We start from the raw sequence: 144,179 nt of genomic DNA on the forward strand, positions 1-144,179 counted from the left end.
GATTCTCTCTCTCTCTCTCTCTTGTCAAAATAAAGCTTCATGTAATATAGCTGCAGCATGACATACTGTGGTTTGTAAAATAATGCCTGGCGAAACACTGAGGGATGACATAGTGCAACTGTGAATTGCGTCTGCAACTTTGAATACATTCAGCAAAGAGAGCAAAGGCTCTGGTTCATTTTATACAGAACATCACAGAGGGTAGTTCTGTTGCAGTAACTGTTAAACTGACGAAGTGGCTGAAGATTAATTTGACTATCCTTTCAACGTTTTGATAAGCCTTACATGATCAGAACAAAGGTTTGTGTAAATGAAGCAGGTAGTTGAGTGAACACAATCTGTGAGTTGGTGTGACGCTAGCCTCCAGTTCCTGGTGTCAGTCTACTCTGAACAGAGTACAGCTTTTGTTTCTCTGCTCTGTGATGCACTGAATTGTGAAACCTTTGACTGGCCTGAAGCTCACTCTGTAGACCAGGCTGGCCTCTAACTCCTCCACCTGCCTCTGCCTCCTGATTGCTGGGATTAAAGGCATTTACACCATGCCCAACTAATATCCCGGTTTTTGAAGTTAGTTTTTTACTTATTTTTACTGAGATTTCTTGTTCACACAATACTTTTTAAGCATATATTTTCCCAGCTATTCACAACATTGTAGAGACAGTAAGCACCCAGGGATTTATAATGTCAGCATTTGAATTGCACTGGGCATGAGGCTAATGCATTCTCTAGGATAACTCCACATGGTAAGAAATGTATTAACTTTTTATTTTATGTCCTTAAAATATCAACTTTTATTTTCTCCTGGTTGATAATAAACTCTCAATCCTCAGGAACGTCTTAATGTCTTGAGCACTTTTTCAGGATCTGGACTTTGAACTGGCTTTGTCATTTTACAATTTTAGAACTCCAGTGGTTTTCTGTTCCAGCTACTAACCTAAATTGATTGCCACTGGCTAGGCTTTAAATTCAATGTGGGTTATGATAGAGGTGTTTATGTGTGTGATCTGTAGGTTGCCCTTTGGCTGGATTTTGTCCTTCTGCCCGTGTCAGACACTCACCTGTCATCCCGAGGCCTCAATGACACAGTTCACCTCTCTGTGTCTTCGTTTCCAGGTGAGGAAAATCGCAGCTGAGTACTACGACAAGCTCCCACATCACACCTCCTGGGTGACAGTGCTCTGTGACTTCCTGATGGAGGACACAATGAGCCCCGACTCGAGGATAAAGAGACCTCTGAAAGGGAACAAGGTTCTAAATAAATAACCATCACCAGGGCCGAAGAAACCCCTCCCCAGAGCTTTATAACAGCTGACAATGTGGAAATGTTTCTCTCTCTGGTAATTTAACTTAGAGCACCATACGTGCTCATCAAGACCTCTGCCAATGAGCTATCTTCCCAGCCTGAATTTTTGTCTGGTTAAACTTGGGATCAGTGATGGTTAGCAGCTGTCTTGCTACAATTTAAACTCAGATCTCCATGATATCAAGAACTCACTCTGGTTTTCAGTCAACCTGACTGTTACAGTGCTCGGCTCTGCCAACAGGGCACTTGCTTATTGATAGTGAACTATCACTTCTTCTGGTGTCTTCATCTATAACTCTGTAAGCAAATCATGAAATGGCTACTTTACTATGTGATTTATAACAGGAATTTTTATTTTAATAAAAATGCTAACAAACTGTGCTGTCAATCAAAATGCACTTACTGGTTTGTTCTTTGGTGTTTGTTTGGTATTCAGCTGTCTTTTCTCCGTGTTATATTGTTACATTAGTTCTTGGGGAAATGTAACTTTACATTTTTCTTCTTACAAAAAGGACTAGAAAGACTCAGAGGCTGTGGTGGCACACACCTATATTCTTAAGTATGGCTGGGAAGGAGAATCACTTGGTGCCCTCTACTGCCCTCAGCTTTATGTAGTTTCTGGGGCTTTGAACATGGATCTACACTCAAGCTTTTCACCCTCGGAACCATCTCCCCAGTCTGTCATCATCTCTGTTTCCAGAAGCTCAGTGAGCACTGTCTGCACACCTCAGGAAAATGAGCATCCTGCTTTGATTTGACCTCATCTCTTTCTGGTGCGCACATTGGAAAGTGCATTGTCTGGTCCTCATTAAAAGGAAAAGGAAAAAAAAATGAGGATCTAAAAGTGTGAAGTAACTTCTTTCAAGGTGGCCAGCTTCCTCTTAACGTGGTGGGGGAACTGGAAGCCATTCTGAGCCACCCTGATTTTAAGCTTAAGGACTGTCCACTGTCTATGCTGATAACTCTCCAGTTATATATCCACAAAGCCTCTCCTTGCCCACAAATGAAAGAAGGGGTTGGGAACTGATTTCTTTATTTGGAAACGAGTGTCTAGAGGCTGAGACAGAATGCCAGTAATTGGGAAGATAGCTGTCCACGGGGACGGATGCATCTGTCACTCCCCTGTCATCTTCTCACATTCCAGGGGATGCAGGAAGCCATTTCTGCCTCCAGATTGGGTTTGTAGAAGTAAAGAAAGCTGAGAAGGAAAGAGAGGTCAGGTGTGCCACATATGCACACATCACACATATTTGCAATGGGCAGTTTTATCATATCTGGCTCGTGCCTGCCTATTACATATTGTGTCTGTCCTTGGCTCACTGGTCATTGTTCTGTGCCAGCCCAGCACACTCCTTTCTCCCATGCTCAAGACTGCCACAGTCAGAACCTCCCCCACTCCCTGCACTGGCTCCTATACAGCCAACCCCTTCCCTCCAGTCAACTCTCAGCTCAGAGACCTTCCCTTTAAAAGCCTTTTCTATGCATGGCTCCTAAGCAGTAGGTACCGTGGAGCAACCAGGCATGAAGAAGCAACTCAGTGGGCAAGGGGAGTTCGTCCCCACCCTCACTCCTGGGACAATTCAAGGACGGTCTCACCAGTGGTAGTCTTTCATCTCTTCGTGGAGTTGTACATCCACTGGGTCTTCTGATCTCACTTCACATTACATACATTTTTAAAGTCTCTCTGAGCTGCGAGGAAACAGAGTTGCACGTTGGTCAGCTTCAGCCCCTCTTCTCTAAAGGTTGATCTTGGGCACTTGAATCCCTGTGATGTGGAAGGGACAGAGAAAGCTAGTAGGATCCATGCCAAAGGGCTTCACACTAAGGATCACTGTCCTGAGTGGACAGACAGGAGAGGAGGGACCTGACCAGAAACTGTGCTGCCTCACTGATGTCACACCACCTCTTCTGCATCATTCTCTATCCCAAGTCTTTGGGGACTAATTAGGGTTTCACTGGTTCAGTGCGAAAGGGGACCAAGGGACCTAATATGCTGGAAAAGAGATCTAGAAGTTGCCCATAACTACAGAGTAGGCTAAGAAGTGCCCCCCTCCCCCACAAAAAAACCTTTAAGGAAGCACCATCATAAACAATTTCAAGGCACATGAGCATGGTGGTGTATGCCTTTAATCCCAACACTTGTGTGGCAGAGGCAGGTAGAGCTGAGTTCACGGCCACCTTGGTGTACAGATCCAGTTCTAGAACAGCCAAGGACGACACAGTGAATCCCTGTCTCAACAAACAAAAATTAAAGAGCATAAAATTTGGGGCTAAAGAGATGACTAAGAGGTTAAGACTTCTGACTGCTCTTCCAGAGGATCCAGTTTTAATTCCAGTGATTCAATGACCTCTTCTGGCCTCTGCAGGCGCTTATAATCAAGTCTTATGGTCATCATTTTTCTTGTTTCTCTGCCCCCACTCTCCTCTATGGCAGGTGACTCCAGTAGAACGAGCACTGTGTTCTTAGCTCCCGAGGTCTCAGTAGTAGTGAAGAATGTTAATTACCCTGTTGGGACGTTGTCAGACTGGGAAAGCATGGACTATGCCTCTGGCTTCACTGGGTTTAGTTACTTGTTAGGATGCCACCAATTCCAGCAGTCACTAGCAGGACACCCCTGGTACCTCTGCCTGTAGCTGGTGACCCTCTAGCTGTGGGTCAGCAGATAACAGCAGCCAACATTGTTTCCAGGGAACGCCAGGTAGCTCAGGCTGTTTGAAACCACCCATTCCTCAAGTAGGTGCCTTAAAGAATGAGTTCTGAGTCACGGGAGGAATCACCTCAGAAAAGTCACCAGCTCTTATCTAGGAAAGCTCCTTAGAGATGCTTCTCTTCTCTGCTTTTGTCTCCCTTCCATTCATTTCCCCAACCCAACTATCTGCTCTGGTTTTGTGGGTTTTTAAAATTTGTTTATTCATTTTTTTCTATATCTATTTTTCTTGACAGGGTCTTACTACCTAGCCTAGGCAGTCATGGAATTGGTGTCCCTCCAGCCTCAGACTCACCAAAAAAAAAAGGATATCATTAACTTGCAAAGAGGACATGCTAGGTCTGGGTCAGAGGTTCTCAGCAAGAGTGGTTTGCTCTGTTGCTTCTGCTGCCAACAGCTCAGTGGCCTTGGTACCACGGCAGACACCTTTTCACTTAGTAGGTACACAGGAGGACGAGGAAATCCACTGTCCCTTTCAAGGCAGTCTCCAATGACCTAGCTATAGACCTCACTTCAATAAATATGTGTAAGCTGGTCTTCATGGGTCAAGTCTGTTATCCAAATGGTTCAGAGTCTGAGACAGGATGCTCTCATATTTAAGATTTCCTGTGCTGCAGAGGGAACTCAAGGGTATTCTGGACAAAAAAAAAAAAACAAAAACAAAAACAAAAAAAAAACAAACAAAAAAAAAAAAACAAAAAAAACAAAAACAAACAAAAAAAAACAAAAAAAAAAACAAAACAAAAAAAAAACAAAACAAAAACAAAAAACCAAACCAAACCAAACCAAACTAAAACAAAAACCAAGTTTCCTGAGGCTGGGAATGTTGTTCAATGGTAGAGTTGTTGCAAACATTCTCAAGACCCTAGTATTGATACCAGTACCTTAAATAAATAAACAAACAAGTGCCTGTGGTACATTGACTTAGAGTCTTTTGGGTATATTCCCAGGAGTGGTATTTGCTCTAGATTTAGACATTAATGTACTGTATAATTTTAGATTGTTAAACGTATAGGTGGAACTGTGAGAGTTCTATATTTAGGTTTAGGGTTTTTTTTTTTCAAAGCCACACTAATTTTTATAGTTGCTAAACTAATTTTCATTACATACATACATACATGTATGTGGGTACCCATGGGTGCCAGAAAAGTGGGTCAGATTCCCTGGAGCTGGAGTTACAGAGGATTGCGACCCACTTAACATGGGTGATGGGAACTGAACTACTATCCTCTGCAAGAGCAGCAAGTGCTCTTAACCATAGAGCCATCTCTCCAGCCTTTGTTATTGTCTTAAAGATAGTTATTCTATGGGGGGGGGGAGGGGTAGGGAGTGTGAGATGGGACATCAGTGTAGCCTTGATTTACAATTTCCTCATATCTAAGCATGCTATTCTTTATGCATATGATTTTCAGCCATTTGTACTTCATCTTTTGAGAACTTTCTATTCATTTCATTAGTCCGTGAATCAACTGGATTCCTTGTGGAAATATCTGTATTTAAAACTTTAAGTTAAGTACTCTAGCTATTGGTCCCCTATCAGAGACACAGTTGGTAATTTCCCTCCCATTCTTGAGGCTGTCTCTTTACTCAGTTGTTTCCTATGCTGTGCAGAAGCTTTTAAAGTTTATCTAATCTCATTTGTCAATGAATGCTTATTATTTTCTGAATTACTAATATCCATTCACTATGCCTATATCTTGAGGTGTATTGCCAATGTTTTCCTCTATTATTTTAAATTTATTTTTAGTTTTTGCTTTAGCTAAGAGTTATAACACTACGTTAAATAGGAGTGGAGTGGAAAGACCAGGAATGTCTTATTCCTGATTTCAGAGAAAAATATCTATTTTGGTGTTTTCCCCCCCATTTACTGTAGTTTTGATGATAGATTTGATGTGTTGAGGCACATTCCTTCTATTCCAAGTTCGGGGTTGGAAATCATGAAGGGGATGTTCAACTTTGATAAAGGTCTTCTCTGCATCTATTTAGATGACCATATGACTTTTCTCCAATTTTTATGTTGAATATTTCATTTTTAATTTGCATATGTTGAACTACCCTTGCATTCCTGTAATGAAGCCAACTTGATCATGGTGGATAGTTCTTTTTAATGTATTGTTGGCTTTAGATTGCAAGCATTTTATTGAGATGTTTTGTTATTTTGTTTTATTTCTGGTTTGTGTTTTTTTGCCCAAGGTTTCACTCTGAGCTCTGGGTGGCCTGGAACTAACACTGTGAACCAGGCTGGTCTCGAACACACAGTCCTCTTCCTCTGCCTGCCAAAAGCTAGATTTAAAGGCACATGCTACATGCCTGACTTATTGATGTTTTACATCCATATTTGTGGTGGTTTCTACAGGTATGGCCCCCACAGACTCATGTATTTGAATGTTTGGCTCATAGGAGTAGCACTACTAGGAGGTGTTGCATTGGTGGAATAGGTGTGGACTTGTTGGGGGAAGTGTGTTACTGTGTGAGTAGACTTTGAGGTCTCCTATGCTCAAGCTTCACCCAATGTGGCAGAGTCTCCTGCTGCCTGTAGATCAATATGTAGAACTCCTTCTCCAGCACCATGTCAGCCTGAATACTGCCATGTTTCTTGCCATGGACTCAATCTCTGAGGCTGTAAGCCAGCCCCAAGCAAATGTTTTCCATTTATAAGAGTTGTCTTGGTCACAGTGTCTCTTCACAGCAACAAAAATGACAATATTCATCAGGATCACTGGTTTACAATCTTTTTGCCTGTACTTACCAGCTTTGGTGTCAGAGTGATACTAGCTTCATAAAGTGAGTTTGATGATATATCTTTCCTCTGTGTAGTATGGAATAATTTGAAGATTAATATTATTTCTTCTCAAAATGTCTAATAGATTTTAGCAGTGACTCCAATCAGGCCTGGTGTGAAGTGCGGGAGTGGTGTTATTTTGGGAGTCTTTTTATTAAAGTTTCAAGTTTATTGCTCATTATAATTTGCTTCCGTTGTTTATACACCTGTGACTTATTTTTGGTAGGTCATTTCTACACATTTATCTACTTCCTCTAGATTTTTCCATGTATTGGAATATACATTTTCAAGCTACTCCTTATTGGTCCTCTGAGTTTCCTAGGTTATCAGGTGTAAAGTAATGTCTTCCTTTCCATTTCTAATCTTCTTCATTTGGTTCTCTGTCTTTTGTTTGGTTAAGGGTGGGCCAGTCTTATTTATCTTTGCAATAAATCAACTGTTTCACTGATTACCTTATTCTTTTCATTTCCATTTCATTAATTCCTGATCTTTATATTCATTTCTACATCATTGAACTTCTGTCCTCAATCCATGTCCTCTGCTAACAATTGAGAAGAAAGAGGTGAAGAATGTGAGAAAGGACAAAAATGGTCTACAGAATTAGATATCAAGAGAAGTTGAAAGGGGGAGGAGAGGGAATGGAGACAACATAATAAAATACTGTATGTATACATTTTAATTGCTTCGTCTTGATTAGGGTTTCTATTGTTTCAATGGAAGTCCGTGACCAAAAGCAAGTTGGGAAGGACAGGGTTTATTTTATACTTCACAGCACTATTCACCACCAAAGGAAATTAGGACAGGAACTCAAACAAGGCTGGAACCTAGAGGAGGGAGCTGATGAAGAGGCCATGGATGTGGTTTACTGGCTCGTTCCTCATGGCTTGCTCAGTCTGCTTTCTTATAGAACTCGAGACCACCGCAAAGGGATGGTAGCATCTGCAACAGGCTGAGTCCTTCCCCATTAATCACTAGTTAAGAAAATGCCTTACAGACAGATCTTATGGAGACAGTTTCTTAGTTGAGGTTCCCTCCTTTCAGATAACTTGTTTGTGTGTCAAGCTGACATAAGACGAGCCAGCACAGTATACAGGTCCTATATTCAGGGCTGCGGATGTGATTCAGATGGTAGGGTGGGTGGACGGAATCCCTGTATCCAGTCCACAGTACCACCTAAAAAAAAGCATGGTGGTATATGCCTGCAACTCGGGAGGAAGCTCAGGAATTGCAAAGTCGTCCTCTACTACACAGAAAGTTAGAGGCCAGCGTGAACAACATGAGACCTTTCTCTCAAGAAAATGTCCTAGTCACAGAAGAGAATGCTGAGACAAAAAAATAGGGAAGAGTTTGTAGTAAAAATAAAAACAAATGTATTAGTTAAAAAAGTAAGAGGGGCATAGTGGCCCACATCTTTAATTCCAGTACTTGGGAGGCAGAGGTAGACAGATCTCTTGGAGATTGAAGCCAGTCTAGTCTATGTAAAGTCAGGACAACCAGACTTAAAGAAAGCCTGTCTAAAAAAAACAAAACAAAACCAAAAACAGACTAAAAACAAACGAACAAAACAAAACCCCACAACAACAGAAGTAAAAACAAATTTAAAAATATGTGGTTCTCCATCACCTAGAGATGTTGCTTGCCTAGGGTAGCACAGTCTCTATTTTGTGTTTTCTTTCTCTATTTTGAGTTGGTGTCTTCTCATGAGAATGGATCCTTACAGCATTTGACTATGTCAATATCTTCATTTGTCTCCTAAGACTATAGGGTGTAGTAGTTCATGTCCTAGGCATTGTGCCATTCCCAGCTCTGGGGACCTTAAAGGAATATGGTCAAGCTTCTGTGGTTGTATGGCAGGACACAGACGCTCTGACATTTCACTCCTTGGCTTCTATTGTTGCTGTTTCTCCTTCCTCCACAGGAGCTCTGGTAGCTAGCTTCTCTGTTTGCAGTCAAGATAGGTACAAGAACTCCACTCAAGCCTATAGTACAGACAGGGTCAAGGTGTGGAGCTCTCCATGGTGCTAACTCACATCTTTTCTCCAGGCCGACTTTCAGAGCTTAATCACCTGACATTTGCTCTGGGTTTCCAAAGTGGGCACTGCAAGGAAGGAATCTTTCTCAATCTGTAGAACTGCAAGCTGCAGACTCAACAAGGAGTTTTCAAATGGCTTCCTGCAGCTCACTGATCCAATGCAGAGATGATTTTCCAAACACAAATATATTTGGTTTGTAGATTTGTTCAGTTTTTTAAGACATGGACCCATTCTACATCTGAGACTTAATCAATGTACCAGGCTAACCTTAAACACAAGTGTGGGGATTACAAGCATGAATCACTATGCCCAGTCAGCACCTATGTTATATAAACCCCAGGAACTCAGTTCAGTTAGACAGCAAATCTGCTCAGTGAGAAGACCTGTTATGTCTTCTGAGTCTGTTATGAAATTTGGGGGAGTGTGTAGGCTTCAAAACCTACTTTAATAAGGGTTCTCAAATGCTTTGACCCCCTCCCCCCTTCTAGCTCACTGTCCAAAGGTAGGGGAGAAAAGATGATAAATAGGGCAAAGGAACCTGTTTAGAAGTAGTTCTTTGGGGGCTATTCCAATCTCTGTTGTCAGGATTTCAGCAGTCCAGTTCAGTAGTATCAGAATACCAAAAGTACAGTTCAAAAGTGTCACCACACCGGGTAGTGGTGTTGCACACCTTTAATCTCAGCGCTTGGGAAGTAGAGGCAGGCAGATTTCTGAGTTTGAGGCCAGCCTGGTCTACAGAGTAAGCTCTAGGACAGCAAGGGTTATACAGAGAAACTGTCTCAAAAACCAAAACCAAACCAAACCCAAAAAAGCACAAAAGTATCACCAAACACCAATCAGCAATGGTGACATAATCCAGCAGAAACTACCAGGCCTCTCCCGAATCAGCATGATTCAGTGAGTCAGTGGAGTGACCATGACCAGCTGGGATGCCAGTCTCTGCTGTGCTTCTGTCGGGAAGTGATTAGCTAAGTCATGAGACCAGTGAAGAGCTGCACAGATAACTTTTGCGAAAGCCCCATCATCCTGAGTCCTTATACTCTCTCAATATCACGTGTCCTCTCATGGATCTTGCCTCAATGAAACATGTGAGTCTGCATCACATGATACAAACAGAAAATTTCACTCCAGGAGTCGTTTGCTCCCCAACCCTCTCTGTGTCATGTAGCTTTTGTCCTTTGTACCACCTCTCTCTCCAATGCCCCTATTCTCTTAATTTCTGATACTGAAGTACTCATATTATCTGAGGCAAGAAGCAAGTTGGGGAGGAAAGGGTTTATTCAGCTTACACTTCCACATTGCTGCTCATCACCAAAGTAAGTCAGGACAGAACTTCACACAGGGTAGGAACCTGGAGGCAGGAGCTGACGCAGAAGCCAGGGAGGTATGCTTACTGGCTTGCTTCCCTCAGGACTACCAGTCCAGGGATGGCACCACCCACAACAGGCTGGGCCCTCCCCCTTGATCACTAAATGAGAAAATGACTTACAGCTGAATCTCATAGAGGCATTTCAAGGGAAATTCTTTTCTCTGTGATAACTCCAGCTGTGTCAAGTTGACACACAAAACCAGCCAGTACAGGAGCTGAGCTTGCCACACTTGGGGCCGAGACTTCAAGAATGAATATCCTAGCAGGGCAATGCTTAGTCCCAACTAGTAATGCTGTCTGTGATGGCTAATCCTGGTTGTCAACTTGACTACATCTGGAATTAACTACAACCCAGAAATGGAGGGTACACCTGTGATCCAGATCTTGAGGCTGAAAGACACAGGCTTCCAACTGGGATCTTGACATGGGATGACACATGCTTTTGATCCAGATCTTGGGGCAGTGTGGCCGAGAAAAGTTTAGGCCTAGGCAAAGTGGTACATGCCTTCAATCTCAGGAAATCGAGGCAAGCAGATTTCTAAATTCAAGGCCAGCCTGGGACAGAGCAAGTTCTAAATCCAGGCATGGTGGTACACACCTTTAATCTTGGTCATACCTTCTGCTGGAGGCCTACTAGATTCTTAGACTTCCCATTCACAGTTGCCCATTGTTGGGTTAGTTGGACTGTAGACTGTAAGTCATTATAACAAACCCCTTTAATATATAGAGACATTCCATAAGTTCTGTGACTCTACAGAGCCCTAATACACTGTCTAAACCATGTTAGGCTTGGCACACAGTAAGTATAAAATTTATCTGCTTAGCCTATGTGGACAGTCTTCGTATAAGAGAGAGGGTCCTTAACTACAAGGTGTGCCTGAGTGGGCAAATCATCAAAACGGCAGTTTCTTGGTTTGGAGGTTAGGAACTCACAACTCGGGATCACATCACTCAAGACCAAGTTGCGTTTATTCAAATGGAATCCAGGGCCTCTTTAGCTCCCTTTGTGTATACAGTGGATCAGGTTCTGTGCAGTTAAGACCTTTGTTATGCTAGGTTCTTTCAGCTCAAAGGTCATTTCTTTGGGAAAAATTACAACCCTCTATCTTTTCATTTTACTTTATATTATTTGGGTTTTATTTTTCCTTGTTTTGAGGCAGTCTCACTATGTAGCCCAGGAAGTGCTGGAACTCCCTATGTAATTCAAGCTAACATTGGACAAGTAGATCCACCAGCCCTAGCTTCACAAGGGCTGGGGATACAGGCCCAGGTACCACTCTAGACTACCACATGCTCCCTTACCTCATAATTTATAGCCCAAACCCTAGGGAGGTTAAGATTTGCTACTTGGGACTCCAATGACCTCACAATCCCTACATGGTTAAACTCTTTAAAAATTTTCTAATTAAATGTGTGACATTCTGCAGTGGTGAGGATTCTGAGATGAATAACCTGAAATAGTAAAAACTAGCTCTGAATGCTTTTATCCCAACTTGTATGTTTTGGTGCTACAGTATATGTTATAGTCCAAGCAAGAAAGTTCCAGATCACTAGTATATAAGGCCAAATAAGAATTCTTTATTTAAGATAGAGAGAAGGCTCTTGTCACAAAGAACTCTTGTCCCAAAATTCATGGATTCAGCATTTATAAAGGCAAAAGCCATAAGGACATTAGTCACAGAAAATCCTGAATGTGCCGCCACTCAGTGGTAAGGGGTTGGGGCTGGCTGAAAGAGCACCCTGACAAAATAGAGTAAGATCATTGGCAGGACAGCAAAGCAAACTGAAATTGAGTCCAACGTGCCACTTTCCCACATCTGGGTACTACTTCTGGGCACTCCCACATAGGTACATTTCTTTCTTTTAAAGATTTCATTGATGTATATGAGTAGAGTGTTGCTGTCTTCAGACACACCAGAAGAGGGCAACAGATCCCATTGCAGAAGGTTGGGAGCCACCATGTGGTTGCTGGGAACTGAACTCAACCCTTGAGTCATCCCTCCAAACCTTAGGTAAATTTCTCATCCTTAAATTGGAAGAGTAAGATCTCAAGGGTTCTTGTGAAGGGCACAGGTGAGCCAGTCATGAAAACCTTGGTTAAGAAACATTCCCAACCAAGATGCCAACAGCACTTCCAAGTGCTAATCTAGGAGCTTCCCAGCCTCTGCTCCTCTTGTTAGTATTAGCAAACTCGCAATCTATATTTCTATAAAATGTGAATGTCTAAAGATTCTACTGAGTTGAGAACACCACATAAGAACAGAGTGTCAAGCAGTCTACAGAGTATTGAATATACAAATGGAATTGATAATAGGCTGGTGAGATGATTGAGCAGGTAAAGGCACTTGCTAACTAAGCCTCACAACCTGATCTTGATCCTGGGGATCATGTGGTAGAAAAAAGGAACTACCTCCTAAAAGTTGTACTCTGACCCAGCGTGTCTCTCTCTCTCTCTCTCTCTCTCTCTCTCTCTCTCTCTCTCTCTCTCTCTCACACACACACACACACACACACACACACACCACACAGAGTTGGAAGAATACAACTGAATAAAATCGGGATTACAGTTACAAAGTCAGCATGACTCCCTTTTTTGGGAGGGCTTGGCAGAGGTTTGTAGGTACTAAGCAGAATGATAATTCTGTTCAATGGAGGACATAAAGGAGAACATACTGGTTCCCAGAAAGAGACCAACAGAGGAGAGAAAAACCAAACCGGATCAGTAGAGGTAGATGATGAGCGTGACTGGAGAATTAGAAGTAAATGTCAGAAAGTCTTAAATAGTGAATCTGAGCAGTTGAGCCTGCTGCTGCTGTACTTGTAATATGCCAAATGAAAACACTATCTGCCATATCAGCTCTTCTTGACAACTGAATGCTGGGTCTAAGTGCGTTTATTTCTGGTGGCCTGGACATAAAATACAAGCTGTGTCTGCTGTGGTACAAGTTGAACAGAAGACAGTTACTGGGTGGAAAATAGATTACAACATTTCTTCTAAAAATACCTTTTGAATATATTCCATTTGTTTTATAAAAATATGTTTAATTTTTAAAAAAAGTGTGTGGGGGTGGGAGGGGCTACATGCATATGAGCACAGGTGCCTATAGAAGCCAGAAGTGCAGGATCCCCTGTAGCTAGGAGCATCGGCAGTTTTGAGCTACCTATGTGGGTGCTGGGAATCAAACGTGGTCCTCTGAAAGAGCAGTGTGTACTCTTAATTACTAAGCCATTTATTTCTCCAGCTCCTTCGTTCTTAAATTCTTTATTTTTTAAAAGATTATACACACACACACACACACACACACACACACACACAGTAGCCATCTTCGGACACACCAGAAGAGGGTATCGGATCCCATTACAGATGGTTGTGAGCCACCATGTAGTTGCTGGGAATTGAACTCAGGACCTCAAGAAGAGTCTCCAACCCCATTCTCAAATTCATAATAGGAACCTCAAAGACTTTGCAGAAGGAGATAGAATAAAAACTTAGGAAGAAAAGGAAATAACCAGACCTGTTTATACAATAACAGTATTGCTGTTATTGTATAAACAAAATCAGATGAAATAATTCTGACACAACATAAACTCTCATAAAACATCAGTTTAGAAATTTACCAAAGACACATCTGAACATACAACCATGATAATGAAAACTATCCTGAATCTGGTGAGGGCGCAACACGTGTACGAGAGGTGAGATTATCTTCCCCCACACAGGTGTGAGTTAAAAAGGAAAAGGAGTAACTCTGTAGTGTAAGAAGTCACTTGAATTAAGTGTCTGCAGTGAGTCTTAAGTAACAAGGCATTACCACCTGAGAGGATGCAGAGAACAGCTTTACGACTATATCTTTAAAGAGATAAAACTAAGGCAATCCAATCATTGACCCAAGAAGTTAAAAAATGCTGGCTATGGGGGCATACACCTTTAATCTCAGCACCCAGGAAGCAGAGGCACACAGAACACTGGGAGTCTGAGGCCAGCCTACTCTATACAGTAGGTTGCAGGCCAGTCAGGGGTACTTACTATCCCCAAACAAAACCCAAAACCCAACAACAAAAACTTGTGGAAACTCTTAAGAAGAGTTAACAACTGGAATAGCTAACTTAGACCAGAGTCCTTTACCATAAATGACAAGAGAAAAACCGAGAAAGACTGACTAGAGCTAGAGAGTTAAATAGTAGCAATGTGTCAGTGTTTTTGATGGTTGGTTATGTAGAAAAATATCCTGGTTTACAGAAAACTGATATGAATATGTATCTGAGGTGACAGGATGTAGGGTGATCAATTCTCAAGGAAAGTTTTTTTTATAACTTTTATGCATGATCAAGATAGTTCGAAATAAAATTTTATTTAAATAAGGCTTTATCAGGTTTCTCTCTCTCTCTTAAAAAGTAGGTAGGGAGTTTTTCCACAAAGCTGGTCAGATGGGAAACACCATTTCCTTCAGTTGGGCCTCATTAATTTGAAAAATAAAATGCTTACAATAAGATCATCTGTGTCGCGGTTCACTCTAGTGGGCGGTGGGGGTGGGGGACAGACAGACTCACTGGTGGGCAGCCGGCCACTGGGACAGAGGAGACCCTGGAAGGGCTGGCCAGAGCTGGAGCTGCAAGTGAGGCATCCTCCCACCGCCTCAGGCTCCAGGTGTGGATTGCAGCATGCCCGTGCGCACCCACTTGAGGATGCTGCATCCCCCCCACCCTCACTCTGGAGCCATGGTAGTACCGGACGGCGTGATAAAAGTATTCTGAGACTGCCATACCCGGGGATCCATCCCATAATCAGCCTCCAAACGATGACACCATTGCATACACTAGCAAGATTTTGCTGAAAGGACCCAGATATAGCTGTCTCTTGTGAGGCTATGCCGGGGCCTAGCAAACACAGAAGTGGATGCTCACAGTCAGCTATTGGATGGATCACAGGGCCCCCAATGGAGGAGCCAGAGAAAGTACCCAAGGAGCTAAAGGGGTCTGCAACCCTATAGGTGGAACAATATGAACTAACCAGTACCCCCCCCCCCCCAGAGCTTGTGTCTCTAGCTGCATATGTATCAGAAGATGGCCTAGTTGGCCATTATTGGAAAGAGAGGCCCATTGGTCTTGCAAACTTTTTATGCCTCAGTACAGGGGAATGCCAGGGCCAAGAAGTGGGAGTGGGTGGGTAGGGGAGTGGGGGGAAGATATGGGGGACTTATGGGATAGCATTTGAAATGTAAATGAAGAAAATACCTAATTTTAAAAAAAGTATTCTGCATGGCAGTGATGGCTGGACCTACTTCAGAGCCTTCTGGTCCAGAGCTGTAAAGAGAGCGGCAGAGGTTCCAGGGCCTGAACCTAGCCAGTAGGAGCAGGTGGCCTTTGGCAGTGAGGACACCGTGGAGCTGACATGTAGAGGTGCCCCCACAAGTCCCACAGTCTGGGCTAAGAATGGTACAGAACTGGTGGTTTCCCACTGCATCCTGGTGGGCTCTCAGAGGCTTCAGTATGCATGTGACAGATGCTCCATCCTCAGGAGATAATGAAGATGGGAAGGACCTAACTGAAGACACAGCTGAGGAGCATGTGTGCGGGTGTCCTCAGCGACTACGGGGTGGGCTTCTTCCTCTTCATCCTAGTGGTGGCAGCTGTGGTGACGGTCTGCCCAGTCCCCCAAGGCACTTCCCCGCTTAACTGACAGGTGTCCTTGGAATCTAATTCCTCTATGAACTTCAAATGTAGCCCTTATCCGGATTGCTTGGTGTCTTCAGGAGAAGGTCCTATTATGGCCAATGTTTCTGAACTTGAGCTGCCTGCTGACCCCAAGTAGGAACTATCCAGGACCCAACTGACACTTGGTAAGACTGGGAGAAGGCTGCTTTGGACAGACTGTCATGGCAGAAGATACTGTGAAGATGCTGTTGGACCTGGTATCTGAGATGGAGATGATGATCTGCTGGGCCTGCACTGGGTGGGCTCTGTATGTGCTGGTGGAGTATGCAGACAAGGCAATTTTCAAGAGTTCCTTCTGGCATAATGGCCTCCAGGCATGGACTGCAGGCTGCCAGGAGAACAGCTTACCTGCAAGGATCTAGTGTTCTGTGCCTACCAGGTAACATGGAGCACAGAATACTTGGCTTCCCAGAAGTGTATTCAGAGACTTGGCTGCCAGAAATGTCCTGGTTACCTCGGACAATGTGATGAAGATTACAGACTTTGGCCTGGCCCAAGACGTGCACAACCTGGATTACTACAAGAAGACCACAAGTGGCCTGCTACCTGTGAAGTGGATGGAATCAGAGGCCCTTTTTTACAGAGTCTTCACCCACCAGAGTGATGTCTGGTTCTTTGGTGTCCTCCGCTAGGACATCTCACCGTATCCTGGCATCCCAGTGGAAGAGCTTTTCAAGCTACTTACAGAGGGCCACTGCATGGACAAGCCCCACAACTGCACACGTGGCCTGTACATGGTCACGTGGGGATATTGGCATGCAGTGTCTTCAGAGGCCCACCTTCAAGCAGTAGGTAGAGGATTTAGACCGCATCCTCACTGTGACATCAACTGACAAGTACTTGGACCTCTCCGTGCCATTTGAGCAGTCCTCTCCAGGTGGTTGGGACACTCCTAGCTCCAGCCTGTCCAGGGATGACAGGGTGTTCACCCATGAGTTGCTACCCCCACCCAATAATGGGGGACCTCGGATGTGAAAGGCCTGCAGTCCCACAGACCAAGCCCCAGCCAATGTTTCTGTGGACCCTAACCCGCCCTGCTACTGCTGGTGTGCAGTGGACCCTAGCCAGCCCAGTGCAATGGGTCAACAATAGACAAGACTTCCTGCATGTTTATCCTTAGCTCCTGGGTGCAGAGGCCCCTGCCCCTTGGGAACATGCACTGCTGTATAGTGATCTCCTGAGTGGCCAGGGCCAGGAAGACCAAATGAGAACGTTAAGAGGCCCACCCTGTGCAACCCTGGGGTTCTGGCCCTCTCATTTCTCACTGCTACCTTACAGGGACCATTGTAGAGAGTGGGCCTTGGCCTCTTTGGTGCCCCAAGCTGAGCTTGCAGGGAGGCTCTGCTCTGTGTGGCAAGCCTCTCTCCTACATGGCACCTTATATCTAGGGGGTGTCATAGCTCGACATCTCCAGGCTGCCTGCTTCCCACCCTGCCTCTCAGACACAAATTACAGGTACCTGAAAAAGGGGGGGGGGAGATAATGTCTATCAGAAAGGTGTATTCCAGAGGAAAATGTATATTTATATAAATAGATGTTGTGTAACACACACACACACACATCTATATGAAAAAAGGCAAAGCTGAAGCCCAAGGGAGCAAGATACTCCATGGGGCTCACTAGTAAACTGGCAAGAACAGGCTGAGAAGCAAGGGACTTTTCTGGCATGGCAGTTTTGTTTGTACTGGACCTGTATATTTGTAAAGCTATATTTATCAACTCCCAGAGCTCCAGTCCCCAACCTCAGGGTACAGCATTTAGTCCCAGGGTATTTCAGACATTTTAAGTTGTAACTTATTAACAGTGAAAGAGGTTCATGCTGGATTTAGGGAGTTGCTGAGACCGTGAGTCTGGCCTCTGCCAGGCTGGACATAGCCCCTTGGCGCATGAGCAGCTAGCTCTCCTAGTTAGTAATGGCGCCAGAGAGCGTTTCCTGTTGCCTTCGGCCCTCTTTTGTGAGGGATTAGATTTATATAGGAACTTTCTTTAGGAGATGTTTAAAAATTTCAAGGTGAACTGGTATTTTTCATACAGATTATTCTAATTGCTATGTATTCCAGGCAGGAGCCTGTGCCCAGGGAGGGACTGATCCTGTAAGAAGGTTCAGATGTTAATAGATATCTGTTACAAGTCTATCTATAATTTATTGAGTTTTTACAAGTTGTTTTGCTGCAGGCTTAACACTCCCTATGCAGAGCTTCTAGACTTTTATAGCCTAGACTGCTACCTTTCAAAGCCTGGGAGACAGTGGTGAATGCAATTTTGCTACTTTTTTTACTCCTCTTATTGGGCTTGGGTGGCTGTCCCTTGCCTGTCAGTCAGCAGGGTCAGGACAGTGGCTCAGGGTTCTTGGGGCCTAGCACATGGTTTATCAGCCCACACTAGCAGATGTGGTTTTACTAACACAGCCAACTTACTTTCCAAAAAATAAAGAGATAACTGGTTCTGATTTAAAAAAAAAAAAAAAGGATCATTGGTGTCAAGCTGAAAGTAGACCCTCCAGAGTAACTGTGATTCGTGGTGAGTTCCACACACTAGACACCTCCTCCATGCCAGGTAGCGCAAACATCACTGACTGAGGGACCTCTGCAGAGCTTCATACATCACTTGATCCTGTGAGGATAAAAAATACCACATTGTGCTAATCAATCAGTTATGGGATGGAAGGCATAACCCGCAAATTCCTACATTGAGGCTCAACCCCTAGGACCTCAGAGGGTGGTAGCTTTGGAGACAGGGCTTCTGCAGAGGTGACTGGGGTTGCCGTACAAGAGGAAGTCTGGACACAGAGTGCAAAACTAGATGGACATGTGGAGATGGGACAGAAACCATAGAACTCTGACAAGACAACATCTTGATCTCAGACGGTTGTCTCTGTTGTTTAAGGTGCCTGTTTATGGTCTTTGCTATAGCAGTCCTAACTGCTAGACCCAGAGATTCTGCCTTGCTCCTGCATCTAGAGTCTACATTCTCCTTTCTAGGATACGCCATGATTTCCATTATTGTCCAGGGGAGTTTGCACACAGGTCAAGAGGTATGCGCACATGTAAGCTACCCGAGTCCTGATGGAAACAAAAGGCCTCTAAAATGTCGTAACATCCCAAGAAACTGCCGAGACGGCTCCCTCGAGACTGCTCCACCCTGTACAGCACAATGTATAAGACTTCGAGCATCTCACATCCTCTCCTCCCTTGCTGTGGTCAGTCTTTCAAAGTTTTGTCAATGTAGCTCACTGACACGTCATGAACCTTTTCAGTGTCACATGGCAATTCCACTCTTACCTATTTATCTCAAAGAAAAATACAATGTGTTCTGCTTTATTTCCACTATTTAGAAACTATCTTAGAGTCAGCAGTTCAATCCTTACCCTCTACATAATGGAGAGAACCTTCAAGTAGCTCTACCATTTTGTTATATGAACATTTAAAGTTTTGGCCCTACTATACATGTCAGCGAATTGGAGTATTGTAGCATACAGCTGTAATCCTGAAACTTAGAAGGCAGAAGCAGGAGTCTCATCAGTTTGAGGCTAGCTTAGGCTATACACAGAGACTATCCTTCAATAAAAATGTAAAATAAACAAATCTTAAAATAAACAAATAGAAAATAAATGATAAAATTCCTGAGTTTTTATGAACTGATGTCATTTCCCACCTCTTTTTCTAGACATGGAGGAAAGTTTCTCACCTTTATTGATATGGATGGTTTTACTTTCTTGAAAGCGTCTTCAAAGTGCTTATGACTGACCTTAAGCTCACCTGTGGAGAAGATGTAAAAACATACATCTCAGTACAATAACACAAGAAAGCTGTGAGGGGCGATCAGATGGAACTATTCAAGCACATGTACACATGCCCCTCTCCAGGTCTGCCTCACTGAGACTCTCTCCATCTCACTTGAGGAAACAGGACTGCTGTAGGTGGTCTGTCTCTCAGGAATGTTGGGATGGTACTGTGCATGTCACACTGTCAAAAATGGCCAGTGTGGTCTCCTGTAGAAAGAACTTAAGAGATGGTCAACAGAACCACAAGTAACTGAGAACCAGTATTCCCACCCAAGGGCATGTTCTTGAATACAAGTTTATACTACTGAGTCACAGAGGCTAGATGTCCTTAAAGACAAAAGCATTAAGGTACATATGCATGTCACAAAACTGGATTAGATGGGGTTGTAATCTTTATAAGGCTAGTTGGTAAAATATAACTTGGTTTACAATGTTAACATGATAAACTTAAGTGAGGACAATTTATACTCAAAATAGTAAACAGATATTAGGATAATATATTTACCTAAAATAAAATAATACATGTTGCTGAACATGTCACTGAGAAATGACAGCAGAATTGCGTTTGATTTGGATAAGGTATTAGCGCAGTCTCCAAAGGCCAGAGAGCTAAAAACAAAAGCCACAGCAAAGCTGAGATGGCAGCATTTGTTATGTGTGTATATATAAAAAAAAAATAGGCAAATAATAGCAACTCCAGTATATGGGAAAGACCTGTTACTTTTTAGTCACCAAGAACACCAAAAATACTCTAAGATGGTGGTCAGATTCAGCTCACAGAGTGGAATACATGACTTTGGATTTGATTGTCCTGGAGGTGGGGGCAAGAAGGATATGACAATCATTATGTGACTCAACAATTAAAGACCATTTTACTTTGGTTTCTTTCTTTTTTTTTTTTAAGATTTATTTTTTATTATTATACATAAGTACATTGTAGCTGTCTTCAGACACAGCAAAAGAGGGCAGCAAATCTCATTACAGATGGTTGTGAGCCACCATGTGGTTGCTGGGATTTGAACTCGGGACCTTCTCTCCAGTCCCTTTAAGCATGGGATTAAAGGTACACAACCAAATGTGGCTCTCATTTTTGTTAATAAAATGTTCTAAGCTTGCTTATTATCATTAATGTCCAAAAGGAAGAGAATACAGTTTATTAAAAAAAAGAAGTTTTGACAACTGAATCTTAATATTATTCAGGAAAAGAAAAAAAAACTTTCTAATAAATGTATGTATGTGTGCCAGTAAATCTATGCTAATCAAATGTTGTTGTCACAATATTTAGCTTTGAGATTCACAGAAGTGGAGCTGTAGAGATGGGTTGGTGTTAAGAGAGCATCCTGCTCTTGTAGAGGATCTGAGTTCAGTTCCCAGTAGCCATGTCAGGTGGTTCACAGCCACTGTTAACTCCAGCCCTCGAGGATCTTAATGCCTCTGTGGTCTCTGAAGGCACCTGTATCATGTGCACACATTTCTCTCCACCCAACCCACCACAAACACAGCCACACACATCATTGAAAGGAGACCAGTGCACACCTGAAGTTCGAACAAGAGTACACTTGTACAGCACACAGCACCTCAGAGACACTTAGGCAAAGTAAGCAAAGTAAAGCTAAAAAGTACTTGGCATGGCTGGAGTACAGGTCATAATTTAATCTTTTCTGGCCACACAATACCCAAATAGTAGTATAAAAAATACTGTCAAAATGTGAGGTAAATAGGAAGCACATCCATCTATGAAGGTAATACACAGATTTCTGTCTTTGGCTTTCTGGCTTTGTGGTGCTGGGGAAAGAATCCTGAGCCTTGCACATGCTAAGAAAATGCTCCACCAGTGACCAACACATAATGCCATTTGATTTTATATTTCAAAGGAAAAAAATCTTGATATGTAGAAAACTGTATATTTCTTAAATCTTCTAGAGGTTCCATCAAAACAAAGTCATCCTCATCACACAATGTTCTAAGAAAGGCTAGAGAAACACTATTTAAAGCAGTGTTTTACAATATCCAGAATGACAAAGTAGAATGGAGACATCCTGGAGAAGGTCATACCTGCTCCAACACCATTCTTCTGAGCTGTTATTTCTTGTCTCAGGGCACAGAGAGAAGCTTCCCGTACCAGAGCAGTGAGGTCCGCACCCCTATAATCAAAGAAATGTTCTTATGTGTTCTTAGGTATTCTAAAAGCTAAGAAAGATGTTTAATTATAATATACTTAACAATGAAGAAAAAGAGCAATGAATGGAGGTGGAACTAGGAGCAGTAAGGAACAGCTTTTAGCTTTCACTTAAAGAATTATCAACCTTTAGAAGAAAGGGACTTGAGGAAGGTGTGACATAAAGAAAGATAAAATGTCCTTCCTCTTAGCCAAAATACTGATGTTGATATAAAACATCTAGTTAAGAAGCTAGGGTATGATGCCCTAGTTGGCCATCACTGTGAAGAGAGGCCCCTTGGTATTGCAAACTTTATATGCTCCAGTACAGGGGAACACCAGGGCCAAGAAGTGGGAGTGGGTGGGTAGGAGAGTGAGGGGGAGGGAGGGAGGGTATAGGGAACTTTCAGGATAGCATTTGTAATGTATATAAAGAAAATATCTAATTAAAAAAAATAAAATAAACAGAAAGAAGCTAGGGTATAATGACTCGAATTCAAGTCCTAGACACCACATTAAAAGAGAAAGAGGTGGGTAGAGGAGAGGAGGAGGAAGAGGAGGAAAGAGGGGGGAATAACCCAGTCTAAGTTATAAGCAGGCAAATCCCCAGAGCTCACTGATGGATGAGCCAGCCTAATCTAATAGACATGAGCTTCAGGATTTAAAACAACAAAACAAAAAATGCAAAACCATTGTCTTAAAACACAAGGAGCTTCTGAGGAACAACGCCTAAGCCCCTACGGTAGTCAGTCAGTCTATCCTGACCTCCTCAGGCACCTGCACACACCTGCAGGAATGTCTCTCTCTCTCTCTCTCTCTCTCTCTCTCTCTCTCTCTCTCTCTCTCTCTCTCTCACAAACACACACACACACACATCCAGTTAGTAGAAACTTTACACATACAAAGCTGAGTGAACAGACACAAATACACACCTAAGCTTAGTCTGTGTAATTATTCTAAGTAACAACAGCAGGCTGGGTTATCACAGTCCTAAGAGGTTAATGAAACATCTGTGTTGAGTGGGCTTTCTTTCCTATACTGCAGCTTTAACATGATCCACAAAGATTCTCTAAGAAAGAGCTTGAACTATAGAACTAAAGCCTCATTTTCAGATGTCGAATAATTAAAAGTTGCTCTCAGAGCAAGCTTGCAGCGCTGAATCCCTTAATGATGTAATTCTCACTCACTTATCTTATTTTCTAGTGGAATGACCCATATTTTCTGGCCTCGGACTACACACATATACCAAGCACCCGAGGTATTAGGGATGCACAACAGGGCTTTTAAATTACAGAGTGGCTGGGGCATCTCAACTAAACTACAACAAGAATAAACATTAAAACTCAAGGCAGAAATATCAGGTGTCCTGCTGCGGTCGCAGGCTGTCAATGGCACATGAACACAGGGAGCACACAGTCTTGCAGATGTAACTAAGGAATCTGATATCCTGGTGAGATGGCTCAGCAGGTAGGAACACTGTTCTACCAAAGGTCCTGAGTTCAAATCCCAGCAACCACATGGTGGCTCACAGCCACCTGTAATGAAAGCTGATGCCCTCTTCTGGTGATCTGAAGTCAGAAATCTGATATCCAGTGAGAAACACACGTACACTTTACGTATTCTGAAAGTAGAACTTATGAAGTGTAACAACCTGGTTAGGGAAGCCTGAGTGAAAAAGGGACAATCTATGGCAGGAACTCAGCCTCCAAATGGGCAGGCAAGCTGTCTGAGAACAAAGCAGCAAGAACCAGCCAGACGCTGGGTAAGGTGCCACACAGGAAACATCATTAGCTTTTCCAACAATCTGAGAAATGGGCTTCTTTTCCTTCCCTGCTGATGAAGAAACTATACCCCAGAGGCTTCAGACAGTAGAGATTTAAATACTCACGTATAGCAATTACAACGAAGGTCATTAGCAATTGTTTCCAAATTTACATCTTCATCCAGTGGAGGTTTGGTGCCATTCTGAACAAGAGAGAAATATGTCATTGGTTCTTAATGAAAAAGAATGGTTGATGACTACGGTATTAGAACCATGGGTTTCAAGCTGGAGAATCAGGGTAAGGTGCAGATTTAGGTGTGAGAAGCTGTAAAGGCAAACCACAGACACTCAGGAAGTTGGAGGAATTTGTGTCATGAAACTGACTGAAGGAGAATAGCACTGAACCCAGCTTGTTGAACGTGAAAGGATGCTGCTCTGCACAGGACCCAAGATGTTTTTAATCTCTCATCTAAAACCCAGCATTGACATTGGAACCAATTCCTCCCAGCTCATAATTACAGATGCTAAAAACGACAAGGCTCAAAAAAGCTTCAGAATTTCAACACTGAACATAAGCACTACATACAGGAACCATGTTTAGTAATATTCTAAGCAGACTACATAACAGAAGCAAACACCACACAGTTTAAAAAATATATTTTTACACAGGCTGGTTAGTGGTTAAGAGCCCTGGCTGCTTTTCTAAGAGAACTAGGGTCAGACTTCTAGTACCCACATGGTAGTACCCACAACCATCAATAATTCTGGGAGATCTGATACTTTCTTCTGGTCTCCATAGGTACAGCATATGTAGTTAGTTCATACACATGAATCTTTAAAATCCAAACAATAAAATTTTACAATTAAAAACCACTTATGTGCACAGCACGCAAGAGGAGGCTGGAGAAAATTTCCAGTTGATTCTTTCCCTCCATCATGTAGGTTCTGAGGACTGAACTCAAGGTGTTCAGGCTAAAGGCAGGTGCCTTTAATCCTCTGAGCCATCTTAGCAGTCTCCACTATAGCTCTTAATGACTTAAATGTCAGTTAGATGGTAGGTTAAAAAATAGTACTGTCCTGATGCAGTACGTACATATGTACTTTATCTTCTTTCCTTTGAGGCATATACTACATTTTGAAATAACTATTTTAAGAAATGCACACAAGAATAAACATGCCAATGAGTTAATCTTAATATCAAATAGTGACACTGCAGGGTACTGTCACTATGGGATTCAGCAGGCAGCCATCTTGTGCAATTATCTATCACTCTACCCAGATCCATAAAGAAACTTTGCATGTGTCCTAGCAGGGCCTATTCAAAACCTGAAGAAACTGTGGGCTCTAAGAGCCATTGTCACGATAAATATCAAACCCATCTAAGACAGGGCCAAGAAATCAGTTCCTGTGCCTATTTAACACACCTTTATCCAGTGACTACGTTCTGCATATAGCAAAAACAATTGTAAAGCCAGACTGCACAATCATTAAATATCTCTCAGTGCAGCTTGGACGGGCACAGTGGTGACAAGTGGCTGGAAGGGAGCAGAAAGGCAACAACTACAGACATGTTATATATATATTTGTGCACAGGAGCTGCCAGGAGGGACTTTCAACCTTGATGTCACATAGCACAAAGAACTTCCCACATATATTCTATATGCTATTAGACTTTTACCTTAAACCTTCTAGTTTCTAAACCAAAAAAAGCTCAATCATAAGTAGCAAACTCACCCGGTATTACATGTGTATATACCAGGTATGTATACCAGGGATTCCTGTATAGCTCTCAATACCTAAATCCTATTCTTGTCAAGCTGGTGGTTACAAGCCCAGGATCTGCACAGAATGCGCTTCTCTGACCTTTCCTAACACTGGGTGTTAAGAGCTGAGCTGAGTTCTGTCCTGCAGCTGGCATGAAACATCAGACCTCATGTGTTTCTGAACCTTCCTGATGGATCTGTACTTTCTTTACAATCTAAAGCTTTGTCCTCTGTTTCAGACAGGATGATCTGATGGCCAAATATTTAAAGACAGAGGGAACATGATTACAAGGACATCTGATAACACTTGTTGAACACTAACTCCAATCCTTCACTTAGTTTATCTTCATTGTGAGTAAGAAAAAAGGAGACTGGACCATGTGGTTAGTGCCCATTTTGGGAGACGGAGGCATGGTAAACACTTAAGCTCTAGAAGAAGAAGAATCAGCTAGCCTGATTTACTACCTGGATAACTTTAAAAGTGGAGTGAGCAGGGCTCGAGCGGTGGCTGGGGGTTAAGTGCACTTCTCTCTTGCGGAAGACCTGGGTTCAGTTCCAGGCACCCACGTGAGGAGGCTCACATCTGAGTCATTCCAGTCTGGGGGATCTGATTCCTTCTTACCTTACTGGGCAGCTACATACATGCAGTACACATAATTCATACAGGCGCATGCGCGCGCACGCACGCACACACATACATAAAACAAAATAACAACATTATTAAACAATATAAACATATACAAAAAAGCCATTTCTTTTGCTCACTTTTGTAATAGTCTTTAATATGGCAACACGGTCTGCTGGGGGAGGCAAACCCACAAAGAGCGTTTTGTCCAGGCGGCCTGGGCGCAGAATGGCAGGGTCAATGATATCTAGACAAGAGAGAAAAACAGATATAAGTGAAATAGATTTTTTTTAATGTAATTAGTAAAAGATAGGAAAAATTCTTTTTGAAAACAAAAAAACCAACAAAATCCAAACTAAAAACCGTGGTGAACTGGGTGTTACTGAAGCTGGTAAAGTGCTTACAATGCAGGCATTAGGACAAAGTTTAAATCCCCAGAAGTTACATAAAAAGCAAAGTGCTGCAGCACTGGGAAGGCGGAGATAAGACCCCTAGGGCTTGCTGGTCAGCCAGTCTAGCCACAGTGGGTTCCTGGTTCAATGAGGAATCCTGTGTCAGAAAACAAGGTAAAGACTGAGGAAGATGCCTGCTGACCGCCACTTACAAACACACACATGCAGGTTTCATGCACACACCCTCTTACACAAACCAGAAGCTATTTATCAAAATGCATCCACATGCCAACGAAACTCTAACCCTACCTGAGCCCCACAGCTGCTCTTCTTCCAGGACTCTCAATCTGAGGGAATCTGTCCTGCCCCAACTACGTTTGTCTCAGCGGGGCTTTCCCTGTCCTTTATCCATGTGTCTGCTGGAATTTCCCAAGAGCACCTAAGCCTCCCATAAATCTTCTCAAGAAAACTGCCTTACGCCCTTCTGTGTCCCTGGCGCTTCGTACCCAGGGCACAGTGCTGCCATAACAGCGAGGCTCACTACAAAACGTTCTGACTTCTCCACTAAGACCCCGGTGGAAAGCCACATCTTTTTCAACAGTCTTTATACCAAGACAACAGATGTGACAAGTCCCAATGGCTATAACTGGCATTTAGACAGGCAAATGGAGAAACACACACATGCATGCACTCATGCATGTGCACATAAACACGCACGGGAACGTTATTGTATCCACTTACATTTAAGTCTTTCTACTTCTCTGTTACAGGTCCCTCATGCGTATGCGCTACTAATAAGTAATATCCCTAGCCTTCCTTGAGCTTCCATAGCTTGGCACATGGCAGATTCTTAGTTCTTCCCTGAGAATATTCTGAAATACATGTCTGATGGACACAGTTCTGAGCTGACAGTCTTTTCAGCTTCTGAGAACTATTACACCGATTCTCTCTAGCCTTATCTTTTGATATAAATCTGCTATCATTTTATTTTCACAGTGCAGACACATGCATATAGGCAAGAACTAACACAATAAAACCACACAAATGTGTGTGTTGGGGGTTGGAGCTCAGGTGTTGATAGAGTATTTATTTAATATGTTTGAGACCCTAGGTTCAACTCCCAGCACTGCAAAAAAGATTTTTTGGTTAAAAAAAAAAAAAAAAAAAAACTATGCAGAAAATTATTACAGACATCAAAACAAGTCATATGATATAATAAAACAGAACAGGCAAATAGTGATGAGTACAACTGAAAAAGATCCAGACAACCTATCTGTAAATACATGCAGTAAACTGACACAGCAGTCTAAGTTATAAGGGAAAAAGGAATGGGTGAGATTCAATAGAGCAGAAGATGAAACACAAATGCACAAGAGGGCAAACACAGGTAAGCTAAGGTTCATCACTCAGCATAGGCCAAACTCAGTGCAGAATGCTAAACAGAATCCTATGTTTTACACCTAAGAACAATAAACTGGAGAACAAAGAACTTTAAGATGACTGACACACAAGGATAAAAAGCCTCTCGGGAAGGATAAATGGGTATAAATGAAATGGTGGGTATCATGAGTGGGCAGATTCTATTGTAACTTCCTTCAAATGAAGATGTATACCAGCTAGACGACTGAGAAATCCACTCGAGGAGCCAAGTGAGGACTCCATCTCTGTAATCACTGTACTTAAAGAGGCTGAGGCATGAATATGTACATACCAGGCCTTCCAGGGCTTCTGTGTGAGATCCAATCTCAAAAAAGAACACAAACCAAACCCAAAACATGCTAACGTACCATAGCGAGAGGGCTGGGGGGATGACTCAATGGTTATTTCTTCTAAAGTACTTGAGTTTGTATCCCAAAATCCGTGTTAGGGGGCTCACAAGTGCCTATTCCTCTGGCTCCTGAGAATTTGACAACATTTCTTGGCTAGCAGACAGTTATCAAACATCACGATAGACTATCTAAGAAAGCCTGGGCTGCAGGGAGGGCAAAGGATTAAAAATATAAAGAAAAACTAGAGTAGAATAGAAAACCTAACTTGAACACTTCTGAAGTCTGTAGCCTTTTATCCAAATCCATCATAGTATGCTTAAGCTTGAAAACAACTTTAAATCATTGTTATAGGCCAATAATAGAGCATGGCATCAGCATGGATCTTTTAAAATTTTATCTTAAAATTCAGGGAAAATGAAGAGCATTTCTTGTTTCCTATGAACTTGAGAGAAACCATACTATATAATTTCTGAGAATACTTTTAGGGTCAAGTGTGTATTATATAAACCAGGCATGGTAGCCCATTGCTATAATACCAGCACTCAGGAAGCTGAGTAGAAAAACAGATAGCTCAAGGCCAATGTACATCGCAATATCTTATCTATTAAATCGATAAAACCAGAAACAAAAATGAGTATGGTACAAGTATTCTCTGACAAGAAGACAATTTTATTATAGTTGTTCTAGTTTGCTCTCTATTGCCATGATAAACTTCAAGACTTACAAAACAAAACAAAACAAAAAAACCAAATACACCGTAGGGGAGAAAAGTATTTATTTGGCTTACATTTTGACTCATCATCTCTCCAGCCCACAGCTAGCTTTTTTATGCAGCCTTTAGTAGGTTAGGCCCTCTCATGTTGATTAACACTCAGGATAATCTCTTAGAAACTTGGCCAAAGGCTAGTTTTATCTGTGCAACTAATTATTCAAATGAAGATCCATCTTCCTAGGTGTCTATAGGTTGAGTCAAATTGACAACAAAAACAAGCAGCAGAAAAGTCAATAGAGAGAAACAATTTCATGAGAATCGAAAGATAGTGCTTTTTAAATTTTTAAAAAAGTTTTATTACGGGGCTGGTGAGATGGCTCAGTGGGTAAGAGCACCCGACTGCTCTTCCGAAGGTCCGAAGTTCAAATCCCAGCAACCATATGGTGGCTCACAACCATCTGCAACGAGATCTGACTCCCTCTTCTGGAGTGTCTGAAGACAGCTACAGTGTACTTACATATAATAAATAAATAAATAAATAAATCTTAAAAAAAAAAGTTTTATTACTTTCTGTGTAGTGTTTTGCCTACCAGTCTATCTGTGCATGACACACTTGCAGTGGATTCCCTGGAACAAACAGTTGTGTGCTGCTGCCGTGTGGGGACTGTGAACTGAACACAGGCCCTTTTGGAGAGCAGCAACTGCTGAGCCATCTCTCGAGCCCCAATGTTTTTAATGCAGCATAAATCTGACCTGTGTAAGGTTTGATTCACTTTATAAATGCATTTGTGTGATGTTCTTCTTTCTTACCTGGTCTATTGGTGGCAGCCAAAATAAAAACTTGCTGGCGTGTTTCTAAGCCATCCATCTCTGTAAGCAGCTGATTCACCACACGAACACTAGCACCTGTCTTTAAAAAAAAAAACCAAAAACCAACCTAGTTCCTTCACCTTAAACGTAAGGAAAGCGGTCCTTTTTCCCTCTATACAACTGAGCACATTCGCTCTTGATGAGGTTCTGTGGAAGAAGGGCTGCAGTGACTGAGCAGCAGCATGGATCCAGACGTCTCAGGTACCCAGAGGCAGAGGCAAGAATATGTATTCCTAAGTCTGAGAGTACAGGGTCAATTTGAGCAACAGAAGAGAGAGTGAAAGAGGGACAAAAAAGTATGGACGAGAGGAGGGAGAGGGGAAAGCAGGGCGGACGGGCAGGCAGCAATGACTACTTCTTAAGAGTCATTGTCACTATAGATACTATGCAAAATAAAACTGTCAGTGCATTTCCTCAGCTAAGCTGTGATTACTGCCCATAAGCATGAGAAAAAAAGAGCCTTAGAAGAGGTTCTCTGTCTAATCACAAGCTTCTGAATTATTTGACAGCTGCCATGAACATCATTTGGTCAACTCCAGACTCAGCTTCAAAGCTCTAGATTTCTGCCTATGTTGAGTATCCCACATCTTTCAATGCAATACATAAGGGACATTGAGTACATTATTTATCTTTTTCTTGGAGTAAATGGTACAAGTATGGCTATTCAGGACTATACCCAAGCGAATGGTTTAGGAAGTAAGTACAGGGATACAGAGATATAAAATACATAGACAGTGAAGATAAAGAGAAAGTGCTGCTAGGGATTTTACTATTAACTGACTTTCTTCATTCACTATAAATTGATGTATAGAGGCAGCAGTGTGCTTTAATCCGCTGATCCTTTTAGAGGGATGCATCTGCAGAGCCTTACTTTCACTCTCTGGTGGCACAGCACTAATAACTAAGACATTAGCAAACTCATAATCCAGACTCGGTAGCATTCAGAGTCATGGGTTAGCCAGGCAGTGATGGTCCACACCTTTACTCCCAGCACTCGGGAGGCAGAGGCAGGTGGATCTCTGTGAGTTCAAGACCGGTCTGGTCTACACAGAAAGTTCCAGGACATGTGGGGCTACACAAAGAAACCCTGACTTGAAAAGAAAAAGAAAAGGAGATGGCTCACTTGCTGCATAAGATCTATTTTGTTAGTAAAATTGACAAAAAAAATAAAGATGGGCATCAGTTGCAAAGGCGTGGGAAATGGTTAATTTAACAAATCATTCTTGGGTTATTATGTAACCAACATGTTATCTGAAATATGACATAGAGTATTGATTACATCTCAATATCATGTATGTACACCTTTAGACATGATTCATACTTCCCAAATTCTATTCCATATTATTTGTATATTGCACAAGTATCAGATACAAATGTCTCAGAAAGTTCTATTTGTAAAAGAAACACCTAGAAGAAATATGATTGTCTAAAACAAGGCATTATCAAGTAAATTCTACTTTTGCTAGACTTGTATACACAGGTAAAAATAAAATCAAGATAACATATCCATCCTTATATGTACAGCAGAGGTCTAAGCTATCCAAGTACTTATAAGAGATCTCTAGAATGATTGAAATGATAACATGATGGAGCATGCAGTGGTGTTAGTGTCAGCAACTTGCAAGCAGTGTAATCAGGAGAAAGGGATTTTAGCTTCCATAAGTGTGACTTGTATGAACTTTCATAAGCGAGCATTCACATGTACCTAGAGAAGGCTTCGTTACTTACTTCTCGGTCTGATCTCCGAGGACATAAAGCATCCACTTCATCAAAAAATATCACGCAGGGGGCTGAGTTCTTGGCTCGCTGAAAAACTTGTCGAACAGCACGTTCACTCTCACCAACATACTAAACATGTACAGAAAGCAGATAAAATGGAGAGAAAGTTCAATCTTGGGGCTGAGAACCAAATGACAATAAGAGCAGTTTTACATAATGTAGCTCCTAGGTATTTATATATTCAGGAATGTTAAACAATAATTTTTAGAGCCCATGAATTTGAGAGAACACAAGCATGGAATGGCTAGATAGAGAAAAGGGAAGGGAAAAATGTTGTAATTATATTTTAATCTAAAAAATAATTTAAAAATTGAAGTCATATAGATGTCAAGAATTCTGAAGGTATTGAACCATATGCAATTGCTAATAGTAAATCATTTTGACTTATAAAAGGCAATTGTACCAGACATGGTGGTACACTCCTCTATCTCAGTACTTGAGAGGTTGAGACAGGATAATCACCAGTTTCAAAACAGCCTTGAATACACATTAAAGCCCAGTCTTAAAAACACAGACAGCCAATTACATATTTAATCAAATCAGCTGATTTTGTTTTTCACAGAAAATGAAGACTATGTAGAATATAAAATCTCTAGTTAAAAAAGAATTCCCATAATTCTATTGTCTAAAACCAATTTCCTATTTCTTATGTAATAAAAATACCCAGGAGTTAATTGTTACACATCCAATAATATCACTAAAATACACAAATCAAATTGATATCCACTCCCATATATAAACAAACTTGCTAAAATAGAAAAAAACTTTTTTACACAGCAACAGTGGAGTCTGAGTGAATGTGTAAGGCATCCCATAGATTCATAATGGCTTACTCCATGTTAAAAATCTAAATTTAAATATAAACATTAAGTACAGCCAAGGAAACATAGCTATCCATAAGTAGCAATATTATCAGGACAGAGTAATTAGACAATTTATATGTAAGGACAAGGTTTTCCTCTATGGCTACACATTAAAAAAAAATTCTGTTAGGGCTGAGAGTATAGCTTAAGTAGTACAATGATGCTCAGCATACACAAAGCCCAAGAACTATAAAAAAAGAAAAAGTTTTCACAGCTAACACTAAGTAAGAGCAAGGTTTGGGATGGGGAGATGAACTGCTTGCTATTCAGGATCTGAGTTCAATTCCCACGACCCACATGAAAAAAACCCAAAACAAAAACCCAACAGGGAGGCTAGAATTTATGATCCCAATCCTTGGAGCTCATCAGCCAGTCTACACCAGTCAGCAAGCTCCAGTCTGCTTACTCTGAGGTCCTGTTTCAATGAAACAAGGTAGAAGAACCTGAGGCACATCCCAAGGTATACCTCTAGTCTCCCCAACACCCGAGAACCCTCCAGTACATACAAAACAAGCACACTATTACTTTGAGATATCTAATTTTCTCATTTATTTATTTTCTGTATGGCAAAGGAGGCATGCCAGAGCTGAGATAGCTCAGATGATAAGTGCTTCCATGCATGCATGAGAACTCAAGTTTAATTCCTGGGACCTATTGACAAAGCTGGGCACTAGGGAGTCAGAGAAGGCAGTTCCTGGGGTCCATTGTCCAGCAGTATAGTCTCAAAAGACCAAGGTCCCAGTAAGTGACCCTGGCTCAAAACACAAGGTGGACAGGTTCTGAAGACCAACACTCAAGGTAGACCCCTAACTTCCATACACATGTACATCTATACACATGCATTAGTGTACACACACACACACACACACACACACACACACACACGAACAATTCATACTTCACAAGCTGTTCAAGAATAAATACATTTGCTGGGCAGTGGTGGCACACTTGGGAGGCAGAGGCAGGCAGATTTCTGAGTTCGAGGCCAGCCTGGTCTACAGACTGAGTTCCAGGACAGCCAGGGCTATACAGAGCAACCCTGCCTCGTAAAACCAAAAGAAAAAAACAAAAACAAAAAAACAAACAAAAAAAGAATAAATACATTTGAAGTGTCTGACAAATAGCAGAGAACAAACACATTTCAATGTTAATAACTGTAATAAATCATTTCTATTTTAAAGCAGAAACTCAAGTTCATAGTTTAATAGATTTACTCAAGAACTATTTACAAACCCTGTATGTTATAGCAAGCTCAATCCTCCAACTCTGTAACAGAGTTTTGTCAAAATGTCACAACTGTCCAAAGACCTGAGAGCTCAGAGTCCTATAATTAGAATTGACACATTTTATCTTAATTAAAATAATGGCTGATGCCACATGACTTACCATATTCAATAATTCAGGGCCTTTGACAGATATAAAATTTAGTCCAGACTCATTTGCCACAGCCTAACCAGAAGAAATAGAAAGATATAAAATAAATAGAAAAAAAAATCTTTGTAATACATATATACATTTATACATATATACGGTGGTCAAATATTAAAAGAAATTTTAAGACGAATGTTGTGGCATGTATACACCTTCAATCACAGCAATCAGGAGGCAGAAGCAGGCACACCTGAGTTTATCAATGAGCTCTATTCAACTGAAGAGAGGCCTCAGCTAAATAAAGAAAAGCAATTTTAAGTGGTAATTACAAGTTTAAGTTGTGAGATGAATACTCACACTCTACTAATGCCACAAACCACCTTGGTATATTTTAAAAACATGCATTCTATTCACAGAAAAATGATTTAGGACTATTCTAATATAATTACTAGTGAATATAAGATTATAATGTAATGGGATTTTGTTTGTTTCCTTAGTTGGTTTTTTTTTTGAAACAAAGGTTTCTTGTGGGCTAGGCTAGCCTCAAACTCTGTGTAGCAGAGGATAACCTTAAAACTCTTGATTCTCCTGCCTCTAGCTCCCAAAGTACTGGGACTACAGGCATGTGCAACCATATCTATATTACCATAAGCTACAAAACATCCCTGTGGCAAACTATAATACAGGCATTAAAAACCTTAAAGCATTTTTATTACATTTACGTATGTGTGCATGTGTATATGTGTAGGTGTGCGTGGGCTTTCCATCACTCTTCTGAGGAGTCAGTTCTTTCCTTCCACACTGTGGGCTCTGGGATTGAATTCAGGCCATCAGGTTTGATGCTCGCTGGCCATCTCTTTAGCCCACGGTATTAACAATGCTGTATTCAGGGCTGGAGAGAGGCTCAGTGATAAAAGCACTGGCTGCTTTTCCAGAGGACCTGGGTGTGATTCCGGCACCCAAATTGCAGTTGGTATAACCCTTTGTAAGACTCCCGTTCCAGGGTTTCTGTTGTTGCCTTTTGATCTCTCACAGCCACAGGCACACATGGTACAATCAATTATTGAAAATCAAAATAGCTGTGATTGAAGAAAAAATTCAGGAAATTATGCTAAGCAAGAAAAGTGTGCTTAAAAACCTTTTATTTGAAGCCAGGTATAATAATTCACTTTTTAAAAAAAAAATTCGTTTTTTCTTCTTAAGGTTTGTTTGTTTGTTTGTTTATTTATTTATTTATATGTATGTGAATACACTGTAGCTGTACAGATGGTTGTGAGCCTTCATGTGGTTGTTGGGGATTGAATTTTTAGGATCTCTGCTCCCTCCAGCCCAAAGACTTATTTATTATTATATATAGGTACACTGTAGCTGACTTCAGACGCACCAGAAGAGGGCGTCAGATCTCATTATGGGTGGTATGGGCCACCACGTGGTTGCTGGGATTTGAACTCAGGACCTTTGGAAGAGCAGTCAGTGCTCTTACCCGCTGAGCCATCTCGCCAGTCCATAATTCACATTTATAATCCCAGCACTCAGGAGGCTAAAATAGAAGGATCTGTAAGAGTCTGAGGTCAGCCTGCACTACCTGAGTCCCAGACCAACCCAGGATACAGAGAAAGACACTATTCCCTGTAATTAAAATAAAAAGTTTTTAAAATAAAAATTTACATTTTTGGAATACATACTTACATACATACATTGCTATGGTTTAGATTATGAAATATTTCTCAAAGGTTTATATGGTTAAAGGCTTGAGTTTCTGCTGACAGGAGTTTTGAGAAGTAATTGGATCCTAAGAGATTTGACCTAACAGATTGATACATTATCCATGGAAGGCCTTCCCTTTTCTCAGGAAAAAGGGAAGACAGGATGGTGTGGGGGACAGGAAAGGAGAAGGAAGGACTGTGAGGAGAGAAGGGAGGGGAAGCTATGACTGGAATATAAAGTAAATAAATTAATAAATAAAAATAATAATTCAGTCTCCTGGAGTGGTGGTAGTGCATGCCTTGAATCTGGGAGGCAGAGGCAGGCAGATCTCTTTATGAGAACAGCTTGTTTCCAGGAGGATTCCAGGACAGCCAAAGCTACACAGAGAAACCTTGCCTGGGGGGTAGGTGATGGGGGTGGGATTCGATCTCATTCCTGAGAGGCAGTGAAATGCTTGAGAATGGAGGTCATCGGGGCACATTCTGGAAAGACGTATCTTGTGCCCACTCTCTCCCTAGCTTTTCCTCTGTCTGCTTCCTAGCTGCCATGAGGTGAGCTACTTTTCTGTCACCTTTCTGACATGATGTTCTCCCCCCCCTCACCCCCCATAGGCATGGAAACAAGGAACTATCAGTTACTGAAGCCTCAGAAATCGTGAGCCAAAACATGTCTGCATTTGATCACACCAATCAAAGCTCATTAACAAATTATCTTGTCTATATTATGTCTTGATATGCATAAAAGAAAAGATACCTGGGACTGACTACCAAATAAAACAGTGGTAGCAGAAAGCAATGGTAGGATTATAAACATTTTTGCCTTTTACTAATTTACATTTTCTACTGCAGAAAGGCTTTTTAAAATATCATAAAGAACATAGTAGAAAATACTCATTATAATAATTAAGCAAAAGCAAGAATCAAGAACAGGGGCTGGCGAGATGGCTCAGTGGTTAAGAGCGCCGAAGATCCCGTGTTCAAATCCCAGCAACCACATGGTGGCTCACAACCATCCGTAACGAGACCTGATGCCCGCTTCTGGAGTATCTGAGGGCAGCTACAGTGTACTTACATATAATAAATAAATAAATCTTAAAAAAAAAAAAAAAAGAATCAAGAACAATGCAAAGGTCAGAATGACCCTGAGCAAGCTCATGAATGGTGCACAGTTTTGAGAAACACAAGAGCCTTTTTTGTCTTTAGGGGACAGGACCCTTTTCTTGCTTCTTTCCCAGGAATGAGGGTGACACAACCAATTAAAACCATTTTGTTCTAAAGGACACAATGTAGAAAATTCTATTGAAAAAGAAAATCAGTTAGCTAAAATGGACTTCTAACAGAGTGTATACAAAAGATCTACTTCAGGATGTTATTCAAACCTTCATTATCCGACTGAAGGCAAGAAATACAACACACACAGTAGAACTTGTGCCATACCTTTGCTAGCAGAGTTTTTCCACACCCAGGAGGACCAGCTAGGAGGATGCCAGCTGGAGTCCCCAAACCAAGAGTTCTGAACTGGTCTGGGTTGCGAACAGGTGCCTGGAAGAAACAATGCCAACTGTGATCCATTATACATGCTCACTTTACACTGAGTGTTCAAATGTATGTCATCACTTATATTTAACCCTGACCACAAAGCCTAAAAATGATGGTGACTGGTCAATTTTTTAGACATCACGTACATGGTACATGGTGATAAACAGGAAAGGCTCTCTCTTTTCTTTCATTTTTCTTTTTTTGGTGACAAGGTCACACTATATATTCTAGTTAGCCTCCATCTCAGTATGTAGACCAGGCTGGCCTCAGGTTCAAAGATCTGTCTCTGTCTCCTAAGAACAAAGATTAAAGGTATGTACTACCACATCAAGCCAGACACTATTCTTAAGGAATTTATATATACATGTAAATTATAAGACCACTTTAGACAAAACAATACAGTATTTCATTATAAAAAGTGCCAGTCTATGCACAGATCCAGGACTGTCTCTAGCCCTTGCCGTCCATCTTCTTTGAGGCAGAGTCTCTTGTTCTTTCTGTTGCATCTACCAAGCAGGCTGGCCCACATGTCTCCAGGGAGTCTTGCTGTCTCTGCCTTGTCTCCTTCCTGGGAATGCTGTAGTTATAGACATTAACTACTGCACCTGATCTAACATGGCTTCTGAAGACACAAACTCAGACCCTTACCCTTGCATGGCAAATGGTTTACCCCCTGAACTATTCCCCCAGCCAAGATGAACTACTTCAATATATTAAAATAAAGTTTTAAAAAAATCAACCAAATTTCTAAGTTATGAAAGTCCTGGAGACAGCTTTCTCAGGGAAATCAGAGGCAGCAGGGCCTATACACAGTTAAATACCACACATGTTGCTCTCTACAATCCTAGTGTGCTTTCACATTTGGTAGTACATACCTCCTAAATGGGTCACAACTCAAAATGGTCAGTAAGCAGGAAAGTGAAAGTAAGCTAAAAATCGCCGGGCATGGTGGCGCACCCTTTAATCCCAGCACTCAGGAGGCAGAGGCAGGGGGATTTCTGAGTTCAAGGCCAGCCTGGTCTACAAAGTGAGTTCCAGGACAGGGAAAAACCTGAAAAAACACCTTGAAACCCTGTCTTAAAAAAACAAAAAGTAAGCTAAAATCAATCCAAAGTTTCATGGGCACCAAAGCTGCCTTGACCCTCTTGACTATGACCAAGAAGGTAGTTTTCACACACACTGGTCTCGAGTGAAACCTAAATTTGTTTTTCTTGAACTCACTATGTAGTCGAACCAAACACAAACAAAACAATGAGTATGAAACATCTCGAGAGAACGACGCCTCATTGTTGAGACAGTTACAACAAAAAAGATGACAAACTGAAGCTGAATTTATATTTGAACTGACTCTCAGGAAAGCTCTATTTTTAAACATGTGTTTAGGGGCTACGGAGATGGCTCAATGGCTCAGTACTTATTACTCTTGCAGAGAACCTAGGTTCATTCCCCAACACCCAGAAAAAGCGGTTCTCAATAATCTATAACGTCAACTCCAGAGGAATGATGCCTTCAGACTCCACCAGTACTAGACATGTACACAGTGCAAACATATACATGGAGGTAAAACACTCATACACATAAAATAAGAAGGTCTAAATTTTTTAATGACATAATCTGGTAGACATGCATGCAGGTTTTTTTTTAGATCTTAACTCACAACCAATGCCAATGGCCCTGATAGCTGTATACCTACCAATATTGCCATTATAAGCTCATCTCTAATATCTTCCAGGGCACCAATATCAGCCCATGTCACATTAGGGACAGTTACAAAGCCTTCCCTTTTGGCAGAAGGCTGGACTTCTGCTAGAGCAACAATGAAATCGTTCAATTCAATGCACAGTCCTTGCATCTGTTCCTCTGAGAGGGGATCTTGGTCTCTTAGCAACCCCAACAGCCTTTGCAATTCATCCTTTAAAGATAAGAGTTAAAGGAAAACAATGTGAACCACAAAGTTACATGTAGTTTAAATAAGTATTCCAAGATTATCTAAGTTATTGTGAATTTACACAAAGTTACATGTAATTTAAATAAGTATTCCAAGATTCTCTAAGTTATAGTGAATTTAACGAACTATGCATTGTAATAATATCTCTAGATGAGATATATTTCTAAGTACATCATATATTTGGTGAAATAAAAAAATCAATTATAATCAAGAAATATAAAAGTAATTTCTAGGTCAGTATTAGTGGCCAATGCCACTCAGTCACCCACAGCTACTATGTAAGTTTGAGGCCAAAATGGCTGGGGGTGGGGGGAGAAGAGAGAGAGAAGAGAGATTGATTTGATATTATAATTCTAAATTTTAAGCTAGGGTTAGATAATGCAAACATAGGCACTTGGCCAAAAATATCCATCTCACGAAATTCTATTTCATTTCTAAATGTTCATAAAGCAGCTGACTTAAGACAAAATTACTCGAGAAACAATGTAAATTCATTTTAAGTTTCTCTAATAACTTATCAACAAAATCCACAGTGAGGAACCTTCCTAGTTCAATGAATCTTGAACTCCAAAGGCAGATTTTTGCTTTGTGAAGAACATTAAGGTACACACAGACACACACACACACACACACACACACACACACACACACACACACACACACCCCATCCCCAAGACAGAGTTTCTCTATGTAACCCTGGCTATGCTGTAACTCAATCTGTAGACCAGGCTGGCTTTGGACTTACAGATATCTACCTGCCTCTGCCTCCTGAGGATTAGAGGCATGTACTATCACCACCTGGCAAAACGTCTTTAATTAATTCACGTGGATAGGTGTTCTGCCTGCATATATGTGTGTCCCATATATGTGTCTAATGCCTACAGAGGCGAGAATAGGTGTTGGATCCTCAAGGACTGAAGTGATAGCAGTTGAGAGTTGTCACGTGGGTGCTGGAATTTGTACCCAGATCCTCTAGAAGTACTAGCAGCCAGAGCTCATACCAGTGAGCCATCTCTCCAGCCCGTTTTATCTCTTTAATCATTCTGAAACCAACATCTACATATATAGATGGATACTGATATATTTACTGCATGCTTTCTGCTAGGAAAGTTAATACTATAAACAAAGATTAAGATAAAAGAACCTGTATTGGACTTGGGCAAATTATCAAGATTGATAAGATTATGTAGCAGGGGGCTGGAGAGATGGCTCAGAGGTTAAGAGCACTGACTGCTCTTCTAGAGGTTCTGAGTTCAATTCTCAGCAACCACATGGTGGCTCACAACCATCTGTACTGGGATCTGATGCCCTCTCTGGTGTGTCTGAAGACGGCAACAGTGTACACACATACATGAAATAAATAAATCTTAAAAAAAAATAACGTAGCAAACAGCTGCCATTAAAACCATCATAACAGAACTAAAGAGATGGTAAGCACTGCCTGTGATTCCAGAGGAGCCAAGTTCAACTCCCAGCATCCACATGGCAACTTACAGCTGTGTGTAACTCCAATTCCAACAGATCTAATTCTGGCCTCCTCAGACAGCAGGCATGCATGTACTGCACAGACATAACTCAGGCAAACACGAGTACACATAAAATACATTTTAAAATCAAAGCAATACCATGCCTTGTGAAAATATTATCTGAGAAATTCTGATATTTATAGAGCTCTCTTTTATTTGTCCTTATAGTCTCACTCTAAGATGTTTAAATGCAGAGCCCGATTTCTCATTGCTATAGCTGGCACTTAGAAGAATTCTTAATAGATAGGTATTTATTAATAAGAAACTAGCTAAGCTGGGCATGCTGGCATACACCTTTAATCCCAGCACTTGGGAGGCAGAGGCAGGCAAATTTCTGAGTTCGAGGCCAGCCTGGTTTACAAAGTGAGTTCCAGGACAGCCAGAGCTACACAGAGAAACCCTGTCTCGAAAAACAAAACAAAACAAACAAACAAACAAAAAACCAAAACAAAACAAAAAAAAGAAAAGAAAAAGAAAAAAGAAACTAGCCAAACCTGGATTAATGCAAGCCCCATGTTTAAGCTCAGTTCATATGAAAGTTAAATTGAATAAAATAATTTTAAAACACAGCAACTCTAGGGCTAGAGAATTGGTTCAGTGTTTGAGAGTTCTTAGTGCTCTCACGGAGGACCTGGAATTGATTCCCAGCACCCACAAGTAACTGTAAGTCCCAACCATCTGTAACTCCAGTCCCAGGAGACCAGAAGCTGTCTTCTGACTTCCAGGGGCAATAGAAGCATATGCTTGAACACACACACACACACACACACACACAAATATATACACACACACACACATACACATAAAGGTAAAACACTCATACATATAAAACAATAAAATCTAATAGAAAAACGAAGTACAGCTCTACGTAGAATCCTGTAGTAAATCCCATAATGCACCTCTCACTGATATGCATCTTGCACTATATGAAGTTTACACCACTTGCCAGTCTGTATATGAAAATAGTTATCTAATTGAAAAATTGGAAATTTAAGTATTTTTAGCAATTCTGTGAGACTATCTTTACAGATTAGAAAACTTGACTTACTAAACTGAATTTTTGAATCAACCAATCATCAAATCAGGCTAAAATCCTGCATTGTGGCCATGACAGCTCATGCCTATAATCCATACATTAGAAGATGAAACTTGAAGTTAGTCAAAACTATTGTTAAAAAAACCAAATCTACCTCAAAACAAACAAAAAAACAAAGAAAAGTAAAGTAAATCCTAATTGTATGCTATGTTATAAAAAGAACGCATCTATCATGGTTGACAGGAGTAACGATGGATTCAAATAAGAAAAAAGAAACAAAAGAGCTTTGCAAAGGAGAGACCAGGCAGGTCTAGCAAAGTACAACCTCTTACACCTAGTGTCTCTGGTAACAAAGTAAGGAAACCTCATACCCAAATTACACAATGCTGTATGCCACAATGAGCTTTTATGATAAACCACTTAACCAGAAGTGTCATATAAATGCCAATGCTTTGGCAGGAAACCACAAATGTTTTCCGTAAAGGACTAAATCTTAGTCGTGTCAAGGCATGAACACAAGGTAAGAGAAAGAACACCTGTGTTTCAGAAGTGGGCTCAGCTCCCAGCCTTTCCTCCTGGTCTCCTTCAGAGGGCAAACCTTCAATCTCAGGCTTTTTCTTCTGCTGCGCCTGTTGTTTCATCAAGACCCTATTGACCGCACACATGGCCGCCTCTCGGCAAAGAGCCATCAGATCAGCACCAACAAAGCCTGGTGTTAGGTGTGCTAAGTGACAAAAATTAAAAGTTTCCGGAAGCCTCAGTTTTCGGCACAACGTTTGGAGAATTCTGCAGAAAAGATAGTTTAAAAAATTCAGACTCCACGACTATTAGTAGAAGTAAATTCCTAATTAAAAAAAAAAAGTAAATTCCTACCTATATTTACTTGAAAGCTTATACATTAATCTGTACTGATGGTATCATAATGAATGCTATATAAGATGAAACAAATCACTGAATAAATGCTCACTACTCTAACTACATACCCAGCTTTATTCCAGAAAAGCTTATGCTAATATCTGTGAATTGGGAACTATGCTGTGTACTATAAAGACAATAAGCACAGGTTGGTTTGTTTCCTTTATCCACTTTTAAGCGTTTTGCAAGTGTATTGCAAGTGTATTGTAGAGGAAATAGCTTGTGCGGGACATACTTACAGAGCAAATAAAATATGTACTTACCAGAAAGAGAAACCTACTCAAACCATACTTTATACTAGTACTACATGTCTGTCCCCCTACTCCACCCTTGAAATGAGGTCTTAGTATGTACGTAGCCCTTGTTGGCCTGCAACTTGGTATGTAGAGCAGGCTGATCCTGAACTCAGACAACCTCTGTCACCCAGAAACTGGAACCAATGTCATGTTCCATCATGTCCAGCTCTACAAGTTATCTTTTACAAACATATATTCATTATACAAAATGAAGGTTTCATAGTGATATTTATCTTGGTACTTCAAACATCCAACATTGGATTTTGAGGCAGGGTCTCATGTAACTCAAGGTGGTCTCAAATTTTGTATGTAGTGGAGGATGGCCTTGAACTCTTGATCTTCCTGCCTCTACCTACCAAGTACTAGGATTACAGATCTGTGTCACCATAATCAGCTAACATCATCTCATATTAGGATAGCTACTGTTCCTATTCCCATCATTTCCTGTTGTTCAGATCCTACACCACATGTAAAACATTTCATTAAGCCCAACTGACAATATGGTAAGTGCCAATGTCATTTATTTTAAGAGATGCAGGTCCTCTTATGTTGCCCTAAGTCCTCTGCTCAATTTCTCTCTCTCAGTTTCCTAAGTATAAGAGACTACATACAGATACATGATACCACACCCAGCTTTTAATCTGTGTTTTTTAAATTTTTTAAGATGACATTCAAATGGAGTTAGACTTTAGTTTTAAAAGGTCTTTAAGGTATGACCATTTCCTGTGCCTATAGGCTTCAGGGTGAATTATACACAAAAATGTTCATACATGTAGAGGAAATGTATTTTGATAATTTAGTATATGCATATTTCACTAGCAAAGAAAGGTTATCCAATTTGGTTCTTTCCACGTGAACTCTAACTGATGGATAAAATAATTTTTTTTTAAGATTTATTTATTTATTATATGTAAGTACACTGTAGTTGTCTTCAGACACTCCAGAAGAGGGCATAAGATCTTGTTACAGATGGTTGTGAGCCACCATGTGGTTGCTGGGATTTGAACTCTGGACCTTCGGAAGAGCAGTCGGGTGCTCTTACCCACTGAGCCATCTCACCAGGCTCGGATAAAATAATTTTTACAAAGCCTTATAAACATGCAAACTATTAGGAGTTCCCAGAATAAACAGTCCAAGTCTTAACAATTCATTTGTTAAGAAATGGGATGAGTTTTAACAGATTTGGGTTTTTTTGTTGTTTTTGTTTGAGTTTTTGGAGACAGGATATTGTATAATCCAGGCTGGTCCCTCACTTGTTATATATAGCTCAACTGCTCTATACTTCATAAATAAATGAGTAAGATGAATATTATTTTGCTGGTTGTATTAAAGTATTAGTAAACAAGCTTTGATAATAAGCCGTTTAAAATACATGTGAACATAATTATTATCTATACAAATAACTCGTGTCAAATAATAGGAACTTTTTAGAAAAATGAGGTGATGTCAAACACTGGGAAGAGGAAATGATAGCAAAGACCTAAAGCTGGACCTTCCACACAGTGCTGACCACCTTCTCCATCTATTCTCAGCCCTTCCCTCCCCTTTAAAGCAATCATGTCCTTTCACTGATATCCATCACTCATCCTAAAAGTGGCCAGTGATTATGTGAATTTAGAATCACAATTACCACAAAAAAATTGAAAATGTGGTAGTTCACATTAATTCACGAAATTTCTACTCTACTACCTTAAGGGGCACATCTTCAGACACTCTGGGCATACAGCTCTTTGCTCTTTCTACATCGATCACTAAGAATCATTCATTAAAATCTTTGATTGAGCCCCACAGCCTTGGGCAGACTAGTGCAATGGCACTCAGACCTAACTAGTACAGGAAGTAGATGGCCCAATGCTACTCCACACTTACAGACACTGCCCCTTAAGCTGATAAGCCAATCAGCACAGAAGGCATCAAGAATATCAGACAAACAGCTATCAAGAAACACAATGATTATCATTACTGAACAAACTAAAACAAATGTCCTATTGAGTTACTCTGTTAAAACAGGGTTTTATGTTTTCCTTTTCAAATCAATTTGAGAGAGAAAAGGGAAAGAGCTCAGGGTAGGTTGATTGCAAACACATTTGAGGTCTTCCGTTCAATTCCCAACACACACACACACACACACACACACACACACACACACACAGCAATGAAGAGACAAAGAAAGAACAGACATCAACTCCATGTGACTCAGCTCACACAGTGGCACACAAACAACATCATTCTACAAGAATATACCTTTCTCTGGCTGCCTCATCTGGGATACCCAAGCAGACTTCTCGGTCAAACCTTCCTGCACGTCTCAAAGCAGGATCCAATGAGTCTGGCCTGTTAGTAGCTCCAATAACTAGGACCCGAGCTGTAGCTGCCACGTTATTCAGATCTAAGAACCAGATGTAGAAAACAGAGAACAAGACATCTGATATTTGAGGACAACAATGCTTACACAAATGATTTAAAAGTTGGAGAGAATTTATGTAGTCTGATACACAAATATTTGTAAACATTTATTGTTTATGCAACAAATGTGAAGATAAAGCCTGCCTTTCTTAGCAGCAATTCACAATCTCCTGAGGATACAAAGCAGTTAAGTAAGGAAACATGGCACATTTCAAGAAGTTTAATAACAATTACGATAAACTAAGTATTGTAACAGAGCAAGAGACTGGAGAATGGCAGCTTCACGGAAGAAAATACTCAGGAAAGCCTAAAGGGCTAGCTAGTATGGTTTCCATAAGCGGAGGCAGAAGTTCTACAGAGAGCAGCAGCATGAGTGACAGCACACAGGGGTCACGTGCAAGGCACGCCCAGACAACGGGAACAGCCCAACAGTGGGGCCTGGGGAAGACAGCAATGCTGTCCCACAGGATGGCGAAACCAGGAAAGGGGGTAAAGAATAGCCCAAGTACTACAGAGATGGCTCAGCAGTTAACAGTCCTGACTGTTCTTACAGAGGTCCTGAGTTCAATTCCCAGCACCCACATGGTGGCTTACAACCACCTGTAATGGGAGCCAATGGCCTCTTCTTGTTTCAAAACAATGATTAAAAAAAAAAAGCAGGGCGTGGTGGCGCACGCCTTTAATCCCAGCACTCGGGAGGCAGAGGCAGGCGGATTTCTGAGGCCAGCCTGGTCTACAGGGTGAGTTCCAGGACAGCCAGGGCTATACAGAGAAACCCTGTCTCGAAAAAACAAACAAAAAAACAAAACAAACAAAAAAACAAAACAAAACAAAACAAAAAGGACCAGTCAAGCCACCCTGGCTTACTTAAGAAATAAATTTTTAGCTGGGCAGTGGTGGCACATGCCTTTAATCCCAGCACTTGGGAGGCAGAGGCAGGCGGATTTCTGAGTTCGAGGCCAGCCTGGCCTACAAAGTGAGTTCCAGGACAGCCGGGGCTACACAGAGAAACCCTGTCTTGAAAAAAAAAAGAAAGAAAGAAATTTTTAGAAATTAGCAGAATGCAGGATTTAAATTTTGTCTTTCATAGATACTCTGTCAGTTTTATCTTCTGTAAATGTTCTGAAAGCTGAACTAGAATTAAATAGGAGAGAGTCCAGGTTACACTGCCTCATAGGAATAACATGGCATTCAAATGCTAAATACAGTGTAAATCATGGCTATAGTATCTGATTAGGCAGACTCTAGGAAAAGCTCTTCTAGAAGACAGGCCTCCCTCTCGGTCTCTTGCTCTTTCCTTCCTCCTCCTTTCCCCATCCCACCCCTGCCTTGCTCATGGCCGGCCTCTACTCCTCTCCTCTACTCTTCTCTTCTCTTCTCTTCTCTTTCTCTCTCTCTCTCTCTCTCTCTCTCTGTGCCTTTCTCTGCCTCTGCTACCCTCTTAACTCCCCTCCCCATGCACTCTACTCTATATTATACCAATGTGCGGCTGGTCCCTCAGGGGGAAGGAGTGCCTCAGCATGGGCCTGTTGAGACACCCCCTTCCCCACATCTCACCACACCTCCATAGAACATATTCCCCCCTCTCTCTATCTTTTTATAAACATATCACTCTCTGGTGTTTCTGAAGACATCAACAGTGTACTCACATACATAAAATAAATAAATCTAAAAAAAAAATGTGGTTACCACTTAATAAAGAAAATATCTAATAAGAAAAAGAAAGAATATAGGCCCCAAACATGACAGGGAAAAAAAACAGAAAATGAAAAATGAAATAGCATAGGGCACTGTGTGTGGTACTGACGGTGGGGGTGTAGTACAATGATAGAGAGCTTGCAGAGCACACACCAGGACTGTGGTTCAATCCCTGACACAAAAGATTAAGTTCAAGTAACTTACAATTGGGAGCCATAAGAAACTTGCCTTACATACATGCATGTGTGTGTGTGTGTGTGTGTGTGTGTGTGTGTGTGTGTAGATATGGGTGGAGAGAGAGAGAGGAAGAGAGAGTGTTATGTAATATTTTAAATTAACTTTCCTCTTTTCATTTTGTCTTGAGACAGGTTCTCACTCTGTAGACCAGGCTAGGCCTAAAATTCACTATGTAACTCAGTCTAGCTACAATTCATGTCACTTATCCTGGTCCAGCCTATGTGTTTGGATAATACATTACAGGAATATGACAATACAACATGTGCTATTTCTGGTTTTTGTTTTTGTTTTTGCAGCATTATTTTGACTGGCCTATAACTCACTATATAGCTCAGGTTAACTTCAAACTCTATAGGGAAAACACTGGTAGAAATGTTTCCATATAATGGAAATGCTCAATGTTAAATCTGCATAGTAAATTTAAAGAATATTATTAGCAGTGAAAAAGAGGTAAACCCAGAAGTTAGGAGCTCATATAATTAGTACAGAGGACCCTTCTTTGGTTTTAAATTCCCAGGCCTAAAGGCTCAAAATGACCTGTAACCATGAGGGCTCTTAAAGGCCTCCGCAGGTCCTGCATTCACATACCCCACCCCCGCACCCCACACATACATACTTAAAATAATTTTTTTGTGGAAGGGAGATAGAGGCAGGAATTCACTTTTTTGTAGCTCTGGCTGGCCTGGAGCTCACTATGTAGATGAGGCTAGACTTGAACTCATAGAGATCTGCCTACTCCTGCCTCCTGAGTGCTGGGATTAAAGGCATCAATCACATCAGGTTGCGAGTAAAAATATTTTCTTAAAAGGCAAATATGGATGCATTAAAATTTCAACATCTCTTACACAAATGTATCCTTAAAGGCCAACAGTAGGTACTATGCAACCCTGAAAAACATACACAGCAAAAGCAAACCAATATATGAGTATACACATATTTAATTACTATAGAGTTGGGACACAGCTCAGGCAGAAAAGTGTTTGATATATATGTGTGAGGTCCTGAGTTCAATCCCCAGAACCCACATTAAAAAAAAAAAAATGCATTCAGCGTAGCAAACTTGTTACCCCAATGCTGGGGAAGTGGAGAGAGGCAGACCCCTGAGGCTCACTGGTCAGCTAATCTAGCCTATTCAGTAAGTAAGCACCAAGCCAATTCAATTAAGGGTGGCTCCTAAAGAATGTTACCTGAGATTGACCTCTGACCTCCCTCCCCACATAAACAAGTATACTCACACACGGGTACACCCACAGACCCACCCCCCACCACGGTATAATACAATTTGAATTGAATGGAAAATGTTTTACAGAAAAAGGTCCAGTTTCATGAGATTCACTCTGTAAGTGATCAGATATACATGCATGACTTGCATTATTTTAAGAAATATATTATCTTAAAACGAATTCACTATTTACCATCCATGCAGGTTAGAAGCTGGGCTACAATTCTTCGTTCCATATCTTTTGAAGCAACTTCTCTTTTGGGGGTAATTGCATCAATTTCATCAATGAAAACAATACATGGTGCATTTGACTAGAAATAAAAATAACAACAATATATATAAATAAATTCCCTATATTGGCAAATAACATTTATTTATTCTTTTGATTTTTAAAACTAGAAGGTTGCTGGGCGTGGTGGCGCACGCCTTTAATCCCAGCACTTGGGAGGCAGAGGCAGGCAGATTTCTGAGTTCGAGGCCAGTCTGGTCTACAAAGTGAGTTCCAGGACAGCCAGGGCTACACAGAGAAACCCTGTCTCGAAAAAACAAAAAAACAAAACAAAACAAAAAAAACAAAAAAAAAACCCTAGAAGGTTTAGTCCCCAAAAGACTAACCATGAACAAGGCATTCACAAGAATGCTTCTGATTGTTATCAGAGAACCAGATGCTTAAATAGAAGGATTGTGGTTTATGACATAATCTTCTGAAATTGTTCTGTAACTAGGCATATTTGTATGTTACAGAATATAAGCAGTAAATTTAATAGTTCTCAACTAAGCATAGTAGCACATGCTAAGAATTCTGGCACTTGGAAAGATCAAGACAAGACTTCAAGGATTTCCTAAGCAACATTTCTCTAACAAACAGCAACAAAGAGACATGTGCACGCACGCACACACACACACACGCACACACACGCACACACACACACACACACACACGCGCAAAAAGGATTAAGTGAAAAACAAAAACCTAGGCTTACAATCTCAATCTTTTTTAGTTACTCCACAGTCGAAACAGTGACATTTATTGTGCTAAAAGTCACACTGTCACTTTGAAATGACAGCAAGGAACATATACTTGGCCCATCACTAATGGCTCTCTTCACCTATTTTCCTCATGACAATGCTTGCAAAAAGCACTCATGATTGCTAGGTCAGTAAGTAACAAAGTTCAGAGCAAAGGTCTCAGAAAATAAACCCATTATTTTTTGTCAGTAACCTGGAAAACTCAGTGAAAAAGAGTAAGTGATGATCATGAGAACTTAGCCTAAGGGAAGGGGAACTTTAGAAAACACTACCCAGCCTGACAAGGTTCCACCATCCACTTGGATTAGGGGGTGAGTGTCAGAAATGAAGGTGTAAAACCACATGCTCACTCCACATCTGCATCAGGCACTGTATTTGCTCAGTCCTGCTTTACAGGGAGCTGTGACACGAACTCATGTCCTAAATATGCCACTTAACTTTGCATTCATGTTTGCCATTGTGTTTACCATATATACAAAAGTTTCCAAGTGTTACAGCTCTTTTTCAGTCGGGATCCCTCTACCCCTCCTCGCCGCTGTCCGAGTGACAAAGCTCCCCATGCCCAAGCCCCCACACACGCACCCAGGCTCGTATATCTGAATGCTTGGCCCCAGTTGGTGGAAGTGTTAGAGGATTAGGAAGTGTGGCCTTATTAGAGGAAGTGTGAAGAGCCTGAGAGGTTCTCAGTTGGTTTTCTCTACCTCATGCTTGTAGATTAGATGCATGCTCTCAGCTCCTGCTCCAGAGCCTGCCTGCCCGCTGCATGATGGGCATCAGCTCTGAAGGTTCAAGCCCCAAATAAACTTTCTGTAAGTTGCCTTGGTCATGGAGGCTTCTCAGAGCAACAGAAGAGTAAACTAAGACATGGTAACTATCTGCACCACTTATATCCGTTCTCTCAACCATCCTGGTACCGTTCGTGCCTCTCACTGTCAGTCTATATAACGAACCTGTCAGCTAACCTCTACTTCTCCCCATCTTAAAACTATTCTTCTTGCTGGGCACAGTGGCACAGCACAGCAAGGCAGAGGCGGACTCGTAAGTTTCAGGCCAGCCTGATCCACATAGTCTGTTCTAGACTACAAGGGCTAAACAGCGCAACTTTCTTTCAAAAATTAATCAACCACTCTTATAATTTATACTTATTATAAGTACCTAGTTACTTAGTAATATTGCTGCAAATACATTTCTCTCCTAATTTCACATCAGCTTCAGGTAGTTACAATGGTTATGTTTATGAGCAATTGTGTGCTTTAGATGCAAATAAAGACCTAACATTAAACCCAGTGTGGTGGCACACAACTGTAATTCCAGCACTTGGATAGAAATAGGAGGGTCCGCAGTTCAAAGTCATCCTCAGCCACACAGGAAGCTTGAGTCCAGACTGAGTGATGTAAACCCTGCCAGTTTTTAGTTTTAGTCACAGCGGTGACTCATGTCTGCTCAAGTGCAAATGTCATGACTACAGGACTCTTGCTACAATGTTAAAGGTTTTAATTCTTTCAGTTGGGCATGGTGGTGTACATCGATAATCACAGCACTTGGGGGGCTGAGGTTGAAAGGTTGGTTGTCAGGAATGTATTTAAGGCAGGCTAGATAACATGGCAACAACACACAACCTGGAAAAATGAGTGAATCTTCTGATTGTGAAAACTGGGTATTTTACCATTCCCATCGCATTGTGTGAGAGCACTGAACTGGTCCTTAGCGTTCGTTCCCAGTGAGAAGGCAGACATTTAACCACTGTAGTATATGCTCAAGATGGACTTTAACTGGATCCCAATATCCACTTCTAAACTGTATAATCTCTGTTATGAGAATCTTCTTTTCACCCCTCTAATCATATAAACAGCATTGATCCTGAGTCTTACGGTGATTGCATAACCCTAAGTATTATAATTATGATAATTCTTATGGTGTTTGCAAGTTGTTCAGTCAGACATAAGCTGGAAAGACAAAGTAAATGAAGTGACTTCAGGACAGTATGTTCTGAACTTTAACTCTGGGTATGGCAGCCCAAAGCTTGTCAGTATAAGCTTGTCACCTATATACTTGGTTTCATATGAAACATGACATAGCCAAGAGTCTATACCATTAAATTCACTTTAAATTTTGACCACTGAACGTTCGTACAAAAGGAAGGTCAGCAGGTGGGAAAGAATTCTAGCACAGAAAGGCAGACTCTACTGAAAGGGTGCAGCAGGCGATAAGCTCACGTAAGCACAGCTGACTCACCACAGCCTGGTCAAATAACTCACGGAGCTTCTGCTCAGACTCTCCAGAAACTCCGGACACAATCTCTGGAGCAGCCACTTTCAGAATCGGCAAGTCAAGTTCCTGTGCACATATCCAGAAAAGAAAGACCAAAGGTTAAATAAAACTTAACTTCCCCACAAACGTATTATGCAATCTTTCGTACCAAAATTGGGGAGGTTTTTTTAAGTTTTTAAAATATATTTATTGTTTATTGTGCATCCATTCATGTATGTGTGCAGGCATGCTTGTGCCACTGTGTACACATAGAGGTCAGAGGACAACCTGTCAACGTTGGTTTTCTCTTTCCACCTTGTTTGTTTCCTGTTTCAACAGAGGATCACCAAGCACGGTGGAAAGCCCCTTTAACCACTGACACATCTTTCTGGCCTCTACAATTTCCTAAGAAATTCCATCTCTATATGTGAGCCTAAAGACAAATACTACTTAAAAGTATGGAGAGATGGCTCAGCAGTAAAGAGCACCTACATGGCAGCTTACAATGGTCTGTAACTCCAGCTCCAGGGGATCCCATGCCCTCTTCTGACTTCCATGGACACCAGACATGCACACGGTACATAGACATACATGCAGGCAAAATACTCACAAACACAATACAATAAATAATCTCTTAAAAAAAAGAAAAGAAAATCAGCTGAGTGGTAATGGTGCACAACTTTGATCCCCACTCCCCACTCTGGAGGCAGAGCAGCTGGATCTTTGAGTTCGAGGCTAACATGGTCTAAAGAATGAGTTGAAGGACAGCCAGGGCTACAGAGAAAAATTCTGTCTTAAACAAACAAACAAACAAAACAAACATACCTATGGATTCACTCACCAAATGTAGTGGCTTACACCTATAATATCAGCACTTGTGAGACTAAAGTTTTGAGTTCAAGGTTGGCAGGCAAACAGTGTAAGGCCCTGTCTTTAAAGGAAATCTTGGGATTTACTCAAACAGAGAAATGCAAATGTTGCATTTATGGCCTACTATGCAGTGGCCATAAGACAGACAGATAGATTTATTTGTTTGTTTGTTTGTTTATATTTTTTGTTTTATATATAAGTACTCTGTAGCTGTCTTCAGACATACCAGAAGAGGGCATCAGAGTTCATTACAGATAGATGTGAGCCACCATGTGGTTGCTGGGATTTGAACTCAGGTCCTTCAGAAAAGCAGTTAGTGCTCTTAATAGCTGAGCCATCTCTCCAGCCTGACTGTTGTTTTGTTTGTTTTTGTTTTTCGAGACAGGGTTTCTCTGTGTAGCCCTGACTGTCCTGGAACTCACTCTGTAGACCAGGTTGGCCTTGAACTCAGAAATCCGCCTTCCTCTGCCTCCCAAGTGCTGGGATTAAAGGAGTGAACCACCGCTGCCCAGCAACAAATTTATTTTTAAAAAGACAAATCAAGTTGCTTTTAACAAGTGAGTTTGTTCTATTAATGACTAGAATAATATGCTACTCTGCTAGAAAGTTCCTTGGACTTATACTTTATCATGAAATAAGTTTCCAAAAAATTTGATAGGACAGAACTGCTAACTCTTTATTTTGCAAAATAAGTGTCTTTTTGTGTTTGTGAGTGCAGAGGTGGATGTGGTTGATATAAGAAGAAATATACAGTTTAAAGCCAAAGATAGCTTTAAACTTACAATTGTGCCTTAGTCCAAACAACACTGGACTAATACAAACCTAACTGATCTTTTAAAAACTATTTTAGAAGGGCATTTTAACAGTGGAAATTTTAAATAAATTTAGTTCCAAGAGAAAACCATTATTTTGCATATTTTGCTGATTTTAAGAATGACTAGGATAAAAGAGAAGCAGCTCCAATGCAAACTAAATGTTTAGCTTTACAATTACGCTATTTTTGCTTCCTACCCAAGTTTTGTCACAGACACAATACTTGCATCCATTAAAAAGCAGCCCCAGCAGCGTAAGCAGCAGCATGAAAAGGTAAATGAACCAAGCTGAGGCTGGGATGGCTCAATCTGCGTAACGTGCTTGGCAGCATGAGAACCTGTGTCTGGAACTACGGTGCAGATGGGAAGGCAGGCAGTGAGCTCCACATCTGTAGCCCCAGCACAGGCAGGGTAAAGGACAGCTCCAAGGGGCTGGAGAGATGGCTCAGCAGTTAAGAGCACTGACTGCTCTTCCAGCGATCCTGAGTTCAAATCCCAGCAACCACATGATAGCTCACAACCATCTGTAATGAGATCTGATGCCCTCTTCTGGTGTGTCTGAAGACAGCTACAGTGTACTCATATAAATGAAATAAATAAATCTTAAAAAAAAAAAAAAGGATGGCCCCTGGTTTTGCTAGGCTGCAGACCTAGCCAAATCAAGTGAGCCAGGCTCAAACAGAAACCCTTGTCTCAAAACAACAAAAAGACAATGAGGAAGATGATGAGGGAGGAAGAAAGAGAGGGAGAGGAGGGAGAAGGGGAATCTCTTACTGATTAAATTTGCTTCCTAAAGAGATACCAGGTCTAATTGGAATTGACCAAAGACACAAACAAACAAAACAAACAGAAATGCAGCAACAACTAGCCTCACCCCTGCTATTGCGTGTGCAAGTAATGTCTTCCCACAGCCTGGTGGTCCATGCAGGAGAACTCCACGAGGGGGCACGACACCAAGGTGCTGGTATACCTCTGGATGGCGCATGTGTATGAGCATTTTGCAGACTTCCTGCCAAGGAATAAGCATAAAAGATGTCTTCCTCAGCTCGAGAAAGAAAGAATCAAAGTAGAATGAAATGCCCCAACACCAAAATATACTAAACAGAAGACAGGCTTTAGGCTTTGCTTTGAGCTGAGTCCCAGCATTTAATGCTATGTACATAATTTCTGCTACATTTCCATGCTTTATTTCCTAAACTATAAAAATATCTCACAAAATACCACAAAAAGTAACTAACAGTAACTGTAACAGAGAAGACAGTAGAAAGCTGCCGTGATCACTATTAATGTCATTATTGTTAGTACTGTCAGAACAGTGTGACTTACAAGGCATGCACTTCACACACATTAGAACTAAAGATGTGAAGACAGAAAGCTTAGTACCCTGAAGGTTCAGGTTTGCTCACCTCACCTTCCCAATCTTTTTTTCTGCACTTACTTCACATTAAAAACCAAAGGACTGGAGAGGTGGCTGGGGTGAAGAGCACTGGCTGCTCTTGCAGAGAATCTGCGTTTGTTTCCTAACATCTACATGATGGCTCACACGTGTCTGTTAAAATCAGTTCCAGTGAATCTGACAACTTCTTCCAACCTCTGAGGGCACCAGGCATGCAACAGGTACACAAACATACATGCAAGCAAGCAGAACACCTATATACATTTTTGTTTTCATTTAAATTAAAAATAGGCAGGCTTTGTTAGTGTAAATGGTTAACAATATACACATTGCATTTAATGTTATTTCTCAATTGGCACTAACTTTTAATGTTGCATCATTGCCTCCAACATCTTCAAACTTCACATTGGAAATCTGCAACTCTGTACTCCTTGCTTTGGCTGTTAAAAAACAAAAAAGGTAAAGAGATTAGTGATTCCATACAAAAATACAACTAAAGAACCGTTAGATAAAAAAATGTTTTTCAACTAGGTTTTCCCACATACAAACAGTTCTCAAACAAAACAATTCAAAATACCCACACCACTGCCACCGACAGCTCACCCACACCACAGCCATCGACAGCTCACCCACACCACTGCCACCGACAGCTCACCCACACCACAGCCATCAACAGCTCACCCACACCACTGCTACTGACAGCTTACCTTTCTTTTGCAGAAGAGCTTCTATTTCTCCATCTACTTCTTGAAGATTCTCTGTTTTTCTTTTGTTTCCTTTGCCCTTTGCCCTACCTTTCCTTTTCTTATCACTTTCCAAAAGAGAAGAGTCTTTTAAAATCTGGGGAGAAAATACAAAAATTCTGTATTTCAGATTACAATGCTAACAGATGTTTCTTCAAGGACAGCTATATCCATTTGTGCTATAGCACTGCTAACTACTCGCAATCTCTTTGCTCAAGGATTCTGCCTTCTTTCAGAAACCTGAAAGCTTAAATTTTTTATTTGATAATTTTTTTCTCACCTGTGCCAGTTAATCTCTTCTAAAAGACTTGAGGCATATAAACATCAGGTTCTTACCAATTATAATAATGTTCTTGATAGTTGAATACTTGTAGCTTAAAGTAAAGATACTGGGGAACAGCCCACTAATAGTGTAAATGGAAAACCTGCAACCTCAACACTTTGGAGTAAAAACAGAAGAATCTGTTTAAGGCATTTTTAGCCTCATAACAATTTCAAAGTTAGACTAGGCTACAAAAAAAAACCCTATTTCAAGGGCTGAAGAGATGGCTCAGCGGTTAAGAGCACTGACTGCTCTTCCAGAGGTCCTGAGTTCAAATCCCAGCAACCACATGGTGGCTCACAACTGTCTGTAATGAAATCTGATGCCCTCTTCTGGTGTGTCTGAAGATAGCTATAGTGTACTTACATATAATAATAATAATAATAATAATAATAATAATAATAATAATAATAGCCTATTTCAAGATCCAAAATCAAAACAAAATAGGTCTCAGTTTGTAAAGTATCATAAAATCATGAGGTCTGAGTTCAGACCCCTCCCCACCCACACATAAAAAGCTGTGTGCAATGAGGTCGGTCTGTAATGCCAGTGCTGGCAAGGCAAAGACAAGAGGGTGCTATAGCTATATGCCTATAGACAAGAGGGTGCTATAGCTATATGCCTATAGACAAGAGGATGCTATAGCTATATGCCTATAGACAAGAGGATGCTATAGCCTATAGACAAGAGGATGCTATAGCTATATGCCTATAGACAAGAGGATGCTATAGCTATATGCCTATAGACAAGAGGATGCTATAGCTATATGCCTATAGCTTGCTGGTGAGCCAGGATAGCACAACTAGAAAGCCTCACATTTAGTGAGATATTTTGAGATCACAGACATCCCCTTTTCCGTGTGTGCTTTAAGTTTATTCTGTTGTTTTTGTTGTTATTACAGGGTTTCTCTGGGTAGCCCTGGCTGTCCTGGAATTCACTCTGAAACCAGGGTAGCCTTGAAACTCAGGCATGAGTCACCAGTGACCGGCTGACTGTTCTTTCTCAAAGAAAAGGTAGAGAGCAATTGAGAGACATCTGACATTGCTCTCTGGTATGTGACTCACACATGCATTTGCAAATAAACACGCTCATGTGCACGTAGGCACACATGAAAGAATCCGCCAGACCAAGGCTTGGTGCTGAGAAACGAGTTACAGCAGCACTGTTCAGGAGAAGCACATCACAAGTCACACATGTTGTATATATCACTGTGTACACCTCACAGCACACTAACAACACACACTTAAATGTAGACAATAAAGAGGCATTTCATAGGTGCAAACTACTGAACCCAGAGCCTTACATATTCTAAGCACTAAATGAACCACTGAGCCACACTCATCTACCAACAAATCTATTTTAATTAACACACCCCGAACACTCTCCTTTCAACACAGTTAATACAAGAAGTTACTAATGAGCAGAGTCCCAGCAGTCAGGAGGCAGAAGCAGGACTGCCTCAAATTTAAGGCAGCTCAGTCTATAGGACAAGTTCCAAGGCAACCAGCAACATGTCTAAGCTCAGCTGCTAATGAGGTGGTTTGTTTTGTTTTTTTGTTTTGTTTTGTTTTTTGAGACAAGATTGTAGCTGACAATTTTGGATTGTTTTCTTTGAAAAACACAGAAATATTATGGGAATATGCTTTAGGGTTTTTTTTTGTTTTTTGTTTTTTTGTTTTTGTTTTTTCGCACCACCACACCCAGCTCATGCTTTTGTTTTAATGCTAAGTGTGGGATACTGGTTTCAGTTTGTCCACAACATCTGACTACGATTTGCCTTATGCTCTAACAGGCGTGATTTTGCCAGCATCAGTTTTTGAGATAGTGTTGACGTTTGAAATTCTGGGTACTTTTCAGAGATCATATAAAATGCTAGGGTCCCCAAGAGGTGTGGTGGGTTGTTGGTTGTTTGCTATTGGTGTGGTCTGTTAAGTAGTCCTATGCAAGAAGAAAGAAGAAACTAGATATTCTGATAGCAAAGATCAGACTTGCCCTATGGAACCAGTTGCCCCTAGTCAGCAGAAAACAGTCTAATGATAACACCCCCTTTCCTTTCTACCCCTTTTTCTTTCCTATCTAGTTTAAGGGGTTGAAAGGGTGGAAGAAAGAAGAACCCACAAAGTAGCCAAAGTTAGCAAAAAGAGACAGCTACACAGGGTTTCTCTGTGCAGCACTGTCTTGAAACTCGCCCTATAGTCTAGGCTGACCTCGAACTCAGACAGATCTGGCTGCCTCTGCTTCCCAAGTGTGGGATTAAAGGTGTTTGCTACCAGTACCCAGCACTAATGATATTTTATACTGTGCTTTTAATTAACTCTTCACATGCCAAATATACTGAAAATTTGTAGCACATCCTAATTTGGACACAAAATTTTCAAGGGTAATTTATGACTTAGATTTTACAAAATTTATACTTGGAAAAGTTGATCCCTACATCTAATTGTTTCAAATATATTTGAGAGGCAGGCGGATTTCTGAGTCTACAGAGTGAGTTCCAGGACAGCCAGGGCTATACAGAGGAACCCTGTCTCAAAAAAAAAAAAAAAATTCTAGGGGGAAGAGGGGGTACAAAGACAGACTAGTTAGCTAGCTTAATTGGCGTTGTAGATACAGTAAGAACTTGCTGTCACTGAGGAACAATGGGGGGCTGGGGGGGAAACACACACGGACAATGACACCAAGAAACACCAGGGTAGCCAGACTGGTCTACTGAGTGAATTCCAGGACAGCCAGGGCTATACAGAGAAACCCTGTCTCAAAACAAAACAAAAAACAAAAGCAAATAAACAACAACAGAAAAAGAAGAAACAGCAGGGAAACAAAATCACACAGGGCTTTGTGGGCTTTTGATGCGAGACTGAATGAAGCCACTACAGGACTGAAATATTTGAATCCTATTGTGGTTTGGGTATGAAGTATCCCCCCAGCTCATATGTTGAAGACTGGTCCCCAGGGCATGACTGGATAATGAGGGTACTAGGTTCATCAATGGACTGATCCACTTATGAGTTCACAGCTAAACAGTTATCAGAATAGAGTCACTGCAGAGTGGTAGATGTCACCGAACAAATCCTGGAAACTGTGGCCAGGATTTGTTGTCACTGCTTCTTGGTTTGCTGAGGTGAGCTCTGTTCTATGATGCTCTGTTCACCACGCTGTTACACCTCTCAGGGAGAAGCAGCACTAAGTCAGCCAACTCGGTCCTTCCTCCTTGAAGCTGTTTCTCAGGCATGTCCCACTGCCAATAAGGCTGACACAAACGGTACTGACCCAACAAGTCAGGAAAAGGTATCCACATGTGAAAAGTGGAGTAGAGGAACAAGATGCAGATCACACGCAGAAATCTACTCTATAGGATTTTTTTTTTTTTTTTTTTGTGACAGGGTTTCTGTCCTTGAACTCACTCTGTAGACCAGGCTGGCCTCAAACTCAGAAATCTGCCTGCCTCTGCCTCCCAAGTTCTGGGATTAAAGGCGTGCACCACCACTGCCCAGCTTCTACTCAATAGTTAAGGCAATAATAAAGATGCCGGACAGAGTAATAACAACAGAAGTAGTCAACAGTGATAATGTTTTCTGTGTATTTCAAAGTATTTGTGATGTAAAACAGAGTATACATACCTGCTTGATACTACGTTCAGTGAAAAGATTGCAATATACTCCAACTACATGGAACTAACTTTCAATATAAAAATACCTGAATCTCAGAATCCTGCTTTTTAGAGTTGCTTTGGTCATCTGATAGGTCCAAGGGAAGACTTTCTTTCTTTCCACCGGGAGTTTTGTCAATAAACCATCCTCCCTCAGATTCTCGGGCAGGGGTCTTCAATGGCACGGAGCCCGTTTTAGACGTCAGCAATGGCGTGGAAGTGGTGGCTTCTCTCTGTCCCCACTTCGGAGTGGTTGAAACAGACTCTGAGTTTCCTCTCCGATACAAAGAGAGCAGGGAGCTGTTCATGGGATTTGCTGACTGACAGAAACACGATTTTAGTTATTCAACAAGTCTTGAAGCTCTAGTACCTAAACTAAAAAACTTTGTGTATTTTGCTTTAAACAACTTCTCTCAAAACATTTATATTTTGAATACATAGGTTGTCAGTTATAAAACTCCCAAACAAACTTTTACTATCTGAAACTACTAAACCACTCTTGGCTAACAGAGAACCATGCCAATACATAATTGGTGATCAAATAAAATCAAGAGGTATGAAAATGAACTGGTAATCAGTGAGTCACTACTATCTCAATTCAATACTGGATCAAATATAATGGAGTACTGCAATCACTGTGTTAGTAATTCAAAGCCTCATTTACCAAGAAGGAAAAACTAAGAAGTTACCTATAAGTAGCCTGGCCCATTTTGATGCATCTTTTTAGTTCAGCCAGTCATTAGTAATGCTGCCTTCCTGGCAGGAAGTATGGCCATTTCCTCCTTTTTTTGTTTTGAAACAGAGACTCAATACATAGGACTGGCTGGCCTAGAACTTGCTACATAGAACACGCTGGCCTAATACTCAGAGATTTGCTTGCTTCTGCTTCCCAAGTGCTGATATTAAAGGTCATACAAACCTGTTGAGATTTTTTATTATTGTCTCCCTTAAAATTCTAATCTGCCTTTAGTTTTGGCCATTGTTTTTACTGCTATTCCTTTATTATACAAAAATAAGTACTGAAAGAATGATTAAATCATCGATGGTGTGTATACGAAGCATTCAATTATATATTGATATAGATGGACACGGTCCTTTATTCTATTTTTGGCGTTTTTTTCTAAGAGTATCTTTTTTTTTTTTTTTTTTTAATTTATTTATTACATGTTAGTACACTGTAGCTATCTTCAGACACACCAGAAGAGGGCATCAGATCTCATTACAGATGGTTGTGAGTCACCATGTGGTTGCTGGGATTTGAACTCTGGACCTTCGGAAGAGCAGTCGGGTGCTCTTACCCACTGAGCCATCTCACCAGCCCCTCTAAGAGTATCTTAAAGAATAAAAAATTGTGGCTAGGAGATGGTTCAGCAGTTAAGAACACTGGCTATTTTTTTTTTTTTTTTTTTGGTTTTTTGAGACAGGGTTTCTCTGTGTAGCCCTGGAACTCACTTTGTAGACCAGGCTGGCCTTGAACTCAGAAACCCGCCTGCCTCTGCCTCCCCAGTGCTGGATTAAAGGCGTGTGCCACCACTCCCGGCTACACTGGCTACTCTTGAAGAAAACCAAAGTTCAGTTCCTAGGACCCACACAGTAGCTCCTAACGCCAGTATAAGGGTACATCCTCTTCTGACCTCAGGCACCAGGTGTGCATCTGATGCACATATATACATGCAGATAAAATAGTCATACACATAAAATAAAAATAAATAAATCTTTAAAAAAAGAAAGAAATCAGGGCTGGAGAGATGGCTCAGCGGTTAAGAGCACTGACTGTTCTTCCACAGGTCCTGAGTTTAATTCCCAACAATCACATGGTGATTCACAACCATCTATAATGGGATCTGATGTCCTCTTCTGGTGTGTCTGAAGACAGCTACAGTGTTCTTATATGAATAAAATGAGTAGAAAGAAAGAAAGAAAGAAAGAAAGAAAGAAAGAAAGAAAGAAAGAAAGAAAGAAAGAAAGAAAGGAAGGAAGGAAGAAAGAGAGGGAGAGAGAGAAAGAGAAAGAGAAAGAGAGGAAGGAAGGAAGGAAGGAAGGAAGGAAGGAAGGAAGGAAGGAAGGAAGCAAGCAAGCAAGCAAGCAAGCAAGCAAGCAAAGTGGGCTCATTGAATGTTTGTCTTACCTGTGGATCTGGGTAATCTTCCATGTTCGAATCATCATCAGAATAGCTTTCAGTGTACCTGAGAATTTTAAAAAAGAGAGAGAGAAAGAAAGAAAAAATGTTTTGAAGTCCTTTCTCTGATAATCTGAAAAATTACTATACCAAAGAAGTCAATATATTAAGGTAAAACATTGGCTATGAGTCCAAAGGCTGAGAGCTAGAGATGCCTTACACTGAACAGAACTTGCTGCTCTCACAAGAACAGATTTGGTTCCTATCACAATGACCTCTAACTCCATCTCACAAGGTATCTGATGCCCTCTTCTTGCCTCCTTGGGCCCCAACATTCACATGGCATTCACTAATACAGTCACACTCACTAATATGAATAATTAAGAAAGAAAGAAGAAGCAAACCCCTCAGGTCAGTGTACCATCATCAGAGAAGCTCCTTCCTGTTGCACATGGGAATCAATACAGAGAAACCATCATGTGCAGTGGGAGAGACTTTGGAGCACTCAGTTTCAAATGCATTGTCTTCCCCAAATCCCTCCCTCAAGGCTCAGCAATCTAAGTAGAGAGGAGGCAGAAAGATGCCAAGAGCCAGAGGTAGCGGATGCCTCCAAGTAAACAGTGTCTTCCAGACACAGCAGCACTGAAGCACGTGTGAACTCACAGACTATGGCAGCACGCACAAGACCTGCACAGGTTCAAACTGGACAAAATCCCACCACTAAAAAGGGGCGTGAACAAGAGCCAATGGTATCTACTAGCAAAGAGAAAACGTCTTCTGCCTGTGGAGAAGTTCCCTCCAATGGAATACCACTGGGTAGGTTAACCACACTCCAGAGAAAGCCCATGACTGAGACTAGTCAGGTAGCAAACACAAATGAACTCTAAGGTTGCTCTGTGGAGCTTTTTGTTTGTTTTGATTTTCATTTTATGTTTGAGAGGGAGAGAGAAAAGGAACACAAAGCTAGGTGGTAAGGAGGCAGGGAGAATCTAGGAAAAACTGGAGAAAGGGGAAAACATGATCAAGATACAATATATTAAAGATTTTAAATTAAAAAAACAAAACAAACAGTTAAAATAAATCTTACGAAAAAAGGGATATTCTGATCAAAGAAACTGGAATTTAAAAATCTATTTTAAACAGCCAGGCATTGTTGGGTAAGCCTTCATTCCCAGCATATAGGAGACAGAAGAAACCCTGATATACATAACATTCAAGGATAGCCAGGACTACACAGAGAGACCCTGTCTCAAAACTAAACTAGAAATCCATTTTAACCAGCTAGAACCTGTGCTTAATGCCTCTGAAGGTCAGCTTTCTTACCTATCAAATCATAAGGAATGTCTCACTGGGGATTTTGTTGATTCTATTGTTTTTTAAATGTGTATATGTGCTTTGCCTGAATGTATGCATATGCACTGTGTGTGAGGGGCACCAAGAGGCCAAGTAGGTATGGATGCCCTGGAACTATAGTTACAGACAGCTGAAGGGGCCATGTAAGAACTGGGATCAAACTTAGTTCCTCTGGAAAAACTGAGCTATTGCTCCAGCTCTAGAAATGTTTTCATTTTTAACATGAGTGTTCCAGCCATAACATATTTAAACATCAAAATTTACTGCCATCTTTTAATATACCTGGTATTATATTAAAGTAAAAAATGAGAAAGATGAGACAACTATATTTGGTAATACAACACAGTACATTACTTCCAGTGCCACATGATATAAAGATTACAGTAAATCTCTATAACCAGAGGCTAAGAAGACACTCGGCGGGCGTGGTGGCACATGCCTTTAATCCCAGCACTCGGGAGGCAGAGGCAGGTGGATCTGAGTTCAAGGCCAGCCTGGTCTACAAAGTGAGTTCCAGGACAGCCAGGGCTATACAGAGAAACCCTGTCTCGAAAAACCAAAAAAAAAAAAAAGACACTCGGAAGGGACCTAAGAAGGAACAAGAAAGACTGACATCTTCACAGACTTTTTCACATGGCTGAGTGGGATTTGTGAAACAGAAATGAATACTCAAGTTACACAGTCAAAATGAAACTCAAGTTACACAGGGACTACAGAGCAATCAATACGGCTGGAGGAAACACAACGTAAGGTAGGAAGTGTTCAGCACAGTTGCAATGCTGGCCAAGAAGAGGCACCGACCATGTTCTCAGTATGAACGTGGAACCACAGGAAAGACGATCTACAGTACTTACTCATCCTCTTCATCTTGTCTTGCTCTTTTTGCCAGATGTCCATCTTCTAGTTCTTTAAGATTCTTAAGTTCTTTCTCACTACTAATTATGCTAAATACTGAAACAAGTGAACAATAAAATGCCAAGTTAAAATAATTATTTCTCTGACTGTTGATAATTGTGCTTAAACAGTGAAAGACTCACCTTTTTCTACCTGAATCCTGAAAGCATTTCTTTTTCTTCGACCATAATCTACACTGGGGAAAAAATAATTTTAGCATACAGTTTTTACAAATATTTTCCACTAAATATTATTGGGTATATTTGTAAACTGTCTTGTGCTACTCTGAGACCAAAATAGGGTCGCCTGTCTTAGACTCAAGACAGGGACTAACCCTAGCTAGCTTGGAATATGCTAAGAAATCCATCTGCTTCCTGAGTGCTGGGATTAAATGATCATACAGCCCAATTACACTGGCTTTTTTGTTTTGTTTTTGATGTTTGAGACAATGTTACTAAGTAGTACAGGCTAGACTCAAACTCCAGATTCCAAGGAAGTACTGAGATTATAGGTGTAGGCCACTATGTCCAGCTGACAAGGACATTTTAGAAGGAAATAGGTCAGCTAACTTTTAAAATATTCCTTTTCTAGATTGACCTCACATCTCTTTATTATTAAATTCAAGTTCAAACATTTATTTGTATGCTAAAGATAGTACACAAGTTTCATAACAGTTTATTTCTGTGTAAATTCTTTTCCTCCCCTCCCCTGCCTCCTTTTTTTAAGAGACAAGGCCCTGGCTCTCACAGAAAATCCACCTGCCCCTGCCTGGGTGCTAGGTTTAAAGGCGACCAATACCATGCATGCCTTTAAGGAATATAAATTACTCATACTGGGTATTTTAGTGAATTCCTGTAACCCCAGAACTCAGGTGGAAGAGGCAAATGGATGGATCTCAGTGAGTTTAAAGATAGCCTGATCTACATAGTAAGTAATCAGTCAGCCACAGCTACATAATGAAACTCTGTCTCAAAAACAAAACAAATTCGACCCTAGGACCCATATGGTGAAAGGAGAACACAGACTGGTGCAAAGCTGCCTTAACTCCACAGGTGTACCCTGGCACATGTGTGTGTCTCTTTCTCTCTCTCACAAACACATGCACACAGAAAATGTAATTTTAAGAATTTTCAGGAAGATACTTGTAGCTAAGATGGCTCAGTAGATAAAGTGCTTGTGCAAGTGTGAGGACCTGAGTCAGACGCCAAGACAGTTGTAGGCAGACAACAAAGGGACTGAAGTCCCAGAAACTGGCCGGCCAGGTAGCCTGGAGTAAAAAATAAGAGAGTTGGAGAGATGTCTGAGGAGTTAATAGCATGTCTGCTCTTCCACAGGATCTGGGTTCAAATTCCAGCACCCACATGGCAGCTCACACTGTATCCATTCCTCTGTTGAGGGACATCTGGGTTGTTTCCAGCTTCTGGGTATTATAAATATGGCTGCTATGAACATAGTGGAGCATGTGTCCTTATTACATGTTGGAGCATCTTCTGGATATATCCCAGGAGTGGTATACCTGGGTCCTCAGGTAGTACTTTGCCCAATTTTCTGAGGAGTCACCAGACTGATTTCCAGAGGGCTTGTACCAGCTTGCAATCCCACCAGCATGCAGGAGTGTTCCTCCTTCTCCACATCCTCGCCAGCATCTGCTGTCACCTGAGTTTTTGATCTTAGCCATTCTGACTGCTGTGAGATGGAATCTCAGGGTTGCTTTTGATTTGCATTTCCCTGATGACTAAGGATGTTGAACATTTCTTTAGGTGCTTCTCAGACATTCGAGATTAGTCAGTTGAGAATTCTGTTTAGCTCTGTTCCCCATTTTTAAATAGGGTTAAGTGGTTCTCTGGAGTCTAACTTCTTGAGTTCTTTGTATATACTGGATATTAGCCCTCTGTCAAATGTGAGATTGGTAAAGATCTTTTCCCAATTTGTTGGTTGCCATTTTGTCCTACTGACAGTGTCCTTTGCCTTATAGAAGCTTTGCAGTTTTATGAGGTTGCATTTGTTGATTCTTGATTTTAGCGCATAAGCCATTGGTGTTCTGTTCAGGAACTTTTCCCTGTGCCCATGTGTTTGAGCATTTTCCCCCACTTTCTCTTCTGTAAGATTCAGTGTATCTGGTTTTGTGTGGAGGTCCTTGATCCACTTGGACTTGAGCTTTGTACAGGGAGATAAGAAATGGATCAATTTGCATTCTTCTACATGTTGACTGCCAGTTGAACCAGCACCATTTGTTGAAAATGTTGTCTTTTTTCCACTGGATGGTTTTAGCTCCTTTGTCAAAGATCAAGTGACCATAGGTGTGTGGGTTCATTTCTGGGTCTTCAATTCTATTCCACTGATCTACTGCCTGTCACTGTATCAATACGATGCAGTTTTTAATCACTATTGCTCTGTAGTACAGCTCCTTCAAGACTTTCAATTATTAAACCATTCATTCATGATAGTGAAAAACCCAAGTTTAGCTACCTAAGCTGGAACCTATCTGCCATTTATGTAAACCCATTTTAAATAGGTTTCTTTTTTTTTAAAAAAGACGTTTTTTTTTTTGTATATGAGTACACTGTAGCTGTCTTCAGACATACCAGAAGAGGATATCAGACTCTATTACAGACAGTTGTGAATCACCATGTGGATGCTGGGAATTGAACTCAAGATGTCTAGAAGAGCAGTACGTGTTAACTGCTGAGCCATCTCTCTAATCCCCCATTTTGAATAGTTTTAAAAGAACTGAACTTTTAAAGAATACAATTATTTTACAAATTGAGAGATTTCACTGTTGTTCTTTATTCAGCCTGAAACCTTCATTCCTCAGTTTTCTAGGTGATGGGATTACATATGGCTACCAGGCCTGACTCACATTCCTTGATAGAGCCTGAAAGTTGAGGAAGAAATGCTTGATTGCTTTAATATTCTGATGAAACAGAAAAGGAAGTACAACAACAACAGCTCTATCTCCTGGCCAATTGAAGAGTTATTAATGGATGAAAAGAAACCATTTCCTCTGGTAAAAGGAATTAACACTGTATATATAGTCACTGTATATATAGACTATAGATGTTTTTATGACTGACTTAAGGTCCAGGTTTATGAATTGGTAAGATGATGCTAGCAACCACTGAAATCAATTGAAAAATTAAGGAAGTCGGACTATTTAAAACTAGGTGTGTGTGGGGGGGGGGGGGGATCAAGGATTTAGCAGCACACCTCTTTACCTGTACAGTCTTTGCAAGTCGGATGCTAAGATTCCAGTGTCCACATATTTGCCACATCTGTTACTACTGAGGTACTGAAAGAGAAAATATGACAATTAACTTAGACATTTTAACTAATAAATAAGAGGTTGAGTTATTCCAACACATAATTCAATATAAATTCTTAAGCAATAAAGTGTACCACAAAATAAAAAAGCATATCATGAACATAATTTTTTTTTAAGTACCACATCAGCCAGGCTTGGGTAGCGCACCCCTTACATCCAAGCACTCAGGAGGCAGAGGCAGTCGGATCTCTCTGAGTTTGAGGCAAGTTTGGTCTACAAAGAGTTTCAGGGCTGTCAGAGCCACGCAGGCTATACCTTCAATAAACCATCTCTGTCTGAGATCGGTGTTTGTATAGTTTGTAGGGTGACTCCTGGACCCCAACACAATCGAGCGTTTACGCTTTAACAACTGGATGAAAGGTGGTGTCAATTCCAGCGCCCACATGGCAGCTCACAACTGTCCATAACTCCAGTTCCAGGGGATCTACACCCTCACACAGACGTATGTGCAGACACAACATCAAAGCATATAAAATAAAATGCTAGTAAAATAAAAATACTCTATTTTTCTTTTAAAGGCAAAACCTGGGGCACTGAGCAGAGGTAGCTAGGAAACTGGCTATAGAAAAATTCAAGAGACTCTGTCTCAAAACAGTAACAAAAAGTAGGTGAGTACATTTTTTAGGTAAAGAATAACTTAACTCTAAGGCCTGTTGACTTTAAGGTGGCCCACACCTTTAATCCCAGAACTAGGAAGGCAGAGAGGAAGGAAGAGGCCAGCCTGGTCTACAGAAGGAGTCCCAGAACAGCCTGGGCTACACAGAGAAACCCTGACTCGGAAAAGAAAAACAAAATGAAACCAACAGTAAAACATACAAATTTGGGTCACAGGGTAGCTCATACTTAAAGGTGTTAGGCTGAATGAGATCTAGTAAAAAGTATGGAGGTGAGAAAGGAGTAAGAAGGAGCTGGAGAGATAGATGGCTTAGCCGTTAAGAGCAGTGACTGCTCTTTCAAGGTCCTGAGTTCAAATCCCAGCAACCACATGGTGGCTCACAACCGAAGACAGCTACAGTGTACTTACATCTAATAAATAAATAAATCTTTTGAAAGAAAGGAGTATGAAGAAAGAAGGGATACAAGAAGCCCAGAGAATTGAAAACTTAAGAGAACTTTCGAACCCCAAAATAAGCAAGGACGGCAGATCAAGGAAAAACAATCTAAGTTCTTGAAACTCCAATTTTTAAAAACCCCGAAATTCCACCAGTGAAAAATGGGAAACAAATACAAAAATGCCTTGCGGGGCGTGGTTGGTGCAGCCTTTAACCCAGCCTTGGAGCAGAGGAAGATGGGGCTCTAGTTCAAAGCTAGCCTGGTCCACAAACGAGGTCTAGGGTAGGCAGGGCTACACAGTACGACCGCCAAACAAAATCCAAACCTCTCCCTCCCTTTAATTCGTATCTCTGACTACGCCACTGAAGGCGTCCACCACACAGTGCTTCCAAGATACGAAAATAAGAAAAATAATGTCAAAGCCTCCAGGCTCCCAGGCCTGTTTCTCTACGGCAGCCGCAAGGGAACATCCAGACCATGCTGGAACCCGGCGGCGGCGGCCAGAGGCGCCAAGCCAGGCAGCCGCGCGCAAATGGAGATGCAGTGTCCGCAGACACACACGCACCTGAATGACCCGCTGCTTCAGTTTCCTGTCTACGAAAACCCCGGGTCTAGGCTTCATGATGCTGCTGCCCCGCACGGGCGCCTCTTGTTACCGGGAAAGACTGCCACAGCCGCGCTCGCCGCCGTACCGGAAACCCCGCCCACGCGTGGTCCCTAGCACCGGAAGTCCCCCCCGCAACTTTTCCTCAGCACGAAAGCTCCGCCTGTAGGGAGGACTACGCTGCTCACGGAGGTCGGGAGGACCTGGAAGCGCGCGAGTTTCCAGTCTGGTTCCTTGTCAAGATTACCCAGCCCTGCCTAAGAGGCTAGGCCCCCTTTGAAGGCGTTCAACTTTATTGGTTCCCAACTGAGCAAACAGACACGGACTCCATTCTTCGCGGCTGCGCAGACTCTCACAAGCAAGTAGTAAACTTGATGCCAAGCCTGGCATAGCAGGGGAAAAAAACCTTAAAAATATTCGAGAAGCGAAGGCAAGGAAGATTGCTGAAGAGTTCAAAGGCAGCACAGCCAAGTAGTAAGATGCTGTCTCAAAACAAAAAAAGTTTGGGTTTGTCACGTTCCAGTCTGGGAACCAGGACCGCAGCGTGTTCGCGGTTTCTGTTTGTTCTGTGTCGCACGCTGTACCCAAGGATAGTGTGGAACTCAGTCTGCAGCCTAAGACGTTTTCCCCTTAAAAACGTCTTTTCAGGAAAAAGCAAGATTCATGGTTTTGTAGAAAACAACTTCATGACAAACCAATATGAAGCAGAATTGGGATTTATTAAAAGATAATTTTAGCACTCTTGAGCACAGTGGCTAATAGGTGCTCAGGGGGAAAAAACAAAACAAAACAAAACAAGATAAAGCCCAAGGGTGAGTATGGGTTTCTTGGCCTTTTCAAGGGAGAATTTTGCATAGGAGTATTTTGCAACTGTTATGTGTAGGCGCCTCTCCGTTGTTATTGGTGTTTGTTTTTAAGGAAAATTATTCAGAGTAATTTACAAGGTTTAAGTGGTTGTTCAGGAAGTTTGATTTGTGGGGGTGCAGTAGCGCACACCTTAAGTCCCAGCGCACAGAAGGCAGAGGCAGATGGATCTCTGAGTTCAAGGCCAGCATATCGTCTACAGAGTTCTAGGAGATTTATTTGGGAGAAGTGCTGAGGATACAGAAAGGGCTGTCAGTTACTATTCGGTGATAAAACACATGGCCAAGGCAACTATAAAAGATTATTTGGCGCTCACGGTTCCAGAGGGATAGCCATCGTTATGGCGGTTCGGAGGTAGCGAGCAGCTAGGGCAGCAGCTGGGAGCATATTTCTCTAAGCACAAACAGAAAGTCTTGAGCTAACTTAAGCTGATAGGAGTCTTTTGAAACCTCAAAGCCTGTCCTCAGTGACATAATTTCTCCAGCAAGGCCACACTTGCTCCTCCGCAAATAGCCATCAACTGGAAACAAGTGTTCAAGTGCCCAGGACTGTGAGGGGCATCTAGTCAAACAACCACAGTAACCATTCCTGGCAGTTCTTAGTTTTCAGTTCTGGATATCAAACCCAAAAACCTCATATATGATAGGCAATCACTCCAACTGGGCTATATCTAGTGAGCTATATTCCTAGCTTTGACTTTGATTCTAATATTCCATTGTATGTGTATATATTTTAAACAATTCATATCTTGGTGGGTGTCTGGTTTGGTTCTGTAACTTGTCCGTTGTGGGAGTAGTGTTGTGATAAAATATGCATATTGTAGGTATCTCTTGTGTACTGACAATCATTCATTTGTATATATGTGTGTGTGTGTGTGCATACATATATATATGTATGTATGTATGTCAACTAGATCAGACGGTAGCTCTAGTTTTAGGAATCTTCTGTCTTCCATAGTATCTGTTTATAGTCCCACAAATAGTATATAAGGGTTCTTTCTTTCCAAATCCTTGCCAGCATTTGTTGTTATCTTGTTATTTATCTTTAATGATTGCCTTTCTGACTGGAGTGAGATGGAATCTCAGCAGAGGTATTTGCATTGGTGTGGGTCACGCCGCTCTCAGTGGCAGGTATATAATTTTTCATTGCCCCTGATATGAACACCTTGGCTCATTTTGTAATTCTAGCATTCAGGAGGCTGGGGCAACAGGATTGCTGCAAGTTTGAGGCTAGCCTGTGCCACTTGATGAGTTCCAGGCCATTCCTGATTACTGTGTGAGACCCTGCCTGAACAACAGCAACAACCATGAATAACAAGTATTTCATATCTTTATAAACGCAGATTTCCTGCTCTTTTGATAGTGTCCATTCTAATAAACGCATCACTTCACTGTAAACTTGATTTACATTTCCCTAGTAATTAGTAATACTGAAAGTCTTTGCATGTGCTTGTTGGCCATTTGTATAATCTTAGGAAAATGTCCCTTGAGTTCTTCCATTTTCTTCTTTCTTTCTCTCTTCCTCTCTTTCTTTCTCTCTTCTTCTCTTTCTCTTTCTTTCTTTCTTTCTTTTTCTTTCTTTCTTTCTTAATTTTCCTTCTCCTTTTCCCTCTCCCTCCCCCTCCTCCCCCTCCTTTTCTCTGTATAACAGCCCTGGCTGCCCTGGGACTTGCATTGTAGACCCAGCTGATCTCGAACACACAGAGATCTGCCTGCCTCTGCCTCTCTGCCTCTCTCCCTGCCTCTGGCCCCCAAGTGTTGGGCTTAAATTAGTGCCCCACCATGTCTGGCTTCCATTGACAGTTCTTAATTCAGTTGGTAGATATAATTGCTGTGTTGCATTTTAGGAACTCTTGTATATTTGCAGTATTAATCTCTGATGAGATAGTCAAATCATGAATATTTTCTCTAATTCTAGAGACTCCTTTTACTTTCTTGAAGTGATTTTCTTGTTGGTTTTTGAGACAGGTTCTCTCTATTATGTAGCTCTGGCTGTCCTGGAACTCCTCTGTAGATCAGGCTGTCCTCAAACTCACTGAGACCCACGAACCTCTGACTTGAGCTGTGATTAAAGGCATTCGAGGTGATGCCCAGGCCCTCTCTCTTTTCTTTTCCTTCTCATTCTTTTTTTTTTTTTCTGTTATTGTTTTGAGACATCTTGCTACTTGGCCCTGTTGCCTGTATTTTTATATTATATAAAAACATTTATGTTATATATAAAGATATATGTTTAGATAGAATATATATGTATATATATATATATATATATATATATATAATTACATTTTCATTTAAATTCATAGTTGAGATTACTGAGAGATGATTACTGTCCATTTCTTCCCTCCATTTCTTTGTTTCCTTTGTGGTTGTAGAAAAATGGACATTTTGATATCATATAGCAACTTCTTCCATCTGTTTCATGTCTGACTCAGTTAAGCCCTATCTGCTTTTTCTTGTCTCTCTTTTGTGTGTGTGTGTGTGTGTGTGTGTGTGTGTGTGTGTGTGTGTGTGTGTGAGAGAGAGAGAGAGAGAGAGAGAGAGAGAGAGAGACAGGGTCAGAACTCACAGAGATTCACCTACCTCTAACTCTGAGTGTTGGGATTAAGGCCTTTGTCACCACACCAGGCCTCAGCTGTTTTTCTTCTTTTAAAAATGTAGGTTTCCTAATTTTTTTGGGTATGAGTAAACTCCTTTGAGACAGTGTCTAGCTATGTAGTCCTGCCTGGCCTAGAATCCACTCTATAGACCAGCGTGCCAGGATGGTTTTGAATTTAGAGAACCACCTGCCTATTCCTCCTGAGTGCCAGGATTACAGGCATGTGCCATCATATCTTGTAACCTTTCAAATCTAGTATTTATACTAATGAGTCTAGACATGGGATTCAAAAACTGAGGTAAAAACCTGCTGGCTCAGAGAGGTAGCTCTATTTTCTTTACTATTTTCAAGAATCTGTTTACAAACCTGATCCTACAACTAAACTACTAATTTCTATCTGTGTCATTCTAAAGAGCCAGTCTGCATTTCTCTTGGGCTCCTTAGCTCTCGTTGCTAGAATCCTGTTTTTCCTGTGTCCTACCAGCTGCTTCTCTGTTGTTCATGAAAGCGCAGAGAGAAAATTCCTCTCTCCAGAGCTCCTTCCATAAAGGCTCTTTCAAGCTAAAAGAGAGCTCTATCAAAGGTCCAATGGCTTATAAAAGAAGTCTCTAGCTCCTCCTTTATGCCCTTGGCAGGCTGTCCCATGTGTCACTGTTGTGGGGGCTGGGGGTGGGGGGCCCCAAGACAAGTCAGTCGGGTGTTGTTTTTAAAAAAGTCTCTTTAAAAGCAAACAGTAGCAAAAATCTCAGCAGCCAATTTACCAAATAAGATTCAGGAGGCAGATGCTGTGCTGGAAGCCTGCTATCTCAGAGGCAGAAAAAGCACCTAGCTGACCTTCCTACTCCACCGATGTCCCAGAAGGAAGAACACTTTCTCCTTCTCCATGCTGTCTTAAATACCCTTCAACTCAAAGCCCTTCCTTTCTGTTTACTTAGAGTTCACTCCTCTTCAGCTGCTTGCTTGCTCTGCCTCTTGACCTAGACTTAACTTCATTTAGCTCTTGGATTAAAGGTGTGTGCTAGGGCAGGGCCACACCACAGGTACTTGCTTATAGCAAACAGAAATCTCAGTGATCAAAGGCAGAGCCAGACCACAATTAGAAACAGTTCACAGTCTCTCGGGGTTCACCACGTGGTGATGAAGTATCCTGCAAAGCAAGGCTACCAGCTGACTTCGTCTCAGGTCATAGTGCAAAGACCACAAGACCTCTCTCCAAGCGACTTGCCTTAGAATGGGCAGGAACTTTCCCTTCTTGAGCACTCTTTATCTGTGGAGCTTTTAGAGGCACACCCAAGCCGCACCTCCTTAAGACACACCTAACTGCATGTGACAGGCCAATATCTAGACTTTTATATTTTGCTAACAATTAGATTTTCTAAGTACAATAATCAAATGTCTGTAACAATACTTGGCCTGCTAACTTTTTATGCTGATCATTTCCTTCTCATAAATTTTGATTCCCTGTAGAGGAAATCTTTTCGTACTGTCCAGAAACATCACCTGTCAGTAAAAAAGCCTATGGCCAATGAACTGAGGCAGGATTAGAAGATGGGACATCCGGCAAAGGGAAATGGAATTCTGGGAAATAGTTAGACAAGGGAGATATACCCAAATGCTGAAGGAGATAGTTGCATAACACTGAAGATAGGTAACCAATTATGTAGCGGGACTTAGAATAAAAAAGCTGGGTAATTAAGTTATGAGCTAGAGAATAACCCGAAGCATTAAGTCATTATCTTGGGGAGCTTGTGTGCAGGTGGAAAAGCCTGATGCTACATTTCCCGGTATTTGACATTGCAACAATGCTTTTGAGTTTTAGGTAGAATTAAGACAAAATTCATCATAATGGGAAATGGTAATTTAATAATTGTGGTTAGCGGGGGTGGGGGTGGGTGGGGTGTGTGTGTGTGTGTGTGCTGTAGAGATGGCTCAGTGGTTAAGAGTACTGACATCTCTTTCAAAGGTCCTGAGTTCAATTCCAAGCAACCACATGGTGGCTCACAATCATCTATATTGGTATCTGATGCCCTCTTCTGGCATGCAGACATATATGCAGGTAGAGCACCCATACATTAAAAAATTTAAACAAACAAACAAAATAATTGTGGTTAATTGTGGTGTGAGCTATTACATTTTCTCAGGATAAAAGACCATCTAAGGGATGTAGGACAGGCCCAGTGTGGTGGTAAAAAGGGTGCTGGATCCGTGGAGATGGAATTACAGACAGTTGTGAGCTGCCATCCAGATTCTGGGAATGGAATCCAGGGAGCCATCCCTCCAGCACACCCCCTACCCCATCCTGTTTTTTTTTCTTTTTTCTTTTTAAGCACAGCAAGTGCCTACTGTCTTGGGCCTCTCTGCTCCTTGTAAATCGTCCAACCCTGTGTGAAACCCTCAGCCTGGTCTCTGCTGCTCTTCAGGGGTTTCTTCCTGCCCTTCAGGGTACTTGGGACTGCTTTTAATTTCTGTGGTTTATTCTATCTCCCCTACACTTACTATGCAAGGTGCAGGCTTGTGGGTGCCTCCCCTCTCTGTTCATTGTGTCTCTTAAGACCTAGAACAGTGCCTCACATACACTACCTGCTTTAAATTTAAATTTAAAATGAAAGTTAAATAAATGGATGAGCGAGTGAATGGCTGCTGGAATTGGCTTCCAAAGGCAACAGAACCCACCCAAGTTCTGTTTTGAATATTTAGTTGCTACTTTATTGCCCTTTTAACCACCAGAGCAGTTGTTTGCTCTGTTCATCTCTGCACTTGAAGTGTACAGTAGCTCTTGGTCTATAGTAAGGGTGTAGTAAAAATTATTTGCCTCCCTCTTTAAAAAAAGGTTGATAACTGGATTCTGTAAAATTCTTCAAATTCAGAGGTGAGAAAGCTTGCTGTTATCAAGAATTGGCAAGCAACTGGGTAAGTGCTGGGGAAACAGGTCAGGAACTGAAGAGCAGAACTCAGTGGCTTTGTATTTGAGATGAAAAGTTATAGAATGCAGGAGGGTAGAGAACAGGCGTTAAAGCAGCCATGTGTGGAGACCTATGCCAATAATCCCAATGCAAAGAGACCCAAGTTAGAGGCCAGGCTGGGCTTACAGAGCAAGATCATACCACTCGCATACAAAGCGCATTCCACAGAAACCAACAATGATAGGCAAGGAAGGATGGATACAAAGTGAAAGAGAGACAGAAAATTTCATATGATAGGCAAGGAAGGATGGATACAAAGTAAAAGAGAGACAGAAAATTTCATACAGGGTGAGTAACTTCATGCAGTGGATACTAAATGAGGGTGAGGTCCACCTGCTATGCTCCCTGGGCACTAGTGAACTTCATTTCCCATCATGCATCGCGTCGCGGAGGTGGCGTTTTTGGACCACAACTCCCGGCATGCCGCCTATCCCAGCGGCGCGGCCCGAAGCTGGTTTGACGGGCGGAGCGGCGGCGGAGGATGGAGGCGGTGGTGTTCCTCTTCTCGCTCCTCGACTGTTGCGCGCTCATCTTCCTCTCCGTCTACTTCGTATCCTTGGTTGAAGCGGGCCGCGGCCGCCGCTCGTTCCCAGGGCTACCGCCGGGGCAATGGGCAGAGGGTGGGCCCGGCGGGCGCTGGCAGGTTGGGGTGAGGGGGCGGCGGCGCGGGCCCGGGTCGCGAGCGGAGGAGCCTCGCTGCGCCTCGGGCGGGCCTGAGCCAGCTCCCCCTGCCTCCTCTTCGCCTGCCTGGGCCGCCGGGGGTCCCCGAGAGAGCGAAGCCGTTCAGGGGCATAGCCGGCCGGCCTGAGGCTTTGCCGCCTTCTCTAGTCCCCGGCAGCACCCTTGCCCCTTTGTCCTTGTGGGTGTCTGCCCTTCTGGAGACTCCCCACACCCAGGAGATGACTCATTCCAAGAACTGGCGGTGTGCTTCCTTCACGTGCAGTTCTTTAGGGTTTTTGAAAGAAGCATCCACAAAGTGTTTCTGGTTGCCTTCCGCAGTGGACTATCTGTAAACTCAGTAACTATACCTGTGGCTTAATCCCCAGTTTCTAAACTTTATATATATATATATAAAATCCGTGTTAACATTCAGTATTTTCTATAGTTGTTTCTGTTACAGGTTTCAAACAGTATTTTCCAGACCAGTACATGGTGTTCTTCAGCCTAGCACTGTAGTAGTTGTGTGATGTGACTTCAGTACTCTCAGTCCTTGGGGGATGATAGTCTTTGTTACAGCACGCTGCTGTAATGCAGTAGTGTAATGCACAGACCACTTTTAAGTAATTAGATATGACTAGTAAAGTGCTCCAGGACCTGTGGCTGTTGCCCCTTTCCCTATGAAATCACGTCCTCTTTTCTGATCGAATTGAACTTTTTGTTTGTGCAGCCCTGGAATGGCTGCACAGAATATATTTCCCGCTTTTATGATGAACTGACAGTTTGTCTTAATAGGAAGAAACAAACTTTGGAACTATGAACCTTGCCCAGTACTGTATCTTACCTGCTTCGATTTTCTTTAGGATTGTAGATATGTATTTCCTAAATATACACAGTGAGAATTTGTGTCAAACACCCAGTGGCTGCCCAATTGAAATTATCTAGCAGCAGTTCTTACTTTGATGATTTCTCATGCAAAGAGCCCTGTGTTTTATTAGCTTTGAGGAACTGAATAAAAGGGCAAGATCTCTTACCTAAGTTCCAATGACCATTGTTTAGCTTATGATATAAGGGACCAGAGCTGTTTGACAGAAATGCAACAACAATTTTTTATTATTTTTGTAGTTTGGAAAATTTGATCATTAAAACAGTCTTGGTGTATAACAGATCATGTATATATGTACATGTTAGCTGGAATGTTGAACAGTGGTTACACAGTCAGGGCACATTTTGGTGAGAATTCAGATTTTACAGTGTTGTAGGATTGTTGGAGTAATTGCGTTACAGAGAGTAGGTGGGAAATGGTCAGAGTAGATTTCATGTAAACTATAGGAGTGTGTGGAATTAGAATAGTGAAGAAATCTACAGGGGAAAGGGGACAGATATTTGCAGTCACTGGTCAGAGCAAGGTGCAGGGCAGGCATGCTTATTTTTGTGTGATGGGTAAAGATCAGGAGCTCATGGTTCCTTAGGGTCATCATGAGATCAGATGGGAAAGGAGGGTTAGATCAGATGGGGGGGGGGTTTCATCCTGCAAGCAGTAGGGAGTCGCTGCAAACTTTTGACATAAACAAAATGACTTTAGGTCAAGGATACACAATTTCTGTTAGAAATAAATTCATGAGATTTTTTTGTTGTTGTTGATCTGAGGGTGTGGCTCAGCTGTAGAGTGCCTCCACAGAATGGATAAAACGAGGAAATACATTTATTTGGTGACAACAGTTAACAAGGTATCCCACTTGTGAAAAATGCTAAGACTGAAAGTAGACTGATTTTACCACAAAGTAACCATGAGAAGGGAAGCATCTTGATTGACTAGGTTTTATCATTCTACAATATATATATATATATATATATATGTTCAAATCTGTTATATGTGATAAAACATATAATTCTGTTTCTTTAAATGCTCAAAAGGCAATAGTTTGCTAGAAAGATGAATCTACAGAGTAGATTGAAAATGAGAAAGATTGGAAGGTAAACCAGTCGAGTTGAGAGTCTTCTGAATTTGAATTATAGTGTTAATTGTGTTGGCATTGACTGATTATGAGTATGTGGGGAAAGTGGTGAGTAGGAGGTATTTGGTTGAGAATATTTTACTTTTTTACTAAATTTTACCTTTTTTTTTTTTTTGAGACAGTGTTTTAAGTATCCCATCATAGCCTTGAAATTCAGATTCCTATGTAGCTGAGGGTGGACTTGAACTTCTAATCCACTCATCTCCTGAGTGCTAGAATTGCTTTCTGAAACATAAATACTCAGACAGTGTAATCCCCGAGGCTTGGCAAATGGCTCTAAGATAACGTTCCTGCTGTGCAGGTGTGAGGACTCAGTTCTGATCCCCAGCACTGGGGGGAAAAAAGACAGAAGCATCCCAGGGCCTGTTAGCCAGCCAGTCAGTCAAACAGCAAGCTTCAGTCTTAGTCAGAGGCGGTGTCTCACAAACTAAGGTGGAAAGAAATAGAAGAAAATTGCCAATATCGACCTCTGATACATACATGTGCATATACACATACCTTATAAACACCAACATTGTGTATATATAATTCCTTATCTCGATTATCAGATCATTACATTGTCTGATTTAGAATGTGATTACATTAACGCCAGATCATGTTGCTCAAAATTAAACAAGGTAAGACATTTCTCTGCTCATTCTTGGTTGATGCCAATTCTTTTCATATTGTTTTATTATGGATAATCAACACTTGCTTTTTTTTTTATTTTAGCACTTTTGTATTCATTGTAATGTCCTGGATAGAACTGCTATATTTTACAGTATTTTAGGCCATAAAGTTAGATCTGACTTTAAATTTTGTTTCTTCACTGTGGAAGTTCCTGGCTGTCTTGTGTGCATGAGGCTGGTTGTTCTTGTTTTCTGTGCCCTTACTGTCACCTCCCACTCAGGGAGAACTTGTTCAGTCTGCCTTTTGTTGAGTGAACGAAGACCTTCCTTGTGTGGTCTGTGGGAAGAGGTGGGCTTGATTCATTTGTCTTAGGGCCATTTATATTTACTATAATAAGAACTTTATGTTGGCATAAATCCTCTAAGTTGGGGATTTTAAGATAGATGCAGGGAGGGGGCTGGAGAGATGGCTCAGTGGTTAAGAGCACTGACTGCTCTTCCAGAGGTCCTGAGTTCAATTTCCACCAACCTCATGGTGGCTCACAACCATCTGTAATGGGATCTGATGTCCTCTCCTGATGTGTCTGAAGACTCATTTTATGAGATGAGCAGAAGTTTTCTGGATAAAAAGTTTGTGTAAACCTATATTGAAGGGCCCTTTTGACTTGAAAACCAGTTCCCATGTGACATCACATCTTCACTCTACTGGAAAAAAAAGCAGAAAAGCAAGAGGTTCAAAGAGGTGTTGGTTGTTGGGCACTCCTTCACTGCCCCATGCCTGGCTTGTTAGTTTCTCTTAGTGTTTTCAGAGTAAGTTGATGTTCCAGCCTTTGTGTCATTATGATCTACTCTGGTAAAAATGTGTCCGTGTTGTGCGCCTCAGAGCAGACAGTGCTATTTCCCTTGACCTCCTCCTTCCCTACTCCCCTATCCTTGTTCTCCTTGTGTTGTCAGCCAGGCAGTGATGCTGTACACATTCCAAGCGCTCAGAAAGCAGAGGCAGGCAGATCTCTGTGAATTCAAGGCCAGCCTGGTCTACACAGAGAAATCCTGTCTCAAAAACAAACAAATGAGCAAACAAGAAAGAAGAAAAAGAAGCAGAAGGGAGAGGTGGTTGCCATATATTTTATTTCCTTAGTTTTCTGTTTGTCTGTTACTGAGTTTTCAGACACACCTGTAAGCCCTTCAATATTATTTTCTACATGGTAAAATGCTGGACATGGTAGTGAGTGCCAGTAATCCCAGGATTTAGGAGGCTGAGGTAAGAGTTTTGCCCTGAAGCCAGCCTGGGCTTCCCAGCGAGACCCCTTCCACTGTTTCTCCACCGGTGAATTAGGAAAGGATGACAAGGGTGGATCAGCTCTGTCCCAGGACAGGGACACTGTGGGACACTGGGAAACAAACTCAGTCCTCTGTGAGGAACAAGTGCTCTTAACCACTAAACTATTTCTCCAACCCCCTATTTTAACATTTCTGTTCTTATTTTGTTGCTTTGAGGCCGAGTCTCACTAGGTAGCCCTGGCAGGCCTTGAACTCCCCACGATTCCCCTGCCTTCCTAGTGCTGGGATTGCAGGCACTTACTACACCTGGACATTTTAAAAAAATTTTATCTTTCTGTGTAACATTTGCTTCCTCAGGATTCTGGACATGGGGAAATTGTTTTTTTTGGTGGGGGGAAGGGGGAACTGTTTCTTTCAGATTGACATTCTAATTGAAAAGGCATGTGTATGGATATGTGCTATGCTAATTTAGAGCAGGAGGCTTTAGCATATTGGCATGGATGCTGGGATAGAAAGTAACTAATACTCTGCTTTTTCCTTAGTTATTCTGAGCTGCTTAGTGGAAGAGTCTAAGCCTTTGCTTAGGGTGAAATAAAACTACAATGTAATTGCTTTAGTGTTGAGCTGTTACCTGACATATTTGCCTAGGGTAAGAAGTGATAGCCCTGTCGGGGGTTCCTGAGTCTAACACAAACTCTGTCTATTCATGAGTGTGGTGGCTTGAGTGCCATGTTGAGTCAGGAAGGAGGTCAGCCGTGTAATGGCTCTGTTCTTGGACTGCAGTGGGTGATCCCGGAGTTGGTCGGCCACACCATTGTCACTGTGCTGATGCTTGTCTCCCTGCACTGGTTCATCTTCCTTCTCAACTTACCTGTCGCCACGTGGAATATATATAGGTAAGTATGGTCTCTTTATTGTTCTCTGACTGTAGTGCTTTTTTTTTCGTTGTTTTGTTTTTGGGTTTTTTGTTTTGTTTTGTTTCAAGACAGGGTTTCTCTGTGTAGCCCTAGCTGTCCTGGAACTCACTCTGTAGACCAGGCTGGCCTCGAACTCAGAAATCTGCCTGCCTCTGCCTCCCGAGTGCTGGGATTAAAGGCGTGCACCACCACGCCTGGCCCTGACAGTAGTTCTTAAGGAACCATTAACAGCTGGGCATGATGGTCCGTGCCTGTAATCCCAGCATTTGGGAGGTTGAGTTAGCAGGAGTTTAAGTCTAGCTTTGACCATTTAGTGAATTTGAAGTCATCCTAGGCTCCATAAAACTGTAGATAAAAGAAAATAATTAACAAGCTCTACCCACAAAAACATCCCAGTGATTAAATAAAGAGGAACAAAATACTTTATGAAATTAGAATAAATTATTCTTCACTTTGGTATATTAGGCAGATAGCAGATTGCATGGCTCAGTCTTGTGGTAAAGCAGAAAACTCCCATGCATAAGAGTAATCTAATGTTTAGTCGTGGAGCCTAAAGACTTGTGAAATGTTTTCATTGCACTGAGTAGCATTTTCTTCTAAGAATAATCAAAGGTTTGAGACAATAAGGCCTTTACTTATATCTATAATACTGGAAGTACATTAAACAAAACTGCATTTTAGTGCCTGCAGAGTAAGTAGCTTATGTTTGGGATTTTTTTGTTTGTTTGTTTATTTTGAGGTCGTTGTTTTTTCAGTGAAGGTTAACACTAAAGTTTTGATTTAAAAAATTTTTAGGAAGTAAGGAGCTAGATAGTCAGTGCTTAGGAGCACCTATTGTACAGTGATGAACGTAGGCGTTAGATCCAGCACTTAGAAGCTCAGCGCTCTGCATTCCTACACAGACAGACACACCAAAAACAATAGGGTTTTTATGTTTGTTTGGTTTTTTTTTTTTAGTTTATGGAGTGTATTAGTCACTTTTCTCAAGGCTGTGACCAAAATGCCTTATAGAAACAGTTTAAAGGAAGGAAGAATTAATTATTTCTTAGCTTATTATGTCAGAGTTCTCAGTTCATGGTTGCTTGGACCTGAGCCCTGGGCCAGGAGGTGCTGCTTCTCCATCTCAGTCGAAAGCAGAGAAAAGGGAAAATAGACGGGACCAGGGCAAGTGAGAGAGGCACAGCCCCAGCCCAGTCCCCAGCGACACACTTCTGTGCAGGCCCCACCTGCTGTCTCACCACTTTCCAATAATGACTTCCTATTATGAGTACACTGAGGGATTAATCCATTGATCGAGTCATAGTTGTCATGATCTAATTGCTTCCGGAAACTTCACAGACACACTCAGAGAGGTGTGCTACTAATTTGACCTTTATATCTTCTGTGTTGACAGTCGAGATGAATGGGCAAGTATGGTGGAGAGAGCCTTTAATCTCAGCACTCAGAAGGCCTATACAGACTGAGCTCTGAGTTCAAGGGTAGCCTAATCTACAGAGCAAGTTCCAGGATATCCAGGGCTACTCAAAGAAACCCTGTACTTCAAAAAAATCAAAACCCAAATATCATCATCATCATAATTATCATCCCCCCCAAGGAAATTTGTTTTAGAAATAGCCTAGGGAAATCACCCATAGACAAGCTGTTATATTTTGTTATTTAGTGAAGAATTGTAAAATAATATTTATTTATTTGCTTGTGTGTGTGTGTGTGTACATATATGTCGTGTGTCGATGCTCATGGAGGCCAGAAGAAAGTATTGGATCCCCTGAAACTGGAATTATAGATTGTTTTGAGCCACCATGTGGTATTGGGAACCAAACCTGGGTTTTATGTAAGCGCAGGCAATGATCCAATGCTCTTTTATTTTTTTCTTAAAGATTTATTTATTTATTTTTTGTATATGAGTACACTGTAGCTGTACAGATGGTTGTGAGCCTTCATGTGGTTGTTGGGAATTGTATTTAGGACCTCTGCTCGCTCTGGTCAACTCTGCTTTCTTACCTGCTGAGCCATCTTGCCAGCCCTAGCCTCTTAAGCACTGAGCTATTTCTCCTGCCCTAGAATTATTTTTTATGTGATTGCCTTCTCTCTCTCTCTCTCTCTCTCTCTCTCTCTCTCTCTCTCCCTTTCTCTCAGATTTTATTTTGTTTATATTTAGACTTTTATAAGGGCAAACCCACTCATTGGCTGATTGTCAAGTATGATGTTATAAAATACTGTTAGAATAAAAATGAGGCATGTGATAGCACACACCTTTAATCCCACATTTGGGAGTCGGGCAGGCAGACCTTTGTGTGTTTGAGTCCAGCCTGGTCTACATCGAGAGTTCTAGGACAGCTGGAGGGACACATCTCAAACAAAGCAAAGCGTAAAGGGTAAGGAGTGGTAGTGCGATGCTCTGTCTGGGAGGTGCTGGCTGCCAAGCTTGACAGCCTGGCTTTGATCCCTGCACTCCACATGGGAGGACAAAAATGATTTCTGCAAGCTGCTCTTTGACCTCATGCTTGCTTCTCTGACCTCCTTATGTTTTCTCATGACAGAAGCATGTGTCCTCTCTTCCATCTCCTCCTGCTTGGGGCCAACCTGAGGTACACAACAAGATCATGTCTCAAAAAAACAAACCAAGGTCTTCCTAGGACTGGTCCTGACCAGACTGTAATGAACCTATGTTCTCAGGATGAGGCTCAGATATGGATGTCATGAGAGAGCAATAACTAAGTTCAAAAAGGAAAACAGACACACACTGTACCCGTGGTGAATGCTGTGCTATAGAAAAGAGGTAGAAGGACAGTGCAGCTTCCCCAGCGCAGGCAGGAACTGATGACAGGCCATGGAGGAGTGCTGTCTACTGGCTTGCTCTCCCTGGACCACCATCTCACATCAATCATCAGTCAAGACAGTGCACCACAGGCTCACCCTCGGGCCAGGCAGGTGCGCTCACTTCTTAACTGAGGTTCCTTCCAAAATGGCTCCATCTTGTATCAGTGTACCATCTAGTCTTTGACAATTTGACATAAACTAAAGTCATCTAAGAGGATGAAACCTCAGTTGAGAAAATACCTCCAAAGATCAGGCTGTAGACAGGCAAGCCTCTAAGACCATTTTCTTAATTAGTGATTGATGGGGGGAGGACCCAGCCCATTTTGGGTAAATACACCCCTGGGCTGGGCTGGTGGCTAGGGTTCTATAAGTAAGCAGGCTGAGCAAGCCGTGAGGAGCAAGGGTCCTGCCCTGCTTTAGTTCCTTCCCAGACTTTCTTTTTTGATGAACTATGATACTGGAAGTGTACATCAAGCACGCTCTTTCCTGCCCAAGTTGCTTTTGGTTATAGTGTTTGATCATAGCAATAGTAATCCTAACTAAGACAATCAATTGATATAAAAACCATCTAGCACAGTAGATAAGGGAGGGAGCAGGAGAGATGGCTCAATGGTTAAGAGCACTGAATGCTCTTCCGGAGGTTCTGAGTTCAATTCCTAGCAACCACATGGTGGCTCACAACCATCTGTATGAGAACTGATGCCTTCTTCTGGTATGTCTGAAGACAGTGACATTGTACTCATATAAATAAATAAATAAATAAATAAATAAATAAATAAATCAGAAAGAAAGAAAGAAAAGAAAAGAAAAGAAAAGAAAAGAAAAGAAAAGAAAAGAAAAGAAAAGAAAAACAGTAGATACGGGATGTTCTTGAGTCTCTGACCTCTACTTTCTAAGTCCTGAGAGAACAGACAGACACCTGCATGCTCACTTCATGTAACACGGGCCAAACCCAGTGCTTTGTGCATGCTAGGCAAGCACTTTACCAGCTGATTCCATTCTCAGCCTATCTACTTGAGCGACATGTACAGATTCTAGAAAGACATATATAAAGATGTTAAAATGTAACTTTCATCCCAGTGAACTCATGTCTCTGAGGCTTCCTGCCTCAGTCTGCTAACCTAAGCATAGTCCTGGAAGCTTCTAGCCTTCATGTAATCTAATCTAGGCCTAGAATGTTTTCAGCCTCTGAGATTTACTGCTGAATAAGCTCACCCTTTCTAGCTCTTTCTGAACTCTTACTGACTGGCTCCACTCTTATTCTGGCTCCAACTCTTTTCTAAACTGACTGATTCAGTCTGACTTTTTTCTCGGCTTCTCCTGAGTTGCTCTGCTTGGCCTCAAACTTTTCTGATCTTCTGGCTCCTTTTCACTCTCTGACTTTCTCTGTCTTCACCTGTAGCTTGTTCTCTCTCTGCAACCTGTCTCTGTGCAACTGTCCCAATAGCTGCCTACTTCTTTCTCCCTGCACTGCTCTTAAGTAGATCCTTTTTCTTCTCTCTTCTCATGAGAGTTGGACATACCCTATTCTGCCATATGTTTCTCTGATTCATCATTTTGTCTGCCACTCAGTTAGCTATCACTTCCGAACATGGGTGCTTCCTTCTACAAATTAATTTTATCTTTATTGTTTGGGATTAAAGGTGTATACTAAGGTGTATTCCAGCCAGAGAGATTAAAAGTGTGTGCTAAGTGCTGAGCTACATCACAACGAGAAACAGGCTTTTCCAGTAGATACACACTCAGGATTCATATTGTGATCAAATATCCTGCAACAAAGCTGAGTGCATGGACTTCTTGGCCGCTTAGAGTGTCAAGGTTGATGTGCGGCTATAGCATCACTTGATTACTTTGGGATTTAAGGTGTGCCCACCACAGCCAGCTGAGCTCAGGGTTTTGTTCAGCCTGGGAAAAGCCGTTCCACTGAGTCATATCTCCAGCCTACATTTTATGTTTTTAAGCAGCAAGATGACATAAATTCTTTGAGGAGATTTTTTTCATAAGTAGTATTTGTTGAACAGAGAAGTGTTCACTAGTATTGAATGGAGAAGAGCCAGGATATTACCAATGCAGTTCAGAGAATGGAGAAAAGATTCTATTGTTGGCAGCCTATAAAGGGTAGTAGAGAGCCAGTGGCAGAGCTCAGTGGACTGTGAAAAGTGAGAGAGAGAAGAATTGCATAAGAAGAAAGTCTGAAGGACTACCAAGGAACTTGGATAACAGGTTCTGAATTATAAGTCTTTTTGAGAGTATTTGGACAGTTTAAGACATGTGAAACTTAAAGAGACTTTTAAAATTCACAGAAATGATATTGAGAAACTGTGTGTAGCAAGAGTGAGGAAATCACGAAACCTGGACATGCAAGCAGGAGGAAATTACCTGCAGTAACAGGTTCAGACGTGTATATTACACACATGGTACTGTCTGGATGGTGAAGCCATTGCTGTAACCATTGACTATCTGATAGTTTCCCTTCTCAATTCATAGAAACAAAATTCCTGAAAGCCAAGTGTGGTGATACAAGGCTGGCATCTCAGCACTCAGCTGGGGAAGGATGGTCCTCAAGTTCAAAGCTAGACGGATGACTTCTAGTGACTTAGAAGCCAGTTTGAACCACAGAGTGAGACCCTGTCTCAAAAAGAGAGCTATGGAAACGGGTTAGTGGGCAAAGTACCAGCATGATAACTGGGGTTCAGATCCCAGTACCCACATGAACGCACACAGGCATGCTGACTTGGCTCTTCTATAGTCTCTCAGTTGGAGGCATGTTATCCCTGGAGCAAGCCAGCTAACTGAATCAGGGAGTTCTTGGTTTGGGCAAGAAACCCTGCTTCAATGTATAAGAGCAATGAAAGAAAACACTTGATGTCTTCCTTTGCCCTCCATCTGTACACACACACACATAAACACACAAAAAGATCCTTAGAAGTTTCTGAGGACTTTATAACATTAATTTGGTTTTAGAATCTCCTTTAACTTATATCTAATGAGAAAGCTAAAGAGAGACAGATGTGTTAAAGGGTCTCAGTTTTTATTAGGTTTTACTACTCTGTCTGTTTCAGTGGGGAGAAAATTACATGAAAAGTTAACAGTAGCTTCCAGAGGAAAACCAAATGGTAGACTTCATCATGCAGCTCTATTTTGTCTGAATTTGAGGCTGCAGTACTTGGCTCACATTTGCAGGTTCACTGCTATTTTGAAACTGTTTTTCAGTATTCATGCTGAGATCTGAGTGTCTTTTAATGTGTGTGTCCTTTGTCAGGTTCATTATGGTGCCAAGTGGCAACATGGGAGTATTTGATCCAACAGAAATACACAACCGGGGACAGTTAAAGTCACACATGAAAGAAGCCATGATCAAGCTTGGTTTCTACCTGCTCTGTTTCTTCATGTATCTCTATAGGTAAGTTTAGAATAGCTTTCATTCTGAATACCATGCCTGCCTTTGTTTTGTGAGGTATTACTGTACTGGAGAATTTTGAATTAACATTGTAACACTTTTGGAAATTATGTGAATTTATTGTAGCTGTGTTCATTTTTTATGTCATTAAATTAGTGTTCGATCTAACTGTCTTAGTTAGGGTTTTACTGCTGTGAACAGACACCCTGACCAATGCAAGTCTTAGAAAAGACAACATTTAATTGGGGCTGGCTTACAAGTTGAGAGGTTCAGTCCATTATCATCAAGGCAGGGACATGGCAGCATCCAGGCAGGCATGGTGCAGGAGGAGCTGAGAGTTCTACACCTTCATCTGAAGGCTCCTCATGGAAGACTGACTTCCAGGAAGCTAGGACAAGGGTAGTAAAGCCCACACCGAGTCCAACAAGGCCACATCTAACAATGCCAGTCCTTGGGCCAAGCATATTCAAACCACCACACTATATCTTGGGTATTCTAAGTTTCTGGGCTAATATCCACTTATCAGTGAGTACATATCATTTGAGTTCTTTTGTGATTGGGTTACCTCACTCAGGATAATGCCCTCCAGGTCCAACCATTTGCCTAGGAATTTCATAAATTCATTCTTTTTATTTTTTTATTTTTTTGTTTTTTTGTTTTTTGAGACAGGGTTTCTCTGTATAGCCCTGGCTGTCCTGGAACTCACTTTGTAGACCAGGCTGGCCTCGAACTCAGAAATCCACCTGCCTCTGCCTCCCGAGTGCTGGGATTAAAGGCGTGCGCCACCACGCCCGGCAATTCATTCTTTTTAATAGCTGAGTAGTACTCCATTGTGTACCACCTATTTCTTAGCTGTTGAGGTGATTGATATACTTAAAACTGCCATTGGTCTTCTTTACTCATAGAGTCTAGCTGAGAGGTTTCACTGTTCTGTTTCAAAAAGCCAGAAGGAAAAATATGTACATGCATACATATGTATGTACACAGACAGACAGACAGACAGACAGACAGACAGACAGACAGACAGAGAGAAGGGGATGTCCTAGAACTTGAGTTACAGTTATGAGCTGCCATACAAGTGCTGGGAACTGAAACTTGGTCCTCCTCAAGGACAAGAAGTGCTCTTAAGCACTGAGCTATGTCTCCACCCCAAGATACTGGTTTGTAAAGCATTATTTTAGCCAGGCATAGTGGTTTACATCTTTAATCTCAGCATTTGAGAGGCTGAGAATCACAAATTAGTGCCATCCAGGACTACTTAGTAAGATCCATGGTTCCCAAGTTACAGCAAGATCCTATCTCAAAAATAAGAAAACAAGAGAGACAGAGAGAGAGCGTAGCACTTTAGGGGCAGGGCTAGGGTGTGGTCCTTACTGCTACCAGTGGGCAGCCTGAGGCACTGTTTAGTCTGGGCTGCTGTACCCTGTGGGGTGCATCCTCCCCTTTTCTATCCTCGTTTGCCTTTGTCGGCTTCTTGTTTTGGGTACATCGTGGTTACCTTACCCCCTGAATGTGATCCGTAGTTGAAATGGTTGGGGTGGATGCTTTTGTTTAAAAAAGATTTTATCACCAGATTGTCAGCTTTTATTTCAGGGGTTTTCCATTTCTCTCACACCTGCTCCAGTACCTTTCACTCAGCTTGCATTCAGGGAATCCTTAAATGGAAGTAAAGTTTTGGGGAAATGCTCCCATTGTTTTAGAGAAGGGTGGAGCGCATGCCTTGGATCTGATGGCCACGTTGCTCACCCAGTGGGATCTGGGCTCTACTACCTATTGTGAGATTTAGGGTGCACTTCTTACTTAGCCTCTCTGTACCTTGGGTTTTCATCTGATCATGGGCTCTCACTAAAACTTACCTCATGGGATTGCAGCAAGAACTAAGTGCTATGAAGTGCTTGAGTTTATCATCTATAGTAAACTCAAAATCTTCAAATTATCAGCGACAGCATTTAACCTGCACTGTACACTGTGTGTTTAATGAGCCTGACTGGTTATTCTGTTGGTAACTGAGTAAGGCTGAGTTTTGTCCATGCGCTGGAGTCATTTGTTAGTCAAGGTTGATCTTGATCAGATGATCAAGAACAAGGTTGATCCTTGCACATAAGATATATTTCTCTTTTTTGTTTATTTTCATTGTTTTTCAAGACAAGGTTTCAGTGTGTAGTCCTGGGTATCCTGGAACCCACTTTCAGGCTGGCCTTAAACTCATAGAGATCCACCTGCCTCTGCCTCCCAGGTGCTGGGATTGAAGGTATGCGCCACCATGCCTGGCTGTGTCTCATTTGTAAAAAATTATTTATTTTTATTTTTTATGTGCATTGGTGGTGTTCTTGTGTATGTGTCTGTGCAAGGGTGTTGAATCCCCTGGAACTGGAGTTATAGACAGTTGAGAGCTACCTTGTGGGTGCTAAGAATTGAACCCGAGTCCTCTGAAAGAGCAGCAGATGGTCTTAACCAGAGCCATCTCTCCAGGCCCTTTTGTTTTGTTTTATGTTTTTTGTTTTTCGAAACAGGGTTTCTCTGTGTAGCCCTGGCAGTCCTGGAACTCACTCTGTAGATCAGGCTGGCCTCGAACTCAGAAATCTGCCTGCCTCTGCCTCCCAAGTTCTAGGATTAAAGGCGTGCGCCACCATGCCCGGTTTTTTTCTTTTTCTTTTCTTTCTTTTCCTTCCTTCCTTCCTTGGTTTTGGTTTTGGTTTTGGTTTTGGTTTTGGTTTTGGTTTTTCCAGACAGGGTTTCCTGGAACTCACTCTGTAGACCAGGCTGGCCTCGAACTCAGAAATCCGCCTGCCTCTGCCTCCCAAGTTCTAGGATTAAAGGGGTGCGCCACCACCCCCCCAGCTTTTTTTTTTTTTTCTTTTTCTTTAAAAAAAAATTTTTTTTATGTGAATATACTGAAACTGTTTTCAGATAACACCAGAAGAGAGCATCAGATCCCATTAGAGATGGTTGTGAGCCACCATGTAGTTGCTGGGAATTGAACTCGGACCTCTGGAAGAACAGCCAGTGTTCTTAACTGCTGAGCCATCTCTCCAGCCCCCTTTATTTCATTTTTAACTGAGGTGATTTTTCTTGAGTATTTCCTGTCCTGATGTCACCTCAAGTGACAAGAAGGAGCAGTATCAATCCCGAAGTATTCAGCTTGGCAGTTGTAGTCTGTGGTAGTACAGAGAATGAGGGAGAAGACGCCTGGGTCTTATCCTCACAGCTCACAGACCAAGAACCGCTTGTACGCTAGGCCACATAGGAGCAGGATGGGCTGTGGAAGGAGACCTCACAACTGCACTGAGTTAAGGTCAGCTACCCAAAGAAGGTGCTTCAGAGGCCAGGCCAGCCATGAGTCACCATTAGTATTATTATTTATACCGAGTCTCTCTTAAACTCACAGAGATCTGCAAGCCTCTGCCTCCTGAGTGCTGAGAAAAGGGCATGTGCCTACTTTTTTTTGATTTTTCGAGACAGGGTTTCTCTGTGTAGCTCTGGCTGTTCTGGAACTCACTCTGTAGACCAGGCTGGCCTCAAACTCAGAGATCCACCTGCCTCTGCCTCCCAAGTGCTGGGATTAAAGGCTCGCTCATGCACATGAGTGCGGTGCCCGTGGAGGCCGGAGGCATTAACCCCCTGGAGTTCCAGTAGCTTCTGTGAGCCACCTACATGGTCCTCTGGAAGAGCAGTAAGTGCTCTTAACTGCTGAGCCATCTCTCAAGCCCCTATTTGTTTTTTAATGACAGCCACAAATTGGTTTTAAATTTTACTCTCCCCCTCTCATCTCCGTGTGTGTACTGTTTGAGTGAAAACGTTCGAGGCCGTCCTTCATCTGAGCACTCGTCTGAGGCCTATTCTAGGACTCTTTCACAGGGGACTGCAGCGGCTGTTGCTTGATGAACCTGTGCATGCAGGTCTGAATGTATTGGATTCCAGGGGAACCCTAAGGAAACATTAGTAATTCCAGCTTCTTCTTTCCACAGTATGATTCTAGCTTTGATAAATGACTGAAGCTGGAGAAGCCGGGTTGAAGCCAAGCTATACTACACACTGCACAATTGAGGAGCCAGAGACTACTAAACCACCCTTAGAACCATGACCAGAGCAGTATATATTTTGGTCTTTGAACAAAAAAAAAAAACCTATTTTTGCTGTATTTTTACCACATAAAGTATTTAAAAAAAATAAATTGAGTTTTTGTAGATTTCTGATTTCTGAACTCCAGCAAATGAAGGTGTTTTGTCTCCTCTGTGGCTGTTTGGTAGAAGTAGGAATGTGTGCCAGCTTTGCATGCCAAAGAGAGAAGGGACAGACCTAAAAGAGCCATTAATACAGTGGTTCCCAGCCTGTGGGTCACCACCTTTTAGGAGTCAAATGACTCTTTCACAGGGGTCACCTAAGACCATTGAAAACATAGATATTTACATTGTGATTCATAACTGTAGCAAAATTACAATTACGAAGTAACAGCGAAAATGGTTTTATGGTTGGGGGGGTTCACAACATGAGGAACTGTATTAAAGTGTCACAGCATTAGGAAAGTTGAGAACCACCACCTTAGTAGATGAGCTGCACTGTCTGAAAAGCCAGAGCCGAAAGCAACACAGCGAATCTGGATATATGAAGAAAGTCATGTTAATGTGGCTTAAGGATTGGGGGCTTTTCAGCTATGACTTTCAGTAGTAATGACATTTTAAAATATATTTATTTGCAGTATTTGAAACCTTATGAGCCATGTGCCCAAATACAATGTAATTCCTGCTTCCAGAAAGGAAAAATACATTTTAAAATCAAGATTTTATTAAGAGCTTTCATTTTAAAGCTTGTACCTCTGTAATGATCCTCCCCACCTCCCTCTAATCACCTCAGCTCTTGCCAGACCTTATTTTTGCATCATAACTGTTCCATTTGTATTTGATTTCTTTAATAATATATTTTAATGGATTTGGAGAGGTGACTAGGTAGAAGTCACTGAGAATCAGGAAACCAGTCAGTCACTGTTAGAAAAACAACGCAAGAGCAGCCCGCGAGTGCTCACTTGGTGCAGAATTCGCTGCAGCACTGACCACTCTGGACGGGGAGGGAGCCCAGCACAAGCCGTTGCATGCAGTACCCAGCGACTCTGGAAGCTCCTGCTCTGTATGAGAGGGCGCCATTAACCTAGTCTGTGCTCATCATATCTTGCAGGGTGGTGTGAATCTGGCAATCCAACCTCTTTCCTAGTTACACTTTAGGGTTGGTATCCTAAGCACTGACACATAAGGAAACAGGACTGTACACTGTGGCATAATGGACCTTGGCAGCAAAACAAAGTGTGTGCTTCCCCAGAAGATTAAATTTTTAAATGTTGCATGTCTCTGTTTTTTTAATTTTTTTTCATTTGTTTATTTTATGTATATGAGTACACTGTCCTTGTCTTCAGACGCACCAGAAGAGGGCATCAGATCCCTCTTTTGAGCCACCATGTGGTTGCTGGGAATTGAACTCAGGATCTCCGGAAGAGCAGTCGGTGCTCTTAACCACTGAGCCATCTCTCCAGCCATCTAAATGTCGCCTGTCTGATTGAGTGAGGAGTTGGTAGCAGTAAGTGCCAGGACACTGAGTCCCCTGTTAGAGTGGGAGCTGTGCTCTGACCAAACAGGAAAAGAGGGTTGGGAGGGCATGCAAAGGAAACCTGGTTCCCTGGGCCTCTGTAAAAGCCGGGAAATGCTACCTATAATAATCTTATGTTTCTGCCTAGAAAAGGGCTAAGCAGCTGCACCATGGGAGTTACTTTATACTTCCTCCTACTGTTTCCCTGTAGGGCACCTTCTGCTTCACTCTACCTTCCAGTGCCCTCACCGTTATTCAAGCTTTTCAAACAGACCTGCTGTTGGCTTCATAGAACTGGGAGACACAATGGAGGGCTTTTGTCTAGAATGTTTGAGCTTAAACTGAAAGCCATGGAACTAAGCACCTTTGGGCTGTCTTGTTGGGCCTAAGCTGCAGAGGAGGACTGACTGAGAAAGCTGCCTTGTCTATAAAGACCCAGCTTAACTCTGAAACACTAGTTATGAATGGACACCTATTCCTCATACTGCTTGTGTGTATCAAAGCCAGGAAAGGAGAGAGTCATTTTTCTGGGGTTTTTGGAGGTAGGAGGGATGCTTTTATAAATGCTGAAGAAGAGGATGTGTGGCCTAAGTGGCTACGGCTCTGAAGCTTGAGGTGCTGCTGTATGGTGATGAGGGTGTTTGCAGAGGAGCTGTGAGATCTGAGAGGGGGGGGGAGGGGGGAATGACTAGAGGTTGTCAGAGTTCTCAAAGATCTGAACATTGGGAGCTCAGCTCGGTGTCCTCTTGTGCTCTCTTCCTGCCTGCCCTCTGTAAAGGCTCTAAGGTTGAAGGCCTGGCCAGTGCAGCCTGCTGTGGAATGCAGCCACATTGTGTCATGTTTCCTTAGGCTTTTAACTGTAGCAGATGCCTTGTGTCTAGAGCTGAGGAAGCAAAGCCCAAGATGCGGCACCCCCCCACCCCCACCCCCACACACACATCTAACATGTCTCTTCACAAGAAGACAATGTAGCAAGAGCCCAGAGGCTTCCTTCTGACCTGCTCTGACTTTAAACCTCTGTACTGTTTCCTGTGGGAAGTACTCGCCACTTTCCATGTGGCATCTCTTGTATGCAAACTAGATTGTGCGCTCCTAGAGGGCAGAGTCCACTCTGATCACGTTTGTGTTGTCTTCCTTACCCTTCTGGCGCCTAATACAGTGCCTTGCACACAGACACAATAAATGGCAGTTGAATAACAAATTAATCTGATTGTTCTATTGCTTGTGTCTGACTTACGTCCTTTAGTTCACAGAAGCAGTTACGGAACACCATAATCAAAGCCTACCACCCTATTTCCTTTTCTTCAAGGTAGTTAACTTTAGAAGTATTCTTTTTTTCTTAAATGGTTTGTTTTCATTTTATTGTATTGGTGTTCTGGCTGCATGTAAGTCTGTGTGAGGGTGTCAGATCCATGCAACTGGAGTTACAGACAGTTGTAAGCTCTCATATGGGGGCTGGGAATTGAACCCAGGTTCTGTGGAAGAACAGCTGGTGCTTGTAACCTCTGAACCATTTCACCAGCCCAATAGCACATTGAACACTAGCAGTATTGTAAAGCCATCTAGACATATAAAAGATATTTTTATTAATTGGGTATAATTCTGACTGCTGAAATTGATTTTGCTTACAAGTAACATTTTATGAGAAGGTATGAATTATCATGTACTAGATGTAATTGTCTCCAATATTTAAAAACCTTGTTTTAATAATGCAGAAATAGAATAAGCTGGGGAGTGGCTCAGTGTTAGTGCAACTTTCTGGCATGAACAAGGCAATAGGTACCATCCCCAGGTCCATAGAATGGGAGAATTGGAAATGTTTTGTCATTTAGGGTCAGCAACCTGAGGTTTTGTCTTTTTAAAATTAAGTGTGTGTGTGTGTGTGTGTGTGTTCTGCCTGCTTGCCGTGTTTGTGCACAAGTGTACAGTGCCTGAAGAGGGCATCAGATCTCTTGGATGTGGAGTTACAGACAGTCGTTAGCTTCCATGTGAGTACTAAGAATCCGACCCACCTCCTCCCGAACAGGCAGCACTCTCTAGCGCAGTCTTGCCTGTTTTTAAAGACAGGCCCTCCTGTGTCTCAAACTGGATACCGGAGCTCAGTATCAACCAAGCTATATCCCAAGTTTTGTCCTTTAAACCAAACATGCTATTTTACCATGTACTATAATAGATTGAAATGAAGAGCTGGTTAGCAAAGCTGTTCAAAAAAAAAAAAAAAAAAAAGACTGCACTTCAGGATTTTCAATTGAAGCCACTTCAATTTAGAGGATTTAGGCCACTTTTCTCAAATATTTTAAAAGGCAGAAGGCTAGCTAGGGTCATTCAAAGCCTCAACTGCAGTTATCACAGTAAGCCACAGCACTAACTGCACTGGAATTACTCCTAGCAAGGTCTTGTCAGGTAAGAGAGGTATCGTTTCAGTCGCTCCCGCAGGGCTGGGTGAGGAAGCGGGTGTGATCAGTCGACCAGCTGAAGCTGGGACGCCGACTGCAGCTTCCTCTTTATTTGCTCTGCTACATCCACTCAACTGCAGTCTCTTCCGTGCCAGTTTCCATCGAACATTACAACCTAGTCAACCTGGTGTGAAAGCCAGTGGACACCTGTAGTCTCAAGTGTCTGCAGGCTGAGGCAGCACTGCCCCAAGCCTGCTTGTGCTACCCTGCCAGGCATGTCTCAAAACCCCAAACTGAAAACAGAGAAAAACCTCAAATATGCCAAGTTCCTGTTTTCTAAAAGAACTTCTGTATGTCCCAATTGGAAGGTCATGGTTAGGTTTTGCTTTTGCAGTACTAAGGAATGAACCCAGAGACTTGTGTACGTTAGGCAAGTACTCTACCAGTGAGATTGAGTTACTACTATTCCATGGCTCTCCTGACATCTCTTCTTCCCCAAACCTCACTTTCCAGGGCCTGTGATGTCTACTTGGGGAACCTGACCTCACCTTACACTCTTAAGATTTAACCCCTAACCATTTACTGGCACCTGAACAAAGGAGTTTTGTTCATTCTCAAGGCTTGCTTCAAAATGCTCATTCTCAATGGAAGACAACATGGATCCAGTTTTGGGTAGTTTCTTTCTAGACCTTGATGTCTCTGGAACTCATTTGCTCAGGGCCTGCATATTCCATTAACTAGAGAGAGTTGAACCTCACTTAACTGAAGGCAACATACTAACTGCTCTGACAGTTGATGGGCTCTCCATGGGAGAAGGCATTTATGCCCTCCACAGCAAATCTGTACAGATTCCTCCCCCAGCCCCCCCCCCCCCCCCCAGCAGTCAGGAGTGAATGAGGATCTCTGGACAGCTTTGTGGAGTCACTTCTCACCTTCCGTCTTGTTGAGATGGACTGTCTTCTTTCTGTCATCGTCCAGCATACTCCAGGGAGACTGGTCAACTACCTGCACCAACGGTTTTTTGATCTTGGCCTCCCAATCTTGTAGTGATCACAGATTCACATCACTGTATTTGCCTTATATGAGTTCCGGGCCTGAACTTGGGCTTATAAAGCCTGTATTTGTTGAGCCATTGCTTCTGCCCAGAATCTTTTAGTGCTAGGAACTGAACTCTAGACTTCACATATGCTAGGCAAGTGCATAAATCACTGGGCTACATCTCCTGCCTCTAGAACCATGTTTTTTAGTTGGTAGTTTTCTACCAGTTGTAATAATCAATCCATCTTACCAATAACGTGCAACCTTCCCTTCAACATCATATGTGTTACGTTTTAGAGTCTTGGAACATATGTAAGTATGCCAACACCCTACATAAACTAGCACTTTCTTTTTTGGGGGGTGGGGGGTGTCTTGCTATGTAGCTCAGGCTAGGTTCAAACCCACAAATATTCTGCCTCACCTTCCTGGGTAGTAACTTTACTACTTGGCATTTCTTTATATTAAATAATCTATTAGGGCTCAAATTTCCCCCATGGCTCAAAAGTTCTGCAGTTGGTTTGTTAACAGTGATCTAAAACAAGGCCTATATATTTGAGCAATGTCTATAAAGCTTTTATTTCACTGCAGAGGTCAGAAGAGGGACTGGAGTTACAGGTGGTTATGAGCCACCGAGTGGGTGCTGAGAATTGAACTGGGTCCTCTTGAAGTACAGCCAGTGCTCTCTCTCCTGACCTCTGAGCCAGCCAGCCAACCAGGCCTACGGGGCATCCCACTCCCTGTGCTTGTGTTTCTCCAAGACAGGGTTTCTCTGTGTAGCCCAAGCTGGCCTGTGATCCACTCTGTGGAACAGGCTGGCCTTGAACTCAAGAAATCCACCTGCCTGTCTTCTGCTGGGATTAAAGGCGTGGGCTGCCACCACCACCTGGTGCCCTTTCCCCTTGAGTAGCCCTGGAACTTGGTTAAAAGATTAAATGAAGATTAAAATGGCCTTGAAGTCTGCTTTATCCCCTTTGTTAAGTTTTAAATCACACTATAAAACATCTCAATTTTCTTGCATGAATTCTCAGCTCAATGTCTTGTCTATCATTAGTTGCTTTCAGAGAGTGGTCTGGCTTTGAAGTGCTAAGTAACTTAGTTAATTAAATGAAGAGATACTTCTTGAAATCTTGTATCATTTAATTTTAATGACTAACAAATTTTGAGCTAATTTTTTCATCAGTAGCTACCTATAGACTAAGGAAGACTATAGACATGAGCTTAGAGGTATGGTTTGAATCTGAGCTTCATAGCTGCTTCCTCTCATCTGGGAATTAGCATCTCTCTTATAAACCAACTGTGTTTCATTCAAGTGGCTTTTGTATAGGGGCTGGAACACTCTAAGCACTGAGGATATTAACAGTTTGTCAGTGTCCCTCGGTAACCCAGTAGATACACATAATCAGTGGTCAGTCCCTTGTCACTGGAGTCATAGAGCCCAGTCTTGTGATGCCCTGTCACTGGATGGGTAACAGGCTGATACAATGTAACTATGGGAGATAATAAAAACAATTGATTCTCAGAGTCCTGGCATCCATGTCTGATGCCTCACATTTCAAGGGACTCCATACCGTCTCTCATTTCAGAGAGTGGGAGCATGGGTGCACACGTGAGCGCACATAATAAAAATGCTCCTTTAATTTCTTTAGAGGTCATTTCTTGGGAGGGGGTCATGCTGTTGCAGGAGTCAGCTGCCGCTTCATATAGGTCCTAGTGATCAAGTTTGGGTCATCAGGCTTGGCAAAGACCACCCTTCACCTACTGAGCCATCTCAATGTGTTTTCCCTCTAATGAGTGATTTGAAAATTGAAATCTTAACCCACCACTACTCCAAGCTGAGTCTCACATGCGCTTCTACTTAAGTACAGGTTTGGAATCTACCTTATCCATGACTGGGTGCTCAATGGCCTTCAGGTACACTAAAAATGTTTCCTTAGATTCCATTCACAAACCCTACGTCATGGCCACCAGTTCGGCAGTCTGGTGAGATGGAACGCAACGAGAATTACTTAATTACTCATTCTGTTTATTGAATCGACAGAAAGGGGATACAAAGGACTGGGCAAGTGCTGTGCACTGACATGGAAAAAGTGGAATTAAAATAAAATTTAAAAATCCCAGTAAAGCAAATCAAAGTTACTGTAATTTCAATAAAACAAAAAAAATTAAAGACATTTAATATACCACACATTTATAAAATAAATGTCAACCAAAAAGTGTCTTGTAAATAATTAGTAGAACAAGTGAAAATAAATATGAGACCTGAAGTTTTTATACTTTAATGAAATAATAAAACAAAGAAATTTAAACTACTAAACATAATCTGAGAGGCAAATAAAAAAGCAAACCCCATTAAGAACACAATCGTCTGGAAACATCAGTCCATAGTTAACTGTTACTCCATACCAAGAGCTCTGTGTTAGCTACATCACACCACAATGCCCTATCCCTTTCCATAGCTCAGAAACCTCCAGAGCAACACCCAGCGTCTTTACATGATCTCTACAGCTTGGTTTATAAGCACATACATGCTTTCGGGATCTCCCTCAGGAAAACACACACACACACACACACACACACACACACACACACACACACACACACATACACTCTCTCTCTCTCTCTCTCTCTCTCTCTCTCTCTCTCTGCCAATAACATTTACCCTCACTGAGCCTACAAATGTTATTTAATTCTAGCATGTTGATCCTGATAATGTAAATGTCTAAGTTAAAGATGGGACACAGTTTTAAGTTTTATAAAAATAGACAAGTATTAACCAAGCCTTAAACTCAAGAGAGGGTACTTTACATGTGCACAAGACATTCAGTAAAAATGACAACCTAAAAGTTGTTTCTAGAATATTTTAGGAATCAAGTTCTTTCTCAAACACTCAAACACACACACACACACACACACACACACACACACACACACACACAAAACACACACACACACACTCTTTTAACTTCATTAAATCCAGGCAATCTGGATTAAGTAGATAGGGGATGGGCTTTTACAGCTTGTTTTTGCAACTCTAGGGCAGCGACTATAACAATAACTCAACACTGCAAAGTTTAGGTTAATTTCACCCTGTTTTTAGAAAGTGTCTAAGTGTAAATGCAAATTCACCCTTTAAGTTAGCAGTTTATGTGAAATCAGGTATGGTTTTGGAAATGGTGGGAATGCTTTGGCCAGCAACACAAAGGGAGAGTTGGTGATGTCTAAATGAGACATCAAAGTAAAATTAAGTAAAAATATATTTTTTTAAAATGGGAACAACTAAGACAATGTATCTCCTCTCCTCCCATTCTTCTGCTGTAAAGTAAACGACATAGGCATTGCCCCCGTTCAAGAGATGTGCAAGACGTGTACCCAAGGGAGGCAGAGGGTCAGTTCTTGTTTGCAGGAACCAACATCCTAGAAAAGAAAATTTCAAGATGGGGAGGGGTGGGAAAGGATTTTCTATTAATGCCACAGGACGCCCCTTAAGGCAGACTGCTCCTCATCAACTGCTCTTGCGGAATTACTGCTTCTGTTTGCCTAGCAGGTCCACTTAATTACTTATAGTCGGAGAATTCTAGTTTTTGTTCTCCTACCCAATAAAATGAGCCAATTTAAGGGGACATTTGCAAGTAAAATGCCCTGTTTTTACTACTTACCTGGGTTACCAGGACATTTAACTGGCCAGGAAGAGCAATGCCACACAGCTGGCACGAATACTAATGGAATTCAAACCCCAAGTGTGAAGCTTCGTCATCTCCCCTAACTCCCATGCTAATTCTTTTGATCACCACCCACAAACCAACCTCAGTGACCCCCCCCCCAAATCCAACACTTTACCACTAATAACCAGTTAATTTAGAGGAAAAAGACATTTAATTCCATTCTTACTCTAGCCCTTAATCGATGCATTAACAACAGAAACATTTTAAGCACATGGAATTGAGCCTACTAACCTGATTTTTGGAGCCAAAATTCTCCACTATTTTGATCTATGTGCAAAAAGTATTGGTACTTTTCAGTTTATACATTGGTTAGCATCTTGTGGCAGGCTTGACAGAATTCTCTTAAGCCTTTATCGAGTTTATCACAATGTCAGAGATTTTCACGTAATCCTGTCACCAGGTTCTTCCACCATAAACCCTAGCTTTCTTCACCTTTCTACCACACTCACTTCATGGCAAATATACGAAACAGATGCTTACAGCAAATTGGCACAGTCAAGTACCAGTCTAGAGAGGGAGCGGCCAGTTAAGACAGACTTGGAAACCGAACTCACCTAGCTACTATCAACACCTTTGCATAGTTGTAACTCCACTCTAACAGGAGTTATGTTCTGGTCATGGCCCTCACCTTCGGGGCACGCTCTTACCTCCCAGTGTTTTTAAATGTACTTCAGAAGCAGTGAACAGGCGGGTCTAGGTGCAGCTGGATACAAAACTGCCCTGATGGGTACAGCCCTCAGGGAGCATCATGCACATGCCACGTGGTACACTGTAACCACATCTGTAAACAGCTGTGGAGTTCTGTGCCCACATGGTGTTAGGGATTGTTACTGTAGACTGAGGTGTATGGATTAATGGCTTCAGGGTATATCAATCAAAAGATGGTCTTAACTGCACTGAGGTAAAGAGGAGTTGCCACTTAATTATATACAGTTATGAATGAAAATTTTTATTCAAGCTTAAAGTGAAAAGTAATTTTAGTCAAGAAAATGAAGTACCAGATAAACGGTAACATATTATTTTAACTAAGAAGTATCAAAACAGGATTTCTCTGATTTTCTAAAGTGATGGTCTCTGAAAAATGAAGCTTAAAGGAATCTTTTCCATTACCCATTTGAATTACTAATCTGCTGACTCCGATCTGTCACCTCCTTACGATGGGTGGACTTTGGGAGAATGACCACTGCCTTCCTGGCTTTTCCCTCCCTGCGACCCCCACAATGGGAAGACCCCTCAGTACAAGCCTCTCTCTTCTCTCAGGATCCCGAGGGGCATATGATCATGGTGAATGCTATGGACTTGGCTTGGCCTCAAGGGCAAGTTGTACCAGATTTTTGTTGTTGTTGTTCATCAGGATACATTGGAGTTAATTCCACTTTTCCTTCCAAGAGCTGTGGTCACCCTGGTTATCTCCTATTGGAAAACATGGATTTCAAGGGAGACTGGTTAGACCCAGCAATTATGGAGTTGAAAACACCATGAACATCAATCAGGCTTATGTTAGATATAGGGTCTTCAAAATGACAAGTCACTTTTTTTCCATAAAGGAAACATTCCCGTAAACTAAAAGGGGAGGGAGAGGGAAAGACTGTCCACAGCACCAGTTTGAATGAGGTTCATTATGGCAACATCTGAGAAGCTGAGAAGGAATCTTCTTTAAATGAGTGTCCCTATATGTTGGACATTAAGGGCAATTAGGAGAAATGACTCAGGCTTTAATTCCAGTTTACATAAATGTTTGTAGCCTGCTGACTTCCTCTAAGATTTAACTACACTATAAATTCCCAAAGTAGGTCTATCTTCTGATGTCTACTTCTGCTAGATCACATCAAAACGATTCCCTCAAGTTCAGAGAACTTGGAACAAGCTTTCTTGAAAACCTAGACTGATGCTGATCTTCTGTACTGGTTTATTTATAAAATTTTCCTTTTGAATCTTGAATTTCTTCAGTATCAGGTACTGATGTCCCTTCAGGAATAAAATAAAAAGGGGAAAGTATCTCTCTGGCTTTCCTGTGCCGTGTCCTTCTGAACACTGTTTCTGACCATGCCATGTCTCACGTGGCACTCCAGAAGAGCATCAGTTACACTGCATATCTCAGTCACAGAGGACACTGTTTTTAAGCTGGTTTAGATTCCAAATGTATACAAATGAAGTCACTTTAATCCTATAAATACTTCTTAATTTATTTTTAAAAAATTGTGCTGTTAACCCTTTTACGGGGCAACAACTATGTGAAAAGTACAAAACTTTTTGTCAAATGTAATATTGAGAGTGCTTTTGACATAGTTCACTGGTTTATCATCTGATCAGCATATACTGCGCAACGGGCAAGGCTAGAATCCATGAACCAAGCTGCAAAGATCTCACGCTAAATAAGGCGGAAAGATTTGGAGAAACGAAAGGAAATTCTTTCCTGTCCAATGTATACTCTTCAGACTAATGACCTCTTCCTATCAAGCCTTCTAAACTGTTAAATAAAGTTTCCAAACAAGCATTTGAACTTCATTACACAGAAGAGCAACAAGAATGGTGTCCCACCAGACAAAAGGCAGGAGGGAAAAAATATATATACTGAGTTCAATGGGTAAGCCTGAATGTAGCACAGTTCTTCACAACCGATGGGGAATAATTCAACATGGTGTCCAACAACGTTCTAGACGCGCTTCATCAACTGGTTACTAGGAAGCAAGGTGTAAATGTTTGGCCCCAATCGGGCTTCAAAATGGTTCTTTTTTTTTTTTTTTCATGACGAGCATGTCTGTCCAGCTATCAATCATGTTTGTTTGCACCAAATCCCAAGCCATTAAAATACGACTAATTTTAAGTTAAACAGAAGTCGTCTGCTCCAAATTTGCCATCAACTATCCATGCTACTGCATTCCTCTGAATGAAGACCGGATGAAATGTGCAGGGAAAAAGAGAGAAAAAGATACCAGTTAGAAAGTTTCAAAATCAGCATCAAGAACAGTAGACTTAAGTAACAATGAACAAATTATTGATACTTTCATAACCACTGAACAACAGTTGTCTCTCCCAGTTTCTAGGTGATACATTAAATTGTAACCTTGTGACTATGCTGAATAAGGGACAAAGGGAATGAGTAATTAGAATTTCCCATTTCTACATTGTCACTGGGGGGAAGGGGTCGGGTTGAGACAGAGTCTCTCTGTGTAGCTTTGACTGTCCTGGCACTCACTAGGTAGACCAGGATTGTCTTGAACTTCAAGAGATCTACCTGCCTCTGCCTCCTGAGTGCTAGGGATTAAAGGCATGCATAATTATGCCCGATTTCCTATTTTTAAGATTAAGCTTGAAATAGATAATTAGAATAAGAAGATTTTTGCTAGTTTATAACAAAAAGGATGGAAAGAAAACTCTGGTAGTATGAGGGAGGCAGAGCTGCACATTCCAACTGTGTCCTCAACTCCTTCAGCTGCTCCAAGTCGACCATACCATGCAGCTCCATTTGGGAAAAGTGTACGTATGACGTTTCTTTTTTTGTTTTTGTTTTTCGAGACAGGGTTTCTCTGTGTAGCCCTGGCTGTCCTGGAACTTACTTTGTAGACCAGGCTGGCCTTGAACTCAGAAATCCGCCTGCCTCTGCCTCCCGAGTGTGGGATTAAAGGCGTGCGCCACCACGCCCGGCACGCATGCCGTTTCTTACAGTACAGTTCCCATAGAGTAAGATAAGCTCCTCTAGAATATCACGATTCAGAGTACTCACAGCTGGTGTAGCACCAGTCTACACCTTTAGACCAGCTTCTCAATCTAGGAGCAAGCACACAGTCTCATAAAAATAAGAACCACTCCTCTGGTCTGGGGATTAGTCAATTTTATACTACTTCAATATAAAATGCAATCACACCACGTGCTATGTCTGGTATATTTTTGTTTCTAGTATGTTCCATTCAGCCTATTGATTTCTAGGTTAGTGCCCCTTCTTCTGTTCATAGCATGATTAACTACTTCATCCTATTCCATTTTATATCCCCTAAGTACACAAACAAAAATCAGAAGTCACCAGTTTTGTAACTTAACACAAAAGATCAGCAACTTCTCTTTTAAGAAAAAAAAAAGTGTTGGGCTAAGAGCTACCACGATAGATCAGCAGTTAAAAACCCATGGCTGTCCTTGCAGAGGCCCATGGTTGACTCCTAGCATGCACATGGTGGGTTTGTAAAGCCTCCAGCTCCAGTCCCTCTTCTGGCCTCTGGGAAAACACCCATAACACAAAAATAAATTCATTTTATGAAGTTCCTGGGCTAGTAAGATGGCACCACGGGAGAAGGCACTTGTTGCTAAGCTTGAAGGCCTACATCAACCAACAGGACCCACATGGGTAGGAGACTAAGCCCAGCAAGCTGTCCCCTGACCTCAGCACAGCAAGGCACCCAGCTCCCTCTCCCACAGTTAATACTTTCAAATTCCTATTCTAAACAGGTACAATTTAATCAGAAAAAGATTTTATTGTGTATGGGAAGACTGCAGACAGTATCCCAAAAAGTATCTCTCCCCCCGCACCCCCACAAGGTTTCTCTGTGTAACAGCCCTGGCTATCCTGGAGCTCTCACTAGACCAGGCTGGCCTCAAACTCACAAAGATCCACCCGCTGCCACTGCTGAGATTAAAGGCATGTACCATCACCACCCGGCCACAGACCACATTTGTATGCTCAGATCTGTGTTGGTGAGGCCTAATGGAAGCTGCTGAGCTGGGTCTCATCTTACAACTGAGTCAGTGTTTGGCAAACCCACGCATGTGAATTACCACATTGACTAAAGTAATGGAGTACAAAGTGGACTCTTAGCCCACTGTGGGTCAACAGCTCTCAGGAGCTGCCACCACCGCATGACCAGCACTTTCCTATTCTCCCAGTCACGTTCTGAATGACTAACAAAATAAAAAACTACAGAATTGGCTCTGAGAGAGTGGGCCTGGGCAGGAACCTGGGTCCCACGCAGGACAGGCAGGCAGCAGTGAACACCTCCAGGAGAAGGTGCCTCCTCGTCCCAGCATTGCCACTCGTGCGGCTCACATGCTTGCTTCCATTCTCACTCATCTCTGTGTGCAGTTTTTTGGTTTTGGTTTTCTGAGATAGGTTTCTCTGTGTAAACCGGGCCTCCCACCTATGCCTTAAAAGGTGTGTACCATCACCACCCCAGCTTCATCTCTCTATTTATATATTTAAAAAACAAAAGAAGGCTACCTTCCCTCCAATGGAAATCATTAGTTAAAACTGTTGGACATTTTTCTTACTAAATTATTTAGGTGAGAGGCTTGGAGAGATAGATGGCTTTAGAAGTTCCGAGTATTTGTTACTCTTGCACAGGACTGGCATTCAGGTCCCAGCATGCATACCAGGTAGCATGGGCACACAGGCACACACACAAGAAAATAACAAAACAAAAACACCAACTGTATAGGTGGAATACATTGAACAAAACAATCTGTAAGTCATTTCCTTCCAAACGAGACGTTTTTACTTGTTCTCTTTGAGGAAAAAGAAAAGATATTTACATAAAATTTATTACTTCTCTCTAGTACTATTATATTTAATCAAGAATTTGTCCTCATCTGTTAGCTTTATGACTTTCTTCATCTTCAAGTATCAAGGTGGTGGGGAAAACTTTCCAGACCTAGATTTGCCGAAATGGCAGCGTTCAACAAGTTAACGAGCTCTGCCATATTTTGGTTCCTTCCCTATAAAATGAAAATAAAAATGTTTCTCTTACAAGACCATGAACATATGTGAGAGCAAATACTCTGAGCACACTACTCGGCACAAAGGCAGCACAGGGCGTTTTAGTTTCTTCCGTCCCTCACCATCAGACACAGTTCATGTTAGTATAGCACATTCTATATACAGTGCTAAGGTATTAGGATAATCCCAAAATGATGATCATTAAAACTAAAGTTTCTCAAGTTTTATACATTTGTTAGTTCTCATATGTATATAGAGTATTTCATGTAATGTCACATTTAAATAGCAGGACAAAACAACATGTTAATAGACTTCTGTGTGCATGCAAGGAGGTGGTAAGATATGTGGAGGTCAAAGGACAACCTTCCAGTTCAAGACAAAGTCTCATTTGCTGCTGCCCTTGCCTGACAGCCCCTGGGGGCCATCCTGTGTCCCCCTCCCATATCCCACAAAAGCACAGGCATTAGGCTAGCTTACTTTCTTCATTGCCTCTCCAAAAACAATAAAACCTAATCCTAGATTTCTTAAATTCTTTCTATAAATTGAGATAGGTGAGAAAAAAAAGACATATTCCATGTTTAATGCGCTATGTAAACATGCTGTTAACTCAGAGTGACGCTTCATCTACAGACAACACGGACTGCACGGCCTTACCTTCAATATTCTGGTGGTCTATGAAAGGTGCTGGTCCCCATATTCTAACAGTGCCATCGTCTGAGGCACTGGCCATCATGGATGGAATCTGTGGGTTCCAGCTAACACAATTTACTGTGCGCGTGTGCCCTGTGAGCTCCGCAATTGGCAGTTCACTACGTTTGTGCCAGATGTAAACCTTGTGATCTAAATGTACAGCAATTCAGAGAAATGTTAGAAAGCTGTGTTATTAACAAAATCACTGACCCCACGTTACTACACACGTTACCCCACGTTACTACACACAGAAGATTCTTCAATAGTACAGGTTACACGGAGGACATATATATGGACAGTTTAATAAATTACAAAAATAATGTGAAAGCCATGTTACCTTTTTCCTTTCCAAAAATCACAAAAACATTTGTAAGAGTTTGTCCATGTATGACTGATAAATAATTATAATCAATCTGGGGCAAGATGGTTAAGATGGCTCAGCTGTTAGGAATGTTTGCTGGCAGAGTTCAATCAATGCCCAAGCACCTACATAAGGTGGTCCCTCTAGAGGCATCCACACTCACACTCATGTGTGCACACAGACACAAACACATAATAGCATTTTTTAACAGAAAAACTCCAATTACAATGAAGAATAATAATACATAGTACAGAATAGAGATGATAATACATTCTACGGAGACCTTAGGTGACAGAAAAAAACCAAGATATCCAAACTGAAAACCAGCAACGATTGAGACTACTTAATGTAATTAAACTGTCACCATGCTATGAGGAGGGTACTATGCTTCTCCCACACTGCACAGAGGTAACGAAGTGAAGCTACCTCTCACGGCCTAAATGCAGTTAGGGATTACTGTAGACAAACACCTTATTTATATCTGTACCTTACGTGTAGTTTGTGGAAGATGCTAATCTCATAAAGTGACCATAAAAAGAATTAAATCCACTACACCGTAAAGATAAGCTAATTACACGACGATGGTTCTAATCTGAGAGCAGAACTCAAGGATAAATCAACTTTATTATGACAATCTATTGGTGAACCAAGGGGTCAGTGTGGAAATTTGTGAAATGAGCGCACTGCTCTACCTTTCAAGAGCTAGGACTCGGGGAATGCACTACTATGCCTGGTGGCTTGCTGTATTTCAATGAAGGAGCACAGGTTTGAAAAGTATGACAACAGACAGGCATCTTTGCTTCCAGAACTTGGGAGGTGGGCAGATTCCTGTGAGTTGGGGTTCATGTGAAAATGTTCAAGGAGGCCTTGGGTTCCATCACCAACAATACATAGGAAAATAAACAATCAAAACACAACAACAACAACAACAACATTAAGGACTCAAGCCACCCCCCAAAAGGTAACATTGAGAATGGACTGAGTAATTGACTAAGGAATGTAATAGCACAGCTCCCGCTTGCTGAGAAGCTGGGAGAGCTCTGCCCCAGTGAGGACAGGATACTTTACCTTCGCTGCCACTAGCAATGAAGTCTTCATTATGGCCTCCAAAACACGAGTGGATTGTATAAAACCCTTGGGTAACACCTTGATATTTCCTTACTAAAACTCTGTCTTGCAAGTCCCATAAATGAACTCCCTGTAGGAAAAAAAAGGTTTTGTTGCTGCTGTTTTCTGAGACAGCTCAACTCTGTAGCCCTAGCAGTTTTTGCCTGCACTGTGTGTGGAGCTTTTTTTTAAGTTAATCTCACTGTATGCCCCAGGCTTCCCTGGAACTCATTCTGTAGAACGGGCTGGCCTCAAACTCAAAGAGATCCACCTGCCTCGCTGCCCTAATGCTGGGATTAAAGGCGTTCAGCACTTCACCTGGCCCTCCTAAGTACAGGCATATACAGTATCACTCAGCTTAGTAGTTTATTTTGTTTTTTAAGAGACTACCTAGCTCAATGGCTCTAAAGTCCTAATGTTGGGACCGTTTAATGCAGTTCCTCATGGTGTGCTGACCCCTAACCATAAAATTATTTTGTTGCTACTCATAACTAATTTTGCTACTGTTATGAATCTTACTGTAAACATCTGATATGCAGGATATCTGATAGGTGACCCCCATGAAAAGGTCTTCCACCCAGAGAGGGGTTGTGACCCACAGGCTGAGAGCCACTGGTCTAGCCCAGCTGGCTTTGGAGCTGCTGTGTACACCAGGCTGCTCTTAATAAAAATCAGCCAGTTCTGGGATGGAAGGTGTGGTCTACCACATCCAGTCTCAACAGAATTAGCAGTAATTGTGAATATTCCTTTCCTATTGGAGCATTGTCATTTTCTATTTGTCAAAAAGGTCTGTATTTCAGCTAACTTATTTTTGATGCCTACACATTAAGCACTAAACACAGATAGTTAACACTTGTACTAATACAACAAAAGCAAATTCTCACTAAAACAAAATTTTTTAAATGTTAAAAAAACATACCTGAGTTGCTACATTTAACAAAGCTAATCGGCCATTTTTGGAAATAGTAAATGACATAATAGGATGATCTTCCTGTACTCTGTAATCAGAAAGAGCTGGTCAGGAGCAGCAAAGCAATAGTCAAGAACTTCAAATTATAAGAGACTATAAACTATTATAGCTTAAATGATATTTTGCCATTTATATACATATATAAAATGAGTTAACATGTACTACCTAGATGCCAATTCAGATTACCAATCAAAATAAAAAACAAACAAAAAATTGCTTTTCTGAAAAAGCCCAAATACACATTTTGGTATAAATTAGAGCATTTCTTTCTCTTCCCTTCCTTCCTTGGTTCCACCCCCACCCCCACCCCAGCTCCCCGCCCTCTCTCTCTCTCTTTTCAAGACAAGGTTTTCTCTGTGCAGTCCTGGCTGCTCTGGAACTCACAGACCTGCCTGCCTCTGTTTCCCTAGTCCTGGGATTAAAGGCATGGGCCACCACTATGCCTGTTCTAATGGAAACCAATTAATAGTTACATGTTTCTATCTGTCAGGTCCTCAAAGTTGTAGCCCCGGACTCTCTGGTGCGTGTCGGAAGCCAGCACAGTCTTCCCGTCACTCAAGCACCACAGGCACTGTACTCGCACTCCTTCCCAGGAGTCCAGAAGATTTCCGTCCAGGTCCTAACAGAAAATCCAAAACAACAACAAAGCACTCAGAAATGCCTGGCACTGCTTTCTGAGAACAACTTGACAAGGACCTAAGCAATGGGAGTTTGACTCCAGGTCTATTCTGTAACACCATGACATGCAGCACTGAGATATGAAAAAGGAGAACTAATGCTAAGATCAACAGCGATGAATCCCATAAGCTTCATCTTACTAGAGAGCAGCAAGTCTCAACAGCTACCCAGGAGATCCTGGAATGCAAGAGAGCTGCCTTCAAGTATAGCGCGTGACCTACCCAGAAGTAAACAGGCTGTTCCATAGCCTATTAAAATCTGCTTTATTCCACGAAGATCAACTACAACTATGAGTCTTTCTAAACACCTAACTAGAGTAATGTAGTAAGAAAAAAAAATTAAAAACAATAACCTAAAAACCCGTCAGAGTCATGTGAGGCAGTGATGTGACTGACAGATGGAACCTGCACAGCACAAGGACACTTCACTCATGTCATGTCACAGGACAATTTACCTTAGCTTAATTAAGTAGCTTACAATTGCCTGGCATGGTGGTGCATGCCTTCAATCCCAGCATTCTGTAGGCAGATGTAGGAGGGTCTTTTTGAGTTTGGGGACAGTCTGATCTACATGGGCAGGGTTAGAATAGCCACACGCTCAACCGCTGAGCTACCCTTCCAGCCCGGCATTTATTATTATTTTATTCAGCATTCTTGTGATTGTCCCACACAAGGTCTCCTAAACCCCAGGCTGACCACGCAGCCAAGGAGGACCTTCAGTTTAGGACCCCACTGTCTCCACTTCCCACGGCTACAACTGCAGTGTGGGGAGCCAGCTCAGAGCTCTGCAGTGTGCTAGCCACACATTCCATAAACTGAGCTACATACACGCCCCACACACATTGTTTATTACTTTTGAGCCGGGGTCTCTTAGAGTCCAGGTTGGTATCTAATTCACTACAGTCCAGGCTATCCTTTAACTGCAAATTTCCCGACTCAGTCTCCCAAGTGCAAGGATTACAGCCATGGGCCGCCATGCCTGACTAGTAATGTTTTACTTTCTAAACCTACTCAAAAGAAACTGCTGACATTTTCAGTCCTATAAATTAGTACCTTTGTTTTAGAGACAGAGACTATGTAGTCTTGGCTGACCGAACTCAAGAGATCCACCCACAACTGCCTCCAAAATACCGGGAGTATAGCTAATTCTACACTTTTCATGAATACCTGAAAGGGTTAAAAAATACGAAGAAAAGTAACAAATAACCTATTAAATACTCATTTAAGAGGAAGGTAAAATAGGTTTGCATATAATGTGTGTCAAGTCAATCTCTTTTTATTTTATTTTCTTCATTTTTGAGATGGATCTCATTGTATAGCCTTGAACGGCCTGTAAAACTCACGGAGCTCTGTCTACCTCCACCTTTCAAGTGCTGTGATTTAAAGCATGTGTCACCATTCCTGGCAAGTATGAATTTAAATAGTCATTAAAAACAACCATTCCATTTACTTTTAAATAGTCAGACACTGGCAAGGGAGCACGCCATACTTACACACTGGTAGAACTGACCACGCTGACCTCCCGTCACAAAGCGTTTCCCATCTGGATTCCAGGCCACACTGGTCAAACTGTCTTCATGAGATTGGCTCATTTTTGTTCTTAATTCTCCCGTCTATAAGGAAATAAAACTGTGGATAAGATGTTTGAGATTTGTCTCTAAGAGGTGTATGTTAAGAGAGAAAAGGACTGGAAAGGAAGGAGGAGGAGGAAGAAGAGGAGAATGGAAGGTAACAAGTACTTTCCTGATCACAGAAACACATTTTTCAGCCTCTTAAAAAAACAAAAAAATCAATTGTCTTAAGAGTTTACAAAACAGCTGAGCCAGGCGGACTTCTGAGTTTGAGGCCAGCCTGATCTACAAAGTGAGTTCCAGGACAGCTAGGGCTACACAGAGAAACCCTGTCTCGAAAAACCAAAAAAAAAAAAAAAAAGAAAAAAAAAAGAAGAAAAAGAAAAAGAAAAAGAAGAAGAAGAAGAAAAAAAAAGGTCATGTTTTACACACAATGATGAAAACACAGAAATCTTTCCTGCCTCAACAGTATGGATTCCATTGAGCAAAGCAAAGCACGTTGGAAATGCTTACTTACTGATTGTCCTCTAATAAACAAGCCTTACCCCTAAACATACTTATATTTATAAATCTAAAAACTTGCGCTCTACGCTGGGTGTGGTGGTGCACACCTTTAATCCCAGCACTTGGGAGGCAGAGGCAGGTGGATCTCTGAGTTCGAGGCCAGCCTGGTCTACAAAGTGAGTTCCAGGACAGCCAGGGCTATACAAAGAAACCCTGTCTCAAAACAACAACAACAAAACAAAAACAAACAAACAAACAAAAAAAAACAAAAAAAAAAAAACAAAAAAAAACCAAACCGTGGGCTGTAAACACTTGAAGCAGTAGCATGTACAGTTAATAATAATTCTGGTTAAATGGATTTTTTTTTTTTTTTTTGGAGCAAGGTTTAAATAGACTTTATTGTTACAAAGGGGGACCCCACCAAGCAGAGCCTATACATGTGGTCCCAGTTGTCACCATGGAGACATCGAGGTCATGATTGCAGAAGAGGTGACTGGAATTGAATAACATGATCCCTGGGAAGGCCAGCCAGGAATGCAGGAGACATGATCAAGGTGGGCTGGCAAGAGTGGTCTAGTCAAAGGATGAGGGGAAGACAGCTCCCTTCACTCCCGCTTCTTGTAGCTCTCCAGGTGTGACAGGACCCAGCGCGCAGGCAGAAGACAACACACAAAACAGGAAGTGAGCCCAATGGTGATATCCAGGACCCCGAGCTGCTCCCGCGCCGGCTTCGAGTGAACCTGAGCCCGCGGCACCATGAGCCAAGCCGAGTCGGTCAGGCTCCTCAGCAGCAGCGTCGTCAAAATGACGGCGTGGAACGACCACGGACAAGGACCAGCCCTTAAACGGATTTCTTGTATAAACTAAGAATAATGTTGGGTTTGTTTGGTTGGTTTTCCCCAGTTTGGTGTAGCCCTGGCTGACTTGGAACTCCCTCTGTAGACCAGGCTGACCTCAAAGTCAAAGATCTGAGTGCTGAGATTAAAGGCAGGGCCGCTACAATGGTAAGAGTAAGTTTTAACAAATATATGTATTAAGAGCATGTTGAACTTAAACCAAGGAAAAAACTTGCTCACCTGTACATTCCAAAGCCAAAGCTCAGAGCAGTCATCTGGACCACAAGCAACAAGATAGCTGTCATCTGGACTCCATGCTATATAAGAGACACCATACGCATGTCCTTCTAACGTTTTAAGCAGTTTTAACAGGTGCGTATCCTAAAAAGCAAAACAGACAATGTGGTTAACTCCCATCCCTAAAAGCTACCATTTTCTAGCACAAGAACTTACGTACACTGATAGTCTCATTTGTGCCTCAGGTTTCTGTGCCAATCTCCCTTAAGCTCGGCAGCTTGCTTCACAGACATTTACTCACATTGATGAACTACCTACTATAAACAAGATGTTCTGTACTATACAATATATAAAACTGTCACAGAATTTTCCCTGAGAAAACTTGAGACTGAAAGTAGATGTGAACACCAAAAGTTAGCTCTTCTTAAAGATTTGGAAAATTTCACTGACACATAAATGCACCCTCATAGGGCATAAAGTTCAACAGTTACAACTACCATTATCCAATCACATTTTCACCATCTCCCCAAAAGAAATCCTATATCTGGTAGTGATCATTTCTCTCCCTGTAGTTTCCAGCAACCACTCCTTTGTTTTTATTCATTTGTCTATTCTGGGTCTTTCATATAATAAATTAAGCATGATAGTCTCTTGTAGCTCACTTCTTTCATTCACTCCAATGTCTCTGTGAGTCATTCATGACAAATTTTATTGAGTGATACTCCATTTTACAAACACATTTTGTTTATTTGGTTTCTACATTTTTGAATATTAAGAGTAAAATGGCTAAGAATATGTAGGCATTTTTCTGTGGACATGTCTTTTACCAGTAATAATGTGATATCAACATTATACTACTAATAACGATATATTCCAGGGACGAGAATGAAGTTTTAGGAAGATTAAGAAATCTGTTGGGCTCAGTGGTTAAGAGCACCAACTGATCTTCTGGAGGTCATGAGTTCAAATCCCAGCAATGGTGCCTCACAACCACCCGTAATGAGAGACAAATAAAAAAAAAAAACCTTTGGGCCTGAGCAAGCGGGGCCTGGGGCTGGGGGATGAGTGTGGGGGTGCGGGGTAGGCGGCTCTGGAGTGAGCAGGGCCTGGAGCAGGGGCCAGAGCAAGAGGGAGAAGGGAAGGGGTGCTGGGGGGGGGGGGTCTGTCTCTGCCTGGATAAGGAAGGCACCTAAGAATCAATGGGGGTGACCTAGCTGTGACTCAGTACACTGGGGATACAGAGCCTGAAACAGCCACTTCCTGTAGCCAGACAGGATTGCAGGAACTTCAGTGGAGTGATAAGAGGCACCAACCCAACCACTAAACTTCCAACCCAAAATTTATCTACAAATATATGAAACTGTCACAGAATGTCTAAGAAATAAAGGGACTGGAGCAGTGACCGTGAGAATGCCCAACAAATAACCAGCCCAACTTGAGACCCATCCCATGGTCAAGCACCAACCCCTAACACTGTTAGTGATCCTTTTATGCTTACTGACAGGAGCATGGCTGTCCTGAGAGGCTCCACCCAGCAGCTGACTAGGACAGATACAGACACCCAGAGCCAAACAGTGGATGGAGCTTGGGGACGCTTATGGAAGAACGGGAGGAAGGACTGCGGGCCCTGAAGGGGATAGGAACTCCACAGGAAGACCAACAGAGTCAACTAATCTAGACCCTTGGGACTCTCAGAGTCTGAACCAACAACCAAAGAACATACACAGGCTGGACCTATGCCTTCCTGCACATATGCAGCAGATGTGCAGCCTGGTCTTCATGTGGGTCCCAAACAACTTGAGAGGGAGGTGAGGGGGTGGACAGCTATACCAAAAGCTGTTGCTCTATGTGGGATATGTTCTTCTAGCTGGGCTGCCTTGTCTGGCCTCAGTGAGAGAGGAAGCTCCTAGCCCCAACCCTCTTGGAGAAAGGGAGGGAAGCTAGGGGCATTATGGGAGGCAGTGACTGGGAAAGGGGCAATGAGTGAAATATAAAGTGAACAAGTAAAAAATAAAATTAGATTGGAAAAAAAAACCAAAAAACAAGAAGAAATCCATCTCTAACAGTGGAGAAAATTTGCTGCCTGCTTTTGGGCCTGTGCTCTACAAGCTGAACTACACATGATGCAGATGCATAAGTGACAAGGCTGGAAAAGTTAACGTGGTCACTTCATAGTAACAGCTGTATTTTACATGGTGGGTTAAGCCATTTAAAAATGCAGTTTTGGGGCTGGTAAGATGGCTCAGTGGGTAAGAGCACTCGACTGCTCTTCCAAAGGTCCAGAGTTCAAATCCCAGCAACCACATGGTGGCTCACAACCATCCGTAACAAGATCTGACTCCCTCTTCTGGTGTGTCTGAAGACAGCTACAGTGTACTTACATATAATAATAAATACATCTTTTAAAAAAAAATGCAGTTTTGAGTGGTCTGAATGGCCTGATATTGATGTTAACTACACTGTTTATTTACAGGACCCTAAACTTATCTTACATGACAGTACAGTCCAATTCAATCCATGATCTTTAGAGATTTATGTCATTTTAATTTTTTTTTTTTTTTGAGACAGGGTTTCTCTGTGTAGCCCTGGCTGTCCTGGAACTCACTCTGTAGACCAGGCTGGCCTCGAACTCAGAAATCGGCCTGCCTCTGCCTCCCAAGTGCTGGGATTAAAGGCGTGCGCCACCATGCTCGGATTTAGGTGAATGTTTAAAACAAGTGTAGTTCCTTAACCTATTTGAATTCACATTCTGTTTTGACTAACAGACAGACTGGCTATGTACGTATGTTCAACTAGTTAAAAGAAATGAACACATTTGTATTTGTAGGTTATCTAGTAATAAAGACAATTCTGAGTAGAGAAAATTTAGCACTTAAAACCCATATGCAGTAATTTTCAAATGTCATCACAAGGGAGACTGTACATGGGACCCCACTGTACCACAAGTTATCCTCAGCAGTCAACACTTCACCCCAGTTTCCTCATCGCAATTCAAGACACCGTATTTCAGCACATCCAAGTCACTCAGTCAAATAATGCATACCAACTTGGCACAATCTCTAGTACTTAACACTGTATGTACAACTGGAATAATATCAATCTATGAACATAAAAAAAGAAAAACACTCCGGGCAGTGGTGGCGCACGCCTTTAATCCCAGCACTCGGGAGGCAGAGGCAGGCCGATTTCTGAGTTCGAGGCCAGCCTGGTCTACAGAGTGAGTTCCAGGACAACCAGGGCTACACAGAGAAACCCGGTCTTAGGAAAAAAAAAAAAAAAAAAAAAAAAGAAAGAAAGAAAAAGAAAAACCCAAACAGGAAAAAAATTGGAAAAAAGTGATTAACATTGTCAGGCATGATGATAAATCTGTACCTGCCCAGGGTTCAGGAAGGAAGTTCTCCAAAAGCCTTGGAAGCTGAATAAGAACCTCTCTCAAAAATAAATAAATAAACAATGACAACAACAACAAAAATCAAGTGACAAATATGACCAAAAGGGACTTCCAGAGGACTTATACATGTGTACATTAAAACTAAGTAGGCATGTGGTGGCTCACATTTTTAATCCCAGTACTCAGGAGGCAGAGGCGGGTAGATCTCCGAGTTTGAGGCAGTTTGGTCTACAGAGTGAGTTCCAGGACAGCCAGAGATACACAGAGAAACTGGTCTTAGAAAATAACAACAAGGGGACTGGTGAGATGGCTCAGTGGGTAAGAGCACCCGACTGTTCTTCCGAAGGTCCAGAGTTCAAATCCCAGCAACCACATGGTGGCTCACAGCCATCTGTAACAAGATCTGACGCCCTCTTCTGGAGTGTCTGAAGACAGCTACAGTGTACTTACATATAATAAATAAATAAATCTTTAAAAAAAAAAAAAAAAAAAAAAAAGAAAATAACAACAAAAAGGTAACTAGTGAGTTAAGATTCAAAAATACCCTTTCAGGGCTGGAGAGAGAGCCTCGTACTGTTACTCTGGCATAGGACCTGGGTTTAAATTGCTGGAATCTACACAGTGGTTCATAGCCATGGAATAACTTGGATCAGATGCATTCTTCAGGCCGATGCAAGTAAGGCGCACATATGATGCACATGCACATATGCTGACACACACAAACAAATCTAAACTATGTAAGTACACACACACAGAGGAATACATACCGGATCAACTTGCCATATGATAACTGTGGTATCCTTTGATCCTGTTGCTAGTTTAGTGCCATCATTAGAAAATTTACAGAACCACACTTCATTACAATGCTCTGTAAGTATCTGTTGAGTGTAACAGGGAAACTGCCTCCTAAAACAAACAAATCCGCACATAATTATTCTTTCAAAGCATATTCAGCAATGAGGACATTTCACAACTGAGAGAACTTTGGGCGATCACATCACAAACCTCAATATAAACATGAATGCACTTACAACTCAAGAGTAAAATTTACTTTGGAATGTTGAAAAATGAAACATTATTAAATACTTTTTTTTCCAAGCCAACTCTAATGAAAATCTGTTAATATAAAATCTAATTCAACCTAAAGCTTACTTTTTTTCTACCTTCTGAACGCTACTTGGTCTGATTAAAACAATTCATATAAATTATTATTCATGAATTGTTTACCCACTTTATAGATGAATGACGGTTGTTTTACAAGGAACTAGGAACAATGTAGCATTTTAAAGCATGTAAAATCGGTAAGCTATTGTCAAAGACTTGGTATGACAAAAGAAAATGGAGGTGGCAGTGAGATGGGAAACTGCCTGCTGGTCAGCTGACCTACTGACAACCCTAAGTCCCAATGCTGCCCACTGCCTCCACACACGTGCTGTGACACACATGCACGCACTCATTAAAAACTGATGAGAGGGGCTAGCAAGACGGCTCAATGGGTAAAGTGTTTGCTGTCAAGCCCGACAACCTGGTTCAATTCCCGGGACCCACATGATGAAAGGATAGAAACAACTCTTGCAGGGAACGTGTTGTGTTTCACCTACATATGTGTGTGCGCATCACACGCATGCCTCATGTACCCGTGGAAGCCAGGAGAGGGTGTCAGGTTCCTTGGAACTGGAGTTACAGTAGTGAGCTACCATGTGAGTACTGGGAACCAAACCACCAAGAACAGCAAGGGATCTTTTAACCACTGGGCCATGTACGTCTCCAGACCTCCGACTCCATTTTGAGGCTGCTTCTTACTACTACAGCTCAGTCTTATCTGAAACGCTTTATCTTTCTGCCTCAGTCTTCCAAGTACTGGATTAATAATAGGCAAGCAGGTATGACTTTTGCTTAAGGTCACACTTTTAAATTTATCACCGAAGACTTCAAAAGTCTTCTCTAATTTTTTTCCCCCAACCAATAAATAACAGAAGCTAAGATAGTGGCAAGAGCCTATGGTCCCAGCACCTGAAGTTCTGGCAGGAAGACCGACTGAGCCCAAGAGTTTGAGACCAGCATGGGCAACACAGCAAGACCATGTCAAAAGAAACGTGTACTGGTATGCACATAGAGAGAAGAGCACTGTCACCTCATCGGCCTGACAGGTTACAATTAGCTTTAGGAGGTAATACTTGGCAACCTTAAACTTTTAGATTACTTAACTAAAAAGTACATCAATTATTAAAGTTATTTTTCTGAACTGAAATTACACATATTTGTATTTTATTAAGCATGTATTGGCATGTACAGTACCAAGTATTGTATGTGATACCTTTCAAAGGATACTGTTTTAAACTTTACTTTTGTCTCATGTATATGGGTGTTGTCTGCATTTATGTTTGTGTACCCTTGTGTGCAGTATCCACAGATGTCCACAGAAGCTAGAAGACGGCACTGGACACCCTGGAACTGGAGTTAGAGACAGCTGTTAACCATGTAGGTCCATGTAGGTGCTGGGAACAAAACCTGAGCCCTCCTCAAGAACAAGTACTCTTAACTACTGAGCCACTGAATGCTGAGCCATTCAACAATTAGTATCGTTTTTTTTTTTTTTTTTTTTTTGGTTTTTTGAGACAGGGTTTCTCTGTAAAGCCCTGGCTGTCCTGGAACTCCCTTTGTAGACCAGGCTGGCCTCGAACTCAGAAATCACCTGCCTCTGCCTCCCAAATGCTGGGGTTAAAGGTGTGCACCACAACGCCCGGCTAGTATTCTTGAAACTAATTTGACAAGAGAAATTTTATCAACACCATTTTTACAAGGCTCAAAAAACCAAGTATCTTACCAGATTTTCACAAAACTATTAGTACCTGAACTACAATTTGAGCCTAAGATAAGCTGCACTAATTTTTTAAATGTCAAGTTTACATATTTTTCTAAGACTGAATTTCAATTAAAAAAAGTTTAAATGCCTAAAGTTAAACACAGTAAAAAAGATTCATTTAGATTAGCAAATTACATTTTACGTAAGGACTGACTCAAAATTACAGAGCATAAATCATTTCATCTATTGACAGCTGTCAGTTATTTTATTATTCAATCTTTATTAAGAAAAGGCGGGGCTGGAGAGAATGCTCAGTGGGTAAGAGCACATGCTGCTCTTGTAGGAAGACCCAAGCTCAGTTCCCAGCACCTACATGGTGGCTCACAACTGTCTGTGACTCGTCCTAGGACATCTGTTACACCCATCTGGGCTCTGTGGGCCCCAGGCATGCACATAGTGCACAGGGCAGGACATTCACATGCATAAAATAAAATCTTTTTTTTTTTTAATTTAAAAATAAAGACTACAGTAACATGCAAATTTAATGGCCTTTTTCAGATACACAACTGATAGTTGATGTCTGCTTTCAAAAAATTTAAAATTTAAGATGGTATTAAAAATCAGTACCATGTGAAAGAAAACAGTTAAGTGTAACATTTTGACCAAAGTCAATCTTTAAATTGTGTCTACAAATATTTGTAATTATCCTTTACTAAAAAATTAACATTTATAAAGCAGCCTATGAAAACATACTTCCATTAATTACTGGTGTTAAAACAAAAAAAAGCTCAGAAAATCATTTCTCCTTTTTCAAAAAATCTATTCCTTACTAGTTAAATTTAACCAAAACTATGAGCACATAACTGACAAAAGCCTCTCCTCTCCAGTGCTCACATGGGTGTCCAGTGTCAGGATTCAGCAACTCTCCAGAGAGGAAAGAATGGACCACTCTCAATGTTTACATGTAATTTCAGAGAATTTCTAGCTCCAATGCTAAAATCTACTTTTCTAGAAGAAAATAAACCAGATGGCTAAAAATGATCAACTTTTCTTTTGAAGACCTCCAGCTAAACTTAAGGAATTAAAGTGAGGCTCTATTTTCCAGTTTGGCAAGGAAGGGTACAACTTACTGAGTTAATGCCTGGTGTTAATCACTTAGTGTCCTTAAAATCTACCTCTAGAATGAACAGCGGGCTGGCTCCTGGTTTTCCGGCTTGGTAAACTGGGTAGGTAGATTCTCCCTGAGTCAGGAAATGCAGGGGTGGGAAAGAAGGCTTGGCAGCTGAAGTTCTTACATGCAAGCAAGAGGACGGGAGTTCAGATGCCTGAACCCCATGTAAAGGCCAGGTGGATATGATGGCCAGCCTGCAACTCCAGCCTTTGAAGGTGGAGGCAGGGGCCCCTGGAGCAAGCTGGCTAGAGACTTGCTGGGAGTGCTGAGCTCCAGGTTCAGCGAGAGACCCTGTCTCAAAAGAATAAAGTGGAACAACAACTGAGGAAGATTTCCAACACCAACCTTGGGCCTCCACACAGATGCACCCACATGTACATGTGTATGTGTTTCCACACACAAGGGCCCACACATGTAAAAACATTCACTCAAGCATATATATCATACACGTGAAAAACAAAAATAATAAAAAAGAATTTAAGTGTAAAAAACAGCCTTAGCAGGTCTGAGTAAGAGGTAGAGAATATCTATTTGGATTTGCTATGTTTAACCAGAGCAATAGCCACACTGCACTCGGGTCTGAGGCAAGAGAGAAAAACTGCAGCTCTGCTGTTTCCAGGAGTCATCAGCTTCACGGGGAGAAGAAGAAGGAGAAGAAGGAGAAGGAGGAGGAGGAGGAGGAGGAGGAGGAGGAGGAGGAGGAGGAATAACCCTGGACACAGAACTAAAGGGGCAGGCAGCGAACACAAGCCCTGGAGGGGTCAGAGCATCAATCTAGAGCTTGGGATATTCATTTCAAAGAGTGCTCAAATACTTCAGAAAACACAAGATCCACTGGAAAGAAAGCAGCTGCTCAATTAAACCGACTTTTCCCTCACCAACATCAACACATTTTATGCTGTTGTCTCTGTAGGCATTAATACTATAGAAACCTGATTTAAAAAAACGAGAATATGAACAGAAGAACTATACAGCTGGTAATGACTTGAGGATTACCTTTGAAGGTAGGTGGTGAACAGGAGGTACAATTTTTAAATTTTCATATTTTTAATTTATTTTTATATGTATGGGTGTTTCATCTGCAAGTATGTCTGGGTACCACGAGTGTGCATGTTTTTGTTTTTAAAATCATAAAGAAAACTCAAGGAACAATTACTTTAGAAAAATAAGAACGTTTCAGTCCTAGTAAAATTTCAGAATGCTTTATATATGGACTAAGGAGCAGCCCTGTCGCCAAGGTGAAGGATGGAAAAGGGAGACTAACATTTGTTTATTGGTTCCACAGACATCGCTATCTCAGGAATAAAGGAGTTTGTCTCCACCCAGGAAGGAAAGGCTCTCACTTTCCAATACACCTGCCACCAGCAGGTCTGGCTTCACCTTTCAGTGTCCCCAGCAGAAATGAGCCACAGAGACTTTGGTCTCCAAGTGTCTTAACTTTGACAGTCTCCAACCACCTACAGGAGCTATGAAACAAGGGACTGACTAACTGCACAGCCTTTCAGTCCATTATCTCCCTCTGAACCCAACTTAAACCAAAAATTATTTAAGAATCTCCCAAACAAGTCAAAGAACAGTGTTAAGGAGTGGAGTGGCTAAAAAACGAGCTGGTCACTTCCTAGCAGAGCAGCGCCTCACACGAGCCACAGCCCAGCACTATTTTCCTAAGGAAAACCGCACAAATGAGTCTTCCCTTCTAAGTGTGGTGAGCAATGTCACAACTGTACACACAGGCAGATCATAGGGCTGGGATGTGGCTCAGTGACAGAGCTTCTGACTAGCATTTGAAAGCCCTTATGTTCTATTTCCCAGCACTAATGAAATACAAAAACCAAAGTAAAACAACACACCTCAACATTATTTTAAAGCAGTGTCATGTGCGCAAGTATATACAGTATTTACATATCCTGGAAGTTCCTTTCTGACTCACATACACACGACTGTCTTTCAGTACTGAAAATCATTACTTTCACTTATTCTTCAATGGATGTCAGCAGAAAAAATGTCAGCTGCCTGCTTTTCTAGAGTTTGAGAGGGTTTTTATAATTTCTATCTTGGTATTTTAAATGTAAAGTTCTGATTTAACTTTGGAGAGCATCATTAAAACAGAAAAGACACTTTTACTAAAAGAATAGTCAACACCAAAAGACAAACTTGAGTCCTGTGCCTGGCTTGGTGAACACAAACCCAGAGGCAATGCCCACTACTCTAGTCATTTCTGGAGCCTTTGGTTACAAAACATACAATTCTCATTAAGGAAAAGTTTCCATGATATTTATATGCAGAGAATTAATTTGGTGCCCTGTTAAACTGTTGAACACAGGTGGCCAAATGTACAGACAGGAAACTGGCCTTGGAGCTTCAGCTCCCAACCATGGCATATCATAAACATAAGCTCATACAACAGAACTAACTTTTTATGATTTTTTTCTACTAAGTCTTTCCATTTTAGTAGTCCTGGATTTTACTGTGAATTAAGTGTTAATCATGTATGAACTATTATACAGGTATACAAAAAAAACCCTAGAAAGTATTCTAATAAAGTTCATAAATCCATCTGTAAAATGCTAATTTATTTGAAAGTATAAGAAAATTTTCTCTTACCTACTACAAACATGATCTATAAGTAGAGACACAGAATCTAGATTATTGTCAAGTTTGGTATTGTGATATAGGCACCGATCCCTTTGTAGTTCCACCGCCTGCCGCAGGAGAGTCTGTAAACGCCGTGGGGGAAGCATCACTGATGGTGGTAAATAGGCTTTAATAAAAGATATTTTAAAAAGAGAAATAAAAATAATAATAAACTGTAAAGTGTATATAAGACATTTACTCCTGCTGCTCCTTCCCTCAATATCACTGTTTCCTTTACACTGACAAGCTTAGGGACGGGACATAAGGTTAAGTTTTCGGTACTCATCAAAGGCTACAGTGACACAGCCACTAAGAAGGAACTTATTGGCTGCATCTTGAAGGTAGAGTTTCTAGGGGAAAACACCACATACAGAAAAATACCATAAAAGTGAAAGGAAGGGGAGTAGAAAATTTGATGATGTTTATTTATCAGTAGACGACCCGTTTAAAAAAAAATCTTAAAAAACACTGGCTGGTCAAGTCCTAGCTGCCCACAGTGGCTATTAATGCCCAGGGAATTGTGGAAACTCATACAACACTGTTTTAACATCAATATAAACTTATTTCAATCCGCATGCATTTCCCCAGGACACACAGAGTCTGTTTTCTGATTCCTGAGATTTCCGGTCTCACTGCATGGCAGAACAGCATGATTTGAATAGAAAGAAGGTATTTTATATAAAGATATGGTAAAAATGACATTCCCAAGTCAACTGGAAAGTGCTGTAACATAACTGGGAAAAACAATTTACCTAAAGAAATCAATCTGGAACCCAGCTAGGCATGATGGAGCACGCCTTTAGTCCCAGCACACAGGAGGCAGAGGCCGGTGGATCTCAGAGTTCAAGGCCAACCTGGTCTACAAAGGGCGTCCGGGACAGCTGGGGTTACAGAGAGAAACCCTGTCTCAAAAAACCAAAACAGAAAGTAGAAAAAGAAATCTGGCCCCTTTTAAAGAACAAACAAAACTATAAAGTGCTCTGATGTGAAGCTGTGCTCACATCTTGTTCTCTAACTCTAGCACTCTTCTTCCGAAGGAAGCCTTGCGAGCATGGCTGCGCTGAGAGCAGCGCTTTCTCACTGACTCCAGGTTACAGCTTCTGAGACTCTTTGGTTGAAAGGGTTCTTTAATGGTCCCTCTTCTTACACAAGCGCTCAGTAGCATGACTGAGTAGACGCGTCCTGTCTGCTCTCCTCAGTCTACTTCTGACGGCAGAGGAAGGAACATCAGAAATGACTTACTCTGAAGCTTGTCCAGCAGTTTGGACCGGGACGCTGTGCCCTTGCCTTCCCATTCAGCTTTTGCCCGTAGGTCTTCGGCATGGCTGCACATCAGATACCTTTAACAGAGTAGGAAACAAATCTCAAACCCTTTTCCTTGGAATGAAATTGAAAAACAGTTGATTATTTTCACAATCAAGTTCTTGTTTACACAAATCAAGAAAAACATTTTTACAACGAATTCAATTTATTAATACAATCTGATGCCTTCATAAAATCATTAAAAGGAAAAAAAATTATTAAGGTAATGATAGTACCGAAACACCGAATACTATCGTTGCAATTAAAAGTATTCCCTTCTGTTGTTATATATGTGATCACGCTCCAAATTCTCAGCACACACTTCATCCGATGCCCGTAACTATCCCATACGAAGCAAACACTATTATCCTAGTTGCATAAATGAAGAAACTGAGACGTGGAATGCTTAGAAGTAGTCTTGAGGCAATATAGGAACACAGAAACCCAGGCATTCTAGTTGCAGACCTTCTCTTCAGCACTGAGCTAACTACACAGCTTCTTTTTTTTCTACTGTAAGTACTAAAAATACAAATCAAAATGACTTAGGGACCAAGAAGCTGATGTAGTGGGAAATGACACTTGCTTTACGTATGTATGCCTGACACCCCAACATTATTTCCCACTATGTGCAGACAGTGGTATAAACGCTCAAGACCCTCAACTCTGGGGAAGAGAACCACCTGCTGTCTCCAGCCCAACTCTTCTCAGCCAACAGGACCGACCAAAAGAAGGGAAGGCCTTTATTCAAACTTGGATGTGAGATCTGGCAAGTGGCTTTCCTGGGTGCCCTGTCTGGTGCTCTGTCAAATATGCCTTACTTGTCACTTGTATAAAGGACAATTAGGCAGCCAGGGCTAACTGAAGAGAAGGGCTCGCTCTGCTCCCTAAGGCACAGGGAAGACTCCATGCTGCCTCTCAGATGCCAGGATCAATCAGAGTCTATGTAAACAGAGCACATTGTCTTCTTGTTATTTAGTGTGGATGGATAATTTTGGATATTATGAATATTTTGTCTCTAAGCTAATTTTGGGGAGCCAGTGACAGGGCTTTTTTGAACATGAGCCTGCCTTCCAACCCATGTTTGATCCCTAGAACCCACAAGCTGGAGGGAACCAACTCACACACGCTGTCCTCTGACGTCGACATGAGCATGTACACCACACAAAGTCAGTGAAAAAAAGAAAGAAAAAAATAAAAAGGGACTGTTGTAGGAGAATTTAATGTCAGCAGCTAAGTGGACAGAATGTTTCTTTTTACTTTTTAAATTTTGCAAAAAGCACATGTCTACAACCCAAGCTGCTTCCAAAGCTGAGGTGGCAGGGAACCTAAGGAGACTGTCTCAGAATAAGAGGCAGAAAGGGACTGGGGACATGGGCCTCAGTGATAGACGCTTCCTGGTAACACATGAAATCCTAGGTTCAATCACTGCCAAGAGTGGGGTGGGACCCTTTACAACAATCTACATCATTAAGCTTTGGGTTTCAGGTAAATGTGCTTATGGGAAGTAAAACAGTACAACAGTAAAGACACAGCAGTGCCAGGAGGTAATTTTTTTCTTTCAAAATCACTTCAAAATAAAAACTATGAATTAAAGTATATGTTCTGGCCCTGTGTGGAGCTGAAACCTTTAATCCCAACACTTTTGAAGCAGAGTCAGATGGATCTCTGTGAGTTCAAGACCAGCCTGGTCTATATTGAAAGTTATCAGGGCTGGAGAGATGGCTCAGCAGCTCTCTGTACTAGAGCAGGAAAGAAAACACCAACATCATGTGAATGGCATTAGCTGGTAAATGGCAACACCTATGAATAAGGTAACTAGAAATAAATTGTTAGCCACAGTACCAAAGTATCTAGCAGACTTTAAAATGACCCACGTCACTCACTCACATTAGACATACTCCAGATGCTGAGACCATATTACATAGTAAAAAAACACCATGAAGAATAAAACAGGGCTGGTGAGATGACTCAGCAGGTAAGAGCACTGACTGCTCTTCCGAAGGTCCCGAGTTCAACTCCCAGAAACCACATGGTGGCTCACAACCACCCGTAATGAGATCTAATACCCTCTCTTCTGGTGTGTCTGAAGACAGTTATAGTGTACTTAGACAGCTATAGTGTACTTATGTATAATAATAAATAAATCTTTGGGCCGGAGCAAGTGGGGTTGATTGGAGCAAGCAGAGGTCCTAAATTCAATTCCCAACAACAACAAGAAGGTTCATAACCATCTGTACAGCTACATAAAATAAATAAATAAATCTAAAAGAAAGAAAGAAGAGAAGAGAAGAGAAGAGAAGAGAAGAGAAAAAGAAAAAGAAAAAGAAAAAGAAAAAGAAAAAGAAAAAGAAAAAGAAAAGGATGGGACACTTGATCTGAAGACAGGACATTTGGGCTGGACATGCCTATTAGAAATCCAAGTGGAGACTGTCAAATGTGTGATTAGATAGAGCACAGCCTGAAAAGTTCAAGGCCAGCCTGGTCTATACAGTCAGTTCCAGGATAGCCAGGTACACAGTGAGACCCTGAATCCAAACAAAACAAAACAAAACAAAACCAAAAACCAAAAAACCAAAAGAAAACCATCCATTAGCATACAGTACTAAAGGTACAGCAAAGAATGAGGTCAACTAACGAAAAGAGCCCAGCATAATGGCACACATCTTTAACCCTAGCACGAGAATGGCAAAGGCATATTTTATGAATTTTAGGCCATCCTGGTCTCCTTTGGGAGTTTTAGGCTAGCCAAGGCTATGTAATGAGATCATGATTCAAATACACACATAAATAAATACAACAGAAAAATAAAGGATATGCAACCAGCTAAGTGACTGATAACTTTGTATGGAGAACACTTGTATGGCCTTTATTGCTTGCTGTGATCCAAAGCCATGAGGTTTGTTTTCTTCTTCTTCTTCTTTCCTCCTCCTCCTTTTCCCTCTCCTCTTCCTTCTCTTCCCTCTCCTCCTCCTTCAGATCTTGAAATAGTACCTTCATTGGCTATATGGATTTCTTCCCCCCTTTACCTATTAAGTATCTCAAATCTTAATATGAATAGCTGAATAGCTTGGGCACAAGCTAAGAATTTAGTAATGTCCAAGTACTTTCTATCTTTAAAAAACTTAATGATTGCTAAACGCATGAAACTCAAGAAGAACGAAGACCAAAGTGTGGACACTTTGCCCTTTCTTAGAACTGGGAACAAAACACCCATGGAAGGAGTTACAGAGACAAAGTTTGGAGCTGTGACGAAAGGATGGACCATCTAGAGACCGCCATATCCAGGGATCCATCCCATAATCATCTTCCAAACGCTGACACCATTGCACACACTAGCAAGATTTTGCTGAAAGGACCCAGATAGAGCTCTCTTTTGTGAGACTATGGCCGGGGCCTAGCAAACACTAAGTGGATGCTCACAGTCAGCTATTGGATGGATCACAGGGCCCCCAATGGAGGAGCTAGAGAAAGTACCAAAGGAGCTAAAGGGATCTGCAACCCTATAGGTGGAACAACATTATGAACTAACCAGTACCCCTGAGCTCTTGACTCTAGCTGCATATGTATCAAAAGATGGCCTAGTCGGCCATCACTGGAAAGAGAGGCCCATTGGACTTGCAAACTTTATATGCCCCAGTACAGGGGAACGCCAGGGCCAAAAAGTGGGAGTGGGTGGGTAGGGGAGTAGGGGGGGAGGGTATGGGGGACTTTTGGGATAGCATTGGAAATGTAAATGAGGAAAATACCTAATAAAAATATTAAAAAAAAAAAAAAACTTAATGAACTATAGCTTCAGCCAACAGTAAACTTTTTTTAAGATTTATTTATTTTACATATGTAAGTACACTGTAGCTGTCTTCAGACACACCAGAAAGAGAGCATCAGATCTCATTACAGATGGTTGTGAGCCACCATGTGGTTGCTGGGAATTGAACTCAGGATCTTCTGAAGTCAGTGCTCTTAACCACTTAGCCATCTCACCAGCCCCCAGTAAATTTTTATATAAAAAAATAATAATAATAGCCCCTTCATGAGTCTGGAGTCTAAGAACCCCACTTCCTTACCCACTAAAGACATGGATGCGTGAGTCTGAAGTCTAAGAACCCCACATCCTTACCCACTAAGGACATGGATGCGCTCGGTGTTGTATTTCAACGGCGTCAGTTCGCAGCGTAGAACTTGAAGTGCCTCCAGGACCTTGCCGTCCTCCAGGTATTCCAGGTACTTCTGCTGCAGCAGCAGAAACTTCATCCTCTGACATGACAGAAAGCAGCAGTCAGGGGAAAAAGTTGCTGGAAGTTTCAGAAAACGTTTGTGCCTAAACAGAACAGTAGAAACCATCTACTATGCCTTCTGAAAATAATTTGATAAAGCTTCATGATGACTCAAAATATCTGGTTTGCGAGTCATCGTAGGTTAAATATGACTGCTCAAGGCTACACATCAATAAACCTCTTTGAATGAATGAGTAATCTCCATTAGTGACTGAGGCATCAACATAAAAGTGAATGCTGTTCTTACATTTCCTTAGAATTTTAAATTTTATGTATCAACATTTAAAACTATTCCACGAATTCCAAATTTGCTTTTCAAAATTTCTGACTATGTCAACTGGTCCTATGCTTTGAAAAGACTAGTGAGAAAAATGCCAGTTAAGAGCCATTGCAAGTCATGATGTAGCAGGGGCACACAGTTCAGTGGGACCGTGCATGCAGAGTATGGAGAGCTCTGGATTGGATTCTAGCACCCCAAAAACAACACTAAAAACCCTAAATAAGAAAAGACACAGTGTGAAGAGGAGCTCAAGGGACAGGAAGGCAGGATTGAAGAGTAGCAGGAGCACACCAGACTTGGGTTATCAGAAGCCAAACGGGCTTTCTCACGATACATATTACAGGCTGGTATGCAAAAGTTTGGAGATCCTGTAACTGAACTGGGCAAACACAAGCTCACTTGCTATTTCCCTGGTTATAAAGACAAACTTACATCAGAAGGCTGGACTGATGGCTGTAGGAAGATTCAGTATCTATTCTGTCTGTATATTTGTAATAATCTGTTCACTAACATGTTTAGCAACAAGGCACAGATGAATATTATTTATTCTCTATCCACAAGGATAAAACACGTTCGAGTTATGAGACACTTCCCCATTTTTCCAAAGTGAAAGGTTTGGTTTTAATATTTCTAATGTCACATCATCATCTTACTCTAAACTTGAAGGTGATGATCAGTCCCCCAAGTCTCCCTAGACAGGAGCAGCATTTACTAACATTCTGTCTAGGAGGGCTTTTAGCTTCAGCCTAACCACGCCCACTGTGTGGAAGGACCTCCTCATCCTCGGGCTTTAGCAAGCGCAGTGACAGAGCCATAAACGTTCATCTCGTTCAAAAGCGCCACAGAAAGGCAAAGTCTACTCTGAGAAAGGTTTCTAAGTTGTTACAAAATGGTGTGCAGAAATTAGCATCTGACTACACAGTAAGAGTATAACTGCTTTATAAGATTTTTACATTAAGTAGTATCTAGAAGATATAAATTATTCTACTGTGTCTCAAATACAACAGTTTATTTAATAAATCCTCACCCGACACAAAAAACTTCTTGTATAAACCAAGCAGCTATTTAAAACATCCATTGTGAGGCATGTTACTTATGTTTGGTAATTTAATCTTAAAACTTTAAAAGGGAAGACAAAAAAAAACAAAAATAAACTTTTAAGCTAAGACCTACTCCTGTAAGTAGAAAAATTGCACTTACCAATTTTACACATAAAGTTAGACTAATCCTAAAGATTCAGAAACAGACTAATTACCAAGAAGCTTTAAAAAGGGTGTGTGTGTGTGTTTATATGTCAAATAAAAATACTTTTAAGTTCACCAGGTGACACAACACCAAGATGAAATTTTAAAATCTTAAAAGAGGGATGGGGGGAATTATATTTCAAGTTATTAGGACTACTCGTCATCTTCTGAAAACAAACTCAATTTTACAAAATGAAGTGTCTACATTATTAGCATGGTCCTGAAGGTTTCATCAATTTAGTGTATTTGTAATTCAAATGTAAAACAATGCCATATGCAACTAGTCATTTTCTTACTACATTTTCTCAGAAATTGAGAATTTGAGAAACATGGTTTTCACTTTTACTTCCAGGCAAGTCTTTGATAAATAATAATAATAATAATAATAATAATTATTATTATTATTATTATTATTATTTGGTTTTATTATTATTATTATTATTATTATTATTATTATTTGGTTTTTCCAGACAGGGTTTCTCTGTGTAGCCCTGGCTGTCCTGGAACTCACTTTGTAGACCAGGCTGGCCTCGAACTCAGAAATCTGTCTGCCTCTGCCTCCCGAGGGCTGGGATTAAAGGCGTGCACCACCACACCCAGCTACAAATTATTATTAAGTCCTAGACCTTCTCCCTCCCTAAGTCCAGTATGACCCAGTGTGCAGGGACAGCACTCAAATGCTATGTATCCCTCACTTTCTCATCTAGATCTTGGTGGAACAGGTTACTGTTGTAGTCTATGAGGCAAAGATGGGGCAGGATAAAGAAGAACAAACACAAACTTCTCTATGTGCAGAGGACGCTCTCAAAGCAGTCCAAGAACAGTTTCTCAGTCATTTCATCCACATTAAGATAACCAGCCCCCTTAAACGGCTGTCAAAGCTTGGCCTAGTGCACACCAACTGACATGTTACACAGACAGCTTGTTGAGAAAAAAGTCTTCATCTGTCTGGAACTTTTCCTCAGCTTAAGTATCTGGCACACAGTAACAATGAAATGTATTGTACCTTCCTAAATTTAAAGCTCAAAATATAAGAAGACACTCAGGAAAATAAAGACCTTCGGATGCACAATTGATGCTCAGTCTTGACAAAGTTAAAAACCAGGCAGTACTGAGGTTGGCTCACACAGGTGTGTGTGTGTCTGTCTGTCTGTCTTTCTACTTTTAATCAGAAACTCTTGAAAAGAAGCCAGAGGGTGAAGAGCAACTAGGAAACCTCCAGTTTCCAGTTAGACCCTAGAAGACTATTTTAGATCTCTGGTGTTTCATTGCCTTTGAGCCCAACAATATTTTCATCTCTCTCTTTCTTTCTTATGATTTATTTATTTCATGTGTGTGAGCACACTGTTCAGACACACCAGAAGAGGGCATCGGACCCCATTACAGATGGTTGTGAGCCACGATATGGTTGCTGGGAATCGAACTCAGGACCTCTGGGAAAACAGCCAGTGCTCTTAACCACTGAGCCATCTCTCTAGCCCTCCTCTCTTTCTTTTAAAATCCTGAAATTGAATTATATTCTTGGACCCTCCTACACCTTGCCCAGTATCTGGACCATTGTTCTTTCTCCACATTAATAGACTAAATTTAACACTGAAGAAAAACAGAAACAATATACACATGGAGCCTGACTTTGTGGTGGCTTTAACTCTGGAATAATGTTATAAAGCAAAATTTCCCAATCAAATCCCGATTCCAAGGAAAGGAAAAATAAATTATACTTAAGCTATGGATCTCAAAGCTCTTTCTTACCCAATTTTTTGAGTTCATTTTTATATGTCAAGTCAGTATTTTTCCATTTTTGTTTAGATTATTACTATTATATTAAAAAAAAACAAAAGAAAGAGGTTTTCTAAACAGTAATTTTCTGTTTTTAGTCTCAAATGTCTATCCAGATTTATAAGACATGGCTGAGCATATCAACTTAAACTGACTGAAAAATGTTGAATTCGTGACCTTAACATCTAAAGCCCACAACACCTACTATTCTGAGTGCAGTGGGGCAGGGAAAAGAAGGGAGTAAACTCGATCAATAAAAACATTCAGGCTTAGAAAACAAAGCTCAACCTAAAGGCTAGGGATACCGCTCAGCAGCAGAGCACTAGCTAACCCAGACAAGGCTCGGGCTTCAATTCCCATCACAAGAAATAATAATAGCTACGTGCTGTTTGAGACTATAATGTCATTAAGTGTCGGGGTAAATAATTAAGTCATTATGTTAAAAACCCACGTAGTTGTCTTCTAAGATATTACAAATCCCAGCTTATAATAAGCCATCTTCTAGCAATGACGTTGGGAAGGAACAAACAATATCAGAAAGGTGAAGCAATCGACTCCTCAGTGCTTGGAGGAGACAAAGTCGGACCCTTTCTTTGTATAAACACCTCAACAGTTTGATGGTGTGAGGCTCAGCCAGAGATTTAACCTGCATCTCTTAGATCCTACAATGTTCTACAGACTGAACAGGCTTCATCCTTATTCTCTATAACTACCTCTCTTCCATTCACACGTTGCTTCTACTGAAGTTTCTAATGAGTCATAATCTAAATCCAAGCAGAAGTCTCAAACTACTATAAATCAAGTTTTAAAAGAAGTGAGTCCATTAAACTTTTTACCACTAGAGTACAGACACAATTTGAATAAACTTAAAAAATGAAAACATGCTCCAAGAAATCACATCAAAATATTACACAAATAATTTCTTTATAGCCACCAATAAATCCCAATCCAGATTTTGGCCACTTTATTGTGATTTAGCTCATTCAGTTTGAGCCAAAAAAAAAATGTGAAAAACTTTCCAATTAAAACTTACTCAGAGCAGGGCGTGGTGGTGCACACCTTTAATCCCAGAACTCAGGAGGCAGAGGCAGAGGCAAGCGGATTTCTGAATTCAAGGCTAGCCTGGTGTACAAAGTGAGTTCCAGGACAGCCAGGGCTATACAGAGAAACCCTATCTCAAAAAACCAAAACCATACCCAGGTTTTAAAGCCCAGACATTCAATTGAGGACACTCTCTAATTCCTGAAAAAAATGTAAGCCCTTCAAATATGGATGCTTAATTACCTTAGCTCATTTTTATTTTTAAATTATACTATGGAATTCTTAACTCCTTAAGTTAAATCATTTGATTCGATACTGGTTTAAATTTTTTAATAGTTTGGGTATTTACTGAAAGAATTGATTCGTGAATTTAACTAACTTCATGTTTGTCGTACTTCTTTAGACCTTTAATTTGCCATAAGCCCACTTTCTAAAATTGTATTATTGCACAGATTTATATAAAGAATTTCAAATTATTTTAAAACAAAGTTTTTAAAAAACAAACAAAGAAACAAACAAGCCAGCCATGGCTCTATCAAGTTTATAAACAAAGATAAGAAGGGTTACTGTTTGACCCAATTTAAAAAAAGGAAATGCTAATGATCACATACTAGCATTTAACAAACAGTTGTCTTCCTACTTCACTTCCTACTCTCTCCTTTGTCCCTCCTCCACCACACAGGAAACTTCTTTTGACAATACATGAATCAGCTACAAGTTTATAAGCCAGCAGCTGATTCTTTATGCTTTCCAATCACTCATGCTTTAAAAACACAAAACAAAACATACCCTTCCTAAAGAATTAAAACCCACCAGCATTAAAAAAACAAAACAAAAACAAAACAAAAAACACAACAAAACTAAACCAGTTAAGGTTTATGAAAGAGACTAACAAGGACAAACTATTAAACTGATCTTTCCAAGAATATAAGGATTGGTGAGTGGGGCCCAATAGCCAAGCCTGCACCTAACCCTCCCAAGGTGACACTATCATATAAACTTTCACACCTGTCATTCTTATAACGTGAATGAAAGAACATGGGCACATCAACAGTATAATTAGACTATTATTAATTAACTATGTAATTCCAACGATCAAAAAAAACAATTTACCAGATTCTTCAGGCTGTACAGTATATATACACCCAAGTATATTTTTCACTTTAACAAACACAGTGAGTATTTTGAGTGATATAAAAGTATATTTTATTCTTAACATTAATAAGGCTCTTATCAACAGCACTAAAAGCAGGAGAATCTTTAAATTTTTATAAAGTGTAAATTACCAATTGTTTCAAATGACATTTACTAAGCATGACTTAAAACAGTTAAAGTTCATAGGTTATAATCATAAACAACTCATTCTTATTTATAAATTATATAAAATTTACTTTCAAGCCTCTTAAGATCAGATGCCTATAGTTATCAATAACCTAAAATAAGCATAAATGTGAAACTAAGAACAAAAGTGTATTTACCACAATTATTCCCAACAACGTTTGAGAGATTTCAAGTGCGCCTCTTACCACAATAGCGTGAGGAGAATGCACTAAAGGCTTTAGCTCATTCAGGTCATTCTCTGCCTGCAAAGAAAAAAAAAGATATAAAAGAAAACCAACAATGTCCCCAAATCCCCATCAACCACATAGCTGCAGCGCCGCAGTCACACAGCTCCCGGCCTCCTTTACCTTATCCCAGTCTCCTTCCATGACATGATTTCGGAATTTGGTAGCAGAAGGATGCTCTAAACGACATCCTGACTCTTGCATGAGGAGATCAACAGTCTGGCTGCAGGAGAGATACAGTGTGAGAAAGACCTGACCAACTGTAGGGCTTTACTCTTCCTAAAAAACTAGTATGTACAACTTCATGAAGAAGAAAAAAAATAGCTTTAAAACCCTTCATAAAGTAAATGCCACCTACATTTCAAATTAAAAACCTTTCTTGAAACTGGAATTAAGCAAGTTCTTCCTACTTTTGCCATTTAATGTTTCAGAAGTTTAAAAGAGTATACAATTTCTAAAAATGTGCTCTAACATTGGTTAAATAAAAACTAGGGTCTACACATTATCTATGGCACAGCACTTTGAAAGATAAAATACAAGGTGACAGATGGCCTGTATTAGGTATAGCTTTCCTTCCAGATATTCTGCTGGTATGGAAAGCCTGCTAGGTCAATCTTTACAATTAAAACAAGTCCAGCACCCCAAACCCTTTCCTTTCTCTCCATACTAAAAATAGCCAATTTACTATGCTGTAGGCTCCAAACAGTCACGAGTTATTTCCGCCTGCTGCTGTCAGCTTACTGCTTCCCTCAGTAATATATTCTGTTAGCATTCACAAAATTTATTTTCACACTTTTCCTTTTCCTTGGGGACTAAAGTGAAACCTTTCTGGATTTTTCTCTGGGAGCTGTTCATGGTTTGGTTCGGTGTTTCTTTAGCGCTCCCCATTTTTCAGCTCAACAGTGCAATTATCAGCTTGGGAGTGGAAATACTTCTGTCACTGAGAAAATGCAGATCTGCCCCTTTCCCAACCAATGCACGGGTGCGCTCTCTCTCTCTCTCTCTCTCTCTCTCTCTCCACACACACACACACACACACACACACACACACACAAAGCAAAACCAAACAAAACCAAAATCCCTGGTCTGGTTGCCTTCAAATTCGCCTTGACTCTAAGAAACTGTTGCTTGTTTACTGTCAGCTCCTGGCTCTGCCACCTTCACTCAGCTCCAGGACACTCCCACCAACCCTACCTCAACTCCCTCAGCTTTTCTTTCCTGTGTGTTCAAAACAGATGCGTTTTGGTTGGACCCGCTGTCTACCTTCACCCTACATTAATGACCACCCAAACTGTATTTGAAAACCAATGATTCACCAGACCTGACATCACATTTTCAAAAGAAAACCTTCTGGGTTTTGAAGTGGGATTTTACTAGTGCTAGGCCTCTAGTGTGTACACACACACACACACACACACACACACACACACACACACACGGCCTCTGTCTGCATGACTTCCACTGGGTATCTGACTTCATTATTCCCATCAGATTTACTCGACAGCCTCTTTCCAAATTATGCCAGCCCCTTAGTTCCCATAAACACTTGTAGGCGACTGTCCTTCCTGATTGGTAGTTTGCCTGGGCTGCTGTCGGTCAGGGGTGGGGGTGGGGAGGTGTCCCACAAAGATGCCTCTGAGACACACTTGAAAAACAAATCCTCCAAGGTTCATTATTTCCACCGCTCTGATCCACCCCTCCCCCAGCATAAACAACCTCGGTGTCCGCCTTCCCGGACAGACAATCCTGCTCTGGAGGTGCGCGGGGAGGGGTCGCCCTGGGTTTCCACTACCCCTCCCCAGCCCAGGCGGCTCGGCTGGCCTTAAGACATCGGGCCGATTCCCTTTCCTAGACCTCCCCTCCACCGCCCCCCCCCCCAGGGCTGTCTGTCCCCGGCCTCCTGCGCACTGGGCCCCGGGGTCCCCGCAACCCACCCGGCCGCTCGGCCCCGGCCTGGCCCTCACCAGTTGTAGGACGGACACTTACTTGAGCCCTAGGCCATTGAGGTGCTGTCCTATGAGCCTAATGACATCCTCATCGGACTGCGAGAGCCGCTTCTTCTTCTTGAGGCTGCTGCCCAGCTCGGGGGTGGCCTGGGCGGCGGCGGCGGTGGCGGAGGCCGCGGCGGCCCCGCCGGGAACCCCGTTATTGACACTCAGGCTGTTGCTATTGTTGCCAGCGGCGGAGGGGGCGGCAGGCAGGAGCCCGTTGGCGTGGGCCAGGTCCCCCGCGGACGTCGCCGAAGGGGACGACTCCCCGTTCTGCGCCGACAGGCAGGCGAGCTCCGGGGTCTGGCCCTGGCCCCCGCCGCCCCCGCCGCCGCCTCCTCCCGCCCCGTTGGCCTGCATGGTGCCGCCGCTGACCAGGCTGTGGCCGCTGCTCCGCTGCGGGGCGGCGGGGGCGGCCGGAGGCAGTCCCACCACCACCACCACGGAGGAGGAGGAGGAGGAGGCGGCCGGCGAGGGCGAGGGCGGGGGGGGGAGGCCTGCTCGGCCCGCCGAGGCCCCGGGCTCTCCTGCTCCCTCCGCCGCCGAGGCTCGGGGCTTCTTTCGCGGGGGCGGGGAGGCTCCGCCGGCGTCCGAGTCGGAGGAGGAGGAAGCGGAGGCCAGAGTTTCCTCGCCGAGAGAGGCCGTGGTGGGAGGCCGGCGGGGCGCGGCGGGGGTCGGCGGGGCGGGAGGAGGGGGAGAAGGAGGACCGGGCCCTTCCCCCCCCCTCCGGAGGCGCTCGCGGCGCGGCCCGGGGGCTCGCGGGCACTGGGGGGGGCGCGGGCCCGAAGCTGGGAGCCCGGACGGCGGCGGCGGAGGCGGCGGCGGAGGCAGCGGCCGCCTCGGTGCTGGGTCCGCGCCGCTCCGCTCCCTGGTGTGTTGATTCTTCCCCCAGCTGCTGTCTAATGGAGTCCGGGCGCTGGCGTCACAGGAAATGCCTATACTGCCCTCCTCGCTCACTTCCGGCAGCAGGTATGGAACCTATAGGGGGCTGTCACCCGGCACGTGTGTGTCCGGCGGCCGGGGTGAGGCCGTGGGGTGAAGGCGAGGGCGGCCGGGGGTGGGGGTCCGGCCCCGGCGGGGAGGCGCGACTCAGCACGACCTGGCCCGCCTGTGCGAGGCCGCCCTGGCTCCCCGGGTCAGGCGTGCGAGCTCGGCCTGCAGTAAGTTCGCAGCCTCGCTCCGGGGCCCTGCAGGGTGGGAGGCGGAGATCACGTCCTCGCCCTGCACCCTGAGTGACCCAGAAAGGAGCGAGCGGCCGGCGTGGAGGGGGCCGCAGACGCACTGGCACGGGCCAGGGTGGGGCCGCCGGCGGCCTGGTTTTGCAGCTTGTGACTTCGAGCACAAGGGTGTGCTAGGCCCCTGGCCACCGGCTTCTTGCTCTGCACTCAGGATTTAACCACTGCCTCGGTTTAGGGTGGAAACACTTGAACTTGCACAGCCAAGCACCACACACAGTTGTATCCGTGTCAGTCCAGGACAAGGGAGATGACAGCAGAGCTGAGTGTGCTCCACCCTGGGAAGGCGAAGTCGGCCGTAAACTGCCTTCCCTCTGGGAGGAAAAACAACAACTCGTGGGGGCAAGACGTTTCAAAGGCTGAGGGTGTGTAGAGGCGCTTTGCTTTGGAGTTTTACTAGGTTTGTTTTGTCTTTCTTTTAAGTGCTCGCTCAGATGTCTTGTTCCTGGTTCCTGTACCTCTGACCGAGGGGTGGGATTGGGGCACCGTTTCAGATTCTGGTTTGAAATTTTCAAGTGGCCGGAGTTTCACTGTCCCAGCGCTTTAAACGGCTTTCTTGAGTGGAGAAACACAGCAGCAGAGAACTGAGTAACTATGTTACTCTGTGGCAAATGGTCCATGGGGCCCTAGTCAGTTTCATGGACTTGGGTCGTAGCATGTAGACCTGGTGTGGACAGATATTTTTCCTGACGTGACTTCCATTTGGGAGGAAAACAACAACAAAAAGACCAAACAAACAGACCCAACAGCCTTAAGCAATACATCTTATGTCTCTGAAATTTACAACACTCACAGCTCAGTAATTTTTAGGTCTTTGGGGACAGCCTTTTTTAAATTTAGAAGTGTAATAAAAATTAGCCTATGATTTGTCAAGAATCCTGAGCTCTCTTCATCTTGAGACTGGGAAGAGAGACAGAGACCAGGGCAGTCTTACAGAGATCTAGCATTGTGGCTGTCATGCTTTAAATATGCTTTCAGGTGTCAGCTGTAATTGCAAAGTGACTCACATACGGTGTTTGTATTCACCTGAGACAGACCTTCATTTTAGCTGAGGTTCATAGGGCACAGACAGTATATCCAGCAGAGCCAGAATTACTAGATAGTCAATGCCCTCATAGAGCCCTGTACAGCAACTTTAGAAATCTCATTATCATGAAGGTTGTTAGTGTTTAGGCAAAATTTACTTTCTGAAAAATGGTTTATCGTAATCTACTGGTTCCTAGCAACCTTCAGGTGGATCAAGTCAGGAGCTTAGTTTGAGTAAAGTCTGTAGCTTTTATAAAGAAAAGGACCATTTAACTATAGGCCAGGTTTCCACTCCTTAACAAAGGGGGAGAGGAGAGGAGCAATGACTAGGACTTCATCACCATCCAGGCTCAGTGCGCACATCTCAGCTTTTCACCTCAGAGTAGCCTAGATGCCTCTTAGAAGTTCTTGAATTTATGAAATCCATATGCATGTGCCCCTTTTATCTATAGTAAAACATTGGGAGCTTATTGTCTGACTCTAGAGCCTTTAGAGACAGGTTTCGGCTCCACTTGCAATAATTTTGGAATACTGTTCTTCACATTCAGAAGGCTTTAGTAACCTCATGTTACCCACATGTTAAAAAAAAAATGTATAGTTGTCTTGCATTCCCTAGTGGATCTGGTCTTATCTCAGTCTTTCTTTTTGGCTAGCTCTCTTTTAAAAAGCCTTTTGTTTTTATTTTATTTTTAGTTAGCTCATAAATTATGTGTTTCAGATTGTACGGTGTACCTTTCTGGAAAGGTTTTAATCTCTTGCCATCTCTGTGAACCCTTTGTCACTGTTGCCGAATTGCTAGGCTTGTTTCTTCTGAAGACCTCCTGTCTTCTCCACAGCCCGATTATGTGGAGTTTCTCTGTCAAGACTCAGCTCCTGCCAGGCGTGATGGCACGCGCCTTTAATCCCAGCACTCGGGAGACAGAGGCAGGCGAATTTCTGAGTTCGAGGCCAGCCTGGTCTACAGAGTGAGTTCCAGGACAGCCAGGGCTACACAGAGAAACCCTGTCTCGAAAAACAAAAACAAACAAAAAAAAAAAAGACTCAGCTCCAGTGAACCTCCTTAGGGGAGTGTCTCCCAGCTTCCAGCCTTTGGTAGGACTATGACTTGTTAAGGACTCCCCAGGACCGGAGATTGCGGATGAGCTCATCCGCTGGCTCTCCTGAGGTCACTTAAGGGGAACCTTCTAGATCTCTGTCTCCTGGCTTTATCTCTTCTGTCCTCCTACAAAAGACCAAGCTGGGGCTAGGACTAAGTCAAGTTGCCTCTTAGGGAAAAGTTGCATGTGTATTTAGGTGCTTAATTAACTTCTGTTCTACTATATGGGGCTCTATATGAAAGCCCTGTGGTAGGTGCAAAATGGAGGAACTGCTGTGTCTGGTTCTACAGTGATGGGGAAGCAGGGATTTTCTGTGTGCACAGCTGATGGTGTCACTGAGAAGCAGACGTTTTGGTTGTGCCACCTTGTCAGGGATGCTGCAAAGTCTGCTGCTCAGTAGGTTGTTGAAGTAATTGGCACCAAGGCCTTTGCCAGGCTTCAGGTTCTCTTGGGACTGTGTATATTTGAGGCTGACAGCGAGGGTACGGACGTCTGGAGGGCAGAATCCCTGTGTGTTCATCTTAAGGCTGTGTTTTTCAAACTATGGGTCATAACCCACTTGTGAAATCCATGTACTTAGCCATAATAGATGGTTTTAAAGTAAAGCAGAAAATGATACAAGCATGAACAGTGGGGTAAGCCACTTGAGGGTGGCATGGTTATTTTGTAAACCTTTTGTTTCAGTGACAGATACTTGTCTGGGCTTTATAAAGTAAATGCATTTCTTCTCTTCTCAAAAGGATTTGAGTGCTGAAGAGACAAGAGCACTCCCTGCTCTTGCAGAAAAGCCATCTGATTCCCAGCACCTGAACCATCTGTAACCCTAGATCCAAGGGACCCAGGAGGCATGCATGGGATGCACATACAGGCAGACGAAACATTTATACAGATAAAGGAAAAATAAGTAAATCTAAAAAAAACCAACTGTCTTAGACTTTACAAAACAGCTGGGTGGTGGTGGTGCAGGCCTATAATCCCAGCACTCGGGAGGCAGAGGCAGGCAGATCTCTGAGTTTGAGGTCAACCAGGGCTACACAGAGAAACCCTTGTCTTGGAAAACTGAAACCAAAACCAAACACAGTGATGGAGCAAGTGGTGACACACACCTTTAATCCCAGCCTTTGGGAGGGAGAGATCAGCCTTGTCTGTAGAGTGAGTTCCAGGACAGCCAAGACTACATATAAAGACCCAGTTTCAAAAGGAAAGGGGGGGGGGGGACCCTCAGTCATCTACCTCAATCCTGATTGGCTAAAAGGCGGCTCAAGAAATCGAAATGACAGGCGACTATTATATTCCAAGGCAACGTTTCTCATCCTTAAAACTAAAAAGATCAACTTTCAAAAGTTGAGATGTTTTAAATATAAAGATGTTTATACTCACAAAAGTAAATTTTCACAGGTGTTGGTTAAACTGGTAAAAGTTATGTTTCTGTCAATATTTAAATTTAGGATTTGGGAGTAGAGCAGTTTAACATACAGAGCCCAGGCTGGCCTGGGACCGACTCTCTTGCCTTACCTTTTGGAGTGCAGAGATACCAAGCATGCACCCACACACACAACTCTTCCTACCTTTTCTTTGTTTGAGGTTGTAAAGCCGCGGGCTAGACTTGTTGCACTGGGGTAGGCTGGGGAGAAGCCGAGTGAATATGGGAGCTGGAGTCAGAATATTTAGTCAGTCGCCTGACTATGAACAAGTCATTTGACTTCACTGCCCCTTAGACACAATGCCATTTTTATTTTAAAGTAGATAATAACCCCTATTAATTTGTCTAATGGAGCTGGCAGATGTGTAAATGGAATTGGAAAAAGCAAACAAACAAGCAAGTAAACATGTTAAAATCCTTTAAAATAAATGTAAACCCCCAAGCATTTAAGGATTTGAGGCGGCTGTGTGTAGAGATAGCAGGGAGATGAGGATGTGAGCCACTTTCCTGCCCTAAGTCTGCCATCCAGCCATGGTCATGCAGCCATATGCAGTCATTCCTGTCATACTTCACCTCAGCCTGAGGGAGGGAGGGAAGGAGGGAGGGCGGGCCCCAGCCGCCAAGCAGTTTTACCCACTGCCCTGTGCATATCTCTCCAGCACAGGTGATGGGGGGTGGGGGGTAAGAGGGAGGTGCCTTGAAGCAGCAGGAACATCTGGGAGGACAGGCCTTCTGACCTCACAAGCCAGCATGCACCCACCTTTGTCCCAGAGAAAAGGAGCCTTCCCTCAGTAGTTGTCTCCTGCTGTTCAGAGACCCGCTTGGTATGAGTGTCTGGGGAAATTTTCAACTTTTTTTTTTTAATCTACCACACAGCTATGAGAGATTGCTTGGAGTAGTTTTTAATTGCTATACCAACCTTGTGTATGTAGCACCACGCTTTAACAATGTAACACTAACCTGGGAGTGGGGGTGAAGCCCAGTGTCTGAAAGGAAGAGGAATTCTCCAGGGCTGGGAAGGACTAAGAGGCCAGGTCCCACGCTGTGCTGCATAGAGAAGGAACGTTGTTACAAGCCCCATGTACAGAGCTCTTCTCGGGGAAATGGGAAGGCACACACATGTGCTTACATTTCTGGTAGGACAGACGGGTGGGCAGTGGCTGTCTGTGAAGGGACTGAGTGGAGCTTCCCTCACTTTAGGTTTTCTAACTGTCCATACATTTTTAAATGTCAACAGGGTTTATTTGGGCTATAAAGAAAATAGATACATTGACCCTTTTTTTTTTTGTATTAATGTTATGATTTAAAAACACTAGTGCTGGGGGCTGGAGAGATGGCTCAGTGGTTAAGAGCACTGACTGCTCTTCCAAAGGTCCTGAGTTCAAATCTCAGCAACCACATGGTGGCTCACAACCATCCATAATGAGATCTGATGCCCTTTTCTGGTGTGTCTGAAGACAACTACAGTGTACTTAGATATAATAAATAAATAAATAAATAAATAAATAAATAAATAAATCTTTAAGGAAAAAAAAAACCAAAACACTAGTGTTTCTAAAAGAACACTCAAAACCAATCAATCTGAGATATTAACCCTAATAAAAACATGACAGGCAAAGCAGTAAGTGCTCTGTATTTGTTCTTTAAGAATCTCCTCTCTGTAACCTGGCTCTCCTATGCTCTCAGGCTGCTGTCTCCCACATATGTACCCTGTCATCCCCTCCCACCACACGCACACACACACACACACACACACACACACACACGGCTAAATTCATCTGGGAGATAAAGAGCAGAAAGGCATTTCTATTTATTAACTTTGAAAAGTAGATAAATAATTAATAGCCCAGGGAGTCCCTGCACAGAGCCTTACAACAGGCCCTTTGGGCAGTCTTCCTTACTCACAGGTCAAATGCAGTCTTTATCCCTCTGACATTGTTATAGCTCATAAATAATGAAGGGACAATTATGACTTAAGAAGTAAATTCTGGTTATTAAAAATATAGTCCATATAGGGATACTAGACTAGTAGATATTTGAAACTGAACATTTTTGAAGCAGGTTTTAAAAAACTTGATTGGGGTATGGTAGTGAATTCCTTTAATCTCAGCAATCAGGACACAGCAACAGGAAGATCTCTCTTGAGTCAGAGACCAGCCTGATCTACATTCTAGGCTACCTAGTGAAACCTGTCTCAAAAGATTACTGGAAAAATATCTAGACTTTCTAGCTCATTTTTTTATTTTAAAATTGCTAAGGGGTTGGGGAGATAGCACAGCAGTTCAAAGCACTTGTTCTTGCAGAGGAATCTGGTTCTATTTCCAGCACCCATGCTGTGACTTACAACTGTCTGTTACTGCAGTTCCTGGGGAATCTGCAGGGGAACCAGGCATACACGCAGCAAAGCATTCGTACACATGAAATAAAAGTGTAAAGCGATTGCTGGAGCTGTAGGTCAAGTGGTAGAGCAGGTTTCAGGCCTTGCGTGCAATCCCCAGCACCAAAGAAAGATTTCAAACTGTGCCCTTTAATGTTAACTGGTTTGAATGATATCAAACCCATAGGCAAATGTGAAATAGAATAGATAGTTTTAAACACATAGGCAAATGTGAAATAGAATAGGCTAAATTTTAAAAATTAGTTTGTTGAATGAGAGGCCATCAAGCCATCTGTGGTAGCTATGTCTATAATCCTAGCATTTGTGAGGTGGAGGCAGGATCAGAGGTTCAGAGTCCTCAGTTGTTTAGTGACATGTGTCAGTCCACCTAGACTACACGAGACGTTGTTCTATGCACTTTACATGTATTGTCCTATTTTAATCTGCCGGGGTCTTTAAAAAAAAAAATGAGAGAGGCCATAATGCCAGTGATTGACAACACAAGAACAAAACAAACCTGACACTTCTTGAGACCAGTGGAAGAAACCCAGGGCCAGGCCAGACTAGAGAGCTAAAGACTCTGTTTAACACTGATGGGGGTTGCCGCTTCTGAACACACACTTTCACTGTTTTGTTCTGCTTTGGCTTTTTAGGACGGTTTCTCGGTGTACCCTGGCTGTCTCGCTCGGAACTCACTCAAACTCAGAGAGCCACCTGCCTCTGCCTCCCGAGTGCTGAGATGAAAGGTGTCACCACCACTGCCCGGCAACAAATTTTCTGTGTGCATTTCTGAAAGGTGAGAATACCCATTTCCTGATGCCCCTTTAGTCCCTTACGTCACAATATCTGCTTGTAATGCTAGGTCATTGTCAACTACTATGGCGTAGGAGTGGGTGTGTTGGTAAGGTTTATTCAGAATCAGAACGATGGTATACTTGTTTTCTGGTATCTAGTGGTTCTACTCTTTTTTATTACTATAGTTTATTTCTTTTGTGTGTGATGGGGAGTGTGTAGGTCAGAGACAGCCTCAGAGAGTCAGACCTCTCCTGCCATGTAGGTAATAGGCATAGAACACAGATCCTCAGGCTCGGTGGCAAGTGCCTTTATCCCCTGAGCCATCCTGCCAGCCCCTGGTTCCATTTTACCCTTTCTTTCCTGTGATGAAAGCAGCTGTCCACAGCAGAGCTTCCATAATCCTTAAGTAAGACTAAGAGCTGACACTACTGGCCAGGCACTGTTCTAAGTATGGCACACATGCGTTGTCTGATTTCACTCTTCCTCGTGGGATACAGTTAGCCCCACCTGACAGGTGAAAAACTGAAGCCCAGAC

At 41.9% G+C, this 144,179-nt stretch overlaps 4 protein-coding genes and 2 pseudogenes across 19 annotated transcripts in view; 3 read left to right on the top strand and 3 right to left on the bottom strand.

The window, feature by feature from the left end:
- Nucleotides 1-11,751: 11,751 nt before the first annotated feature.
- Nucleotides 11,752-68,828, bottom strand: Nvl (nuclear VCP-like). 8 transcript variants are annotated; one of them, NM_026171.2, is made up of 23 exons: nucleotides 68,665-68,818; nucleotides 66,940-67,013; nucleotides 63,868-63,920; nucleotides 63,685-63,781; nucleotides 61,487-61,544; nucleotides 59,406-59,678; nucleotides 55,352-55,484; nucleotides 55,008-55,084; nucleotides 54,123-54,257; nucleotides 51,552-51,653; nucleotides 48,481-48,598; nucleotides 44,969-45,113; nucleotides 42,050-42,299; nucleotides 38,697-38,915; nucleotides 36,902-37,006; nucleotides 33,774-33,836; nucleotides 31,474-31,593; nucleotides 29,686-29,785; nucleotides 26,143-26,249; nucleotides 23,741-23,817; nucleotides 21,750-21,838; nucleotides 19,598-19,668; nucleotides 11,752-18,523 (listed from the first exon to the last, which is right to left on the bottom strand). In NM_026171.2, exons 1-23 carry the CDS (start codon nucleotides 68,719-68,721, stop codon nucleotides 18,479-18,481), a joined length of 2,568 nt encoding a protein of 855 aa, NP_080447.1. In that variant the 5' UTR covers nucleotides 68,722-68,818; the 3' UTR covers nucleotides 11,752-18,478. The 8 variants fall into 8 exon arrangements, 5 of the variants coding, with proteins under 5 accessions (NP_080447.1, XP_006497027.1, XP_030098298.1 ...); XR_373614.4 differs by having other exon boundaries at nucleotides 11,754-18,523; nucleotides 19,598-20,303; nucleotides 68,665-68,827; XR_003946442.1 differs by adding an exon at nucleotides 28,182-28,291 and having other exon boundaries at nucleotides 11,754-18,523; nucleotides 19,598-21,838; nucleotides 68,665-68,827.
- Nucleotides 14,740-18,377, top strand: Fgfr3-ps (fibroblast growth factor receptor 3, pseudogene; annotated as a pseudogene).
- A 6,151-nt stretch (nucleotides 68,829-74,979) lies between the features above and the next one.
- Nucleotides 74,980-93,608, top strand: Cnih4 (cornichon family AMPA receptor auxiliary protein 4). Of its 2 annotated transcripts, NM_030131.3 has the most exons (5): nucleotides 75,545-75,675; nucleotides 78,349-78,417; nucleotides 80,473-80,585; nucleotides 86,689-86,829; nucleotides 90,795-93,608. In NM_030131.3, the coding sequence occupies exons 1-5, from the start codon at nucleotides 75,607-75,609 to the stop codon at nucleotides 90,820-90,822; spliced, it is 420 nt and encodes a 139-aa protein (NP_084407.1). In that variant the 5' UTR covers nucleotides 75,545-75,606; the 3' UTR covers nucleotides 90,823-93,608. The 2 variants fall into 2 exon arrangements, with proteins under 2 accessions (XP_011237192.1, NP_084407.1); XM_011238890.3 differs by lacking the exon at nucleotides 90,795-93,608 and having other exon boundaries at nucleotides 74,980-75,675; nucleotides 86,736-86,829.
- Nucleotides 93,609-97,839: 4,231 nt separating this feature from the next.
- Wdr26 (WD repeat domain 26) overlaps nucleotides 97,840-144,179 on the bottom strand; it is a 47,696-nt gene continuing 1,356 nt past the window's right edge. Inside the window, exons 1-15 of one of the 8 annotated variants that reach the window (XR_003954940.1) lie at nucleotides 135,690-144,179; nucleotides 133,827-133,926; nucleotides 133,665-133,721; nucleotides 127,638-127,838; nucleotides 123,461-123,558; nucleotides 122,189-122,345; nucleotides 116,375-116,513; nucleotides 112,220-112,360; nucleotides 110,562-110,681; nucleotides 108,865-109,010; nucleotides 108,341-108,419; nucleotides 107,383-107,512; nucleotides 105,918-106,103; nucleotides 105,080-105,262; nucleotides 97,840-102,445 (exon numbers count right to left, since the gene is read on the bottom strand). The exon at nucleotides 135,690-144,179 is cut by the window's right edge and continues 1,356 nt beyond it. Coding sequence is in view for 4 of the 8 variants with exons in the window: in NM_145514.5 (NP_663489.4) it covers nucleotides 102,420-102,445; nucleotides 105,918-106,103; nucleotides 107,383-107,512; nucleotides 108,341-108,419; nucleotides 108,865-109,010; nucleotides 110,562-110,681; nucleotides 112,220-112,360; nucleotides 116,375-116,513; nucleotides 122,189-122,345; nucleotides 123,461-123,558; nucleotides 127,638-127,774; nucleotides 133,617-133,721; nucleotides 133,827-133,926; nucleotides 135,690-136,051 (1,926 nt within the window). In the remaining 4 variants the exon portion in view is untranslated. Of the gene's footprint in view, nucleotides 102,446-102,857; nucleotides 103,331-105,079; nucleotides 105,263-105,917; nucleotides 106,104-107,382; nucleotides 107,513-108,340; nucleotides 108,420-108,864; nucleotides 109,011-110,561; nucleotides 110,682-112,219; nucleotides 112,361-116,374; nucleotides 116,514-122,188; nucleotides 122,346-123,460; nucleotides 123,559-127,637; nucleotides 127,839-133,616; nucleotides 133,722-133,826; nucleotides 133,927-135,689 lie in introns of those variants that run through there. The other 7 variants (XR_373605.4, XR_373606.4, XR_003954939.1 and 4 more) reach the window with 7 other exon arrangements.
- Nucleotides 111,679-112,186, bottom strand: LOC108167594 (annotated as a pseudogene).
- Gm38664 (predicted gene, 38664) overlaps nucleotides 136,050-144,179 on the top strand; it is a 24,934-nt gene continuing 16,804 nt past the window's right edge. Inside the window, exons 1-2 of the mRNA XM_011238899.2 lie at nucleotides 136,050-136,113; nucleotides 136,424-136,660. Coding sequence (XP_011237201.2) covers nucleotides 136,050-136,113; nucleotides 136,424-136,660 — 301 coding nt within the window. The remainder of the gene's footprint in view (nucleotides 136,114-136,423; nucleotides 136,661-144,179) is intronic.

This window comes from Mus musculus, chromosome 1 (genome assembly GCF_000001635.26).
Source record: "Mus musculus strain C57BL/6J chromosome 1, GRCm38.p6 C57BL/6J".
NCBI classification, from domain to species: domain Eukaryota; kingdom Metazoa; phylum Chordata; class Mammalia; order Rodentia; family Muridae; genus Mus; species Mus musculus.

Excerpts from the sequence above, each read along its gene's own strand:
- Nvl (NM_026171.2), bottom strand. The coding sequence starts at position 68,721 with ATGAAGCCTAGACCCGGGGTTTTCGTAGACAGGAAACTGAAGCAGCGG. Across the intron at positions 67,014-68,664 it reads TGAAGCAGCGGGTCATTCAG|TACCTCAGTAGTAACAGATG; the intron begins GTGCGTGTGTGT and ends TTTCTCTTTCAG. Across the intron at positions 38,916-42,049 it reads AGCCCACTTCTGAAACACAG|GATGAATTGCAAAGGCTGTT; the intron begins GTGTTCTTTCTC and ends TTATCTTTAAAG.
- Cnih4 (NM_030131.3), top strand. The coding sequence starts at position 75,607 with ATGGAGGCGGTGGTGTTCCTCTTCTCGCTCCTCGACTGTTGCGCGCTC. Across the intron at positions 78,418-80,472 it reads GTTGCTCAAAATTAAACAAG|TGGGTGATCCCGGAGTTGGT; the intron begins GTAAGACATTTC and ends CTTGGACTGCAG. Across the intron at positions 86,830-90,794 it reads TTCTTCATGTATCTCTATAG|TATGATTCTAGCTTTGATAA; the intron begins GTAAGTTTAGAA and ends TTCTTTCCACAG.